Source organism: Anolis sagrei, chromosome 6 (genome assembly GCF_037176765.1).
Source record: "Anolis sagrei isolate rAnoSag1 chromosome 6, rAnoSag1.mat, whole genome shotgun sequence".
In the NCBI taxonomy this organism is placed as follows: Eukaryota; Metazoa; Chordata; class Lepidosauria; order Squamata; family Dactyloidae; genus Anolis; species Anolis sagrei.
The window spans coordinates 13,530,821-13,674,999 of record NC_090026.1 but is presented as its reverse complement, the minus strand read 5'-3'; the positions used below and the strand labels follow the sequence as shown (position 1 = coordinate 13,674,999).

The 144,179-nt window shown below is 42.7% G+C and overlaps 6 protein-coding genes and 6 non-coding genes across 13 annotated transcripts in view; 4 read left to right on the top strand and 8 right to left on the bottom strand.

Annotated features, from left to right (window-relative positions):
- Positions 1–29, top strand: part of LOC132779259 (C-type lectin-like) — a 7,633-nt gene extending 7,604 nt beyond the window's left edge. The window contains exon 5 of the mRNA XM_067469469.1: positions 1–29. This exon is cut by the window's left edge and continues 225 nt beyond it. The gene's annotated coding sequence lies outside the window, so the exon portion shown is untranslated.
- Positions 30–3,968: 3,939 nt separating this feature from the next.
- Positions 3,969–7,470, top strand: LOC132779331 (ribonuclease-like). The gene is made up of 2 exons (XM_060783023.2): positions 3,969–4,062; positions 6,829–7,470. Exon 2 carries the CDS (start codon positions 6,870–6,872, stop codon positions 7,314–7,316), a length of 447 nt encoding a protein of 148 aa, XP_060639006.1. The 5' UTR covers positions 3,969–4,062; positions 6,829–6,869; the 3' UTR covers positions 7,317–7,470.
- Positions 7,471–12,762: 5,292 nt separating this feature from the next.
- TRNAP-AGG (transfer RNA proline (anticodon AGG)) lies at positions 12,763–12,834 on the bottom strand. Its single transcript has one exon. It is a non-coding gene; the product is annotated as a tRNA-Pro (tRNA).
- Positions 12,835–14,009: 1,175 nt separating this feature from the next.
- On the bottom strand, positions 14,010–14,082 carry TRNAT-UGU (transfer RNA threonine (anticodon UGU)). The gene has a single exon. It is a non-coding gene; the product is annotated as a tRNA-Thr (tRNA).
- A 193-nt stretch (positions 14,083–14,275) lies between these two features.
- Positions 14,276–14,347, bottom strand: TRNAP-UGG (transfer RNA proline (anticodon UGG)). The gene has a single exon. It is a non-coding gene; the product is annotated as a tRNA-Pro (tRNA).
- Positions 14,348–23,500: 9,153 nt separating this feature from the next.
- On the bottom strand, positions 23,501–23,572 carry TRNAP-UGG (transfer RNA proline (anticodon UGG)). Its single transcript has one exon. It is a non-coding gene; the product is annotated as a tRNA-Pro (tRNA).
- Positions 23,573–25,872: 2,300 nt separating this feature from the next.
- On the bottom strand, positions 25,873–25,944 carry TRNAP-AGG (transfer RNA proline (anticodon AGG)). The gene has a single exon. It is a non-coding gene; the product is annotated as a tRNA-Pro (tRNA).
- A 6,676-nt stretch (positions 25,945–32,620) lies between these two features.
- PNP (purine nucleoside phosphorylase) lies at positions 32,621–66,754 on the bottom strand. Its single transcript, XM_060782948.2, has 6 exons — positions 66,632–66,754; positions 40,091–40,260; positions 39,835–39,938; positions 37,684–37,859; positions 35,358–35,548; positions 32,621–33,402 (listed from the first exon to the last, which is right to left on the bottom strand). Exons 1-6 carry the CDS (start codon positions 66,652–66,654, stop codon positions 33,185–33,187), a joined length of 882 nt encoding a protein of 293 aa, XP_060638931.2. The 5' UTR covers positions 66,655–66,754; the 3' UTR covers positions 32,621–33,184.
- Positions 40,690–40,761, bottom strand: TRNAP-AGG (transfer RNA proline (anticodon AGG)). The gene has a single exon. It is a non-coding gene; the product is annotated as a tRNA-Pro (tRNA).
- Positions 66,755–96,251: 29,497 nt separating the features above from the next.
- Positions 96,252–112,299, top strand: PIP4P1 (phosphatidylinositol-4,5-bisphosphate 4-phosphatase 1). The gene is made up of 7 exons (XM_060780138.2): positions 96,252–96,524; positions 100,528–100,730; positions 104,917–105,023; positions 105,883–105,988; positions 107,671–107,723; positions 108,071–108,161; positions 110,221–112,299. The coding sequence occupies exons 1-7, from the start codon at positions 96,383–96,385 to the stop codon at positions 110,362–110,364; spliced, it is 846 nt and encodes a 281-aa protein (XP_060636121.2). The 5' UTR covers positions 96,252–96,382; the 3' UTR covers positions 110,365–112,299.
- Positions 112,300–115,585: 3,286 nt separating this feature from the next.
- APEX1 (apurinic/apyrimidinic endodeoxyribonuclease 1) lies at positions 115,586–127,429 on the bottom strand. 2 transcript variants are annotated; one of them, XM_060780136.2, is made up of 5 exons: positions 127,306–127,429; positions 122,110–122,255; positions 121,056–121,237; positions 118,499–118,691; positions 115,586–116,772 (listed from the first exon to the last, which is right to left on the bottom strand). In XM_060780136.2, the coding sequence occupies exons 2-5, from the start codon at positions 122,171–122,173 to the stop codon at positions 116,258–116,260; spliced, it is 954 nt and encodes a 317-aa protein (XP_060636119.2). In that variant the 5' UTR covers positions 122,174–122,255; positions 127,306–127,429; the 3' UTR covers positions 115,586–116,257. The 2 variants fall into 2 exon arrangements, with proteins under 2 accessions (XP_060636119.2, XP_060636120.2); XM_060780137.2 differs by having other exon boundaries at positions 122,110–122,252.
- Positions 127,430–127,912: 483 nt separating this feature from the next.
- Positions 127,913–143,858, top strand: OSGEP (O-sialoglycoprotein endopeptidase). Its single transcript, XM_067469800.1, has 12 exons — positions 127,913–128,141; positions 130,220–130,342; positions 131,341–131,460; positions 132,121–132,296; positions 134,076–134,171; positions 135,644–135,693; positions 136,234–136,312; positions 138,150–138,215; positions 139,336–139,426; positions 141,876–141,951; positions 142,607–142,705; positions 143,691–143,858. The coding sequence occupies exons 2-12, from the start codon at positions 130,228–130,230 to the stop codon at positions 143,761–143,763; spliced, it is 1,041 nt and encodes a 346-aa protein (XP_067325901.1). The 5' UTR covers positions 127,913–128,141; positions 130,220–130,227; the 3' UTR covers positions 143,764–143,858.
- Positions 143,859–144,179: the final 321 nt, after the last annotated feature.

Genomic DNA, 144,179 nt, shown 5'->3' with positions numbered 1-144,179 from the left:
GATACTCTGCAGAAAATTAATAAACTCCCTCTCAGGCATACATTGGCTGGTGTTTTTCCATCATTCCATTTTATTTGTTCTCTGCTCATTCTCCCTCTTCTGGCATACCAAGAAATTGCCACTGGTGATTGTAGGGAACCTTTTCATTCACTGGACCAAATTTGGCACAAATATCCAATACGCCCAAATTTGAACACCGGTGAGGTTTGGGGGGGGGGGGAGATTGATTTTGTCATTTCGGAGTTGTTATAGTTAACCGACAATCAAAGAGCATTCTGAACTCTACCAACAATGGAATTGAACCAAACTTGGCACCAGAGGCAGCCCTAGGTCATTTTTAACTGTAAGCAAACAGTATTTTGGGCGCCCCCCCCCCCCCAACCAATCGTTGATATATATTTTCTGTTTGTCGTGGGAGTTCTGTGTGCCATATTTGGTTCAATTCCATCATTGGTGGAGTTCAGAATGCTCTTTGATTGTAGGTGAACTATACATCCCAGTAACTACACTTGCCACACTTGCTCCCTTGCCTGGCCCGCTTTGGGTCCGGAGGCATGCCTGAAGACCCCGGCGTGTACACCAAAAGTCACCTCTTCTCCTGACATTCTCCTCAGCCATTGGGACCGAGAGAGAGAGAGAGAGAGAGAGAGAGAGAGAGGTGGAGATGCCCACATTTCCTGAAGGTAGGCGCAAAAACAAAGGAGGGAGCGGAGGTGGGAGATTTTATTTATTTATTTATTTATTACTTGCACTTATTGACCGCCACTCTCAGCCCTAGGGCGACTCGTGGCGGTGAACAACAACATAGAAAAGACAGTGTACAATAAATCACGACAATACATACAAACTACTACTACATAACATATACTTATGCTAAAAATCCGCTTCGTCAAATCCTGGGGTCATAGTCAATTTCATAGTCATAAACCATTCCAGTATCGTTCCAATGATAAACACTCAGTTGAAGGCCTGCTCGAAGAGCCATGTTTTCAGGCTCCTACGAAAGGCCATCAAGGAGGGCGCCTGTCTAACTTCAGCAGGGAGGGTGTTCCACAGCCGGGGGGCCACCACTGAGAAGGCCCGCTCTCTCGTCCCCGCCAGACGTGCCTGTGAGGCGGGCGGGACCGAGAGAAGGGCCTCCCCGGATGATCTCAAGGTCCTCGTGGGCTCGTAGGCCGAGATGCGGTCTACAAGGTATTTTGGGCCGGAACCGTTTAGGGCTTTGTAGGATAACACCAGCACCTTAAATTGGGCCCGGTAGCAAATCGGCAGCCAGTGGAGCTGGGACAGCAGGGGCGTTGTATGCTCTCTGCGCCCTGCTCCTGTTAACAACATGGCTGCCGCGCGTTGGACTAGCTGAAGCTTCCGGGCCGTCTTCAAGGGCAGCCCCACGTAGAGAGCGTTGCAGTAGTCGAGGCGGGATGTGACCAAAGCGTGTACCACCGTGGCCAAGTCAGACTTCCCAAGATACGGGCGCAGCTGGCGCACGAGCCTAAGCTGTGCAAATGCTCCCCTGGTCACCGCTGAAACCTGGGGCTCCAGGCTCAGCGATGAGTCCAGGGTCACACCCAAGCTGCGAACCTGCGCCTTCAAGGGGAGTGCGACCCCGTCCAGCACAGGCTGTAACCCTATACCCTGCTCGGCCTTGCGACTGACCAGGAGTACCTCTGTCTTGTCTGGATTTAATTTCAGTTTGTTCGCCCTCATCCAGACCATTATAGCGGCCAGGCACCGGTTCAGGACTTCGACGGCCTCCTTAGTAGCAGGTGGGAAGGAGTGACAGAGTTGGACGTCATCTGCGTACAGGTGACACCGCACCCCGAAACTCCGGATGATCTCACCCAGCGGCTTCATGTAGATGTTGAACAGCATGGGGGACAAGATGGAACCCTGAGGAACGCCACAGGTCAACGGCTGTGGCGTTGAACAGGAGTCCCCCAATAACACCTTCTGGGTACGACCCTCCAGAAATGACCGGAGCCACTGCAAAGCAGTGCCCCCAAGACCCATCTCTGCAAGGCGCCCCAGAAGAATACTGTGGTCGACGGTATCGAAGGCCGCTGAGAGGTCCAGGAGCACCAACAGGGACACACTCCCCCTGTCTAGCTCCCGGCGCAGATCATCCACTAAGGCGACCAAGACCGTCTCGGTACCATGTCCCGGTCTGAAACCAGACTGTGCCGGATCCAGATAATCCGTGTCTCTCAAGAATACCTGGAGTTGTGAGGCCACCACGCTTTCCATGACTTTGCCCAAGAAGGGAAGATTGGAAACAGGCCGAAAGTTGTCAAATTTAGTGGGGTCAAGTGATGGTTTCTTCAACAGCGGCTTTATAACAGCCTGTTTTAGGCTCGCTGGAATCTTGCCTTCCCGAAGGGAGGCATTAACCACCACCGTTACCCACTCGGCCAATCCCCCTCTGGCCTCCTTCAGAAGCCAGGATGGGCAGGGGTCTAGGATGGACGTGGTGGGTCTCATTCCTCCAAGTATCTTGTCCACATCCTCGGGTTTCACAAACTGAAAAGAATCCAACAAAATCGGACAAGCAGGTGCTTGTGTCACATCCACGGAGACTGCATTTAAAGTGGCGTCCAGCCCAGAGCGGATCAAAGATACCTCCAGCCAGAGGGGCTCTCTCTCTCTCTCTCTCTCTCTCTTGGTCCCAATGGCTGAAGAGAAAGTCAGGAGAAGAGGCAACTTTTGGTGCGCACACTGGGGTCTACAGATATGCCTCTGGACCCGAAGCAGGCCAGGCATGGTGGCTCCGCCCCTTGGCCCACCCGCGGATTGGGGAGAGGAGAGGAGGTCGGTGGAGCGCCAGGGGATCAGGAAAGGGAGCCAGTCATGGGGAAGGGATTGAATGCGGAGAACAATTGAGCGCCGGCTCTGTTCGTGCACCTGGTGGCCGGGTGGAGCAGGAACAAGAGGGGCTAGGCGAAGCTCAAGGGTCTGGCCCCTTTGGGAAGAGGATCGCCCGGCAGCGAGGCAAGAAAGCCAAGGCTCCCCCCGGACTGCTAGGGCTGTTGTGAGCTGAGGGGGTGCTCCTCAAGTGACGGTCGAGGGGCATTTAGAGAGGCGCCTCTGTTCCCCTGGCAAAAAAAAGTGTTCTGCGACCGCTTACTTCGCGTAATGGATGAGCCGCCCCTGCTTGGCACACAGAACTCCCTTGACCAACAGAAAATACCTGAAGGGTTTGGTGGGCATTGACCTTGAGTTTTGGAGTTCTAGTTCACCTACATCCTGGGAGCACTGTGGACTAAAATAATGAGGGATCTGGAGCAAACTTGGCACAAATCCTCAATATGCCCAAATGTGAACACTGGTGGAGTTTGGGGAAATAGACCTTGATATTTGGGGGTTGTAGTTACTGGGATTTATAGTTTACCTAAAATCAAAGAGCATTCTGAACACCACCAACAATAGAATGGGCTAAACTTCCCACACAGAACCCTCATGACCAACAGAAAATACTGTGTTTTTGAAAGGTCTGACCCCTCTGACACCCCTTCGCAACCCCCTCCCCAGGGCTCCCGACCCCCAGGTTAAGAAACACTGAACTAAGTAAATCTAAATATAATCTAATTCATGAAAGTCAAAGCCATGAAAGTGGGGGCGTACTGTAGTGTAACTTTGGCTGGATCTACACTTCCTTATATCCCAGGATCTGATCCCAGATTATCTTCTTATCCTATATTATCTGTCTGTATTGATACATATAATCGAGTTCAAAGCAGATAATTTGGGATCAGATCCGAGGATATGCAGCAGTGTAGATCCAGGCTTCATCTCCTTTTCCCCTTCCTGGTCAAAGAGATGCTTCTTAGATTTTGTCATACAAATAGGTTTTTAGTCATCATGCTGGTGAAGATGCTTTGCAATGTGAGGCATCCTCCAGCAATTTTTGAGGTTGGAAGCATCTCTGGAATTTCCTGTCGGTCTGCCCTTACACCTGACTTGTGAGGAATAATTATGCTCTTCCTTCCTACCGGAGTAATACCTGCCTCAGTATTTCTCTTCATCCAAGAAGGGCATCAGAAGGGAACAGAGCATCATAACACAAAGGTGAGCTTTGAAAACTAACTGAGCAAAAGTGATGTCTTTATGATGTAGTATCTTATCTTCTAGGAATTATATGTTACTTTACAATTATAGGTAGCTAGCTACTAGACGTGCAAAATTTTGGATTAGATCGGAACTCGTATCTGATTCGTTAAATTTGGACATACGAAGATGAGTTCTGAGGCATGCAGGAAAGGTGATGGTGAATTTAGAATTTGAATCACCCATTTTTTTGTATATGATTTATTTGGATGTCTCCCAAGGTTAGTTTAATTTTCACTATAACCATTAAGCAACTTTTGTAAAGCTGCTTTTAAAATCTTTTAAAATCTCATGCTTTTGGCCCCATCTTCGCCAGTGCTGCCATAAGGGAGGCTCTGCGGATGTGGCTAATCACAGCCACTTAACTATAGTTTGGGAAAGCCAGGCCCCCAATGATAGAGATTACAAAAGGCCCTACCTTAAACTACGTTCCCCAGTATGCCTTGGGAGGAGAATGCACCAATCAGGAGAGGAAAGAGAAATAAGAAGTCAAACATATCTAGAAACAGGTCTAATATTTGAGGCACCAAAACATAGGTTGGCCTGGGATGTAAGATAAGTAATAGGAAAGTCATCTGTAACGGTTTGTGACTTGGAAAAGATGGATGGATGAGACTGAAATGGCAGGGAGGAGGTTTGAGGAAAAGAGACAAAAGAGAGTTACTGAGGTCTGCAAAAGTACGGTTTATTCTCGGTTGGTGCCAACTGGATATGGACCCTGCTGGTATTCCAGGAAACAGGGTGATGAACAAAGGAATTGCCTTGGTTTATATACCCTTTATAATAATATGCATACATCATACAAGCATCACAATGTGCATCACAAAATTTCACTTTTACATTGTCTTCAAGAGCATATTTTTAACTTCAAGACCTTTAACCTTCCATTAAGCACCTTTATCTAAAGAGTTGCTGTTAGAGGACCATCCTGTACCCCATAGCACCAGAATGTCTCCCACCAGCTACTGATAGCAAGAACTTCCATCCATCTTGAGATAAGTCCCACCTGAAGAAGCCTCTTTTTAATATATATATATATATATAATTAAAATTTCAGATACAATAAAAGAGGGGGCACATTTAGTTTGTATAGAAAAGTAGGAAAGTATAAAGATATGGAAGAAAAAGGAGAGAGAGAGAGAGAGAGGAACCCACACCCGAAACTTGGGATTGGGGCTTGGGTAGGGGGTTTAGTTCGACTTCCAATCTTCTTCACCTCGGATTTAATCTTCTCTAGTCATTAGATCACCCTTGATTGTTTGGCAAGCTTCTTTACATAGTCTCTCCTAAGAGCATTTCTTATTAAAATTTATCTTATCTCGATCATCCATTTCAGGTTTTCTTGTATCATAAAATTCTTTATTGGTGTCTAGTCTGTCCTGGGTATTTTAATATTCTGCTTTATATTCATCCGTTGTGTTAGTCTGTCCATGTTCATAACCTCTAGGATTTTCATTAGCCAATGTTCTTGAGATGGGATTTCTTTCGTTTTCCATAGTCTAACATAGTTTATTCTGGCTGCTGTCACTAGATAATTAAAGAGTTTGTCCTTATTTAAGTCCACTTCGAAATCTATTAATCCTAAGAGAAAATATTCTGGTTTAAGTTCTAGCTTTATGTCTACATTTTTTCTATTTTTTCGTGAATATTCTTCCAATATGATTTGGCAATTTTACAGGTCCACCACATATGGAAGAAGGAGCCCATTTGTTCCTCAAACTTTCAACTTTTATCATTTGTTCTTGGGTAACATTTGGCCAATTTCCGAGGTGTGATGTACCATCTGTACATCATTTTTAACCAGTTTTCTTTTAAGTCGAATGCATATGTGTATTTGATTTTTTTATTCCAGATTTTCTCCCAATCTTCTAATTGTATTGCATGTCCGATATTTGCTGCCCACTTAACCATACAATCTTTAATTAGCTCTGTTTCAGTAGACAATTCTAATAGCTACTTATATATTTTTGTTATTGTCTTGTTTTCTGATATTAGTATCGTGTCCCAAAAAGTTTCTTTATCCATAAATCCTATTTTTTGTCTTTCATGTAATATTCTCTAATTTGTCTATATTGGAACCAGGATATTCCTTCATCTACCATGCTTAGCTCTTCTTGGGTTTTCAATGTGTACTCCTTATTCTGTTTTTTCAAGATATCCACCTGAAGAAGCCTCTTGATGGCAAGGCTACATCATTAATCTTACGATAAGCCCTGTTTGGTACGGCATGGAAGGGTGTCTTGATATTTGCCAGAAGCCTTAGACATTCCTTTCCATAGACTTCTTTCTGGCCTCTTTGTGGCATCTAATATGCAGCTTTTAGGAAGAGCATCTCTTCCCAAGTGAATGTTCATGCACACATATCCCTCTGTGATTTCAAATATATATTCTAATTCCAATTTCTAATATGGTTACATCCAATATATATTTTCCAATATGTGTATTATGTGTTTTCATCATGCCTTCATCAGGACAAAGCTAAATTTTGAATTACGATTCATTTACTGTATTGTGATTTTGTATACATCAGGCATGAGCAAACATTGGCCCTCCAGGTGTTTTGGACTTCAACTCCCACAATTCCTAACAGCCGGTAGGCTGTTAGGAATTGTGGGAGTTGAAGTTCAAAACACCTGGAGGGCCAAAGTTTGCTCATGCCTGGTATTTAATGTGAAACAGTAATTGAATGTAAATAAATTCTTTTTAAAAATTGATTTTCCTTCTCAGGTACCCAACTGCATTTCGACCCCCTTTCCCAACAGATAGCAATGGCACATAAATACACACGTTCCGGCCTAACCGTGGCACTCTTTGTGGTGTCGGTTTGGTTGGCCTTGGCCAGTGCAAAAAGCTACCAGAAATTCCTTCGAGAACACGTCGACTATCCTGTAACCCAGGTTCCCGACATCCAGCATTATTGCAACCTCATGATGAAACGCCGCAACATGGCGAAACCCAACTACTGCAAGCACCTCAACACCTTCCTCCATGTGGACACCCCCCAAATCCAAGCGGTGTGCGGCCAAGCTGGGGAGCCCACCACCGGAGACCTCCGGGAAAGCGAGGACAGCTTCCCCATGACAGTGTGCCGCCTGCAGAAGGGTTCTTGGGCCCCGGATTGCCAATATGAAGGAGCCCATGGCATAGAGAGAGTCGTCATCGCCTGCGAGGAAGGCTTCCCTGTCCATTTGGAAACCGAGGTCCCCGATTATTGAGGCGTCTTTGGACACAACACTTCGCTCTTTCTTTTCCTCCATCTCTTTAATGTCTCCATTGCTATTTCTTAAATTGTATTCATACCATCCAACTATCCCAGTTTGACAGTTAATGTGTTTACACCAGCACGGGCCAACTTGGGCCCTCCAGGTGTTTTGGACTTCAACTCCTACCGGCTGTTAGGAATGGTGGGAGTTGAAGTCCAAAACACCTGGAGGGCCCAAGTTGGCCCATGCCTGATTTACACTGTTGAATGAATGCTGTTTCATATCTCTGGCATTCATAATGCAAAGAGAGTTTACACTCAACTAAGGTTGCATCTGCACTGTAGAATTAATGCAGTTTGGACTCACTTTTATTGCCATGGCTCACTCCTCTGTAATCATGAGAGCTGTAGTTTTACAAATCACAAAGCAATTACTCTACTCCAAACTCAAGAACATAAAACGGAATGTTGATGGCATTTAAAGATGGACTCAAGGCCTAGACACTGAGAACTGGGAAGCCCTGGCCCTTGAGTGCTCTAACTGGAGGTCGGCTGTGACCAGCAGTGCTGCAGAGTTTGAAGAGGCACGAATGGAGGGCGAAAGGGAGAAATGTGCCAAGAGGAAGGCATGTCAAGGGACTGCCTTCTGTCTGGAAACCGATGTCCTCACTGTGGGAGAAAATGCAAATCAAGAATAGGGCTCCACAGCCACCTACAGACCCACTGCCAAGACACCACATCTGGAAGACCATCATCCTTGAAAAGGAGCCCCCGGTGGCGAAATGGGTTAAACCCCTGTGCCGGCAGGACTGAAGACTGACAGGTCACAGGTTCGAATCTGGGGAGAGGCGGATGAGCTCCCTCTATCAGCTCCAGCTCCTCATGCAGGGACATGAGAGAAGCCTCCCACAAGGATGATAAAAACATCAATTCATCTGGGCGTCCCCTGGGCAACGTCCTTGCAGACGGCCAATTCTCTCACACCAGAAGCAACTTGCAGTTTCTCAAATCGCTTCTGACGCGACAAAAAAAATCATCCTTGAACTACGAGGGATCACCTAAGGAAGTAAGGAAGTTTTACAAAGTCTTGGGCTTTCTCTGTTCAGGAGTGCTGGTAATACACCAAACTGTAACTCTTACAATTCTATAGATTTGAGTCATGGCAGCCAAAGTGGTGTCAAACTGCATTAAATCTACAATGTAGATGCTCCTTAACTGAGGAAAGAAAAGAAGAGAGAAGATGATGAGATTTTCTGCAGATTCAGACAAAAGTAAACTGCAGCAGCCTTTCCTAGTTCGTATGTTCCTTATTAATAACTTTTACCATGTTAACTATACATTTATGTTGCTTTGGCATATATGTCCCAGCTGTAAACAATTCAATTTGACCTCCATATTCTTATTCATATTTTGAGAATAAAATAAATTTAACAACAGCAATTTCACTTTTATTTCTGGGCAGAGAATATAGAATCATAAAGTGGGCCATCCAGTCCAACCCCATTCTGCCAAGAAGCAGGAAAATCACATTCAAAGCACCCCCGACAGATGGCCATCCAGCCTCTGTTTAAAATTCTCCAAAAAAGGAGCTTCCACCACACTCTGGAGCAGAGAGATCCACTACTGAACAGCTCTCACAGTTAGGAAGTTCTTCCTAGTGTTCCGGCGGAATCTCCATTTCTGTAGTTTGAAGCCATTGTTCTGTGTCGTAGTCTCCAGGGCAACAGAAAAAAAGCTTGCTCCCTCCTCCCTATGACTTCCCCTCACATATTTATACAGGGTCCTCATCATATCTCCTCTCAGCCATCTCTTCTGCAAGGTAAGCATGTCCAGTTCTTTAAGCCGCTCCTCATAGGGCTTGTTCTCCAGATCCTTGATCATTTGAGTGGCCCTCCTCTGGACACATTCCAGCTTGTCAATATCTCTCTTCAATTGTGGTGCCCAGAATTGAACACAGTGTGATTCCAAGTGTGGTCTAACCAAGGCAGAATAGCAGCATGACTTCCCTGAGTCTAGACACTAGACTCCTATTTATGTAAGCCAAAATCCTTTTGTTTTGTTTGGTTTGGTTTGGTTTTGGTTTTTGGCTGCTGAATCAAATTGTTGGGTCATGTTCACCTTACAGTCCACAAAGACTCCAACATCTTTTCCACACATACTGCTGTCATGCCAGGCATCCCCCATTCTGTACTTTTGCTTTTCTTTTCTTTTTTTTGCCTAAGTGGAGTATCTTGCTTTTGTCCCTGTTGAACTTCATTTTGTTAAATGTATTGTCGAAGGCTTTCATGGCCGGAATCACTGGGTTGTTGTAGTTTTTTTCAGGCTATATGGCCATGGTCTAGAGGCATTCTCTCCTGACATTTCGCCTGCATCTATGGCAAGCATCCTCAGAGGTAGTGAAGTCTGTTAGAACTAGGAAAAAGGGTTTATATATCTGTGGAAAGACCAGGGTGGGACAAAGGACTCTTGTCTGCTGGAGCTAAATGTGAATGTTTCAGCTGACCACCTTGATTAGCATATAATGGCTTGACAGTGCCTAGAGCAAACTTTTGTTGAGAGGTGATTCATTTTGTTAGTTTTGCCCCTCTGACATCCCCAACCGACCCCAAAGGTTGAGAAACGCTGTCTTACCAGAACCTATCATGGAGCTTTCTTGGTAACTTTTATTCAGAGTCGTTTTGCGTTAGTCATCCTGTGAGACTGTGAGTGTGCAACTTGCTGAAGGTTATGAATTATGAAGGATTTCAGAATTGTGTTTGGGACAATGTTTCTCAGCATCTCTACACATGCTTGGCAGATATCAGGGTCAGTATCTCAAAAAGGTAGTTTTTCCAAGCTCTTGTTGTTGTTGTTGTTGTTCATTCGTACAGTCATTTCCGACTCGTCGTGAGTCCACACCAGAGCTCCTTGTCGGCCGTCACCACCCCCAGCTCCTTCAAGGTCAATCCAGTCACTTCAAGGATTCCAAGCACTGCTCATCAGAAATTATTATTATTATTATTAACTTTATTTATACCACGCAAAATCTCCCGAAGGACTTGATGCGGATTACAAAGGCCAAGGCCGCAACAAACAACAACATACAAATATAACAATAAAACTCATAAGCAAATAATAAAATATCAAGCAAAGACAATAAAACACTAAAAACAATGACACATGATGCATTTAAAATCTAAAAGGCTGGGCCAAATGTAATGGACACAATTTAAAAGTGCTGAACTTGACAGGAGGTATGTAGAGGTTTTTGGAGGTAGGTGAAATGTGCAGACAATCTTAGTCTCTAACAAAGTGCATTTGGGACATGATGCCAGGAGTTTCCTAATCTGGAAAGGCACACTGGAACAGCCAGGTCTTCAGGCTCTTCCTAAAGATTGCCAACGTTAGGGTCTAATGTCCTTGGGGAGAGTGTTCCCGAGTCGGGGGCCACCACAGAGAAGGCCCTGTCCCTCGTCCCCACCAAACACGCTTGTGACGCAGGTGGGATCATGAACAGGGCCTCTCCAGATGATCGAAGGGAACGTGTGGGTTCATATATGGAGATGCGGGTCCCAAGCCATTTAGGGCTTTGTAGGTGAGCACCTGCACCTTGAACTGGGACCGAAAGATGAACAGCAGCCAATGGAGCTCCTTAAACAAGAGGGTTGACCTCTCTCTGTAAGGAGCGCCAGTTAACAGCCTGGACACCGACCGTTGGACCAGTTGGAATTTCTGAGCCGTTTTCAAGGGCAGCCCCACGTAGAGCGCATTACAGTAGTCCAATCTAGAGGTGACCAAGACATAGACCACCCCGGCCAGATCAGCCTTTACGAGGGATGGCCGCAGTTGGCGCACGAGTCTCAATTGTGCAAAAGCCCTCCCGGCCACCGCCGACGCCTGAGCCTCAAGCGTAAGTGATGGGTCCAGGAGGACACCCAAACTGCGGACCTGTGACCAGAGGGAGTGTAACCCCGTCCAACACAGGTTGCTACCCTATACCCCGAAATGTGGAGTGTGATAGAAAAAATGGGACTCTTACTCACTTCCGTGTACAAACACCAGGCCCATGGCATTACACCTCATAACCTCATTGAGTCACACAAGGAGAGTCATCTAAAGACAAAAGAGGAGTTATCCACCGTACCTTTCATCATTGGGTCCCACCAGTGGGTTCTGCCCAGCGAACCCAGGCATGTTGATGTGATCCCGGATCACCATGATGTCTCCCACTTTGTACTCAGGGTTGAGCCCTCCAGCTGCATTGGTCACGCCAAGGAGATGGAAAATTCGGACTGGGAAGGTCACCTGGGAAGAGGAACGGAAAAGAAGGCAATCGTGAGAGGTGGGCAGGCTTCTCCGGTGCAAGACAGAACAGATAAGTCCTGGGTCTGTTTGCAGAACTCAATCTATTCCAGGATATATTCTCAGGAAACTTGGGACATGCATCCACTGTTCAGTTTTAATGCTCTCTAAACCAGTGGTTGTCAACCTGTGGGTCCCCAGATGTTTTGGCCTACAACTCCTAGAAATCCCAGCCAGTTTACCAGCTGTTAGGATTTCTGGGAGATGAAAGCCAAAACATTTGATCTGGCCGGAGTGGTCCATGCCTTGGTCACCTCTCGATTGGATTACTGTAATGCGCTCTATGTGGGGCTGCCCTTGAAAACGGCTCGGAAATTCCAACTGGTTCAACGGGCAACGGCCAAGATGTTAACTGGCGCTCCTTACAGAAAGGTCAACCCTCCTGTTTAAGGAGCTCCACTGGCTGCTATTTACCTACCGAGCCCAATTCAAGGTGCAGGTGCTTACCTACAAAGCCCTAAATGGTTTGGGACCTGCCTACCTTCGTGACCGCATCTCCGTCTACAAACCCATGCGCTCCTTTCGTTCATCCGGAGAGGCCCTGCTCGCGATCCCACCTGCATCACAGGCGCGTTTGGTGGGGATGAGGGACAGGGCCTTCTCTGTGGTTGCCCCTCGACTTTGGAACACCCTTCCCAACGTTCCTAAAGACGTTGGCAGTCTTTAGGAAGAACTTGAAGACTTGGTTATTCCGATGTGCCTTCCCAGAATAGGATAATCTCCAACACTCTGTCCCAGAAGCACTTTATTAGAGTTTAATACTCTCTGCACATTGCACTTGCCCAGAACTCCAACATACCACCTTACACACCCAGCACTTTTAACCTGTACCCATCATTGGCCCGGCCCTGATTTTATTGTATAATAGTATAATGTTTTGTTGTGTTATTGCTTATGTTTTTAATTTGCTGCATTGTTATTGTCTGTTGTTATTGTGTTGAGGCCTTGGCCTTTGTAAGCCGCATCGAGTCCTTCGGGAGATGCTAGCGGGGTACAAATAAAGTTTAATAATAAAGTTTAATAAAAATAATCTGGGGACTCACAGGTTGTGAACCACTGCTCTAATCGTTTTGGAGTCTGCTCTTGTCTTCTTATTTATCAAAAAAAAGTTCAAAATGGGGCTCGTCCGGGATTTGAACCCGGGACCTCTCGCACCCTAAGCGAGAATCATACCCCTAGACCAACGAGCCATGTTCCTGTCTGCTACTTTGAAGCAATGCTTTTCTGGTCTAGTGCCACCTAGTGGCAACATGGGTATTACTTGATATTTTTCCTAAACTTCCTTCTTCTTCTGCTCCTCTTTCTTTATGTATTTGGAAACTAAGTGGGAGGAATCCAAACTTAACACCAAAGTTCAAGATTTAAATATTTCAGCAGGTTGAAATTGCACTGGATATTATCATTCTACTCCTTTTATTTCCGGGAAGGAAAAAAGAAGGCAGGAAATAAAACCACAGGAAGAGGGAATTGGACTATTTCAACTAGAGTTCCTCTGAGCATGTACAGAGTGCGTTCCCCCCTATTACTCACCCTCATTAAGCAATCACAGCTGGAATAGAAAGACTGCCATTCTTTGCAAGAATGTAAACATGCCAATTCAGAAGTTGATTGAGCTCAAAATGAGGGACTTGCGTGTTCAGTGTACGTGGGAATGGATAGACACGGGATGGCATGAACTTGGGAATTGGACTGTTTCAACGAGAGTTCCTCTGAGCATGTACAGAGTGCGTTTCCTTATTGCTCACCCCCATTAAGCAATCACAGATTGACATTCAAGAATGTAAACATGCAAATTCAGAAAGTGATTGAGCTCAAAATGAGGGACTTGCGTGTTCAGTGTACGTGGGAATGGATAGACACGGGATTGCATAAACTAGGGAAGAAGGAAGCCAATGAAGGGGAAATCTGAGGCTGTGTCTACACCGTGGAATTAACGCGATTTGGTACCACTTCCGGTGCTGTATCGAATCCTGGGAGAGTTGTAGTTTTTGGGGAGACTCCAGAAATCTTAGATGAAGACTTTATGAAAACTCCCAACTCCCAGTTTTCCATAGCATTGAGCCATAGGAGTTAAAGTGGGACCAAACTGCGTTAATTCAACAGTGTGGATGCATGAGTAACTTGCAAAAAGGGAAGTAGTGACATTAAGGTAATAGTATTGCAATTGCAAGGAGTTTAAACCCACTCCTTCCAACTCCCAGGATTCCATAGCATTGAGCTATAGGAGTTAAAGTGGGACCAAACTGCGTTAATTCAACAGTGTGGATGCATGAGTAACTTGCAAAAAAAAGGAGAAGTGACATTAAGGTAATAGTATTGCAATTACAAGGGGTTTATAAACCCACTTCTTCCAGCAACATAACAAAGGCCCCAGCGAGATTTGAACTCGCGACCCCTGGTTTACAAGACCAGTGCTCTAACCCCTGAGCTATGGAGCCTTGCATGCAGTTCCCATCTTGCCCAATACTTTAGAAAGCTTGGACTCAAGGACTTCCTGATTCAAACTTCCTGGTTGGATGAATACTTTTGTTATGGTTGAGTCTCTTATTGTTTATTTCACTCTCAAGGGCTTTATTTCCAACTCCACCAAAAAAAGAAAAAGAAATTGGGGGACACTCACACACAAAAACAGGGCTCGTCCGGGATTTGAACCCGGGACCTCTCGCACCCAAAGCGAGAATCATACCCCTAGACCAACGAGCCAGCTGGGAGGAACACAGTCCAACCTATATTTGAAACTGAAAGAATACACTGTGTCCCATTGCTTCCTTGTTGTTTCAAGGTTGAGGTTTAGCGCCTCCTTGTGGTCGGAATGTGAAGCTGCAGGGTTCAATTTTGTTTTTATTCTGGGGCTCCTTCCAAACAACTGAATGAAGTCCCACATTTTCTGCTTTGAACTGGACTATACGGCAGTGTGGACTCAGATAAGCCAGTTCAATGAAGATCTTGTGACATTTTCTGCCTTGATCATCTTGATTATATGGCTGTGTGGAAGGGCCCTGGGTTTGTTTGGAGAGTTAGGGTGCATCTATTATTATTATTATTATTATTATTACTGCTCAAGCACAGAGCTTCGAGATGGTAGAACAGAAGCTCTCCGAAGCTCTAGGTGCTCTTACTGCCTATTACAGGGAAAACCAACTGATCCCTAATCCATCTAAAACACAGACATGCGCCTTTCACCTTAAGAACAGACAAGCATCCTGAGCTCTGAGGATTACCTGGGAAGGAATCCCACTGGAGCATTGCAGCGCACCCAAATACCTGGGAGTCACTTTGGACCATGCTCTGACCTACAAGAAGCACTGCCTGAACATCAAACAAAAAGTGGGCGCTAGAAACAACATCATACGAAAGCTGACTGGCACAACCTGGGGATCACAACCAGACACAGTGAAGACATCTGCCCTTGCACTATGCTACTCTGCTGCTGAGTACGCATGCCCAGTGTGGAACACCTCTCACCACACTAAAACAGTAGATGTGGCTCTTAATGAGACATGCCGCATTATCACGGGGTGTCTGCGCCCCACACCACTGGAGAAATTACACTGCTTAGCCGGTATTGCACCACCTGACATCCGCCGGGAAGTAGCAGCCAATAGTGAAAGGACCAAGGCAGAGACATCTCCAGCTCATCCCCTGTTTGGGTATCAGCCAGCACATCAACGACTTAAATCAAGACATCGTTTTCTTAGATCTACAGAGACACTCGCTGGAACACCCCAGCAAGCGAGAGTCCAAAAGTAGCAGGCCCAAACCCAGCACCTCAATTCATGAGTGATACCAGATGAGAGACTCCTCCCTGGGCACACAGAAGACTGGCGACTTGGAAGGCGCTGAACAGACTGCGCTCTGGCACCACGAGATGCAGAGCCAATCTTAAGAAATGGGGCTACAGGGTAGAATCCTCGGCATGCGAGTGCGGAGAAGAGCAAACCACTGACCACCTGCTGCAATGCACCCTGAGCCCTGCCACATGCACAATGGAGGACCTCCTTGCGGCAACCCCAGAGGCACTCCAAGTGGCCAGATACTGGTCAAAGGACATTTAACCAACTACCAAGTTTGCAAAATCTGTGTGTGTTTTTTTCTTTTTCTTTTTAATCTGTCTGTTTGTTTTGCTCTGTTAGAATTGTAATACAATGGTTGCTGATGACACGATAAATAAATTATTATTATTATTATTATTATTATTATTATTATGTACTAACCGTCCCCTGCCACACATTGCTGTGGCCCAGTCTGTGTATGTGTTTTGTGTGAGCATATGTGTTTGTGTATATGTGTGTGTGTGTGTGTGTGTGGTTTTGTGCATACCTTGTAATGTAATTTTTATTTTTATGCTGTGTTTTTCAGTGTCACTCATTGGCTTGATAGGTGTATTGTGTCCAAAATTGGTGTCAACTTGCCCAGTGGTTCTTGAGTTATGTTAATCCCACAAACGAACATTACATTGGGTTGTTGTAGGTTTTTTCGGGCCATACAACCATGTTCTAGAGGCATTCTCTCCTGATGTTTTGCCTGCATCTATGGCAAGCATCCTCAGAAGTAGTGAAGTCTGTTGGAACTAGGAAAATGGGTTTATATATCTGTGGAATGACCAAGGTGGGACAAAGAACTCTTGCTTGTTGGAGCCAGGTGTAAATGTTTCAACTAACCACCTTGATTAGCATTTGATGGCCTGGCAGTGCCTGGGGCAATCTTTTGTTGAACGTTACATTTTTATTTATATTTTAAAGCATAACTCCAGCCCCCATATATATATGGGGGCTGGAGTTATGCTTTAAAATATAAATAAAAATGTAATGTTCAACAAAATACACAATGTGTATTTTTTAAGTAAGGTCCGTTGGAACATAAGTACACAACGAAAGTTTATTTCAAAAAAGTAAATTTATTTTCATTTTTAAGCCGAAGAGCCGGCGTTGTCCGTAGACACCTTCAAGGTCATGTGGCCGGCATGACTGCATGGAGCACCGTTACCTTCCCGCCGGAGCAGTACCTATTGATCTACTCACATTTGCATGTTTTCGAACTGCTAGGTTGGCAGAAGCTAGGGCTGACAGCGGAAGCTCACGCCGCTCCCCGGAATTGAACCTGCGACCTTTCGATCAACAGGAGAAAGTACATACTCAGCAGGAGAAAGTACATACTTCACTCTATTTTTCGACATAGTTGCCAAGTTTGTTCAAACACTTATCATACCTCTGAACCAATTTTAAAATACCCTCTTCACAAATCCTCGCTTCAACTGAAGCCACCAAATCGTCTGTAATCAAAGAAGGGTGACCGGAGCGGTCCTCATCATGGACGTTGTCATGGCCATCTTTGAATTGTCGTACCCACTTATGCACTTTGCTTTCACTCATAACAGTATCACGTACACTTCACAAATCTGTCAATGAATTTCTGCAGCAGGCAGGTTCCTTGCTGACAAAAACCGTATCACTGAGCGAACCTCACATGCGGAGGGTGAGTTGATAGTCTTAAACATTTTTAAAGCACAGAACAGAACCGTACAGGTGAGCTACAGAGCGGAAACTGAGCACAGTTGTTCCCGAGGCATGCCAGTACACGACGCACGCGCTCGTTGCAGTATGCGCGCGAACTACTAGTATCTACAACAAAACGGACCTTACTTAAAAAATACCCCTCATATATATATATATATATATATATATATATATATATATATATCCTAGCCGTCCCCTGCCACATGTTGCTACCTCAATTTCCAACTTGACAGATGCAACTGTATTTTAGGCTGCATAGGTCAACAGCAAGCTAGACTATTAATGGTCGGGAGCTCCCTCCGACCCAGGCTGGCTTCGAACTCATGACTTCTCAGTCAGTAGTGATTTAATGAAACTGGCTTCTAACTAGCTGCACCACAGCCTGGTCCATGCATACCAGGAATAGGCAAACTTTGGACAGCAACTCTCACAATTCCTAACAGCCGATAGGAATTCTTATGCACGGTGCTGAAAGGTTTTATGGTGTCATAAATTAATTAAATTAGCCTCCCTGCATAAAGCGGTACCTAAATTTCCAACTTGACAGATGCACCTGTCTTTCGGGCTGCATAGGTCAAAAGCAAGCTGGACTATTAATGGTCGGGAGCTCACTCTGATCCTTGCTGGCTTCAAACGCATGACCTCTCGGTCTATAGTGATTTAATGCAGCTGGCTACTAACTAGCTGCACCACAGCCCGGTCCATCTACACCAGGAATAGGCAAACTTTGACCCTCCAGGTGTTTTGGACTGCAACTCCCACAATTCCTAACAGCCAGTAGGCTATTAGGAATTGTGGGAGTTGAAGTCCAAAACACCTGGAGGGCCCAAGTTGGCCTAGGTCTGGCATAGATGCATTTTAGGTCCCAGGTTTTGTTTTGTTTTCCTTGCAGTAGAGCTATTTTTCTCTCCTGCACAAACAAGCCCAAGACTAATTTGCCCGGCTCCTCATCAACTTCTCGAATCCTCAATGGAAAAACCAAGTGGCTTTAATAAAAACCTTTGAACGTGCCAAGGTGAGATAATCGGTCGTTCCTCCCAGGAATTACCTGCCTCCAATTACCTTCCTACCTTTGAGCAGGTGTTCTCATACCTGTCCAGGGACCTCATTACATCTTGCAAACTTTTCTCAGAAAACTTTATGACTCTGGGGATATTTCAGAAAGTTTGATCCCTTTGGAGCTCTCATCACCTGCGCCACACACTTTCATACTAGGCAAAGTCAGAAAATAATAATAGAAAGAGGGATTTGTATGTCCATGGGTGCATCTACACCAGGCATGGGCAAACTTTGGTCCTCCAAGTGTTTTGGACTTCAACTCCCACAATTCCTAACAGCCTACCGGCTGTTAGGAATTGTGGGAGTTGAAGTCCAAAACACCTGGAGGACCAAAGTTTGCCCATGCTTGATCTACACTGTAGAATTAATGCAGTTTGACATCACTTTGGCCCATTCCACACAGCTAAATAAAATCCCACATGATCTGCTTTGTAATGGAATATATGGCAGTGTGGACTCAGATAACCCAGTTCAAAGCAGATATTGTGGGATTTTCTGCCTTGATATTCTGGGTTATATGTCAGTGTAGAAGGGCCCTTTAACTGCCGTGACGCAGTGCCACCACCAGTGTTCTTTTGGTAACGAATGTTAAAGACAGTGAAAAAATGACAACAAAGGACAACATCCAGCTCTCATTGTAATTCAACTCCCAGCATTCCTCACCATTGGCTAAGGCTGCTGGGACTTGCAGTCCCGATCTGAAGTGCCATACTTTCCCAAATCCTGTACTCTAGCATCTTTTTAAAAAAGAGTATTTTACTAATATTTCAGTTAGACTGATGGAGCCGCTGGTGGCACAGAGGGTTAAACTGAAGACCCACAAGGTTGCAGGTTCGAATCCAGGAAGAGCGCGGATGAGCTCCCTCTGTCAGATCCAGCTCCTCATGCAGGGACATGAGAGAAGCCTCCCACAAGGATGGAAAAAGATCAAAAAATCCTGGCGTCCCCTGGGCAACGTCCTTGCAGACGGCCAATTCTCTCACACCAGAAACGACTTGAAGTTTCTCAAGTTACTCCTGACAAAAAAATAAAAGTTACTGATACATCTATATGTCACAATAATATAATATTATTTATATTATATTATATTGTATTATAATATATTATATTATATTATATTATTATATAGCATATATAACTAACACTTCCTTTTAGTAAAGGTAAAAGTTTCCTCTTGACAATAAGTCTAGTTGTGTCCAACTCTGGGGGTTGGTGCTCATCTCCATTTCTAAGCCAAGAGCCGGTGCTGTCCAGAGACACTTCCAAGGTCATGTGGCCAGCATGACTACATGGCGCGCTGTTACCTTCTCGCAGAAGCAGTGCCTATTGATCTACTCACATTTGCATGTTTTCAAACTGCTGGGGTGGCAGAAGCTGGGGCTAACAGCAGGAGCTCAACCCGTTCCTTGGATTCCATTTAGGTTAAAGAAATTAAATTAAATTAATATACAAAAAAAGAAAGAAAGATAAGCGAGAAAAAGAAAATAATCAACCTACTATTATATTTTTAAAGAAATAAAGAGAGAGAGAGAAAAGAAAGAAAAGAAACATACAAAGTAATAAATAAAAGGCAAAAAAAAAAGATAATGTAGTTATGACTGGACTTAATGTCAAGGGGAAACCGTTACCTTCACATACTGAGATACCTTGGAAATGGGACCCAAGTCCAAAATTCATTTATGTTTCACACTTACACATAGCCTGAAAGTAATTTTATATAGTATTTTTAATAATATGCATGGATGTTTGAGTGCATTGAACCATAAGAATAGCAAAGTCGTCACTGTCTCAGCAATTCTGAATTTTGGAACACTTTGGAATTCCAGAAAAAAAATCCATGGATTTAGTTATCCATAGGGGTCTTGGAAACAAACTGTAATAAAATTATATTAAATAATAAATTTTGTGAAAGAGTTGTGAAGAGAGGTGGGTAAGTAATAAAATGATAATGACTATTATTATTATTATTATTATTACTATGATGTGCAGTGTTTTTATTGTGCTTTTTGAACTCCACTCCCAATGATACATTGGATATAATCTTGAACCAAGTTTTTTCATCGCAGGCTTGTGAATTTTTCCCACGATTCCCCCAGGGAAGAGCAATAATTAATACAGTTGCTTAAGACATAATTGTAGCTATTCCTACTTGCCTTTGTTACCTAGATCTGAAATGGTTGGGACTGAATGGCATGATGGTCCCCAAAGTATTGTAATTTCAAGGCTTTCTTTCAGCTAAATAGTCTCTGGGGCTGTGCAGTTCACAGTAATTGCTTCTGGTGATTACAAAAGAGAGAAAGGAGGAAATGTTAATCTGAAAATACATTTCTCTGTTGCAGTGAACAACAACTCTCCTCTTGTTTTAACATATCCAGTTTTTTCATGTCAGAAGTGACTTGAGAAATTGCAAGTTGCTTCTAGTGTGAGACAATTGGCCGTCTGCAAGGACGTTGCCCAGGGGACACGTGGATGTTTTACCATCCTGTGGGAAGTTTCTCTCATGTCCCTGAATGGGAAGCTGGAGCTGACAGACAGGCTCTCACCCCATTTCGTGGATTTGAACTGCTGGCCTTTAGGTCAGCAGTTCAACTGACAGAAGGGTTTAACCCATTATGCTACTGCGGCTCCAGGATATTCAGTGAGCCCTCAGTATCTACTGGAGTTTGATTCCAGAATCCACAAATTGTACCAAAAGCTACCAAACCCCATCTCTATGTAACACAATTTTTCCCCTGGATTATAAATGTCATTTTCTAATTGGTTCTGTTATAAAAAACATGGAAATGGTTTATTAAACTGTTAGAGACCCTAAATTGGGTCTTTTTAGGTCCACATTGCGGGAGCACAAAAGGAAGGAGACAGTCCCAATGAAAGATAAAAAAAAACAAGGTTTTATTTTTAATTTCTTCATGAAGAAGATGGACAGCCAAGCAACATGCGCAGATGTTACCATTCAAGTGACTGCCGTCCCCCTTGGCTTTTGACCACCAAATATATAACCTCAAGTAAACAAGAACATTTTTATCATGGAAAGTACTCGCTTTCCAGCCCCCTCTCTTGACCTTTTGATGGAAAGTACCTTCTTGTACATGCGGCCTCTGCGCTTCAAAAAACAACCTTTGAAGTTAACCACAAGCATCCTGTATAAGAAAGTACCTTCTTGTACTTAAAAACATTTTCTTCCATAATGCTCTTTTTAAGTCAGAGAAAGGGTATGTCTCCCTTTTGCTGTTAATTTCATTCAAAGCCCCTTACTTAGTATTTGCAAATTTCACTCAAAGACCCTTTCCAAACAACAAAAACTTTGTTTTTGCAAGACATCCTGCAGCACATTTTGCTATAGTATTTCAATGAATCAAGTCTCAACCAATTCAACACAATTCTGGACTATAACAACTATTTTCAAAGTAAGTGTTGCACAATTAAACCGGAAATAACACTTTCAGACCAGAAAGAGAAAATGTTTCAAATTCTGTTACATAGTGTTATATACAGTGGTCTGATAAAATGGTATCCTGTATATCAGTGGTTCTCAACCTTTTTTTGACCAGGGACCACTCTCCAACATTAGTAACAAAAGGGTTACAAATCAGTTTTTGGTCAATTTTAGATTTGGTTTGGTTATTGTGGGTGCTGATTCAGAAAATTGCATTGGATAGCCCACATCAGCTCTAGTTTCTGATAGAGAACATATGCCATCCATTAGTCGCCATCCGCTCGCTCACAGAAAACCTATATACTTTATACTCCCGCCTCTCGAACAAGACCACTAGCACTCTGCTACGTCTTCAACCGACTGAATGGCGCACATTTTAAAAAAGGAAGTTGTCTGCCTCACCCTGTATAAAACTGCTTTTGACATGTATCAAGACACAGCCCAGAGACAGTCAACTCTCCATGACCCTGCCAAGATAATCCCCTGGAAAAGCAAGGTTGGGTAAGCCCCTCTGGCCATTTCCCAGACCAGATATTCACTGGACCCATTGTTCATATATATATATGTATGTATGTATGTATGTATGTAAAGATAAGTAACTTTCCATGTCAACCCAGATAAACTGACAATGAGCAGCTATCGCTCAGCTTTGAGTGAGCCATATAACTATATAGTTATATGGCTCACTCAAAGCTTGGAGATAGCTGCCCATGGAAACTTAGAGTGTGTGCTCTTTTATTAAACCTCTTTATTGACAGCCAAGCCCTTAATTGCCCAAGATCTTCACCTTTTGCTCCAGGAGCCTCGCTAATTTGGAAACTCCTATTTTTGTTAGGAGTTGGCCTAATCAAAAGCTTATTGATATTTCACTGACACTGTTTGACTTGATTATACCCCTTCCCAGCAGGCAGGGCATCACAATAGCTGATTGGTTCCTCGGCTGGCCAACTCCTAGTTGTCATTTCTCCACCAAAGGGAATCCCTGCCTGGAAGCAGTGATGTCAGAGGGACTTCTGGCCAATCAGGGCACAGATCTTGACCGGCCCTTCTCTCAGTCAATTTTGAGAATTTTGAATGGCTGTCAAACTGAATAAGGCATCATGCTTTCTCTGGATGTTTATCCTTGTGCTTTTGAAGCATTCGCTTGTACTTGCATCCCTTTTGACCGGATTAAATCAAACCTCTGTGGCTTGTCTTCAATCTGGTGAATTGTGTTCCTGTCCTGGCCCATTCGGTTTAGCATACGCTCGCCAGGCATGGGTCCTTTTATCCGCGGTCCTAGCAGGAAGTGACCTTGCCATAAAGACCTTGTAAGGAAGGCCTTCTCAAAGGATGAATCAAAGATGGAAGCAAGCTGGAGAAGGGAGAAAGAAGTCCTTAAGATGACAGAACTTAAGTAAGAATTGAGATCTATATTCAGAAAAGGCATATCTGTGCAACACCAGATATATACAGTAGTCGATTCTGAAAGTGAATGTGAACGGCTGGAAGGAATAGTGTGTCCAAGCTATGGAAATGAGTTTTTTGGAGCACACCTCAAATAATCTTTGAAACAGGCTGCAGCTTAAACCTGGCACACATGTTTGAGCACAGAGAAAGATGTTTACTCACATTCTTTCCCGAAACCTCATGACAGAGGTAATGAGTTAATGGAAACAGGTGACAACTGGTTTGGCTACCTGCAAACTGACATAATTTTCCTTCCACCTGTATGACAAGGTTTAATACTTACTGGCAATTGTCAGTCAAGCAGGTTCAAGCCTCCCTTTGTGAATGCTCAAGGGCCATGACCAACTTGGGAGTCAGCTTTGTGTGCGACTTTGGCACCTGTTGGGCGACAAAAAAGGGCTCGTCCGGGATTTGAACCCGGGACCTCTCGCACCCAAAGCGAGAATCATACCCCTAGACCAACGAGCCAGATGAAAACTGTAACCTCATGAAATCTACAACTATTCCCATTCACAAAGTTAAACCTGCTAATGTGATGGCCTAACATATAGCAGTAATTCTTTCTGATGTTTTGAAACATCAGACCACATTCTTGGTAGGAAAACAGTCTCAACTTGGTTCTTCTTCCAAATTGCAATCCAAATTGTGGACCTTGGGACCCCTAGATGTGGGTCCTTGAGTCTCCCAAAGCTCTCCAGATTATAATTTTATAAATTCGGTATTTATTTGTTTGTTTGTTTGTTTGTTTGTTTGTTTATACATACCCTGTCCTTCTCACTCTGAAGGGAATTCAGAGCGTCTTACAGGACACATATACGGCAAACATCCAATACCTGATTATACAATTAACAAGGACAGACAACACAAACAGAGGTAAAGGCAGCTTTTCCCATATTATTTTCGGCATTTTGGAAGTTGTGCTCAATTTCAGACTGAGGGGGTGCTGTCACTCCATCTTCCATGCAAGGAGCTTCCTCCCAATTGATGTCCTTAAGGGTGCCTTTATTACCTTTCCGCTAAAAGCGGTACCTATTTATCTACTTGCATTTTTTGCTTTCAACCTGGTAGGTGGGGAGGGGAGCTAGGACACCGGGATTGTGGTGCAGCTGGCTGAGTGTCAGCTGCATTAAGATCACTCTGACCAAAAAGGTCATGAGTTCGAACCCAGCCCGGGTTGGAGTGGGTTTCCAACCAATTGTGTGTAGCCTGTTGTCGACCTTTGCAAACCAAAAGACAGTTGCATCTGTCAAGTAGGAAAATAAGGTACCACCTTAAAGTGTGGGGAGGCTAAATTAACTGATTTATGAGGCCATAAAGAACACTCCAGCAAAGCTTTCCAGCGGGGAAGCATGCGGGGAATGCGGAAGTGCTTCATCAGCGTCGCAGATGGACGATGAAAGCGACAGCTCCCCTGGTGGCCAGAAAAAGTTAAATAGCCTCTGTGTATGTCTGTATATGTTTGTATGTCAAAAATTGGCATTGAATGTTTGCCATATATGTGTACACTGTAATCCGCCCTGAGTCCCCGGCGGGGTGAGAAGGGCGGAATATAAAAGCTGTAAATAAATAAATAATAAAATAGGACTAATGGCGGCCGCTCATCCCAATCTGGGCTCAAAGTGCTGACCTTTCGATCAGCAGGATTTTTCTGCAGCACAGCAGTTTCAGCCTGTTGTACTAAACCTCAAAATGTTTTGCCCCAAAAAGTTCCTAAACCAAAGCGGCTTGATTACTCTGACCTTCCAATGATCCTAAAACATAAAATATAGAAAGTTGGCCAAAATGTCGTCCAGAAGTGACATCCAAGTTAATTGAGTACAAACTCCTTCTGCACTTTAAAGCAAGGATCAAATCAGACTGTTCAGAAGAAGATGGATTATTTATATTTCACCCACTTCCCTTCTTTCCAGAGAAGCCTCCCACAAGGATGATAAAAACCTCAAATCATCCGGGCGTCCCCTGGGCAACATCCTTGCAGTCGGCCAATTCTCTCACACCAGAAGCGACTTGCAGTTTCTCAAGTCACTCCTGACAGGACAAAAAAAAAGGGAGACAAATGTCTGTGAAATCAACTTTAAATTGATTTTTGCTTTCCAATGTTCAATAATAAAACCATGCTAAATGCAAGATACAGAGGTGGGGAAAATCACATGCTATGTCAGACATCTTAGGGTGTATCTACACTGGAAAATTAATGCGGTTTGACACCACTTAAATTGCCTTGGAATCCTAGGAGATGTACTTTGGTGGGACAGGAGCACTCTTTGGAGAGAAGAAGAAAAACCTTGTAAAACTACATCTCCGTTTTATTCCATAGCAATGAGCCATGGCAGTTCAAGCGGTGTCAAACTGCATTAATTCTCCAGTGTAAACGCACCATCCATCTCACAAGTAAAAGTATACAGGACTGCATTAGCTATCCAAGATACAAAACATCACTCGGACTGGATCCAGATTGCGATATAATCTAGTTTCCGAATCATGATTTTCTGCTTTGAATCGGATTATATTAGTCTACACGGCCATATAATCCAGTTCAAAGCAGATAACATGGATTCAAAAACTGGATTATATGGCAGTGTAGATAGGGCCTGAAGAGCAATCTTTTTGAAGCTGAAAAGGCCCTTCTTGAAAACAGAGAATGTAGGAAATATTACACCAAATGGAAGGAATTCAAGGACAGTAAAAGGCATCAAAAGCAATGTTGAGTTTCCCAAAAATGTTTTCAGTAGTTTCAAACAGGAAGATTTGAAAAGTTTCTAAAAATGGGGCTCGTCCGGGATTTGAACCCGGGACCTCTCGCACCCTAAGCGAGAATCATACCCCTAGACCAACGAGCCAGACAGGATAACTATTTTTCTAAAAGTTTTCTATACCAACCTCAATTATTTTGTGCCACGTTGAATTGCAGGACATCAGGCATCCTATTCAATCTGTGTAGCTTCTGGCGCCACCTAGTGACGCTTGGAAGTATTTTCTCAAATCAGGACAGTAAATATTAAAGAGCAACACTCAAAAAAGCATGAGATTTCCAGACAAGAATCAATCAGGGCCAGTTAACACTTCCCAACAAAGCAGACAGCCAGGCTTTGAAGCTGCAAGACCATTCAATGCTAATCAAGGTGGCCAATTGTAACATTTGCACTTGCCTCAAGCAGACAAGAGTCCTTTCTCCAACTCTGGACAGATATATACACCTCACTTATCTAGTTTCCAGCAAACCTCACAACCTCCGAGGATGCCTACCATAAATGTGGGCAAAACGTCAGGAGAGAATGCATCTGGAACATGGCCAGCCTGGAAAACTCCAAGCAACTCAGTCCACGCTTTGGTTACATCCTGTTTAGATTACTGCAACGCTCTCTACGTGGGGTTGCCTATGAAGACTGCCCGGAAGCTCCAACTAGTCCAACGTGCGGCAGCCAGAATGCTAACACGAGCAGGGTACAGGGAGCATACTACTCCTTTGTTGCGCCAGCTCCACTGGCTGCCAATTAGCTTCCGAGCACAATTCAAAGTGCTGGTGTTAACCTATACAGCCCTAAACGACTCCGACCCAGTTTACCTGTCCGAACGTATTCTCCCCTATGAACCATCTAGGTTAAGATCGTCTGGAGGGGCCCTGCTCTCGGTCCCACCGGCCTCTCAGGCGTGTCTGGTGGGGACAAGGGACAGGGCCTTCTCGGTGGTGCCCCCTCGACTCTGGAACTCTCTCCCACTGGAGATCAGAACTGCCCCCTCCATTCTGTCGTTCAGAAAACGGGTGAAAACCTGGCTATGGGGTTTGGCTTTCGACGAGTGAATCAATATTTCTGTAATCGGATAGATGACGATGAATGATGGACAACGAATTCACTATGACAACTGACCATTGTTATTATGTGATTGCATTTTGCTGTTATAACGTTTTAATTGAATATGTTATATGATGTTTTTAATGATTGTTTTGTGATTTTATTATTGGAAACCGGCCCGAGTCCCCCGATAGAGGGGTGAAGACCGGTATACAAAATCACTAAATAAATAAATAAATAAATAAACATTTTCTTGGTTAGGAAGATGTCTTTTTTCCTTGTAAAAGATATTTTTTAAGGTACCAAATGTTGTGTGTATGTATGTATAGCTTGATTTAATTTTGAAGGACTGAGAATGCAGTATAGAGCTTTAAGTAAACTCATTTTGCTGAATCCTGATAAAGGGAAAATGGATATTTGCAAGGCGACAGGAGCAATAAGCATTGGCCCTTCTTGGGGTTGTATTGCAGGATCCCCCCTGGATGTCAAAATCTGTGGATCCTGTATTCTCATTATATCTAATGGTGTAGTAAAATGATGATACTTAATATATAAAGGGTAAAATCACGATTTGCCTTATATATATATATATATGCCATATATATAAAAGCTAAGGCAGAATGAGCAGATCTTACCATTTTAAGATGCAATCTTAGAGACAAGTTAAAAAAAAAAGATGCAACCACATGCCTTAGGAGAGCGTGCTTGCTCCATCAATGTTTAGCCTTTACACAAATGACCAGCCACTGCCAGAAGGATCAGAGTTTCATCTATGCTGATGATTGTGCCATCACCGCTCAAGCAGGGAGCTTTGAAATAGTTGAACAGAAGCTCTCCGAAGCTTTGGGTGCTCTTACTGCCTATTACAGGAGAAACCAGCTGATTCCTAATCCATCAAAAATGCAAACCTGTGCTTTTCATCTTAAGAACAGAGAAGCATCTCGAGCTCTCAGGATGACCTGGGAAGGAATCCCACTGGAGCATTGCAGCACACCCAAATTTCTGGGAGTCACTCTGAACCGTGCTCTGACTTACAAGCATTGCCTGGCTATCAAGCAAAAAGTACGTGCTAGAAATAATATCATATGAAAGCTGACTGGCACAACCTGGGAATCACAACCAAGTACAATGAAGACATCTGCCCTTGTGCTTTGCTACTCTGCTGCTGAGTACGCATGCCCAGTGTGGAACACATCTCATTACATTAAAACAGTGGATGTGGCTCTTAATGAGACATGCTGACAGGATGAGACAGGATGTCTACGCCCTACACTGCTGGAGAAATTATACTGTTCAGCCAGTATTGCACCACCCGATATCCACAGCGGAGTAGCAGCCAGCAATGAGAGGACAAAAGCATTGACATCTCTGACCCACCCTCTGTTCGGATATCAGCCAGTATGCCAATGACTTTTTTTTTGTCATGTCAGGAGCGACCTGCAAGTCACTTCTGGTGTGAGAATTGGCCGTCTGCAAGGACGTTGCCCAGGGGACGCCTGGATGATTTGATGTTTTATCATCCTTATGGGAGGCTTCTCTCATGTCCCTGCATGAGGAGCTGGAGCTGATAGAGGGAGCTCATCCGCCTCTCCCCGGATTCGAACCTGCAACCTGTCAATCTTCAGTCCTGCCGGCACAGGGGTTTAACCTACTGCGCCACCGGGGGCTCCATGCCAATGACTTAAATCAAGAAACAGTTTCCTAAGATCTACAGAGATACTCACAGGAATACCTCAGCAAGCGAGAGTCCAAAAGTGGCAGGTTAAAACCCAGAACCTTAATCAGTGGCTGATACCAGATGAGAGACTCCCACCTGGGCACACAGAAAGACAGGGCAACTTGGAAAGCGCTGAACAGATTGCGCTCTGGCACCACGAGGTACAGAAATGGGGTTAAAAGTGGAGTCTGCAACATGCGAGTGTGGAGAAGAGCAAACTGCAAACCACTTCTTACAAGGCAGTCTGAGCCCTGCCACATGCACAATGGAGGACCTTCTTATAGTGACACCGGAGGCACTTGAAGTGGCCAGCTTCTGTTCAAAGGAAATTTATTGCAATGCCAAGTTTTTAACCTTGTTTGTGGTCTTTTTAATACATTATAACTATATTCTCAGGGCCCCCTAATGGCGCAGTAGGTTAACCCGCTGAGCTGCCGAACTTGCTGACCGAAAGGTTGAAGGTTCAAATCCGGGGAGCAGGGTGAACTCCTGCTGTTCACCCCAGCTACTACTAACCAAGCAATTTGAAAATATGCAAATGTGAGTAGATCAATAGGTACTGCTTTGAAGGGAAGGTAACAGCGCTCCGTGCAGTCATGCTGGCCACATGACCTTGGAGGCGTCTATGAACAATGCTGGCTCTTCGGCTTAGAAATTGAGATGAGCACTACCCCCCAGAGTCGGACACGACTGGACGTAATGTCAAGGGGAAACCTTTACCTTTGAAAACCACCCTGCCTCGCCTTCGGGCTTGAGAAAGGCGGGATAGAAATACCGCAAATAAATAAACAAACTGTATTCTCAATTTGCTTCTGACACGATAAATAAATAAAACCATCAATCTGTGTGTTCCAACTTTTTTTTATTATTCACTCATATTATAATTAATAAAACCAGGGCTCCATTCATTCATTTAAATAAAAATAAAAAGTGCAGAATGCTGATACTCCTCTAAAAAAATAGAGATATTCATATTGTATACATACATTACTTATATATATATATATCTATGTTTCTGAACCTGCTGAGACCTTTTGGGGCCTCTTGAGTCGAAATCCTTCGTTTGCACATTCGTGGTCATTGCCTCCAGTGTCTTGGCATTACAAAGCTGCCATCTGCAAAGTTATGAGGTTACAGTAGGAACAAAGATATGTAAGACCAAAGTTTCAGACACGTATCAGTTTCAGACAGTTTGCAAAGCACAGAAGCCGCCATATCATAATTTCACCAAAGCCGGACCTAAAAACATTGGATCTTAGAGCGAGGCTGGCCAACGTCTGGCCCTCTGAGCATTGCTGAATTCCCACAAAGTCCATGTTGGGGACAATGGGCATTGTAGTCCGACAACATCCAAAGGGATACAGGTTTACAGATAATATTCAATACATTTCTACTGTGGTGGGCAAAAAAACCTGACTCAGTGCATTCTGCAAACTGAGTGGGTGCAAAAGACACAAGAGCACAGCAGGTTTGGTCCATTGGCAACCCTATCCTCATCTCCGCTGGATGCAAAGCTCTCTCAAAGCATGGGTGTTGGGCAAATAAATTGTCAAACATTTTTCTCTCATGTCTTCATATTATTTCAGAGTATGAATAAGTCAGGAAAGTAACAGGCAGACACAATAAATATTTTCTTTAAATAATATGGACAATAAAGACTGTTGGGTCCTTGTGGGGCATTCCTGAGCATGTTAAAAGAGCCCTAAAGGGTGCATATTCTTTCCCAATGCAGAAAATGGGATGCATGAGGAGGGAATCACTACCAAAAAGGGAATGAGCCACTCTTGTTCTCACATCTTTGCTACTGCTTAAAAAATACACCAATTCTTGAATATTGGGAATGTACATATTGCTCATATTGCTCTTCTGGTCGGAACACTTCAGCAAGCGAGAGTCCAAAAGTGGCAGGCTCAAACCCAGAACCTCAACCAATGGCTGATACCAAATGAGAGACTCCTCCCTGGGCACACAGAAGACTGGGCGACTAGGAAGGCGCTGAACAGACTGAGCTCTGGCATCACGAGATGCAAAGCCAACCTCAAGAAATGGGGCCATAAAGTGGAATCCATGACATGCGAGTGTGGAGAAGAGCCAACCACTGACCACCTGCTGCAATGCACCCTGAGCCCTGCCACATGAACAATGGAGGACCTTCTTGCAGCAACACTAGAAGCACTCCAAGTGGCCAGATACGGGTCAAAGGACATTTAATCAACTACCAATCTTGCAAATTTTGTGTTTTGTCTGTTTGTTTTGTTCTGTTAGAAATGTAATACAATTGACTGATTGCCCTGACATGACAAATAAATATTGCTCTTTAGTAGCATGCTTCGCATTCCTAGACCTGAGAAGTGCCATAAGGTGCAATGGTTCATTCCCAATTGTCCATTGCAAAAACCCACAGCCCAATCACACTGGCTGCGAAAGGTGTCTCTCAGTGATGTCTCTTACCAGGCACTTCTATTAGAAATCTAGCTGCAAAGGTTGGGGGATTTGGAAAGTGAGAATATCACCTTCGAGGTTTGAGGGAAAAAAGGGGCTCTTTTGGTTGGGATGATACTTTTAAAACAATCCCATTTACCTTTTTGAAAAGATCAAGATGAGCTACAGACATAACAATGGACTGGGGGACTTATTTCTCACAAGGTAACAGAAAAGTTTCAGGCTCAGATCATTGAATCCTCCTCTAAGTCAACTGCACACAAAGCTGACACATCCTCCTTCTCCATGGTATACTAATTGTTTACAGGCAGGGCTTGTGCATTTTTATTTCAAGGCCTTATGTTGATTATTGCATCAGGAAGAAGCCCTGGCTCACTGGATTTGGGACAAAACTGTCATGAGATAGGGCGAGTTATAAATAAATAATTATTATATGATTCACAACAAGATTAGTACACAACTAACAAGACAACTATGCTGGCTTTTGTATTTGATCACATGTCAGACACTTCCCAAGTGAAATTATGGGCTTTTGCAGTTGACAAGATTGTAATTTTGTCAGCACTGATTGTTTTTAAGTGCAGGCCAAGGTCTTTAGGCACTGCACCCAGTGTGCCGATCACTACTGGGGCCACCTTGACTGCCTTGTGTCAGAGTCTTTGCAGTTCAATCTTTAAATCCTCATACTGCGTAAGCCTTTCCTATTATTATTGTTGTTGTATTGTCGAAGGCTTTCATGGCTGGAATCACTGGGTTGTTGTAGGTTTTTCGGGCTATATGGCCATGTTCGAGCAGCATTCTCTCCTGACGTTTTGCCTGCATCTATGGCAAGCATCCTCAGAGGTTGTGCGGTGACCTCACAACCTTTGAGGATGCTTGCCATAGATGCAGGCAAAACGTCAGGAGAGAATGCCTCTAGAAAAACCTACAACAAGCCATTGTTTATTATTATTATTATTATTATTATTATTATTATTATTATTGGACAAAATGAGATCCTTTTAAGTTGTTGGTTGAAAAGATCCCTGTCCATAAGGCCCTCTCGGAGCCCTTCCACACAGACATATAACCCAGAATATCAAGTCAGAAAATCCCACAATATCTGCTTTGGACTGGGTTATTGGAGTCTACACTGACATATATTCATTCCAGTTCAAAGCAGATAATGTGAGATTGTATTCAGCTGTGTGGAAAGAGCCTCAGGCTCCTTCTACACTGCCATATAACATCCAGATGATCTGCTTTGAACTGGATTATAGATCAGTGTAGACGCAGATAATCCAGTTCAAAGCAGACAATGTGGTGTAACTGCTTTGAAAATTATATAGCAGTGTAGAAGAGGCCTCAGAAAGAAGCTGTAAAGGGTATGGAGGAAGAGAGACTAAAAGATCAAACAGACAAGTGGATTATACACAGAACATCCCTACCATAAAGGAAAAATGGACAACACTTCAAATATGGGAGGCCAGCTCTTGTTTGTGGGACAAAAAGGAATGAGGCACACATCCAAGAGGTTGGATCAAGTGAGCTTTGAAGTCTCATCTAACTTTACGTAACTCTATGTTTGGGCAAATAAACCCTGGCAGTGGCACTGGAAACTGTTGATTATCCTGGTTCTGATTTTATTTACCTATTGATATGAGCTCTTTGAAATGGGAAGCAGACTCCTTCAGAATTTAAAAAAAAAATCACGTCCTGCAATTCCAAATTATTAGTTTTTTAAAATATATATATGAAGATGATTTAAAAGGTAAGCTGTTGCAAGACCCACGTGATTTTGATACCTGGCACTACTCTGGGGAGAAGGAGGGAGAGTGTTGCAATACAAACAACCAGAAACAAAACGGTTCTAAAGCTACAAGGAGGCAAACAGAGATGGACCAACACTGCACCACAGGTCAACTGCACAAATAGAAGGACAATTCATTGGCGGCGAAAGTTCTTCTGCCACCGAAGCAGGACAGAAAACAAGCTGACAGCAAAACAAAATAACGTAGCAGCCGGATTTGACCATGACGGATCTTTGGGAAGGAAGCGAGGGAAGCAAGAGGGAAGAGTCGACATGCTGAGGTGTGAATGATTCTTCATTGCGCAAAGCTGGAGGTCCTCTCTCTCTCTCTTCGTGCATCACTTCACGTTGTTGTTGTGCTCGATGCGTTGGACTATCAGGGAAACCAGTTTCTCGAGGGTGCGGGCACTCTGCTTGCTGGCCTCCAGGACCTCGGCGTGGTTGGCCTTCTCCTTGGTCTCGTAGTCCAGGATGGCCTTGTTGGTGATGAGGGAGAAGCCAAAGACACGCATGCCGCAATGGCGGGCCACAATTACCTCGGGGACCGTGCTCATGCCTGCAGGGAAGAGGAAAAGAGTTGGAGGACATCTCCAATAGAGTCCCTCAATGGCTTTCATATCTTCTTCAGCATATCCAAGGGTGTATCTACACCAGGCATGGGTAAACTTCGGCCCTCCAGGTGTTTTAGACTTCAACTCCCACAATTCCTAAGAGACAGCAGGATGTTAGGAATTGTGGGAGTTGAAGTCCTAAAAGTTGGGCAAGTGGGCTTTTTAACAAAAGAATCTCCTCATAAATGCACAGAAGTAACTTATTAGTAGCACCGTGACACAGCACCAGTAGCCCAAAGTCATAAAACAAACAAAAACACAGAGACCAATGTTATCTCTTTCATAGGAGACTTTTCTTGATAGCAAAATAATATAGCTGCATTATTTACAAGAACAAGGCTTCCATAACACAAATAAAAGTTCTTTATACTTCCTTCTTTGCTTCCATGCTGGGCGTATTTCTCATGCAAATAAATAGCTTCACTCTTACAGACTCTCTTCTCACAACAAACTTACACAGCAGCTTCAAACAGTAGCTTTTTACACACAACAGCTTTCACACACAATGGCCTTCACCCTGGGGCTTCTCTTACATGGCGTTCACATAGTGAGGCCAACTAACACTGAGGCCTACCTCACACTGAGATCTTCTCACACTGAGGGCTCTCTCAGACTGGGTCCTTTCTCCCACTGAGGCAAACTAACACTGAGGCCCTCCCATACAGAGGAGGCCTACTAATGCACTGAGGCTCTTCTCGCACAGAGACCTCTCACAGACTGAAGGTACTAAGCTACAGGCACACCTGCTTATATAGAACTTCCTTCTTTGTTTCCATGCTGGGTATTTCTCATGCAAATAAATAGCTTCACTCTCACAGAGTCTCTTCTCACAAGAAACGTACACAGCAGCTTCACGCAGTAGCTTTTTACACACAGCAGCCTTCACGTGATGGCCTTCAACCTGAGGCTTCTCTAACACAGCCTTCATATAGTGAGGCCAACTAACACTGAGGCCTACCGCACACTGAGGTCTTCTCACACACTGAGGCTGGGTCCTTTCTCCCACTGAGGCAAACTAACACTGAAGCCCTTCTCCCACAGAGACCTCTCACAGACTGAAGGTACTAAGCTACAGGCACACCTGCTTATATAGAACTGTAGCTTTTGCTGAGGTATTGCATCCATTAACTCTTTCAAGTGCTTAACTCACATTTTTATAATTCAAAATACATAGTTAATTTGAAATATTTCTGACACAAAACACCCAGAGGGCTGAAGTTTGCTCATGTCAGATCTACACTGTAGGCTTAATGAGTTTGACAGCATTTTAAATTACCATGGCTCAATGCTATTGAGAGTTGTAGTCTTTTGTCTTAGATGTGCATCATCTAGTGCAACTCTCAGGATGCCATAGCATTGAGCCAAGCGCCATTAATTCAAATATTAAGTCAAACATCTGACTTAGAAGTGACTCACAACTAAGAACAGGGTTGAGACAACCAGAAGTGAGAGGAATCTACCCCTAAAAAGGAACTTCACTCCTGAAAGAGTTATTATCAAGGGAAAAGGGTGGCTTTCTCACCAATCCTCATTTGTACAACAAGCCAAATGTTTCAAAATTCAATAATCACAGGGACAGAAAAACAAACACCACATGCTATCCAAAGTTTAAAATATTTTTTGGGCTGGAGTTACACTTACATACTGTTCCAACTTACATACAAACTCACCTTAAGAACAAACCTAAGAAACCTACAGAACTTCTCTTGTTCATAACCTGGGGACTGCCTGTAGATGCGTGTAAGACACGCAAAGACTCACAAGGTACAACCACAAAGTTTTAGACCATCATGAGGGCTGAAGGAGAAACTCTGGAACCATCTTTCCATCATTTCTTTGAGCTAAGCCTAGCCATAGATATCACTGCAATAATTTCCTTTGAACTCTGCCCACAACTGACCTACGGCATCAGCACCCAGTCGCTGCAGGAAGCGGCATTCAGCAATGGTCTCGTAGTTGGGGCCTCCTAAGGCAACATAGACACCTTCGCGGAGGCACCCAGAACAACCCATCTCAGATGCCACTGTATGGGCCAGCTTCCTCACGTCCTGGTCGTAGGCATCTGACATGGCAGGGAAGCGAACCCCAAATCTGTGAAGAGATTAATAATAATAATCTATATAAATAAAAATGTAATGTTTGTTTGTGGGATCAACAGAACACAAAAACCATTGGGGGAATTGACATCAAATTTGGACGGTATACACCTAACAACCCAATGTATGTTCTTCACTCATAAAAATACTGAAAAACACAGCAGAAGGGACTTAAAAGCCCCAAAAAGCTAAATGGTGAGGGAGGGAAGGGGAGAGAAAAAAGAAAGAAAGAAAGAAAGAAAGAAAGAGGGAAAGAAATAAGGAAAGGGAGAAGGAAGCATGAAAGCAAAGAGAGAAGGAAGGAAGGAAGGAAGGAAGGAAGGAAGGAAGGAAGGAGGTAGAGAAGGAAGGAAGGAGAGAAAGAGGGAGGGAAAGAAAAAGGAGGAAGGAAGGAAAGTTAGAAAAGAAAGAAAGGAGAGAAGGAAAGAAAAAAGGGAAAGAAGGAAGGAAAGAGGGAGCGAAGGAAGGGGGAAGATGTAGAGAAAGAGAGAGGGAAGGAAATAAGAAAAGAGAGAAGGAAGAAAAGAGAGACAGCAGAAGAGAAAGAAAAAGGGGAAAGGAATGAAAGAGATAGAGAAGGAAGGAAGAAGAGAAGGAAAGACAGGAAAGACAGGAAAGAAGGAAGGAAGGAAGGAAGGAAGGAAGGAAGGAAGGAAGGAAGGAAGGAAGGAGGGAAGGAAGGAAGGAGGGAAAGGAGAGAAAGAGGGAAGGTTGACCACAGCAACGCGTGATGGGTACAGCTAGTAATAATAATAATAATAATGCAAAGACTGTGGCACAAAGTGGTCCCAGTAGTGATCGGCACACTGAGTGCAGTGCCTAAAGACCTTGGCCTGTACTTAAACACAATTGGCTCTGACAAAATTACCATCTGTCAGCTACAAAAGGCCACCCTACTGGGATCTGCACACATTATTCACCGATACATCACATAGTTCTAGACACTTGGGAAGTGTCTGATGTGTGATCCAATACAACAACCGGCATAGTGATCTTGTTTGCTGTGGACTCATCTTATTGTGTTTCCAATAATAATAGAAGACTGTCAGCTGCAAAAGGCTACCCTACTTGGATCCGCACACATTATTCGCCGATCAATCACACAGTCCTAGACACTCGGGAAGTTTCTGATGTGTGATCAAAAACAAAAGCCAGCATAGTGGTCTTGTTTGCTGTGTACAAATCTTGTTGTGTATCAGATAATAATAATAGAAGACTGCCCCGTAATTAGACCAAGTGAAGCAGCAGCCTTTGGAAGTCATATAATAGCATAGCAAATACCGTTAGCTGCAAACACATTCTTGTACTTTTCCCCTGATCCATAATTATAATTATATATTTACATTACATGTAATGTTACTAATAATATTACAATATAATGGTATAGTGCAATATAGTAATATATAATACTGATATTTTACTATGCTAATAATATTATATATTGTATGAAAATATATCTTGTAAGCAGTTCTGAGTACCCTTCGGGGTGAGAAGAGCAGCATATAAATGACGTAAATAAATACTGTTAATTATACTTTATTTATATTCCACTCTATCTCTCCAAAGGGGACTCAAGGCGGATTACAGAAAACATATACGACAACCATTCAATGTTGTTATATAATTAACAAAGGCAGACAAAAAATAAACAGAGGTAAAGGCTTTCCCCATCTTTTCTATTTCCGGCATCTAGAAATTGTACTCTACTCCGACCACTAGCCACATAGGGGCCCCAGGAGAGTGTTGTTGTTGTTGTTGTGTGCGCATTCAAGTTATTTCCAACTTATCTCTTAGCAGAACCTATCATGGAGTTTTCTTCGTAACTTTTATTCTGAGTGGGCTAGCGTTTGTCATCCTGTGAGACTGAGAGTGTGTGTTTTGCTGAAGGTTATAAATTATGAAAGATTACATAATTGTGTTTGGGATAATTCTTCTCAGCATCCTTGGCAGATAACGGAATCAGTATCTCAAGCTCTGCTCATTTAAAACTGTGGGATGTGATATTTAAAGAAATGGGATTCTTACTCCCTTACATGTAAGAACACCAGGCCCATGGCATTGCACCTCAGAACCTCATTGAGTCACACAAGGAGAGTCATCTAAAGACAAAAGTGGAGTTATCCACCGTACCTTTCATCATTGGGTCCCACCAGTGGGTTCTGCCCAGCGAACCCAGGCATGTTGATGTGATCCCGGATCACCATGATGTCCCCCACTTTGTACTCAGGGTTGAGCCCTCCAGCTGCATTGGTCACAATTAGGGTCTCCACGCCAAGGAGATGGAAGATTCGGACTGGGAAGGTCACCTGGGAAGAGGAACGGAAAAAAAAGGCAATAGTGAGAGGTGGGCAGGCTTCTCCGGTGCTGAAATCAGAACAAGGCAGAACAGATAAGTCCTAGGTCTGTTTGCAGAACTCAATCTATCCCATATATATCCTCACTCCTCCAGGGGCAAACCAAGAATGGGCAACCTGGAAGTCCCTGAATAGACTCAGAAACGGAGTGGGCAGATCAAAAGACAACCTGGTAAATTGGCACTACCTAAAAGAATCCCACACCTTGTGTGACTGTGGAGCAGAACAGACAACTCTGCATCTGTATGCTTGTCCGTTGTGCCCTGCCTCATGTACACAGGAGGAATTGTTGGAGGATACAGACAATGCCATTGCTGTTGCCCGTTTTTGGTCAAAAGATATTTCGTCGCCTGCATACCTTCTATTTTATCGGCTTTATACTAATGTATGCAATGCTTTTGATACAAAATAATAATATGGTCTACATCCAGGGAAGTCATGCTACCCTTCTATTCTGCCTTGGTCAGACCACACCTGGAATCACACGTGTCCAATTCTGGGCACTGCAATTGAAGGGAGATGTTGACAAGCTGGAATGTGTCCAGAGGAGGGCAACTCAAATGATCAAGGGTCTGGAAAACAAGCCCTATGAGGAATGGCTTAAAGAATTGGGGATGTTTAGCCTGCAGAAGAGAAGGCTGACAGGAGACATAATGAGGGCCATGTATCAACATGTGAGGGGAAATCATAGGGAGGAGGGAGCAAGCTTGTTTTCTGCTGTCCTGGAGACTAGGACGCAATGGAACAATGGCCTCAAACTACAGGAAAGGAAGGAGATTCCACTTGAACATTAGGAAGAACTTCCTAACTGTGTGAGAGAGCTGTTCAGCAGTGGAACTCTCTGTCCTGGAGTGTAGCAGATGCTCCTTCTTTGAAGGCTTTTAAGCAGAGGCTGGATGGAAATCTGTCGGGGGTGCTTAGAAGGTGATGTTCCTGCTTCTTAGTAGGGGGTTGGACTGGATGGCCCATGAGGTCTCTTCCAACTCTAGGATTCTACAGGTACCACATACAGTAAATAGACTCTCAATTCACCAGCACTCATTGGCATTGGTAGATGCCAGATAAAGGTAGTTTCTTGAGAGTTACTATTAATAATAGGAACCATATTATACCACACCATAAACTCTGTATTGACTTGATAACTATTAATACAATTATAAAAACAGCTCTGTGGTTTTATTTTTATTTAAAGTATTGTTTCTTCATTTTTTTTGCCAGTGGCTAAAGTGAGAGTCTGCCACAGGGGTCCTCAAACTTTTTAAACAGAGGGCCAGGTCAAAGTACCCAAACTGTTGGATGGCCGGATTACAATTTGAAAAAAAAAATGAATTCCTATGCACACTGCACATACCTTATTTGTAGTGCAAAAAAACACTTTAAAACAATACAATAATTAAAATGAAGAACAATTTTAACAAATATAAACTTATTAGTATTTTAATGGGAAGTGTGGGCCTGCTTTTGGCTGATGAGTTAGGATTGTTGTTGTTGTTGCTGCTGTGTGCTTTCAAGTAGTTTCAGCCTTAGGTTGACCCTGAGGGCCGGGTAAATGACCTTGGGGGGCCTTATCCGGCCCTTGGGCCTTAGTTTGAGGATCCCTGGTCTACCGCATCTCCCTGATAGGTCACCGTTACATTTTAGGTGAGAGAGAAATGGCCAAATCATTCAACCCCAGCTCAATCAGGACCAAAAACCGCTTTAAAAGTACTCTGCATATTGTTGGAGGTGTTTATGTAATTATTTGTGGTTAGATATTCGTTTCCTTGAAACACTGTGACCCTGGGTTTTTCAAAAGAGGTTCTGAAAGCAGAGGCTGGATGGCCATCTGTCGGGAGTGCTTGGATTGTGTCTTCTTGCACTGCAGGAGGTTGGACTGCATGGTCTCTTCAAACTCTATAATTCTAAGAGATGCTGTGGAGCAACTCACCTTCCAGAGCGGGTAGCCTTCATACATATGGAAGCGGCCTTGCATCACAACACAGGGAGTGCCACTGAGGTTTCCAAACACCAACTTGCCAGCATGGCCAACCACTGAAAGGAGGGAAGGAAAGGCTTAATTCTTACCAGCTCCCCCTAGTGGCTACTGGCTTGCACAGCAGCCTCTTTATCCCTCTTGCTTTCATTCACCCCTTTGGGTCCCTTGCTGGGCAGTACAGCCAGACTTGTTTTAATACTTTGTTTACCTGTGCTCTGGGGAAAGTTGGGGATCTTGGAATATTCAAAGGCAACTTGGTCCTTCAGCAGGTCAGCCAGCCCTCCAAGGCCCGAGCCGCAGATGATGGCGACTTTGGGGCGGTGTTTCGTCTTGGACAACAGCCAGTCCGCCGTCTTCTTCATGTCTTCATAGGTGAACCTGCAAAGATGACATCGTTTTCATTATTATTGTTCCTACAATATTATTTCCTCTAAGTTTTTGCCAATACTGGAAATCGCGACCGCTTGCAAAAATTACAATCCAGTTAAAAGTACCTAATTTAAAACAAAATATATATGTTTTAACTAATTAATTCAACCAGAGAAGTCAGCCATAGCAAAGCACCTGATGAACCAACCTGGACACAAAATATTATTTGAGAACACAGAAATGCTGGACCATGCTAACAACCACCATATCAGACTACACAGAAAAGTCATTGAAATCCACAAGAAGCATGAGGACAATTTCAACAGAAAGGAGGAAACCATGAAAATGAACAAAAATCTGGCTACTCTATAGATAAAGAGCAACACTCAGAAAGCAGGGGAATTCCAGGCATGAAATAATCTGGGCCAGCTAAAAACAGGGCTCGTCCGGGATTTGAACCCGGGACCTCTCGCACCCTAAGCGAGAATCATACCCCTAGACCAACGAGCCAGACACGATAGCTAGTTCTCTAAAAATATTCTATACCAACCTCAATTAGTTTGTGCCACGTTGAATTGCAGGACATCAGACATCCTATTAAATGTGTATCTTCTAGCGCCACCTAGTGACGCTTGGAAGTATTTTCTCAAATCAGGACAGTAAATATTAAAGAGCAACACTCAAAAAGCAGGGGAATTCCAGACAAGAATCAATCAGAGCCAGCTAACACCTCCCAAAAAAAGATCCCCGGGCCACAACCAGCCAGGCTTTGAAGCTGCAAGGCCATTCAATGCTAATCAAGGTGGCCCACTGCAACATTCACACTTGTCTCAAACGCACAAGAGTTGTCAAAGGCTTTCATGGCCGGAATCACTGGGTTGTTGTAGGTTTTTTTGGGCTATATGGCCATGTTCTAGAGGCATTCTATCACCGGGATTGTGGCGCAGCTGGCTGAGTGTCAGCTGCATTAAGATCACTCTGACCAAAAGGTCATGAGTTCGAAGCCAGCCCGGGTTGGAGTGGGTTTCCAACCAATTGTGTGTAGCCTGTTGTCGACCTTTGCAACCCGAAAGACAGTTGCATCTCTCAAGTAAGAAAATTAGGTACCACCTTAAAGTGTGGGGAGGCTAAATTAACTAATTTATGAGGACATAAAGAAGACTCCAGTAAAGCATTCCAGCGGGGAAGCATGCGGGGAATGCGGAAGTGCTTCATCAGCGTCACTGATGGAGATTAAAGCGACAGCTTCCCTAGCAACCAGAAAAAGTTAAATAGCTTCTGTGTATGTCTGTATATGTTGTATGTTAAAATTGGCATTGAATGTTTGCCATATATGTGTACACTGTAATCCACCCTGAGTCCCCTGCGGGGTGAGAAGGGTGGAATATAAAAGCCGTAAATAAATAAATAAATAAATGTTTCACCTGCATCTATGGCATTCCCAGAGGATGCTTCCCATAGATGAAGGCGAAACATCAGGAGAGAATGCCTCTAGAACATGGCCATATAGTCCGAAAAAACCTACAACTCACACAAGAGTTCTTTCTCCCACCCTGGACATTCTACAGATATATAAACCCCACTTGCCTAGTTTCCAACAGACCTCACAACCTCTGAGGATGCCTTTATTAGATGTGGGTGAAACATCAGGAGAAAATGCTTCTGGAACATTTCTCTACTGCCCGGAAAACTCACAGCAACCCAAAGCCAGCTAGGCAAGTGATGTTTACATATCTGTGGAATGTCCAGGGTGAGAGAAAGAACTCTTGTCCGTTTGAGGCAAGTGTGAATGCTGCAACTGGCCACCTTGATTAGCATTGAACGGCCTTGCAGCTTCAAAGCCTGGCTACTTCTAATCTGTATAATTCTAATCTGTATCTGCAAGGAAATGAGATACAAATACCTGAGAAAATAAAGCAGAGTAGGACTCATTTCTCACCACTAGATGGGAGCAAACACCCAAAGAAAGAGTCCAACATATTTATTTATTAAGTTCTTGTGGGTTTTTTCGGGCTATATGGCCATGTTCTAGAGGCATTTCTCCTGACGTTTCGCCTGCATCTATGGCAAGCATCCTCAGAGGTAGTGAGGTCTGTTGGAACAGGGAAAAAGGGGGGGGGGGGTTTCCAACAGACCTCACCTCTGAGGATGCTTGCCATAGATGCAGGCGAAACATCAGGAGAAATGCCTCTAGAACATGGCCATATAGCCCGAAAAAACCCACAAGAACTTAGTGATTCCAGCCATGAAAGCCTTCGACAATATTTATTTATTTACTAGCCGCCCCCTGCCACGCGTTGCTGTGGCCCACATGGGGGTTCTGTGTGGGAGGTTTGGCTCAATTCTATTGTTGGTGGGGTTCACAATGCTCTGTGATTATAGGTGAACTATAAACTATAAATCCCAGCAACTGCAACTCCCAAATGTCAAGGTTCTATTTCCCCCAAACTCCCAAACTCTACCAGTGTTCTTGTTTGAGTCCACAGTGATCTCTGGATGTAGGTGAACTACAACTCCAAAACCAAAAGACACTGCCCACCAAATCCTTCCAGTATTTTCTGTTGGTCATGGGAGAACTGCGTGCCAAGTTTGGTTCAATTCCGTCGTTGGTGGAGTTCAGAATGCTCTTTGATTGTAGGTAAACTATAAATCCCAGCAACGACAATTCCCAAATGACAAAATCAAATTTTTTGAGTGGAGGACATCAATTGGACTGTTAGGTGTCTTGTGTCCAAATTTGGTGTCAATTCCCCCAGTGGTTTTTGAGTTCTGACGGGAGCACGAACTAACATTACATTTTTATTTATATAGATTTTGTCGTGTCAGGAGTGACTTGGGAAACTGCAAGTCGCTTCTGGTGTGAGAGAATTGGCCATCTGCAAGGATGTTGCCCAGGGGACACCCGAATGTTTTTTGATGTTTTATCATCCTTGTGGGAGGCTTCTCTCATGTCCCTGCATGAGGAGCTGGAGCTGACAGAGGGAGCTCATCCGCACTCTCCCCAGATTCGAACCTGTGACCTGTTGGTCTTCAAAGACCTAAGGTTTAAACTACATATTACATACTGAAATATGCAGTTTAAACCTTAGGTCTTTGCAATTTGCAACACTTTGAAAAACCATGGGAGGGAATTTATAGCAACTGCAACTCTACCAGAAAATTTCCCCTCTCAGTAGCTAAAGAAATCTTATCTTTTCATAGGAGAGGAACCTATGTTAAAGCATTCTAGCTTCTCAAAAAGCTTTTAAACAATGCACCCATATTATGCAGGTAAACTATTGAAAATGCTAAATGATCCTTCCAACAACTCTATAAGCTAGAATGGTATTTTTACAACCCAACATGTTGGCACTTGCAGGACTAAAAGTGCATCTACATGGTAGAATTAATGTAGTTTTGACAGCACTTCAACTGCCATGGCTCCGAGCAGTGGAATCCTGGGATTTGTAGTTTGGTGAGGCACTCTTGGGCAGGCAAATGACAGATCCCAGGATTCCACATCATTGAGCCACTGCAATTAAAGACTTATTAGATCACAGAAGAAAAGAAAGATGTTATCTTTATTCAATGTACAGTATTTTGCATCCAGTTTCCCTTCCCAGTTGACACTATTATAGGACCATATTCCACTTTGAATGTCATTACAAAGAGGAATATAGTTCTATAGTCATTTGTAGTTTGGAGAGGACTAGAGCTCTCTAGCTGAGAATTTCTAAACGGCTCAGGATTGCACAGAATGGAACCACGGCAGTTAAAAGTGGGATAATAGCAGTATAATTGTGTAGTGCGGATGAACTCCCAAGTTTTCTTCTCTTTGTTCAGTGCTAAAAATTGGGTGATTAATAGAACTCAAAAACCACTGGACGAATTGACACAAAATTTGGGCACAATACGCCTATCAGGCCAATGTATGTCCACTCAAAAAAACCTGATTTTGTCATTTGGGAGTTATAGTTGCTGGGATGTATAGTTCACCTACAATCAAAGAACATTCTGAACCCCACCAACGATGGAATTGAAGCAAACCTGGCACACAGTTCTGCCATGACCAACAGAAAATACTGGAAGGGTTTGGTGGGCAGTGTCCTTTAGTTTTGGAGTTGTAGTTCCCCTACATCCAGAGAATATTGTGGACTCAAACAATGATGGATCTGGACCAAACTCTACACGAAAACTCAATATGCCCAAATGTGAACACTGGTGGAGTTTGAGGAAAATAGAATCTTGACATTCGGGAGTTGTAGTTGCTGGGATTTATAGTTCACCTACAATGACAGAGCATTCTGAACCCCACCAATGATAAAATTGGGCCAAACCCCCCCACACAGAACCCCCATGTGGGCCACAGCAACGCGTGGTAAGGGATGGCTAGTCTATATGAATAAAAATGTCATGTTTGTTTGAGGGATTAACATAACTCAAAAACCACTGGACAAATTGACACCAAATTTGGACACAATACACATATCAGGCCAACGTGTGACCATCACTCATAAAAACACTGAAAAACACAGCAGAAACTTAAAAAGCAAAAAAAACCCCCACATTACAACACATGAGCAAAACCACATATATATACGCAAACACAAATATACACAAATATATACACACACAAAACACATATACAGAAACTGGGCCACAGCAACGCATGGCAGGGGATGGCTAGTATGGATAGATAGATAGATAGATAGATAGATAGATAGATAGATAGATAGAATAGGACTTGTATCTCAACCACATGTCAATAAAAGCAAGTGGCATCCCTTACTCTCCTCTTTCTGTTCCAGGCATTTTGATAAACAACCTTAAAAACTTTCCATTCAAGGAACCAGAAAGGTGACAATTGCTTTTGTAGATTTCCATTGTGGGAACGAACACAGAGATTATCCTTGATGTGTGGCTCCAAATCATTTCTAACTTACGACACCACTAAGGTGAGGCTATGATGGGGTGGTTTTCTTGACACAGAACTGCTTAGAAGTTATTTGCTACAGTCTTTCTTTGAGGCTGAGAGAGTGTGACTTGCCCATGGTTGCCCACTGAATTTTCCATGGCTGAATGGAATTTGAACTCTCCAGAGCGGTGGTTCCCAACCTTTCTAATGCCGCGACCTCTTAATACAGTTCCTCATGTTGTGGTGACCCCCAACTATAACATTATTTTCGTTGCTACTGTAATTTTGCTACTGTTACGAATCGTAATGTAAATATCTGATATGCAGGATGTATTTTCATTCACTGGACCAAATTTGGCACAAATACCAGATATACTCAAATTTGAATATTGGTGAGGTTGGGAGGGATTGATTTTGTCCTTTGGGAGTTGTAGTTTCTGGGATTTATAGTTCACTTACAATCAAAGAGCATGCTGAACTCCACCAACAATGGAATTGAATGAAACCTGGCACACAGGACTCCCATGACCAACAGAAAATACTCGAAGGTTTTGGTGGGCATTGACTTGAGTTTTGGAGTTGTAGTTCACCTACATCCAGAGAGCACTGTGGACTCAAACAATGATGGATCTGGATCAAGCTTGGCAGGAATACTCAATATGCCCAAATGTGAACACTGGTGGAGTTTGGGGAAAATAGACCTTGACAATTGGGAGTTGTAGTTGCTGTGATTTATAGTTCATCTGCAATCAAATAGCATTCTGAATCCCGCCAGTGAGAGAATTGGGCCAAAATTCCCACACAGAACCTGCATGACCAACAGAAAGTGCTGTGTTTTCTGATGTTCTTTGGCAACCCCTCTAACACCCCCTCACGGCCCCCAGATTGAGAAACACTGCTCCAGAGTAATAGTCCAACACTTAAATCACTATGCTAAGCAGACTGCAGCCCAATTGACTCTCAAGACTGGCATTATTTAATTCACAGTTACTCCTCAATTCTTTGGCGTAAAGACATGGGATGGAAATGGGATCAGGTTGTATGTACTTCACAGCAGGAAGTAAACTAAATTATTCCTCATGATAAACACGGTTGGACCAGGTTAGACCACGGTTATATTATCATGGCATCAAATTACAGAGAAACCATGCCCATAAAGTCAACAGAGCAGCCAAGAAAAAGCAAGTCAATGTCATTGGGGTTAAGAAATGGGTGTGTGCACCATCCCACGCAATCAAAAAGTGAAAGAGATAAAGTATGTGCAGACAAAACTCTGCATGCATCTACACTGTAGAATTAATGCAGTTTGAGATCACTTTAATAGCCATGGCTGAGTGCTACGGAATCCTAGGCATTGTAGTTTGGTGAGGCATAAGCACTCTTTCTCAGAGAACGTCAAAGACCTTGTAAAACTACAGCTCCAGATTCCAGAGCATTCAGCCATAACAGTTAAACTGGTGTCAAACTGCATTAATTCTGGAGTATAGATTCCCCCTTAACCTCATCCTTATATTTGAGTCTTGCCAGAAGATTTGATCCTCCTTCCTGTCTACAAACAGAGCGGAAAAACTCGGAAATTGCTTTATTTGAAGACAGTGCTTCAGATAAAACACAGCAGTAGTTTTCCATACTGCATTTGAAGGGAGTTTTGGAGTCCACAGACACCTGAGGTTCTGCAAAAGGAGTTTCTGATTGTGAACTCTTTGTCCATCTTGCCACCGTAACACCGTGTCCTGAATTCTCTTTTTAATCCCAAATCTCACTGAATCAATTGGATTGACCTACATGTCAACTCTGCATTCAACAACTGATTCAATGGCTCTGCCCCAGCTAGGGTGAAATAACAGATTAAAAGTCTTTAAGTCACTATATATATAAATTGAGAATACAGCCGGGCCTCCACTATCTAGGTTTAGGAGCACAAGATCCCCTTGAACATGAAAAACCACAAATCTATACATATAATAAAAGTGAAAAATGTGTATGTGGAAGATGTGTCCACTTACACAGACAGCCTCCTGCCTCCACAAACAGGCTACAGTTCCAAGTGCAAATTTCACAACAATTGATAGAAAAAGGAACCCTGGGATGCCTGCCTATGGTGAATGAAACACATCACATCTAGGATGAAATGGTCCCCGAATGAAAGGTGGTGGGCCATAGTGTTTGGGGAGGACATTTGTAGCGTTTGGAGAGGACATTGGTAGAAGCCTCCAAAGGCACTCCCTCCACTGACATTGCAGGTTAAAGCAAGCGCCATGAACATGTAGCCCAAACCCTACCAATGTCCTCCCCAAACACTATGACCCACCACCTTTCATTCAGGGACCATTTCATCCACCATTGGCAGGCATCCCAGGGTTCCTTTCTCTATTCATTGCTGTGAAATTTGCACGAGCCCACCTATTGCCTCTCCCTTAGCACTTTCCTATGGCACCCAGTAAACAAAGAGGAATTGATCAGGAGAGAATGCTTCTGGAACATAGTCATACAATTCAGAAAACTCACAGCAGCCCAACCATAGAAATGTGGCAAGGTACTGGAAAAAGCACACACACAAGGACTGTGAAACTGAAATGAAAGGATGTTGTAGGCATCTCATGCTGAGCTTGTTGACGCCAACTTCTAACCCTGCTGATCAAAGCTATTAAAAATATTTCTTGGAAGCTCTACAATCTCTATCGCTCTCAGCCATTTGATCGGCTTTCCGGCAAAACCATTGCACAAATACAACTGCTATAAGACAAATTATCTGGTACAGAGAAGAACAATATTTATGCATGAGAAGTAAAGATGTCAAATTTCCAGAATTTTGTTTGCCATGTTCCTCAAAATTTTGCAAGGAAAAGAGGGCAGCAGAAGAGAAATTCAGGAGAAAATACATGTAACAGTTATTTTCATATCAGAGCCTTTTTCGACATTCTCCAAAGCTTCCAATCATCCCACTGTCAAAACTTATTCGATAAGAATTTTGGAACATGAAAAGCGTCCAAAATTCCAAAGATGTAGCAAATTAGGCAATTAATAGTATACAGTTTTATTTAGAAATCAAGAGTAAACCTATTTCTAACAACTCGACAGTCTTAGCTGTCATCGCTTCTTTTTTTATCTGTGTCAGAAGCGACTTGAGAAACTGCAAGTTGCTTCTGGTGTGACAGAATTGGGCGTCTGCAAGACGTTGCCCAGGGGACACCCTGATGTTTTGATGTTTTACCATCCTTGTGGGAGGCTTCATGTCCCTGCATGGGGAGCTGGAGCTGACAGAGGGAGCTCAACCCACTCTCCCCAGATTTGAACTGCTGACTGTCCTGCCCACCACAAGGGTTTAACCCATTGCAACACTGGGGGCTTCACTTATCATAACTAAACTTGTTTGTCTGCATATTTGCCATGACCTTCCTCTGAGGCTGAGAGAGTGTGACTTGCCCAATAGGTTTCTATGACCAAGGGAACGCTCAAACCCAGGTCTCCAGAGATAGTTCTATATTCAAACCACTACCTTTCTTTTTCAACTGATGCTGAGAAGAGGCCGGTCAGAAGGAAGATGTGGTTGGCAAAAAGCCACAGCACTCAAGCTGACTCATAGGTTTCGCACAGTAATAACAAACATTTCATTATGTCAGAGGCTGCTAGAGGAATGGAAAAAATTATCTGCAGTCTAGCTACCCATGGGAAAGGAACCTTGCGGGTGGGAAGCAAGACGCACTGGACAATAAATAGGGCAGCCAGATTGAAAACTGGAGATTGCTCCTGTCCCTTTAAAATAGTATAAAATGTGGAGTTTCAAGTGTTGTTTATTTTCTTGATTAGGAAAGCAAAGTTTGCAACAAGTTCTTCTTTTACACAACCAATTGCAGTGTTTCTCAACCTGAGGATCAGGACCCCAGGGGGAGGTCACAAGGGGGTGTCAGAGGGGTCGCCAAAGACCATCACAAAACAGTATATTCTGTTGGTCATGGGGGTTCTGTGTAGGAAGTTTGGCCCAATTCTATCACTGATGGAATACAGAATGCTCTTTGACAGTAGGTTGACTATAAATCCCAGCAACTACAACTCCCAAATATCAAGTCTAGTTTCCCAAACTCCACTAGTGTTCACATTTGGGCATATTGAGTATCCGTACCAAGTTTGGTTCAGATCAATCATTGTTAAGAGTCCACAGAGCTCTCTGGATGTAGGTGAACTACAACTCCAAAACTCAAGGTCAATGCCCAACAATCCCTTCCAGTATTTTCTGTTGTTCATGGGAGTTTTGTGTGCCAAGTTTGGTTCAGTTCCATCATTGGTGGAGTTCAGAATGCTCTTTGATTGTAGGCTAACTATAAATCCAGCAACTACTACCCCCAAATGACAAAATCAATCCCCCTCAACCCCACTAGTATTCATATTTGGGTGTATTGTGTATTTGTGCCAAATTTGGTCCAGTAAATGAAAATACATCCTCCATGTCAGATATTTACATTACAATTCATAACAGTAGCAAAATTACAGTTATGAAGTAGCAACGAAAATAATTTTATGATTGGGGGTCACCACAACATGAGGAACTGTATTAAGGGGTCGCAGCATTAAGAAGGTTGAGAAGCACTTGAAAAGGGCCAGGACCCTTCTTTAATTTTCAATCTGGCAACTCTAGTAAACTGTATGAGTTCCATGTATTGTCGAAGGCTTTCATGGTCAGAATCACTGGGTTGCTGTAGGTTTTTTCGGGCTATATTGCCATGTTCTAGAGGCATTCTCTCCTGACGTTTTGCCTGCATCTATGGCAAGCATCCTCAGAGGTTGTGAGGACCTCACAACCTCTGAGGATGCTTGCCATAGATGCAGGCAAAATATCAGGAGAGAATGCCTCTAGAACATGGCCATATAGCCCGAAAAAAACCTACAACAACCCACTGTATTAGTTCCTTTGCCCTTTTACTCTTCCACTTCTTCCTTCCCTCCCTCCCTCTTTCCTTCCTTCCTTCCTTTCCTTTCTTTCTTCAAGTCCTGTCTTTCTTTTTCCTTTTTTACTTCTTCCTTCCCTCCTTCTCCTTATTTCTTTCTCCACTCTATCCTTTCTCTCTCTCCTTCTCTTTGCCTGTCTTCTTTACTTCTTCCATCCCTTCTTCCCTCTACTGTACACACTTCTTGAAAACTTTGTTTATTTTTCAATAAGCAATTTCTACTACTACGAACAAGAGAAACATTGACAAGAGCATGGTGCCATTCCTAGACTTGAGAAACGTTACTTGTTCTGAACTTCTCCAAAGCATTGACCCTGAAGATGTAGTAAAAAAAAAGGAGGAAGTTTTCCAAGATCTTACATAACATTGAGCACCAGAAGTTGCAATAAATCCATTTTACTGCATTCCTGTCTCACTAAGGACAAACTGTTCTCTCCCAGGAAGTTTTAATGGGAAACATAGGCTTGTAAAACTCCTGTAGGTATATATTCCGGTCAGATTAAACATCACTGTCAACTGGCATTGCTCTTCTGCTTTTCATGGCATTTTGATCCACAGAATTCAGCAGTATAGGAAAAAAAATAGCTGCCAAAAGCAAGCCAGGATTGCAAAACCCCACGACACTAGTTTCCAAATCTACCCGTATTAAACTTTTGGTCATTCATCTTCCATGCGTAAGACAGGGAGCTCTCACCTCAGGCGCACTCCAAGGTTAATGGCTAACGAGTGGTCATTCCTGATCATGGTCAGTTCACTCCCTCTGTGCACACAAATGCCAAATCTGGACACTCTGCTACACACTCCAGGGTAGGGACCCTCAGAGTTAGAGCAAACCAAATCAGGCACCCAACATCCAGGATGATCCTTGGCTGCGTGTTTGTTCTTTGCTCCACCCCACTCCAGGGTACAACCTGATTTAATGGTTTTTGAGTTACAAGATGGTTGACTTAGGGCCCTTCCACACAGGCATATAATCCAGAATTTCAAGGAAGAAAATCCTAAAGTTGACCAAAAATGGATCCTTAACTTAATGTTGGAGAGTGGTCCCTGCGCCCAAAGTGGTCCCTGGTCAAAAAAAGGTTGGGAAACACTGACCTAGAAGGTATCTCAGGGCCCTTCCACACAGCCATATAACCCAGAAGATCAAGGCAGAAAATCCCACTATATCTGCTTTGAACTGAGTTATCCGAGTTTACACTGCCATATATTCCAGTTCAAAGCAGATAATGTGGGATTTTATTCAGCTGTGTGGAAGGGCCTTAGATAGAACATGGGAAGAATGTAGCAAGAGTGCTTTGACATTGGAACCAATTACCCAGAGAAGGTGGTAGGGTTCTCCTTCTCACAATGTCTTCAGAAAGAGGCTGGACAGCTCCACACTTGAGATGATGCAGCTAGAGATTCTCTATTGAGGAGGAAGTTGGACTAGATGACCTATGAGATCCCTCCCAAGTCCTGGGAGTCTGCCTAAAACATTGGTTCCCAACCTGTGGGCCATGGACCACTGGTTGACCATGAGACCTAAAATAAGGTCCACGGATCTAGATTATTAAATATGGTTTTCTGTGGGCAAGGAGACGGTGAATACTGGATGGAATATGTTCTCTATCAGAAACTAGAGCTGATGTGGTCTATCCAATGCAATTTTCTGAACAAGCACCCCAAATAACCAAACTCAATCTAAAGTTGACCAAAAACTGATCCGTAACCTAATGTTGGAGAGTGGTCCCTGGTCAAAAAAAGACTGGAAAATACTGACCTAGAAGGTATCTCAGGACCCTTCTACACAGCCATATAACCCAGAATATCAAGGCAGAAAATCCCTCCATATCTGCTTTGAACTGGGTTATCTGAGCCCACACTGTCATATATTCCAGTTCAAAGCAGAAAATGTGGGATTTGTTTCCAGCTGTGTGGAAAGTGTCTTGGGGACTCTTAGGAAAACAACTTCAATACTAAGCACAACAGGACACAAGCACAGCTACTACTCACATTGATTTTCTAGTGCATATTGAGTGTTGAGCTATGACTCTGAGACTAAAGCAAAAGGGTAATGATAGCAAATATAATGGGAAACAAAAGCCACATGCCCTCGGGATCAGTCATCAAAGCCACCAGATCGTCCTGTTTTATGGTGACGCCACAGAAACTGTCTCCATTCCTTTACAGAGAAGTGGAGTATGTTCCCTGACACTCCTTTTCTCTGAGAACGCCACAGAAAGCAGTATTTCAAAAGCGAAAATTGGCATGCGAGTGCCATGTGAGCCAAGGCCGGGAAGTTATTTTTAAAAGCTAATTATTCCTAGTTCCAAAGGTCCATAAAGAAAGGACGTTAGACGCCAATGCAGCTGTGGATTTCTAAAGAAAAGCAAGTCTATTTTCACATTTTCCAGAAGTACTTAGAATCCTTTAGGGTTATTTTTTCCCAAAAGCTGAATGCTACAAACTACTAGTAAGACCTAGTAGTAGAAAACGTATTCTCATTATTTTTTATGTCATCCTGGGAGTAGTAGTTTTACATGGTCTTTAGCCTTCTCTGCCAAAGAGTGCTGGTGGCTCACCAAACTATAGATCAGTATTTCTCAACCTAGAGGTTGGGACCCTTAGGGGAGGTCGCGAGGGGGGTTTCAGAAACACCTATTTCTGATGGTCTTAGGAACCTTTTGGTAGAGAAGGCTGAAGATCTCTCTACCTGTCCTTCTCTTCCTTTTGGGTGTTGGTGAACTAAAACTCCCAGAATTCAAAAACAGGCCCCCAACCCCACCAGTATTCAATGCTGGCCATGTAGGTAGTGTGCCAAGTTTGGTGCAGATCTATTGTGGACTGGGTTTAGAATGCTCTTTGATTGTAGGTTAACTATAAATCCCAGCAACTACATTTCCCAAATGCCAATGTCTATTTCCCCCAAACTCCACCGGTGTTCACATTTGGACGTATTGCGTATCCATGCCAAGTTTGGTCCAGATCCATCATTGTTTGAGTCCACAATGCTCTCTGGATGTAGGGGAACTACAAGTCCAAAACTCAAGGTCAATACCCACCAAACCCTTCCAGTATTTTCCGTTGGTCATGGGAGTTCTGTGTGCCAAATTTGGTTCAATTCCACTGTTGGTGGAGTTCAGAATGCTCTTTGATTGTAGGTGAACTATAAATCCCAGCAACCTCAACTCCCAAATGACAAAATCAATCCTGGCCCCCCAATCCCACCCATACTCATATTTGGGCATATTGGGTATTTGTGCCAAGTGAATGAAAATACATCCTGCCTATCGGATATTTACATTACGATTCATAACAGTAGCAAAATGACAGTTATGAAGTAGCAACAAAATATTTTTATGGTTGGAGGTCACCACAACATGAGGAACTGTATTAAGGTTGAGAAACACTGGTATAGATCCTAAGATTCTATAGCTTTGAGCCATGGCAGTTAAAGTGGTGTCAAACTGCATTAATTCTACAGTGCGGGTGCATTCTCAGTCAAAGAAGCCACAATCTAAAGTAGTGGTACTCACCCTGTGGGTCCCCAGGTGTTTTGGCCTATAACTCCCAGAAATCCCATCCAGTTTCCCAGCTGTTAGGATTTCTGGGAGTTGAAGGCCAAAACATCTGGGGACCCACAGGTTGAAAATCACTGACCTAAAGTCTCATAGAATCATAGAATTGGAAGAGACCTCATGGGCCATCCAGTCCAACCCCCTGCCAAGAAGCAGGAATATTGCATTCAAAGCACCCCTGACAGATGGCCATCCAGCCTCTGAGTTAAAAGCTTCCAAAGAAGGAGCCTCCACCACACTCCGGGGCAGAGAGTTCCACTATTCATTATCGTTTTATGCCTTCGAGTAGTTTCAAGCAGTGGAAAGGTTAAAAGTTCTAAAAGACACCCTTCCCTAGCTTTCTAGTTTTTTATGTTATCTGGGTTGCTGTTAATCATTATATTATTTATTATTTTAGCTCATAAATTGATGACATTTTAAAGATAAGTGAATCAGCCAAAAGTATTTGCATGCAATCGGTCCCATGGGTCAGACATCATAAAATTTAGTACAATAATTTACTAAGAACTGGCAATAGAAAACGTGGGACTGTCCCTCTATGTAAGAAAAACTGGGATTGTGCCCAGGTTGGTTATTAGAAGGGACCTTGAGGCAAAAGAAAACAGGAGATTATGGGTTCAGATGGAGGGCATCAGGAAAAACAGGGTCAAAGAACAAACCAAAAAAATGCAAAATGATCTCGAAGCAAAAAAGTTAAAGACTAGACGTAATGTCTTCATGCAAAGAGTCAAAAGACCAAATGTCTTGATGCAAAGAGTCAAAGGCCCGGTGCTTTCTGGCTTTGCATAACTGAGAGGTAGCAGTTACATCAGTTTTGCTGGATTCGTATTGGCCTCTGTACCGGAGGGGTGTGTGAGCCAGGAAAGCCCTTTATTGGATGTAAGACAGTGGGAAGGGCTGTGATGCAACGGGGAAAAGAAATGGTGCAATTGCAGAGAAATGAACATAGGAAAAGACAGACATCCAGCCATAAGGAGCAAGGGATTCCTCCCCGTATTCATGCAACAAGGAGGGCCATTTTTGGGTGTTTCTCCCCAATGGAAACATCTGTTTACTGACAGCACATGCATTGAGTCATGCGTTCCGATTTCAACTCAGGCAGGAAGGAACGAGAATGTGGCAAACTGTTCCTGCTTGAACAGGGCTGGCCTCGTATGGCCAGTCTCTTGTGTCGGCACTTGCCCACTCCCAAAGAAAATAATCCAAAAACACACACAAACCCAACCATTGTCACAGGTCCAGACCTGTTTTTGTGGCTTCCAGAAGTATCTGGGGACAATATGTAATAGGGAGAATACAGTGGGTGATTATAAAGGGCTAGAACAGGACATACCGATCGGCAAGCAAGATAGTTCATTTTGAGTTGCAAACTCAGTGCCAACAGGATTAGATCGAAGAAGGGAGGCATTGAAGAAAAGGGGATTAGGGAGTTTGTGTGCTCAGATGAACTCTCACGAGACAAGGCATTTCCTTTAGGATATTATCACCAGCATCATTATTAGCTTGCTTTCCTCTCTTAAACGGGACTCAAAGAGGAGTTGTTTTAGATTTGTCGGATTATTATTTTTTTTTTGCATTGCACTTAATTTAATTGTCCTAGGTGCTGGATCCTATTAGCTTTTCAAATGGAAGTTTCTTTTCGTTTTCTCTAACGCATGCTTTTGATCATCTGTATTTCTTGCTGTATTCGTATTTATCATATCTGCCACATTTAGGGAGGTTTATCTAACACTTATCAACTACCAAGCTTGCAAACTGTGTGTTTTTTTCTGTTTGTTTGTTTGTTTTGTTAAAAATGTAATACAACTGTCTGGTTGTTCCTGACATGATAAATAACACTATTCTCTCTCACCAGAAGTGACTTGCAGTTTCTCAAGTTGCTCCTGACACGAAAAAAAATCTAACACTATTTTAGTACATACAAAATCAACTCATGTAATAATAAATATCATTATATTATTATTAATTATTATTATTATTATTATTATTATTATTATTATTATTATTTTACTCAACAAGATTAGTACACAGCAAACAAGATCACTGTGTTGGCTGTTGTATTCGATCACTTGTCGGACAAGTGTCTAGGATGTGTCATGTATCAGCGAATAATGCGTGCAGATCCCAGTAGGGTGGCCTTTTGCAGCTGACAGGTGGTAATTTTGTCAGTGCCAATTGTGTTTAAGTGCAGGCCAAGGCCTTTAGGCACTGCACCCAGTGTGCCGATCACCACTGGGACAACCTTTATTGGCTTGTGCCAGAGTCTTTGTAGTTTGATCTTTAAATCCTCGTATTGTGTCAGCTTTTCCAATCATAATAATAATAACAATAATCCTATTATTGTTATTATTATTATTATTATTAGGAATGGTGATATTTATTATTACATGAGTATTACTGTTGTTGTTTTTATTATAATTACTATTTCTAACCCGTCCTCTCTCCCTAAGGGACTCAGGGCAGTTCACACATACAAAAGACAAATATTCGATGCCATATACAATCATAAAAACAAAAGCAATTATAGATAAAAACATAACATGATAAAATGATATAAAATAAGCTTTAAATCCTCATATTGTGTCAGTTTTTCCAATAATAATAATAATAATAATAATAACAATAATCCTATTATTATTATTATTATTATTATTATTATTAGGAATAATGATATTATTACATGAGTATTATTATCATTGTTATTACTATTACTATTTCTAACCCACCCTCTCTCCCCGAAGGGACTCGGGGCGTTTTACACATACAAAAGGCAAATATTCGATGCCGTATAAAATCATAAAAACAGAAGCAAATATACATTAAAACATAACACGATAAAACAATATAAAATAAGATCTATGGGAGAGGTGATGCTTGGGCTTCCTAAGTACAATAACCAAGTACTGTTCAGATTGAATCTAGAGGTATAACATATAAGTATGAAGTGGCCCTACAGTCTGTTATCTCTTAGTAAGAAGCAAATCTTAATCAATAACAGGGAAGGGCAACTTTTTGTTTTTGGGTATCTGTCTCAGGGAAGGGCTGTAAGAACTAAATCAATCCCTAAATTGAAACAGAATTAATTTAAATTAAACTTGCCACCACTTGTTTTCACTACTTGACAAGTGATTGTTTTACAAGAATTTTTATCTCTGCTATCAAAACTGGCCTTTCCATCTTCCGCATGTTCATTTGTAATCACAATACTACTGCAAGGAAGATCATGACTTTGCATGCATCTACACCAGTGGTTACCAACCTGTGGTTTGTGGACCACCAGTGGTCTCCAAGAACTAAAATATGGTCCGCGACCTCACCGTTACTACACCGTTGCAACGACAATGACTGGCCTCGCAAAACCGTCTTATAGTGCCGAAGCAATGGGGATGTTGGGAGGGAAGAGGCTGACTACCCACAAAAGGCATGACAACAAGCCTCCTGACTGCTACTTCTCCTCCTCCTCCCTCCCCCTGAACGGAGCCATTCCATGTGTCACCTGGAAGCAGGGGCGCCTTGATGTATTTGTTTTTGGGACTGTTCCTGGAGTTATTTGGTGGTGCCTATTCAGAAAATTTCATTGGATAAACCACCTCAGCTCTAGTTTATTAAATATGGTTTTCTGTGGGTGAGTAGATGGCGACTACTGGGTGGCATATGTTCAGTATCAGAAACTAGAGCTGACGTGGTGTATCCAATGCAATTTTCTGAATGAGCATCCCAAATAACCAAACTGAATCTAAAGTTGACCAAAAACCGATTCGTAACCCTTTTGGGACCATAAGGAAGGCTGAGCAAAGGAAAATAGACGCTTTTGAACTGTGGTGTTGGAGGAAAATTCTGAAAGTGGCTTGGACCGCGAGAAGATCCAACCAGTCCATACTTCAGGAAATAAAGCTGACTGTTCACAGGAGGGAAGGCTATTAGAGGCAAAGATGAAGTACTTTGGCCACATCATGAGAAGACAGGATAGCTTTGAGAAGATAATGATGCTGGGGAAAGTGGAAGGAAAAAGGAAGAGGGGCCAACCAAGGGCAAGATGGATGGATGGTATCCTTTATTACAGAATGTGCATATGTATGCTAAGTCTTTACAAGGATCATTGCCTGTATGGGTGCGTGTTGAGGAAGAACACCTGGGCAATTAAGCAATTAAGCTTGAGCCACTCCCTGCATGGAGTATATCATGAAAAGTTTTCTTGATGTATTCAGGTGATCAGATGATTGAGAAGAGACTGGATGGGACTTCTATACTACAGGACTTGCTGAAGTTCCTGAACCATTTACTACAAGACTGCTTGCACCATTGAGGAAGCAGATAATGCATGATTTCAATGCATTGGACTTTTGTGTGAGTTATTTTGCTGCAATAGACTAAGTTTATTTTCAAGGCTGGTTATTTTGTAAAGCTGCATATTTATCTCTGACTACTCAAGAGTAAATTTTGTTTTTCCTTTTACTCTGACTCTGTTATTCAACAGAGGGCTGCGAAGACTGCTGGGTATTTTCTGCATAGACTGATAAACCGCAACATCCCTGAAGTGGTGGATTGACTCTGAAGGAGCTGGGGGTGGCAACGGCTGACAGGAAGCTCTAGCATGGGCTGGTCCATGAGGTCACGAAGAGTTGGAAGCAACTGAACGAATAAACAACAACAACCCTTTTGGACCACTGTTGGAAAGTGGTCCCTAGTAAGGTGGTCCCTGATTTTAAAAGGATGGGAACCACTGATCTACACAGTATAATTAACACAGTTTGACACCACTTTAACTAATTTGGCTCCAGGCTATTGAACATTGGGATCTGGAGTTTGGTAAGGCAACAGCACTGTCAGGGAAAGTTAAAAATCTTATAAAAGTGCAGCTCCCAGGATTCCATAGCATTTATCCATGGCAGCTGAAGTGTCAAAGTGCATTCATTTTACAATATAGACGCACCTTCTGTGAAGAGCCACCAAAGCACTGTCCTAGTCGACCTTTGGTTCTGGATCTTTTGAAACTCAGACTGGATAACATCTCTCTTTGGTTCACCAACCTTCTGGGACAAAAGCAATAAATGCCAACTCCCTCTGGAAAGAAAAGTCCTCCTCTCCCATTCTCCAGATCCACAAGAATTTCTCTTTTTAGCTTACTAAGGAGTGCAAAGGTTTGCAGAAACAGAAGATAGGTTTCTTACTTATTGACTATGCCCAACTGGGTGGAAAAACCCACTTTTAAACATATGGGTTTCTTACTTATTGACTGTGCAAACTGGGTGGAAAGCCCCACTTTTAAACATACGAGTTTCTTATTGACTGTACCCAACTTTTAAACATACATTTATGAGTAGTGTTTACTTGGCAAAGTTGATTTAAAAGAGGCGTTTCATTTTATTCCTCCGAACACAGCCTACAAAGCCTGGCATTTCTTGGCAGTCTCCCTTCCCAGAACTAACCACACTGACCAATGACATCCTTTCGGGGAAGTGTGAAACCATGCCAGGTAACAACACTGGAATGACAGTCTATAAAATGTCCATGCAATGTTGCAGCAGAATTTCCTTATTTTTTATCATAATATTTTTTATCATAATATAACCACAAAAACATTTTTCCTAAATCCAGCTTACACAAACCATGTCAATAAAACTATGCTGACTTTTTGGACCTTCTGATGTGCATGCGCCTTGGTCAGAATTATTACTTAACAGTGATAAAGCTTCGAATCACATGGTTTCTTCTGCACATGATACAAGCAAGTTGCAATATTGTGGTATGTTCTGGCACAAGAGGAGGCACATGGGGAGTGACACCATGAATTACCACATTAGGAATGCCAAGGGGCCTGACTCTGGGTGTGTCTACACACCACTTTATACAATAGACTCATGAGAGTTGTAGTTTACTAGGGCTTTAGCCTTCTCTGTCAAAGCCAACTGGTGCCTCACCAAAGTACAAATCACAGGATTCCGTAGCATTGAGCCATTGCAGTTAAAGTGGGGTCAAACTGCATTAATTCTTCAGTGTTGATGCATCCCCTACTGAACTTCCAAGATGACATTGGATCTGATGTCTTCCAGGGTATTACCAGATAAATACAGACTTGGTTACAGTCTTCATATGGACCCAACTGAAATTTACAACAGTTCAGTACATTTCACAGATAGATCAGGCTTAGATAAACTTTCTAACTTGGGGGCCACAGGCTAGCACTCCCTGCTAGGAGGACTGCCTGCCTGGTGATGGAAGGAAGGGAAGGAGGAAGGAAGGAAAAGAGAAGGACGAAATGGAAGAAGGGAAGGATGGAAGGAGAAAGGGGGAGAGAAGGAAGGAGGGGGAGGGTGGGAGAGAAGGGGGAAGGAGGGAAGGAAGGAAGGAAGGAAGGAAAAGGGAAGGAAGGAAAGAAATGGAGGGAGGGAGAAAGAGGGAGAGAGGGAAGGAGGGAGGAAAGAAGGAAGGAAAGACAAAAGGAATTGATGGAAGCAAGGTGGAAGGAAGGGAGGGAGGGAGGGAAAGGAAGGAAATGGAGGGAGAGAGAAAGGCGAAAGGAGGGAGGAAAGAAGGAAGGAAGGGCAAAATGGATGGATGGATGGATGGATGGATGGATGGATGGATGGAAGGAAGGAAGGAAGGAAGGAGAAAGAGGGAGATAAGGAAGAAGGAAAGAGAGAAGGAAGGAAAGACAAAAGGGAGGGAAGGGTGGAAGGAATGGATGGATGGAGAAACAGGGAGAGAGGGAAGGAAGAATGAAAGGGTGGAAGGAAGAAGAGAGGGAGAAAGAGGGAGGGAAGGAGGAAGGAAATAGGAAGGATGAAAGAAGGAAAGGTTGGAAGGGAAGGAGAAAGAGGGAGGGAAGGAAGAAGGAAAGAGAGAAGGAAGGATACGAGAGATGAGGGCCCGAGAAAAGTGCCCAAAGGGCCACATCCAGCCCCTGGGCCTGGGTTTACCCATACCTGAGATAGATAGATAGATAGATAGATAGATAGATAGATAGATAGACAGTCAGTTCGATTTCAAGTGGATGAGATACAGTGCAGGGAAGAAGAAGAGGAAGAAGGCTAGTATATATATTCAGATTTGCATAGATCTAGAGTACAACCAGACTATATTACTTAATTGCGTGCTTTTATACTTCTTTAACTGCCATAACTTCAGCCTGTGGAATCCTGAGATTTGTAGTTTCCTGGTGCATTTGGAACCCTCTGCCAAAGCTCTAGAAAATTACCATAAACTACCATTCTCAAGGTATCCTCACAAGAGAGGGACTAAAGATTAAACCAAGGTATCTATATTTGACACCACTTGAACTGCCATGGCTCAGTGTTATGGGATCATAGGAGGAGTATTTTGCAGAGAAGGCTTGTAAAACTACAACACTCATGATTCCATAGCATTCGGCCATGACATTGACATTAAATCTACAGTGTAGATGTGTCCTAAGTTAGCTGTAGTTTAGGGAACACACGTCTCTAGTAGAGGATTGCAATTACCTACCCAAACTACAAATCACTGGATTCCAGAGGCTGGTGACATAACAGCACCATGTAGTGATTCATGGGGAGAAAAGGAAGCCAAATTGCATCACAGGTAAGCCTGCAATACTTGGAAAGTCCATTGTGTCCTTGAATTTCTGGCAACCAGCAAAGCTGTGCAATACGCTTACATTGATCCATTAATAATGATTTACTATTATAAGTAAGCTTTCAACCACACATGGCTACCCAAAAAATCTGGTTACCCATCATTCAAGAATATGCCAGCCACAGTTGCTGATTTGCGCAATTATTACTTTCCATCCTCTGGTCCATTTGCAGCAGGGGATGCTACTAAGATATAGGAAAATTTCAATTTCTGGCAATGAGAATTAGGGATTCTGGGAGTTGTTACCCAAAATATTATTTTCTATTCATCTTCTGCAGCTCCTTTTAGGTTTCCCAATTTTGATTTTGTGCTGGGAAGCCTGGGATTTCTTGGCTTTTTCACCAATGGCACTGAATTTCTAACTCAAACATCACAAGGACTTACTAAGGACTAATGGGGAAACTTACCCATCTACACTGTCATATAAAATCCATATTGCTTGCTTTGAACTGGATTATGTTGCAGTGTAGATCTTGTCTTTGACCTAAATAAGGCAGCTCTTGATCACTCATGGATCTGTATAGTTTCAAAAGCCTTCTTTCCAAACATTTCAGGGCTAAAATATATGAGACTGGTGACCTAGGCCCTGAACTGGAATATATGACAATGTGGACTCAGATAACCCAGTTCAAAGCACATATTGTGGTATTTTCTGCCTTGATATTCTTGGTTATATAGCTGTGTGGAAGGGCCTCAAACTATAGAACTACCTGGGATTTGTAGTTTGACGACAAACTCAGAATTCACTCTTAGAGAAGGCTTTCATGGCCAGAATCACTGGGTTGTTGTAGGTTTTTCTGGGTTATATGGCCATGTTCTAGAGGCATTTTCTCCTGACGTTTCGCCTGCATCTATGGCAAGCATCCCCCTTGCCACAGATGCATAGATGAGAATGCTTGCCATAGATGCAGGCAAAACGTCAGGAGAAAATGCCTCTAGAACATGGCCATATAACCCAGAAAAACCTACAACAACCCACTCTTAGAGAGATTGAAAAGTTTCAGGGGAGTTTGTTAAAGTTCTACAGCAGAGAAGTCTAAATGCCTTGCCGAACTACAAATTCCACAATTACATATTACAAGGCTATTAAAATTGAGACACAAGCTCCTTCAACACTGCCGTATAATTCAAATTATCAAAGCAGATGCACCCATAGTGCAAAATTCAAATCTCTACACCACATTGTGGCCCCTTCTACACAGCTGTATCAAGTCCACATTATCTCTTTTGAACTGGATTATATGGCAGTGTAGACTCATATAATCCAGTTCAAAGGAGATAATATGGATTTGATACAGCTGTGTAGAAGGGCCGCAGTGTGGTGTAGAGATTTGAATGTTGCACTATGGGTGCATCTACACTGTAGAATGAATGAAGTTTGACACCACTCTAACTGCCACTGCTAAATGATAAGGAATCCTGGGAGTTATAGTTTGGTGAGGCATCAGCCCTCTTTGACAGAGAAGGCTAAAGACCTTGCAAAACTACAACTCCGAGGTTTTTTTAATATTACAAGGTCTTTTGCCTTTTCTGCCAAAGAGTGCCAGTACAGCACCAAACTACACATCTCGTGTGTTCATAGCACTGAGCCAGCACAGTGGAAGTGGTGTCAAACTGGATTCATTCTACAGCGTAGAGGTATTCTTGGGGCCTTTCCACACAGCCATATAACCCAGAATATCAAGGCACAATAGGGTTGTTGTAGGTTTTTTGGGATATATTGCCATGTTCTGGAAGCATTCTCTCCTGACATTTTGCCTGCATCTATGGCAAGCATCCTCAGAGGTTGTGAGCTCTGACCTCAGAAAGGAGGAAACCATGAAAATGAACAAAATCTGGCTACCATGTTTAAAAACTCTAAAATTACAACAGCACAACAACAGAGAGGAAACAAACAAGGACATCTAATCACCTCTCAACAAAAGTTTGCTCTAGGCACTGTCAGCCCATTATATGCCAGTCAGTTGAAACATTCACACCTAGCTCCAGCAGACAAGAGTCCTTTGTCCCACCCTGGTCATTCCACAGATATATAAACCCCTTTTCCAAGTTCCAACAGACCTCACTACCTCTGGGGATGCTTGCCATAGATGCACGCGAAATGTCAGGAGAGAATGCTCCTAGAACATGGCCATATAGTCCGAAAAACCTACAACAAACCAGTGATTCCAGCCATGAAAGCCTCAACAATAAATCCCACAATATCTGCTTCAAACTGACTTATCTGAGTCCACGCTGCCAGATATTCCAGTTCAAAGCAGATAATGTGGGATTTTATTCAGCTGTGTGGATGGGGCCTTGCATTCTTAAAAAAGGGCACCTTTTGAAGAAGTGATGGCTGAAAGAAGGCATCTGAAACTTGAAATTTATGAGTAATTTGGAAACTTGAGGTAAGAGGACATTTGACTCACAAACTGGCTGAAATCTGGGTCTTTTGCTAACTGTAGCCCTGTTTGAGATATGATGCATCCTTATTTCTAAACCCACTTCCTCTTCAGACATTCTGCAATTGTTTACCTGCTCTCAGTTTCCTCTGCTTCGGGTAGCAAATCTCAATATTAATAGCATTTTCACATACACTACTTAAACTCAGGGTGAATCCACTATAAAACTAAAATTATTATCATTACTACTACTATCATCATCATCATCGGGTTGTTGTGTGTTTTCCAGACTGAACAGCCATGTTCCAAAAGCATTCTCTTATGACATTTTGCCTGCATTTATACCCATAATAATAACAATAATAATAATAATAATAGTGTCGAAGACTTTCATGGCCAAAATCACTGGATTGCTGTGAGTTTTCTGGACTGTATGGCCATGTTCCAGAAGCATTCTCTCCTGACGTTTTGCCCGCATTTATACCCATAATAATAATAATAATAATAATAATAATAATAGTGTTGAAGAATTTCATGGCTGGAATCACTGAATTGCTGTGAGTTTTCTGGACTGTGTGGCCATGTTCCAGAAGCATTCTCTCCTGACATTTTGCCTGCATTTATACACATAATAATAATAACAATAATAGTGTCAAAGACTTTCATGGATGGAATCACTGAGTTGCTGTGAGTTTTCTGGACTGTATAGCCATGTTCCAGAAGCATTCTCTCCTGACGTTTTGCCTGCATTTATACACATAATAATAACAATAATAATAATAGTGTTGAAGACTTTCATGGCCAAAATCACTGGATTGCTGTGAGTTTTCTGGACTGTATGGCCATGTTCCAGAAGCATTCTCTCCTGGAGTATCACTCACATCTATGGCAGGCATCCTCAAAGGTTTTGAGGTCTGTCGGAGACGTGCCATAGATGTGGGCAAAATATCAGGGGAGTGTGCTTCTGGAACATGGCCATACAGCCTGGATAACACACAACAATCCAGTGATTTCGGACATGAAAGCCTTCGACAATACATTATTATTATATGCATGATGATGATGATTGGGTTGCTGTGAGTTTTCTGGACTTTATGGCCATGTTCCAGAAGCATTCTCTCCTAAATAACATAAATAACAGACCTCACAACCTCTGAGGATGCCTACCATAGATACGGGTGATACGCCAGGAGAGAATGCTTCTGGAACATGGCCATACAGTCCAGAAAACTCACAGCAACCCAGTAATTCTGGCCATGAAAACCTTCAACACTATTATTGTTGTTGTTGTTGTTGTTATGTGTATTTATAACTCACTTTCTCTCTCCACATGAGACTCAAAGATGCTTGCAATAAAACCGAATGAAATATAAAATCTAAATGTATACAAACATTAAAACAGAATTAAATGCTAATTGTATTAAAAAGTAAACAAATGTATTCAAAGCAAAACTCTTTGATATCACATTCATTGCCATGGGGAAGGAATTCTGGGAGTTATAGTTTGATGAGGCACCAAATCTTCTTGGCAAAGATGGGTAAAGATGTTGCAAAACTACAACTCCCAAGATTCCTCATCAGTGAGCCATGGAAATTAAAGTGGTGTCAAACTGCATTCATTCTACAGTGTAGATCAGGCATGGGCAAACTTCGGCCCTCCAGGTGTTTTGGACTTCAACTCCCACAATTCCTAACAACCTACCGGCTGTTAGGAATTGTGGGAGTTGTAGTCCAAAACACCTGGAGGGCCGAAGTTTGCCCATGCCTGGTGTAGATGCACCCAACGAAAAAGAAGTTTTTTTTCTATCTATCTGGAAGAGCATCTACACTGTAGAATTAATGCGGTTCAACCCCACTTTGACTCCCATGGCTCAATATTATGGAATCCTGGGAGTTGTAGTTTAGTGAGTCCCCAACACTCTTTGGCTAGATCTACACTGCCATATAAAACAAATTATCTGCCTGTTTGGAAGGGCATCTACACTGTAGAATTAATGTGGTTCGACACCACTTTAACGGTCACCGCTCAATATTATGGAATCCTGGGAGTTTTAGTTTAGTGAGGCCCCAGCACTCTTTGGCCGGATCTACACTGCCATATAAAACAGATTATTTGCTTTGAACTGGATGATATGAGTCCACACTGCCATATAATCCGGTTCAAATCGGATAATCCGGATTATATATTTAGTGAGGCCCCAGTGCTCTTTGGCTGGATCTACACTGCCAGATAAAACAGACTATCTGCTTTGAACTGGATTATATGAGTCCACACTGCCATATAATTCAGTTCAAATTGGATAATCCAGATTATGTATTTAGTGAGGCCTCAGCGCTCTTTGGCCGGATCTACACTGCCATATAAAACAGACTATCTGCTTTGAACTGTATTATATGAGTCCACACTGCCAAATAATCCAGTTCAAAGTAGATAATCCGGATTATTTGTTAAGTGAGGCCCCAGCGCTCTTTGGCCAGATCTGCACTGCCATATAAAACAGACTATCAGCTTGGAACTGTATTATATGAGTCCACACTGCCAAATAATCCCGTTCAAAGTAGATAATCCGGATTATATGTTAAGTGAGGCCCCAGCACTCTTTGGCTGGATCTACACTGCCATATAAAACAGAGTATCTGGTTTGAACTGGATTATATGAGTCCACACTGCCATATAATCCAGTTCAAACCGGATAATCCAGAGTATATGTCTGTAGACCTCCATCATTTGGCAGAGAAGACTTTATGAGACTACAACTCCTAGGGTTCAAGACCACTGTGGCAGTTAAAGTAGTGTCAACCCGCTTTAATTCGACAGTGTAGATGAGTCTGCGGGGCCTGGAGGCGTGTCACACTCTCTCAGCCTCAGCCACGTGCAGGCAAATGCCCCTCAAGGAAAATATTTAAAATTAAAATTAAATTAATTAAAAACAATAAGACCATGAAGGGAATATATGTATATAATGGGCTATATTAGAGTCTCACCTCTCTTCCCGTTTGCTGTCCATCTCGGATTCCCCGCAAGGTCGCTCTTTCTCTTTCGCCGGAGCTTTTTTCCTCGACTGAATCCGCACTTCTCGTCAGCCAGGCTATGACCGGCCTTCTCAAAAGAGAGAACGTGACGTCACGGCCCCGGCGGCCAATGGGAGGGCTCCTTCTGCCGGCAACAAAGGTTGCCAAGGGCGACGCCGGGTTCTGTCGTCATGGCGGCGGGGACCGCTCTTGCCCGGCCCACTCCATTCATTACGGGGCTGTTCCCAGCACCTCCCACCGCGCTGTTCTGCCTGGAGGGGCGCGACGGGGGGAAAACAAAGGCAGAGGGAGGGTCACGTGCTCCTAGGTCACGTGGGAAATGCATCCTCTGTGCTGGACAAAGGATGGGTGGTCCAATCATCATAACGCTGGGTAGGTAATATAACATACTATTATATTATATTATATTATAATATATTATATTATAATACATTATATTATAATATAATATAATAGTATGTTATATTATATTATTTTATATTATAGTATAGTATAATATATTATATTATAATATAATATAATAGTATGTTATATTATATTATAATATATTATATTAGAATATAATATAATAGTATGTTATATTATATTATTTTATATTATATTAGAATATAATATAGTATGTTATATTATTTTATATTATATTATATTAGAATATAATATAATAGTATGTTATATTAGAATATATTAGAATATATTAGAATACAATAATATATATTATTATATATTATTTAAAAGTCCTGTTTGTATGTTGGTTTGGCTTGAGGGATCTGGACCAAGGGGCTGTTGTGAGTTTTCCGGGCTCTACGGCTCTGTTCCAGAAGCATTCTCTCCTGACGTTTCGCCTCCATCTATGGCAAGCATCCTCAAAGGTTGTGAGGTCTGTTGGAAAGTAGGAAAATGGAGTTTATATCTGGACCAAAGGGCTGTTGTGAGTTTTCCAGGCTTTATAGCTATGTTCCAGAAGCATTCTCTCCTGACATTTCGCCTGCATCTATGCCAGGCATCCTCAGAGGTTGTGAGGTCTGTTGGAAACTAAGAACATTGGGTTTATATATCAGTAGAATGTCCAGGGTGGGAGAAAGAACTCTTGTCTGTTTGAGGAAGCTGTGAATGTTGCAATTGGCCACCTTGATTAGCACTGAATGGCCTAGCAGTTTCAAGGTGTGACTTCTTGCTTCCTAAGGGAATCCTTTGTTGAGAGGTGATTAATGCCCAAACACAAATCAAAGAAGATGAAAGGCACTGCAGACTCATTCGACCAGAGAAGTCAGCCATAGCAAAGCACCTGATGAACCAACCTGGACACAGCATATTATTTGAGAACACAGAAATGCTGGACCACTCTCACAACCACCATGTCAGGCTACTCAGAGAAGCCATTGAAATCCACAAGCACATGGACAATTTCAACAGAGTAAGAAAGGCAGACATCCTCAAAGGTTGTGAGATTTGCTGGAAACTAGGCAAGTGAGTTTTATGTAACCGTGGAATAATGTCCAGGGTGGGAGAAAGAACTCTTGTCTGTTTGAGGAAGGTGTGAATGCTGCAATTGGCCACCTTGATTAGCATTGAATGGCCTAGCAGTTTCAAGGTCCAGCTTGTGATGGAATCGTTTCAGAAGTTGAGGGTGACATCAGTAGACCGACCATGTTTCGCAGGCATTTGACAGAGTTGGGAGGACAATAGCTTTGTAAACATTTTACTTATTTGGTGATCCCTCGTAGTCCGAGGATAATGGTCCTCCAAGTGTAGTATCCTGGGGGTGGGTCCGTAGGTGACTGTGGAGCCCTATTCTTGATCTGCATCTTCTCCCATAGTGAGGGCATTGGTTTCCAGGTGGAAGGCGGTCCCGGTCGGGGTTGGCTTGACGCACCTTCCTCTTGGCACGTTTCTCTCCTTCGCCCTCCATTTGAGCCTCTTCAAATTCTGCAGCACTGCTGGTCACAGCTGACCTCCAACTGGAGCACTCAAGGGCCAGGGCTTCCCAGTTCTCAGTGTCTATGCCAAAGTTTTTAGGGTTGGCTTTGAGCCCATCTTTACATCTCTTTCCCTGTCCTTCAACATTCAGTTTTCCGTTCTAGAGTTCGGAATAGAGCAACCGCTTTGGGAGACAGTGGTCGGGCATCCGGACAACGTGGCTGGTCCAGCAGAGTTGATGGCAGAGGACCATCTCTTAAATGCTGGTGTTCTATAAATGGTGGTTTATAAACAAGCACCTTGGTATCCCTACGGATGTCCTGATCCTCAAACACTCTCTGCTTTATTGGGAAGAAAGCTGCACTCACAGAGCTCAGGCGGTGTTGTATTTCAGTGTCAATGTTGACTTTTGTGGAGAGGTGGCTGTATTTCTATTAAGTTGTATTTCTGGCATTGCAGAGGAATTGACTGGTGACTACTGGAAAAGCACTTTAGTTTTCTCAGTGTTCAATGAGAGGCCAAGCTTCTCGTAGAGTGGCTTGTAGGTGTTTTTCTGAATGCGCAGACTACGTTCTCATTGGCATATTGGAGTTCTATAAAGGAAAAAATAGGAACATAGTAAAGGAAGGGAAATTGAAAAAGAAGGGGAAAGAAAGGATGGAACGAAAGAAGAGAGAGGAAGGTGTATGAGGGAAAGAAAGGGAAGAAGGAAAGAAAGGATGAGAAAAAGATGGGAAATAGGAAGAAGGATTGGAGGGTGAAAAGAGAGAAAGAAGGGAAGGAAGGAAAAAATATATGAGGGGAGGAAAAGAAGGGAAGAAATAAGGGAAATATGAAAATATGAATAACAGGAAAATGAAAAAGAAGGGAAGGGGAAAGATAGAAAGAAAAGAAAGATATATGAGGGAAAACAAGGGAAGAAGGGAAGGAAGGAAGAAAAAAGGGAGAAGGTGTATAATGGAAATGGAGGAAGGAAAGAAAGACCCTCAAAGATCATTGCCACAGAGACATTGTGAGGTAGGTCTTTTCAAAGCTGCAAAAGAGAGAAAGATGGACAGTGATCCCTGCAACACCTGGACAATGACAGATATTTACACAAGTATAATAGAATATAACTCTTGTTTCAAGAGTCAGTGACAGAAACAGGATATGGAACAAAACAATAGCTAAAACTGTCGAGACCCAGGCAAAAACCATCAATAGGAAGGAATATGTAACCTAATCTAACATGATTATACGTATAACAGTTGGTAGCAAAAGCAGAATATGTAGGATAATACATTGGATATGTACAGGATAATACAGCCACTATTACAATAATATGCTAATCAAACCTGTTTTATGACATTGGCCCATAGACCATATAAAACTGCACGTATAAAACAATGTCTTGTTCATTGTCTTCAGATCAGTCTGCTAAAGGAAGTGCACTGTAACCCATAAAAGCCAATGGTAAACCTAGATCAGGCTTTGCTTCCCTGTTTTTAATAGCAAAACAGAGTTATATATCAACCTCTTTGAACATTTCATAATCAGTTTTTAAAAAAGAAGCATGGGGCATTTAGCTTAAAAATAAAATAAAACTGGCTCTAGAGCAGGAATGTCAAATTCATTTTCACAGAGGGTCACTTCAACCTTATGGTTGCCTTCAAAAGTAATATATAAAATTTCTAATCAATCCTTCAGGAATGGAGAGAGGACTGTATTGGACTTCTTGAAACATGCCTTATGTACTGGAATTTTAATTTTGGTTGTTGTTATTGCTTAGTGGATTATGCTTTTAACTGAGCTTCATTTAATGATGGGGCAACTGTGCAAATTACAACAAAATGAATTAAAAGGATACCTTTCTTAATGAACTGGAATGCACAAAAAAAACATAATGAAAGCTTTCAAATCTCCTCTGGCTTCTTTATCAGGTAAACAATGTAGAAAAGTAATCCAAGAGAACAAAAGTGACTTTGGCCCCATCTACACTGCCATATAATGCAGTTTGAAATTGCATTATGTGGTCAGTTTTTTTGTTTGTGTCAGAAGCAATTTGAGAAACTGCAAGTCGCTTCTGGTGTGAGAGAATTGGCTGTCTGCAAGGACGTTACCCAGGGGACACCCAGATGTTTGATGTTTTACCATCCTTGTGGGAGGCATCTCTCATGTCCCCGCATGGGGAGCTGGAGCTGACAGAGGGAGCTCATCCGCACTCTCCCCAGATTCAAACCTTCAACCTGTCAGTCTTCAGTCCTGCCAGCACAAGGGTTTAGCCCATTGCGCCACCGGGGGCTCCACATGTGGTCAGTATAGCAGGCTCATATAATGCCATTCAGTGTTTCCCATGGGAGAAACAGACCTGTCAATCCATACTTTCCAGCTTTGTATCTGCTTAATCTGTTTACCTATTCTATCTACTTTCATACAATGCTTTTCAAATACTGGATGACCTGGTGCCCCAGTTGTCAGGATATATAGGTTCAAATTATAGGACTAGATTTTGGGTAAACAGTAGAAGAAATGGATTGATAGCAGGAAAAGCTTAGCAGAGTAATCTGTAATTTGTATTGTTAAAGACCTTCATGGCCAGAATCACTGGGTTGCTGTAAGTTTTTCGGGCTCTATGGCCATGTTCCAGAAGCATTCTCTCCTGACGTTTTGCCTGCCTCTACGGCAGGCATCCTCAGAGGTTGTGAGGTCTGACCTGCCATAGATGCAGGTGAAATGTCAGGAGAGAATGCTTCTCGAATCTGGCCATACAGCCCAGCAACTCCTCTGTATATTGTCAAAGGCTTTCATGGCTGGAATCACTGGGTTGTTGTAGGTTTTTTCGGGCTATATGGCCATGTTCTAGAGGCATTCTCTCCTGACGTTTTGCCTGCATCTGTGGCAAGCATCCTCAGAGGTAGTGAGGTTTGTTGGAACTAGGATAATGGGTTTATATATCTGTGGAAAGACCAGGGTGGGAAAAAGGGAAAACAATCAGGGACATCTAATCACATCTCAACAAAAGATTGCTCCAGGCACTGCCAGGCTATCAAATGCTAATCAGGGTGGTCAGTTGAAACATTCACACCTAGCTCCAGCAGACAAGAGTCCTTTGTCGCACCCTGGTCTTTCCACAGATATATAAACCCCCTTTTCCTAGTTCCAACAGACCTCACTACCTTTGAGGATGCTTGCCATAGATGCAGGCGAAACGTCAGGAGAGAATGCCTCTAGAACATGGCCATATAGCCCGAAAAAACCTACAACAACCCAATTCCTCTGTAATTGATGGAACAGCTTTCCTTCTGTTGTCTATCATTGGCATTTTATGTCAATTTAAATTATTCAAATTCCTGGTGTGACCTTGTGAAATGGGATGTTTTGCTATTTAAATTACAGCAGGAACATTCCGTTTGCATCTGCACATATGCAAACACTATGCAAATTCACACCCTCTTTTGGTACATACTCTTTTCTTGAGTGTGCAAGGGACCACCTGACTAGCAGCACTTGAGTCTTTTCGCAATTTAAATTTCTCCTTATATTATTTTGGAATGGCCCCACAGGGATGCTTTGAAATTAAAACAAGCGTTAACTAGATGCCTCTAGCTGCTCCTCCTTCAAATGCAAAGCCAGGCTGGAAAAATACCATAAATGAGGGCTTTGCTAGGATGCCAAGGTCTTGGCGGATGCCCAGAAATGCCAGGTGTGGTGCCAGCCTTGGAGGAGGCAACTCACGGAATTGTATGTTTGCCTCTCTCACTCAAAGCTCAGAAATGTATTCCGGGAAGGACATTAATTCAAAGGAATGGGGAATTGCCAACAACAGAATGAAAAGTCAGAACCCAAGACAAAACCAGATCCGCATGCAGGCAAGATTGATCTGCCTCTTGCATGTGCATGCTCATAATTAGAAGATGGGTTCATCCCAAAGGCTTCTAATAAATCTGCGGCTGATTGGAACATTGGTTCCTATTAGACAAACCCCCAAGGGAAAAATCTGAAGTGACTGGAATAGTGGGAAGTGAATCAGCCTATAATGAGAGTTGATGCTTCCTCAGGTGTTTGGCAGGTGGCAGAAGCAGGAAATGGGCACTGAGTGACTGCTCTTGCCCAGTATGGGTCATGGCACCTTTCTCCTTCTGTGTTGGCCTAATCCTTCACTTCCTTCCATCCTTGAGTATTGGTATCACAAGAAAAATGCAGGGAACAAAATCAACCTCTGTACATGGCATTCATTGACCTTGCAAAGGCATTCAACACAGTGAATCGCAGCACTCTCTGGACCATCCTCCAAAAAATTGGGTGCCCTAATAAATTTGTGAACATCCTGCGGCTCCTCCATGATGACATGATGGCAACAGTCTTGGACAGCAATGCCTCCCATTTAAGGTGGAATCAGGTTCAAACAGGGATGTGTTATTGCCCCAACCTTATTTTCCATCTTCATCGCTATGCTACTTCATCTTGTTGATGGGAAGCTTCCCACCAGAATGGAAATCATCTATCAGACGGATGGCAAGCTATTTAATCTCAACAGACTGAAAGCCAAAACCAAGGTTACAACATAGAACTCCAATATGCGGATGATAATGTCTTCTGTGCGCATTCAGAAGAAGACTTACAAGCCACTCTAAACACCTTTGCAGAAGAATACAAGAAGCTCAGCCTGTCATTGAACATAGAGAAAACCAAAGTGCTTTTCCAGCAGTCACCAGCAAATCCCTCTCCAATGCCAGAAATACAACTTCTGAACCCCACCAATGATAGAATTGGGACAAACTTCCCACACAGAACCCCCATGACCAACAGAAAATACTGTGTTTTCTGATGGTCTTTGAGGACCCCTCTGGCACCCCCAGGTTGAGAAATTGTGCCTTAAGGCCATCTAGTCCAACTCCCTTAACCAGGCAAGAAAACATAATCAAAGCCCTCCTGACAAAGAGCCATCCAGCCATAGATATATATTATTCACACACACACATACATATATGTATATGACAGATATAGTATCACCGGTATTGTGGCGCAGCTGGCTGAGTGTCAGCTGCATTAAGATCACTCTGACCAAAAGTTCATGAGTTCGAAGCCAGCCCGGGTTGGAGTGGGTTTCCAACCAATTGTGTGTAGCCTGTTGTCGACCTTTGCAACCTGAAAGACAGTTGCATCTGTCAAGTAGGAAAATAAGGTACCACCTTAAAGTGGGGGGGGGCGGGGGCTAAATTAATTTATGAGGCCATAAAGAAGACTCCAGCAAAGCATTCCAGTGGGGAAGCATGCAGGAATGCGGAAGTGCTTCATCAGCGTCGCAGATGGACAATGAAAGCAACAGCTCCCCGGCGGCCAGAAAAGTTAAATAGCCTCTGTGTATGTCTGTATATGTTTGTATGTCAAAAATTGGCATTGAATGTTTGCCAAATATGTGTACACTGTAATCCGCCCTGAGTCCCTGGCAGAGTGAGAAGGGCAGAATATAAAAGCTGTAAATAAATAAATAAATAAATATCATAGATTTGAAAGGGACCCTTAAAGAAGGACAATTATATGTTGCATGTTCCAGTGTAGGCAAACCAGACAATCTCTACATCGATACCAACAAAGAAACAACAAGAAATACTGTTTACTCACAAGCATAAAGAAATTACATATAATAAAAACCAACACTTTCTCATTACTTTATTTTCCAGGTCATCAGACTGGGCCACAGCAACGCATGGCAGGGGACGGCTAGTGGGTATATAAGGATATGTGTACATTGAATTGTTTCTCCTTTTTTTCTAGCTGGCTGACTTTTTAAAAAAGATAATCCAGATTGATTGATTGATTCCAAGCAGCCCTTGAGGGCATAGATTTTTTTTTTTTTAAAAAAAGATTTTATTTAAATACAATAACAACTTACAAAATAGACAAAACCCAAAACAGTGAACATTTTACAAACACATAACCCCACCACCAAGGCCTGAACAAGTGTAATTTCCTTCACCATGTATTTATAAATCAGCCATTAATCAAATGTCATCTCCAAAATTCCTGACCAACCAAATTCTGTTGTTTTCCATTTTCGCTCTCTAAGACATATTTAATAAAGACCGACCAGTATGTCTCAAAATCTGACCTGTTAATTTCCCCCCTGAATACCCTCATTTCCATTGTTAGTTTATCGTTTAAAGCTACATTCCAAACTTCCCTGTACCATGCATCCAGTGTTAGATTGGTTATTATTTTCCAGTTCTTTGCTATTATAATTCTTCCCACTGTGAGCAAAATAGTCACCAATTCTTTCTTAGTTATTTCTACATTCAACTTCGTGGTGTCCATTAATAATGCTAACCTAGCATCCGGAGTAATATTTGATCCCATAATGTTGTTTATTTCGGTAAATATATTCTTCCAAAAATTCTTCACTTGGGGGCATTCCCACCATAGATGAAAATATGTCCCTTTGTGTTTGCCACATCTCCAGCAGAGGTTACTTTGCTTGCTATCCATCTGATGTTGTTTGACTGGCGTAGTATACCATCTCCATATAACTTTGTATACATTTTCTTTTAATCTTATTGATAGGTTCTTAGCCACTCTCCACTTCAGGACCCTTTTCCAATCAAAATCTATCAGAGGCCCTAGGTCTCCCTCCCATACGTTTTCTAACAGCTTCAGCCCTATTTCTTCACCAATTAGTCCATTATATATTTTCCCAATTAATCCTTTCCCCATTATTTCTTGGTTTTTGAGCTTACTTAACCATTCCTCATATTTATTCAGTGCTCTACATCTGGGATTTTTGCTTAACCAATCCTTTCTCCAATTATACAGCTGTTGTCTCTCAAACCAATTCAGGGCACCTTGTTCTTCTAACTTACTAAACTTGCCCTTCGAGTTTTGTGTCCACTCCTTCCAGGAGAGAGCAGTTTCCCCCTCCACTAATTTTTTATATTTAAGTTTAATTCTCAGGTCTTCTGGAAAATTTTCCAGTAAAACTATTGGAGTTAGGGGGGAAACTCCTGGGAATATCTTATTTTTTAATTTAACCCATGTCTCCATGACATCTTTAGCCAGGTTATTTTTACACCCCTTAATTTCCTTGCCTATTTTTGACCTAAAAAACATTTCCTCATAATCTCTGTGCCAGCATTTTCCTTCCACTTCCCGCCAAATTAATTTAGGTTCCGAAAGCAGCCTAAACACTCCTTTTATTATATGTGTCTGATGGTAGGTTTTTAGGTCTGGTATTCCTAATCCCCCTAATTTCTGAGAAATATACCATAGGCCTTTCGGTAGCCTAGATCTTCTAGATCCATTACAAAATTCATTTACTATTTTCTGCCATTTTTTAAGATCAACCTCTGGCAGTTTAATAGGTAACATATTACATAGGAAGTTAAATTTGGATAATATTTTCATTTTAAAGATTGCGATTCTACCAAACCATGAGAGATTAAGTTTTTTGTATTCTAGTAGTCTTTCTTGAATTTCCCTAAATAATCTGTCAAAATTTAATATTTTTAACTCTGAATAATTGACTGGTATTGTGACTCCCAAATACTTAATTTTGTTTCTAATCTTAACCTTAAATTGATCAATTATTTTCTCTTTGTCTTTTCTCTCCAGGTTTATTGCCATTACCTCCGTTTTCTTCCAATTAATTATTAGGCCTGTTATTTTGCCAAACTGTTTTAAATGTAGGTTTATCCGGTCTAGTGCCCTATCTGGATTTCTAACTGTCAAGAGCGTATCATCTGCAAATAAACTAATTTTGATTTTGTTGTCCACTCCCATTCCCTTTATTTCTTTATCCTTCCTGATTGCCGAGGCCAATAATTCCATAACTAATATAAATAGTACCGGAGAAAGAGGGCAACCCTGCTTTACTCCTTGCATGATACTAAAGGATTCAGTACTCGAGTCATTAATTATAACTTTTGCCCTATTTTCCGAATATATTTGTTCTATTATATGTTGGAACCCCTCTCCAAAACCATATTTTTTAATTAATGATTTCAGCACTGTCCAACCCACTGAGTCAAAGGCTTTATATATATCTAATGCAATAATGCCTACTTGAGCTTTCTCGTTTTTTGCGTTCTCTATAATGTTTATCAGTCTGCGGACCAAGTCAGACATTTGCCTGCCCTTAACAAATCCACATTGGTCTGGACTAATATACTCCTCTACGAAGTTTTTTAATCTATTTGCCAAAATTGCCGTAAAAATTTTTGCGTCTTGGTTAATTAGAGAAATAGGACGATAAGAGTCTAATAATAATTTATCTTTGCCCGGTTTAGGTATTAGTATTATCCTAGTATGTTTCCATGAATTTGGTATGGGTTTTCCCCTTAATATTTCATTGAATAATATCTGTAATTTGGGAACTAGGAATTCTATATAAGTTTTATAAATTTCAGCTGGAATACCATCTTCACCCGGTGATTTACCCTTCCTTAATTTATGTATGATGTCTTTAATTTCCTCTTGAGATATAGATTTCTCCATTTCCTTACTGTGTGTCTCACTTAATTTCTTACCTAAATTTTGTTCCAGATATTTATCCAGCTGAGCTATATCCACTTCTGTATTTCTGTACATATTAGAGTAGAAATCCTGTATCACTTTAATTTTATCTACCATTCTGGCACATATAATGCCATTACTATCCTTGATACATCCAATCTCCCTTCTTACTTTTTTAGTCTGTGCTAATTTTGCCAGCAGTTTTGAGCTTTTATTATTATATTCAAAAAAGTATCTATTTGTGTACATCATATCTTTTTTAACTTTTTCTATATCTTTAGCCTCCAACTCTTTCTTTAATCTTGTAATGTTATTTATAATCTTTAGATCCTTTGTTAACAGGTACATTGATTCCAGTTTTTTTATTTCTCCTATCAGTTGGTTCTCTCTTTCCCTTTCCTGTTTCTTCCGTATAGCCGCATATTTACTAAACAGTCCTCTCAAGACTGCTTTCATTGCATCCCAAAGCACCTCATATGAAGGGGGTTCCCTTGCATTCAACTCCCAAATTTCTGCCCATTCTCTTAAAATATTTTCCCTTATAGATTTGTTGTTAATAATATTTATATCCATCCACATTCTTTTTAGAGGCTCATAGTCAATTTGGTAATCTAATATCATATTCACATCTCGATGGTCACTTATAGAATTTAAATTTACATAGACATCTTTAACATATTTTGCTAGGGGTGGTGTTATGAAAATATAGTCAATTCTAGTAAACACCTTGTGCACTGCTGAATAATATGTGTATATCTTTTCATTCCCTCTCATTAATCTCAGTACATCCTTTAAGTTATAATTATTAATCAACTGAACAAAAGCACGCCTCGCTTGTAAATCCCCTCTCTTTTGTGATGATGAATCCAGTTCCTGATTAAATGTTGCATTAAAATCCCCTGCCACTATCATATTGTCTGTTTGTACTTTTCTCATCCTTTCGTCAACCCCTCTAAAAAAAATCCCTTTGACCACTATTTGGGGCATAGATATTCACCAGTACATAATCCTCATTATTTACTGTACCCTTAATAATCAAGATTCGCCCTTCATCATCTTTATCAATTGAATCAATCTTAAATCCCACATTTTGTGAAATCAACACTGCAACCCCCCTGGCCCTAGCACTTCCAGATCCCTTTATATAATGCTCTACCCAATTCAAATGAATATCACTATGGCTCCCTCCCCGGTGGATCTCCTGCAGAAAAATAAAGTCTGGTCTTGACCTTTTTAAATACGCTCTCAATCTCTGAGATTTAAGTTTTGATGAGATACCCCTAACGTTAAGGGTAATACATTTATAACTATGCATTATCAACAAAAGTAATAAACATAATAAATGAATTCCTCATTACAGGCCTTACATACACCCCATTTGACACACAAAAAAACATAACAGAATGCCCCACTTGCCCTGCTTCCCCTATACCCCCACATACATATGCATTTCCCGATTCTGCTTTGACTGTATCTCCAGCTAGCTTGGACACTGACATGTGTCTGACAATCGGGAGGAGAAACCACAATAGATGCCCCGCACTTAATTATATCCTAACCCTTCTACCCTTATATATATAATACCGAGTAATATTTATTACAAAATACATTCCTTTGACCCCTTATACGCTTATCATAATTACAACCATTCTCATTTTAACTTCCTTCATTTTTATTTTATGCTATATTTTGTTTTAAATCAACTTAATATTTTTCTCTAACTTTTCTTTGACTGAAGTTATCAGTGTTTATATAACCTTGGCAGCCAGGCATGCTGCCAAACTTCTCTCCACAATCTTGTGCACCTGGAGTTTACATCAACTAGACCAAACCTCCCTTTCCCCACTCAGAAGTAAGCAAAAGGAAAAAAAACCCCAAAAACAAACACTCCAGACTTTTAACTGTGAGTCCTTTTCTTAATGTCTCTTAATCCTCGGAGTCTTCGTTTTGATGATTTTCTTCATTATCTTCTTTGGCTGCTAATTGTTCCAGTCCTAATTTTCGCAGTAACATTTTTCCTTGATCTATTGACTTGGCAGTTAGAAGTTTCCCATCTTTGTAAATCCTTATAACGGCTGGAAAGCCCCAGGAGAACCTGATGTCTGCAGCTATCAAACTTCGGGTAATAGGGCGCAAATCTGTCCTTTGTTTGATCGTCTCCTTTGCCAAATCTGGAAATACCAAAATTTTTCTCCCTTCATATTGCAAATCTTTGATGTGTCTGAATTGTTTTAAGACCAAGTCTCTTTGGGATTCCTTCACAAAAGCAACCAAAACATCCTGGGAGTTGTATTTTTGTGAACTGTAAACTCTGTGGGCTCTTTCAATTTGGGATGGCTGCAGTTTGATGCCATAAGTTCTTCCCCAGGCAATCAGTTTGTTTAGTAAATCAGTATTAGACAGGTCATTGGGCAGACCCTTAATTCTGATATTCTTTCTTCTTGATCTGTTTTGAAGATTTAATAATTCAGCTTTCAAGTCTGCCATGTCCTGATGAACAGCATGTAAGTCTTTCTCGGTTTCCTTGCTTCTGGTTTCTGTCACTGTCATGCGCTGGTCCATTTCTGACATTTTTGTTTGTATTTGAGCCACCTCCGCCACTAAAACATTTACTGATGTTTCGACCCGAGTTTGCGATGCCTGCATGGACTCAAACGCCAACAACAGCTGGTCGATTTTTGTTTCTATTGATTTACTGGGCGAATTGCTGGGCGATGTAGGTGCAGTCTTATCTTTAGGCTTTGTTGCCATCGTGATTATATTCTCTTATATACACTGAAATACCAGTGTTATTGTTTTCAATTCTTCTTAACTGCAACTTGAACTTCTTTAGAGCTATCAACGGCTCCTGAGCTCTCTGTTGCAGAAGTTAGATAGCAAACTGCCTGCCACAGCTGCCCTCCTTTAAAGCCAGTTAGCTGTTTAATTATAAAGTTCCTTCATAAAATGTTGTGAGATAGAAAATTCTTCTTACAGAGCTGCATATAGTCCGTTATTAGCAAGGAGTCTTCGTAATTCTGATAAAGATATCTATATTACTCACATTCCTTGTGCGGAGCTACCGCCAGATGCGACTTATCTGACGGCCGGCATGCTGCAACTCCCGAGGGCATAGATTTTGATCAGAGTATTTGACACTAAGGAAATGGGTGTCAATACCTCTCCAATTGTTTTTGCTGTTTGCTAAGGCTCTAACCAGAAGGTGTTTTGCTAAGGAGGAAAGACCTGAGTGTGTTGCCAGCTCATTGCTTAAAGCCTTGCTCCATGGCTGTATTTGATTGCCCTGCAGTCATCTGTCACCCGATGAAAAGGGAAGAGGGTGACGGTGTTCTCGGCCATGGGTCCATTACTCAAACATAATTGTTTGGCAACACGCAATTACCGGCAGGTCAAAGTATATCTGGGCACTGATCTTCAGCATGGGGATAGATAGACTACCCTTCTCCAGGATGCCTTAGCAATTGTAATGCTAAGTTCGATGGCAGCATTTCTCAACCTGGGGGTCGGGACTCCTGAGGGGTCACGAGGGGGTGATGCTTGCCTCTGAGGATGCTTGCCATAGATGCAGGTGAAACGTCAGGAGAAAATGCCTCTAGAACATGGCCATGTAGCCCGGAAGACCTACAACAACCCAAACACAGTATTTTCTGTTTTCTGTTGGTCATGGGGGTTCTGTGTGGGAAGTTTGGCTCAATTCCATCGTTGATGAGGTTCAGAATGCTCTTTGATTGGAGATGAACTATAAATCCCAGTAACTACAACTCCCAAATGTCAAGGTCTGTTTTCCCCCAGACTCAACCAGTATTTACATTTGTGCAATTTGAGTATTTGTGCCAAGTTTGGTCTAGAGATCCATCATTGTTTGAGTCTACAGTGCTCTCTGGATGTCCCCTTGGCTTTTTGACCACCGATATATAACCTCAAGTAAACAAGAACATTTTTTTGTCATGGAAAGTACTCTCTTTCCAGCCCCCTCCCTTGACCTTTTCATGGAAAGTACCTTCTTGTACCTGCAGATTCTGCGCTTAACCACAAGCTTTGAACTTAACCACAACACAACTTTCGACCTCTACATGTCACATCTTGTTTCTTAAAAACATTTTCTTCCGTGTTGCTCTTTTTCTACAGAGGAAGGGTATATTTCTCTTTTGCTGTTAATTTCATTCAAAGCCCCTTGCTTAGCATTTGCAAATTTCACTCAAAGACCCTTTCAGTAGATTAACTATAAATCCCAGCAACGACAACTCCCAAATGACAAAATTAATCCTCTCAACCCCACCACTATTCAAATTTGGGCATATTGAGTATTTGTGCCAAATTTGGTCTAGTGAATGGAAATACATCCTGCATATCATATATCTACATTACGATTCATAATAGTAGCAAAATTAGAGTTGTGAAGTAGCAGCGAAAATAATGTTATGGTTGGGAGTCACCACAACATGAGGAACTGTATTAAGGGGTTGCGGCATTAGGAAGGTTGAGAACCACTGTTCTATGATGTCATATAAGCGAGCCACAAAGGTGTAGTCCAAAAAATTAACTTTCCTAACCCCATTTGTACAGACAAAAGTCAAAAGTCAAAAAGTGTTTCTCCTAAACAAGGTTGGATTGAGACACACGCCAAAAAGAAAGCCAACTTTATGTCTTGCTTTGAATGTTGGACTAGGACTCTGAAGACCAGCGTTTTGAATCACCACTCAATGAAACACATTGACTGAACTTGGGTGGGTTGCATTCTCTCAGGCCCCTTCTACACTGCCATATACACCAGATTTGCTTTGAACTGGAATATATGGCAGTAGAAAGGTAAGGGTTTCCCCTTGACATTAACTGTAGTCAAGTCCGACTCTGCGGGGTGGTGCTCATCTCCATTTCTAAGCCAAAGAGCTGGCATTGTCCATAGACACCTCCAAGGTCATGTGGCCAGCATGACTGCATAGAGCACCATTGTCTTTTCGTCAAAGTGGTACCTATTAACATTTTCATGTTTTCGAACTGCTAGATTGGCAAAAGTTGGGGCTAACAACAGGATTCAAACCGCCGACCTTCTGGTCAGCAAGTTCTGCAGCTTAGCGGTTTAACCTACTGTGCCTCCTCAGTCCCTCATATGGCAGTTTAGACTTATATAATCCAGTTCAAAGCAGATAGTATGGATTATCTACCATGATATTCTGAGATATATGGCTGTGTGGAAGGCCCTGTTATATGCCTTCAGGTTGACTTTGACATGTGATGACCGACCCATTGGGTTTACTTATAGGATTTATTAACTGCCATTGCCTTCCTCCCTCTAAAAGCTGAAATGACCAAATTTGTGGCTGTTGCTCTGTCAACATAGATGACGTGACACTTTAGAGAAGACGACAATGCTCGGCAAACCGGAAGGCTGTAGGAGAATGAGGAAGAACACATTCCAGGTACAGTTACTCAATCATGGAAACCACAGCACGGCACTTGCGAGACCTGACCAGCAATACTACAATTAGATTCATGGAATAAGAATTAGATAAAACTATATGGGAAATGCAGACAATTAACAATATTCAAAGAATCAATAATACAATTAAAGCAGAACGGTACAAATGAAGTAACAAAAGGATTAATAAGGGAAAATTATAAAATAATGATAGAAAGTGATCCGATACAATTTGAAAAAAATAAATGGGAAAGGGACTTAGGAATCAATATTACAGAGGAGGAATGGTTAAAAATTTGGAAACAAAGAATGATGAAAAATATGTCCGTTAGAATTAAAGAGAATTGTTATAAAACAATTCTGAGATGGTACATGACTCCAATAATGTTACGTTATTACAAAAGAGTTGACCTACAAAATTGTTGGATATGCAATAAGGAAACCGGGATTTCTATACATTTATGGTGTGAGTGTGAAAAGATTTTTTTTAATGGTATAAAGTATTTGTTGAAATTAATTCCATACCAGAATGAAGAGAGAGGCCATGAAGGCAGTTCCATCTTGTCTCCTGCACTGTGCTTATAATATAATATAACATAACATAATATAATATATATACATATAATATTGATATTATTATAATGTAATACAATATACTACTACTAATAATAATATGATATTATAATTATATATTTTATATTAAATGTAATATCACTAATAATATTACAGTATAATGTTATAATGGCGCTCCATGCAGTCATGCTGGCCACATGACCTTGGAGGTGTCTACGGACAACGCTGGCTCTTCGGCTTAGAAATGGAGATGAGCACCACCACCCAGTCGGACATGACTGGACTTAATGTCAGGGGACTACCTTTACTTTTACCTATAATGTTATAGTACAATGTAATATATAATATTAATATTGTGCTATGATAATAATGTAATGGATTGTATTTACTTGTTACTTGTAAGCCACTCTGAGTCCCCTTAGGGGTGAGAAGAGGGGCGTATAAATGCCGTCAATAAATAAATAAATAAATAAATAGCAGTCCAACCCCATTCTGCCAAGAAGCACGAAAATTGTATTCAAAGCACCCCCAACAGATGGCCATCCAGCCTCTGTTTAAAAACTTCCAAAGAAGGAGCTTCCACCACACTCCAGGGCAGAGAGTTCCACTGCTGAACAGCTCTCACAGTTAGGAAGTTTAATGTTCAGGTGGAATCTTCTTTATTGTAGTTTGAAGCCATTGTCCCACGTCCTAGTCTCCAGGGCAGCAGAAAACAAGCTTGCTCCCTCCTCTCTATGACTTCCCCTCACATTTTATACATGGTCCTCATCATGTCTCCTTTAGCCTTGTCTTCTGCATGCTAAACATGCCCAGCTCTTTAAGCTGCTCCTCATAGGGCTTGTTCTCCAGACAAAATCATGGTTAAGGTTAAGGACTTTGTAAAAACAACACTCATGATTCCATAGCAATTCAAGTTTTGTCAAACTGCATTCATTCTACAGTGTAGATACACCCTGTGTTAGAAACTGGTAAGGGCATCATGGGTTACCCATTTCTGGTTTAAGGGGAAAATCCAAGTATTTTTTTAAAAAATCCTCCAACAACACAAAAAACAGCTGGTAGGGCTCACCAACAAAACTACCTGAAACCTGTAAGATGCACCCTACATTTTGGTAGAGTTCAGGGTCTTATGAAAAGGAGAAACGTACTCCGATTCTAACAAGTCATCCTCCTGAGCAGGAGTCTAATCTGCTTATTCAGTAAAAGGTTCGACAGGATTTTATCAGTTGGCACCAAGCCAGAGAGATTGCACTCGTATTCGGCTTTATACAGAATTTTGCTTATTTTATTACAGTGAAGAAACTTAAGTAAACAAAGATAGTGGAATAGAGATGTGGGTGGAGATTTTTTTAAAACAGGATGATGATAACAACCCTTAAAAAAACCCTTTCACAAGAGCAAACAATGGGAAAGAAAGGTTTGTCATTTGATTGCGTCTATAATGTTCCTGGAAGAGCAGTCACGGGGCGTCAGTGCTATTTGTGCCAAGCTAATAACCCTGTGCCACGGAGGCAATGGAGAGGACAGGTGAGGGGCAGGGACTTGGTGGCACTGATGGGATTGGACAGCAAGGTGTCCAAAGAGAAATCGGCAGCCTTGAACTCTTTTGCAAGTGCATGTTGCCTAGGAAGGACATCAACTAAGGTTGGACCTACACACTGCCATATAATGCAGTTTGAGCATGGTATAGTGCAAGCATTGGCAAACTTTGGCCCTCTAAGGTGTTTTGGACTTCAACTGCCACAATTTTAGTTGAATTGTGTTAGGAATCGTGGGAGTTGAACACCTGGAGATCCACAGTTTGCTCATGCCTGATATAGACCCACATATGTAATGCAGTTCAAACTGCATTATATGGCAGCATAGATCCAGCCTAAGTCTTAGAACAGCATTTCTCGGTCTGAGGGTTGGGATCCCTGGGACGGTTGGGTTGCAAGAGGGTTTCAAAGGTGTCACCAAAGACCATCAGAAAACACATGGTCAGAGAAGGCTGAAGACCTCTCCACATGTCCTTCCCTTCCTTTTTGGAAACAGATGGTGAATCCTCCCACCCAAAACCATCCTCCGCTGTGACTGGCCAGCGTCTCAGCCAAGGGGAGGGCTCTTAATGAGACTCCCAGCAGGGGAGGGGAGAGCAGGTGTGCTTGGGACAATGCATGCGCGGGGCAAGAGAGAGCGTGCAAGGCTGGAGGGAGGCTCACACCAGGAGGTCCCTTCAAGGCAGGGGGGTTCTATGTGGGGAAGTTTGGCCTAACTCTATCGTTGGTGGGGTTCAGAATGCTCTTTGATTTTAGGTGAATTAAAAATCCCAGCAACTACAACACCCAAATGTCAAGGTCTATTTTCCTCAAATGCTCCATTTGGGCATATGGAGCATTTGTGCCAAATTTGATCCAGGTCCATCATTGTTTGAGTCCACAGTGCTCTCTGGATGTAGGTGAACTACAACTCTCAAGGTCAATACCCACCAAGCCCTTCCAGTATTTTTTCTTGGTCATGCGAGTTCTGTGTGCCAAGTTTGGTTCAATTCCATCGTTGGTGGAGTTCAGGATGCTCTTAGATCGTAGGTAAACTATAAATCCCAGCATCTACATCTCCCAAATGACAAAATCCAGATTTGGGTGTATTGGGTATTTGTGCCAAATTTCGTCCAGTGAATGAAAATACATCCTGCATATCAGATATTTACATTACGATCCATAACAGTAGCAATATCAGAGTTCTGAAGTAGCAACGAAAATAATATGATAGTTGGGGGTCACCACAACATGAGGAATGGTATTAAGGGGTCAAGGCATTAGGAAGATTGAGGAATACTGTCTTAAAAGATGTTGCTTAGGAAGAACATCTACTAAGTGTTTTTGTTGTTCTTTTTTGCATTTGCAATATTTCAAAAAAAAAAGACACAAGTTTTATTGATGTGGCAGATGAGGACGTAATGTTCTTACTATCTTTACAGCATTTCTGTGGGGTGTGTTTGACTGATATATGGTGGTCAAATCATTGCATTATGATTGTGGCATTTGGACATACAGGAGCAGATACACCTTCTCCTGTGGCGTCACATGAAATGAGAAGAATTGAAGTTTTTAATTCCCAAGCACACTTGCTCTTTGCTTGAGTCGGAACAGAGCTACTTATGTGCAACAAAGGCCTATGGTGCATTAATTGTAGAATGAATACAGTTCGATACCACTTTAACTGCCAGGGCTCATTGCTATGGAATCATGGGATTTGTAGTTTGGTGAGCCACTGGCACTTATTGGTACAGAAGGTTAAGGACCTTGTAAAAACAACACTCATGATTCCATAGCATTGAACTATAGCAATTCAAGTGGTGTCAAACTGCATTCATTCTACAGTGTAGATGCACCCTGAGTTAGAACCTGGTAAGGGCATCATGGGTTACCCATTTCTGGTTTAAGGGGAAAAGCCAAGTTTATAAATCTTGCTCAGAACTGACATGTCTCCTTAACCAGAGTTCAAACTAACTATAGTTTGTCCACATTCAGACAAAAGCAAATCATGATCTCTGAAGGCTAGAAGAGGAGAAGGAAAATGTAATGTAATGCTGAATTATCACAACCACAGGGATATGGGCAACATGTGTCAATCCAGATGTTGCTGCATGGAACTGCATTATAGGAGTCTCCACTGACCATAGGCTTCATGCCTTCAACGTTCTCAGGCCAACTCCTTGTGTGGGTTATTGTGAGTTTTCCGGGCTATATGGCCATGTTCCAGAAGCATTCTCTCCTGACGTTTCGCCTGCATCTGTGGCAGGCATCTTCAGAGGTTGTGAGGTCTGTTGGAAACCAGGAAAATGGACTTTATATATCTGTGGGATGTCCAGGGTGGGAGAAAAAACTCATGTGTGTTTGAGGCAGGACTTTTTTTTGTGTCAGGAGCGACTTGAAAAACTGCAAGTTGCTTCTGGTGTAAGAGAATTGGCCATCTGCAAGGATGTTGCCCAGGGGACACCCAGATGTTTCGATGTTTTACCATCCTTGTGGGAGGCTTCTCTCATTTCCCCGCATGGGGGTCTGGAGCTAACAGAGGGAGCTCATCCGTGCTCTCCCTGGATTTGTACCTTCGACCTGTTGGTCTTCAGTCCTGCTGGCACAAGGGTTTAATTTTATTTATTTATTTACAGTATTTATATTCCGCCCTTCTCACCCCGCAGGGGACTCAGGGCAGATTACAATATACACATATATGGCAAACATTCAATGCCAAAGACATACAACAGATACAGACAGACGTCAGAGGCTATTTAACTTTTTCTGGCCGCCAGGGGAGCTGTCGCTTTCATCGTCCATCTGCAACACTGATGAAGTACTTCCACATTTCCCCGCATGCTTTTGCTGGAGTGCTTTGCTGGAGTCTTTTTTATGGCCTCATAAATTAGTTAAATTTGCCTCCCCACACATAGGTGGTACCTAATTTTCCTACTTGACAGATGCAACTGTCTTTCAGGTTGCAAAGGTTGACAACAAGCTACACAACTGGTCGGAAGCTCACTCCGACCAGGGCTGACTTTGAACTCATGACCTTTTGGTCAGAAGTGATCTTAATGCAGCTGACACTCAGACAGCTGTGCTACAGCCCAGTTTGTGCCATCGGGGACATGTGAATGTTGCAATTGGCCACCTTGATTAACATTTAGTGGCCTAGCAGTTTCAAGGTCTGGCTTCTTACTGCCTGCGGGAATCCTTTGTTGGGAGGTAATTAGCTGGACCTGATTGTTTCTTGTCTGGAATTCCCATTTTTGAGTGTTGTTCTTTATTTACTGTTATGATTTTGTGACTCCTTGTGACATTGTGAATATTTTGACTGCTGTCCTGCATTTGAAACATCAAGTCAAAGCAACAGAAGAGAAAAATCAAAATGCTGCATGAAAGAGCAATCCCTTGGGGAATGGAAATGGTCCCACTTAAAGTATACAGGAAGCAGTATGCATGTGAATATCATTTGCTCGTTAATTTTAATTAACGATCTGATGCAGAAATTAAGCCATCCTGTTCTTCTTGTGCTACTCATTTTACTCATTGAGAACGATTGGCTAACAATTCCTGATCACAGGAAAGCATGCTATGCTCATGAACACATTGCCAAGAGGAATTTCCACAAGATGTTGCCTGGGGAGATCTCTGAATGAGTTTCTGGCTGAGTCCAGAAATGTGTAATTACTGGGTCACACTTGAGTACCGAGGCCAATAATTTTAAGTCTATTCATAGGGTCAAAAAGAGGCCCTTTCCAGAGATCTTACCATGAGATTCCTCACTTGATCCCTTCTATATGTAAAACTAAAATTCTTTAATTAACCTGATATTGATCTCCATTACTTACTGGTTTGAGATATTGGGACAGATGATACATGGGAGGAGTCTAGGGCTGCGTCTACACTGATGAATTAATGCAATTTGACACCACTTCAACTGCCAAGTCTCAATGCTATTGAATCATGGGATTTATAGTTTGGTGAGGGACCAAAACTCTTACGCAGAGGAGGCTAGAGAGGTTGTTAAACTACAACGTCCACGATTCCATAGCATCAAGCCATGGCAGATAAAGTGTTGTTGAACCACGATCCCACCAACCAGATCAAAATGTTAAATTAGTGAACTCAGTACTGCAGCAGAGAGTTTCACAGGTGGTGGAAGCCTGAAGTTCCATTGTTTGGCTTAGCAGACTTCCAGTATAGAGGAGCCCCTCAGCAGCAACCAGCACCCAGGATGCTTTTTGAAACAATCTTTCACCATTTGATTAATCATATTGTTTCCTAACCCATAAATAAACATGCACCTTGGAGCGTTGTCCTCTATATCTGCTTCTTTGTATCTCTTTCTGCCTCTGGAGACTTTTCTGTCAGAGTATGATTTATGTATGATGTATGTTTAAATCAATTTTATGTGATAGGATTGTGATTGTAATAGAATTGTATTGCCAGAATGTAGTTTGACACAGAAGGGTTAAAAACAGCAAAGTAACAGGCTGTGAGAATGTGACCCTGAGTTCTTGCTGTGTGAAAGATTAGGGAGTGCCAGAGATAAACTCCCTTCCAGCTGCAGTTTGCTTTCGTTCCTATCTCTTTCGGTTTGTGTTCTTCACGTCTGTCTGCTGATGGTGTATGTTGTATTTTATGAGCTGCCTTAGTAAAGCTGAAACCTGTTTTACCGGAAGACTCTAGAGTCCATTATTCTGAGCTTCTGCGATACTCTGCTGCACACCAACATTTTCCTCCCGCTTTCACCTTTCACAAGTGGCCCCGGTGGCCATATAGCCCTCCTGGACCCCACAGCCCTCGAAGCGGGACTCTCCTTCCCTCTTTTCCCTTCATTAACCTCATCTGTAATAAGAAATTCAATGTGCAGATTTGATAAATGTGAATGTAATATCATATGTGGGAATGAATTGAAGAATGGAAGATGAATGTATGGATGGAGCTAATAATTTTGGAGACACCAGTATAATATTAAGGCCTGCAACGATTAACTACCTGCTTGCTGGACTGTGATTAAAACCTGCTAATAAGAACTGAAAAGTAAACTCTGATAAAAATTGGGACAATGATAACAGAAATGTTTACAATGTTAACAAGGAAGTCAACACAAGCCTTGTGTTTGTCAACACCAATCAAGAAGATCAACATCTGGCCAGGAAACTGAGATGGAGCCAGGATGGAAGAAGTCTATCATTAATTTACAACTTCAGAACCACATCAACAGAAAATACTACATAAAAGGACCCCTTTCTCTCAGAAAGAGGGTATCAGACCAACTGAACATCATTTCTGAACACTATTACGAATAGCCGCCTTTTCTCAAGAAGCTGATCAACTTCAACAAGAAGAATGGTAAGAATGGGTTGTTGTAGGTTTTTTCGGACTGTATGGCCATGGTCTAGAGGCATTCTCTCCTGACGTTTCGCCTGCATCTATGGCAAGCATCCTCAGAGGTAGTGAGGTCTGTTGGAACTAGGAAAAAGGGGTTTATATATCTGTGGCATGACCAGGGTGAGACAAAAGACTTTTGCCTGCTGGAGCTAGGTGTGAATGTTTCAACTGACCACCTTGATTAGCATACAATGGGCCTCTCAACAAAAGTTTGCTCCAAGCACAGTCAGCCCATTGTATGCTAATCAAGGTGGTCAGTTGAAACATTCACACCTAGCTCCAGCAGGCAAGAGCCCTTTGTCTCACCCTGGTCATTCCACAGATATATAAACCCCCTTTTCCTAGTTCCAACAGACCTCACTACCTCTGAGGATGCTTGCCATAGATGCAGGCGAAATGTCAGGAGAGAATGCCTCTAGACCATGGCCATACAGCCCGAAAAAACCTACAACAACCCAGTGATTCCGGCCATGAAAGCCTTCCACAATACAATAGTAAGAATGCTTGATTAATGAATGATGAATGAATGACTGAATGTTAGAATATATGTGTAAATGTTGATGCAATATTCCCCTTTGTCTATGTAACCAATATAATTCTTATAAAATCCAGTACTGTAATCTGTGTCGACTTCTTTCTCTGAAAGTACCTAATGCAACCTGTCTCACTCAAAGTGGAATAAAAGAACCTATTTAATGTTTTCAAAAGTACTTATGACACATCTTTACCTTAGTAAACCCCATGTCAACTCTGCAAGGAATCCCTCCAAGCTGATCATGACAGCAACGGAGCTCAGCCAATCACAGCTGGGGGCGGGAGCGGGAATTTCAAAGTGTTTTACGATATAAAAATGTCTGTTTTTCAATGTTATGGCATCTTGGCTTCCTTTGGCGGATTACCAGGAGCTGGCACCCACATCAACAGACTTGAATAAAATAACTTGGTAGCCTCTTCTTCAACTGGTGTGATTTATTGATTGGGAAATATTGGATTGTAGCTTCTTCATCGTGCCAGGCGCACAGATCCACAGGCAGCAACCTGCTAAACGGGACTTGGTATCCGCACTTTGGATTTCGCTATCCACGGCCCGGATCTCACTATCTGCAGCTGCCTTAAATTGCTCAATTTAAAAAATGGTTTCAAACTCAATTGCATCGGGATTGTGGCACAGCTGGCTGAGTGTCAGCTGCATTAAGATCACTCTGACCAAACGGTCATGTGTTCGAAGCCAGCCCGGGTTGGAGTGGGTTTCCAACCAATGTGTAGCCTGTTGTGGACCTTAGCAACCCGAAAGACAGTTGCATCTGTCAAGTAGGAAAATTAGGTACCATCTTAAAGTGTGGGGAGGCTAAATTAACTGATTTATGAGGCCATAAAGAAGACTCCAGCAAAGCATTCCAGCGGGGAAGCATGCGGGAATGAGGAAGTGCTTCATCAGCGTCGCAGATGGACGATGAAAGCGACAGCTCCCCTGGCAGCCAGAAAAAGTTAAATAGCCTCTGTGTATGTCTATATATGTTTGTATGTCAAAAATTGGCATTGAATGTTTGCCATATATGTGTACACTGTAATCCGCCCTGAGTCCCCTGCGGGGTGAGAAGGGCGGAATATAAAAGCTGTAAATAAACAAACAAACAAACAAACAGTATGGATATACCCTAAGAGTTCATATGGGGATACAAGCATCGACCATAAATTAAGCAGGCCTCTTCTTGGGCCAAGATTTCAGATGCATGAAGTCCATATCCAACTTCCGAATTAACTCTGTATAAATCAGATTGTTGGAGCCCTGGAACAAACCTTGATCATTCTTTAGAGTCTGCAGTGAGGTGACCGATTCTATGGACAAGATAGCATAAAATTGGATGTATGATAAGCACAAGATGTTCTAGATAAGACACGATTTTTCAACCCTATATCTTCAATGGGCGTTAGAGCCTGATCTATGCATGTTTACTCATTTATTCAAGTAACACACGAAATGTTAATTATCACAAAGACATCAAGAGGTTCAGGACCGTGAAAGAAGACAAGGCAGATGAACAGTCAATGTGAGTGCATCTACACTGTAGCATTAATGCAGTTCAACATCACTTTAAGTGCCATGGCTCAATGCTAGGGAACTGTGGGATTTATAGTTCGCAAAGTCTTTAGTTTTCTCTGCTGGTGATTCACCAAACTATAACTCCCGGGATTCCATCGCATAGAACAGGTGAACTTTGGCCCTCCAGGTGTTTTGGACTTCAACTCCCACAATTCCTAACAGCCTACTGGCTGTTAGGAATTGTGGGAGTTGAAGTCCAAAACACCTGGAGGGCCGAAGTTTGCTCATACCTGACACAGAGTTATGGCAGTTAAAGTGGTATCAAACTGCATTTATTCAATAGCGTAGATGCACCCTGATGCTGGAGTCTGTGCCCATGGAATTATTGCTAATCTGGCCCAGATTCCATGCTTTTGATGGGATACTCCAGCATTGGGAATGGGGCTGAATCAATAATATGCGGAACGACTGCAAAACCACAAACTCATGATTTCCAAAAGTATTTCTGTGTGATCTGGAAAGGGCTACTGAAGGAAACCCTTCCTTTGATTTGGTTAAGGATAAGCACGACATTGTTCATAACCTTAGATCCGGTTTCTTTGATTTAACATCTGAAGCAGTTGTTCTATAACTACCCTATTTTTACATTTTCCCCCAATTAAGCGTGTCATTCCTTTGATTACTTTCATCTCCTCCCTTTTGATTCTTACTGCTTTCTGGAATGAGATTAATTCTGGTTGAGTTTCATAATGCAACTGGGATGGGAAACACTGGACTTTATTTAATTTGTATTATTATTATCATTATCATAGAATCATAGAATCAAAGAGTTGGAAGAGACCTCAAGGGCCATCCAGTCCAACCCCCTGCCAAGAAGCAGGACTATTGCATTCAAATCACCCCTGACAGATGGCCATCCAGCCTCTGTTTAAAAGCTTCCAAAGAAGGAGCCTCCACCACACTCCGGGGCAGAGAGTTCCACTGCTGAATGGCTCTCACAGTCAGGAAGCTCTTCCTCATGCTCCTTTCTTGTAGTTTGAAGCCATTGCTCCACATCCTAATCTCCATGGAAGCAGAAAACAAGCTTGCTCCCTCTTCCCTGTGGCTTCCTCTCATATATTTATACATGGCTATCATATATCCTCTCATCCTTCTCTTCTTCAGGCTAAACATGCCCAGCTCCTTAAGCCGCTCCTCATAGGGCTTGTTCTCCAGACCCTTGATCATTTTAGTTGCCCTCCTCTGGACACATTCCAGCTTGTCAATATCTCTCTTGAATTGTGGTGCCCACAATTAGACACAATATTCCAGGTGTGGTCTAACCAAAGCGGAATAGAGGGGTAGCATTACTTTCCTAGATCTAGACACTATGCTCCTATTGATGCAGGCCAAAATCCCATTGGCTTTTATTGCTGCCACATCACATTGATTATTATTATTATTATTATTATTATTATTATTATTATTATTGTCCTGCTTTTCCTCTTTTAAAAGAAACTCAAAAGTGTTTGTATAAATATAAAAATAGATGTAAACATGGGAGTATTGAAAATAAATGTCAGACCATGTCCAACTACACAGAAAAGCCATTGAAATCCACAAGAAGCATGTGGACAATTTCAACAGAAAGAAGGAAACCATGAAAATGAACAAAATCAGGCTACCAGTATTTAAAAACTCTAACATTAGAACAGTAAATATGAAGGATGCTAAGCAAGGGGCTTTGAATGAAATTAACAGCAAAAGAGAAATATACCCTTCCTCTGTAGAAAAAGAGCAACACGGAAGAAAATCTTTTTAAGAAACAAGATGTGACATGTAAAGGACGGAAGCTGTATTGTGGTTAAGTTCAAAGGTTGTGGTTAAGCGCAGAGTCTGCAGGTACAAAAAGGTACTTTCCATCAAAAGGTCAAGGAAGGGGGCTGGAAAGAGAGTACTTTCCATAACAAAAAATGTTCTTGTTTACTTGAGGTTATATATCGGTAGTCAAAAGCCAAGAGGAGGCGGCAGTCACTTGAAGGGTAGCGTCTGCATATGCTGCCAGGCTGTCCGTCTTCTTCATGAAGAAACTAAAATAAACGTTGTTTTTTAATCTTTTTTTGGGACTGTCTCCTTCCTTTCGTGCTCCCGTGATGTGGACCTAAGAAGACCCAATATAGGGTCTCTAACAAATAAAGAGCAAGAGTCAAAAAAGAAGGGGAATTCCAGACAGGAAAGAATCAGGGCCAGCTAACATCTCCCAAGAAAGGATTCCCCCAGGCAGGAAGCAGCCAGGCATTGAACCTTTAAGGCTATTAAATGCTAATCAGCATGGCCAATTGCAACATTCACACTTGCCTCAAATAGACAAGAGTTCTTTCTCCCACCCTGGACATTATTCCACAGATATATAAATCTCACTTGCCTAGTTTCCAACAGACTTCACAACCTCTGAGGATGTCTGGCATAGATGTGGGCGAAATGTCAGGAGAGAATGCTTCTGGAACATGGCTGTACAGTTCGGAAAACTCACAGCAACCCATTAAAAACTTATTAAATACATAAACACCTATCATCATTGGGTTGTTGTAGGTTTTTCCGGGCTATATGGCCATGTTCTGGAGGCAATTTTTCTCCTGACATTTCGCCTGCATTTATGGCAAGCATCCTCAGAGGTAGTGAGGTCTGTTGGAAGTAGGAAAAATGGGTTTATATATCTATCATCATTGTTTCTGTATTAAAAATGTTCTTCTTTAAAAGCCTACATTGAACAATTAACGCAGTTTGATACCACTTTAATTGCCATGGCAAACAAGGGAGGTGTAATTTTACAAGGTCTTTAGAATATACACATTATTTGCATATGCTAATTTTTTGTATGTGCTATTTTTTCCCCACCCATAATAGTGACACTCCCCCAAATAATTATTTTACGTGTCACATCAAAATCTACACATTATAGTAATACAATATAATAATTCTATATTTCATAATACATGTAATATTACTATTTATTTGTCGTGTCAGATCAACCAGTCAATTATATTACATTTCTAACAGAACAAAGCAAACAAACAGAGAAAATACAAAATGTATGAGTTTGGTAGTTGGTAAAATGTCCTTTGACCAGTATCTGGCCACTTGGAGTGCTTCTGGTGTTGCTGCAAGAAGGTCCTCCATTGTGCATGTGGCAGGGCTCAGGTTGCATTGCAGCAGGTGGTCTGTGGTTTGCTCTTCTCCACACTCGCATATCGAGGATTCTACTTTGTAGCCTCATTTCTGGAGGTTGGCTCTGCGTCTCGTGGTGCCGGAGCGCAGTCTGTTCAGCGCCTTCCAAGTCGCCCAGTCCTCTGTGTACCCAGGGGGAGTCTCTCATTTTGTATCAGCCATTGGTTGAGGTTCCGGGTTTGAGCCTGCCACTTTTGGACTCTCGCTTGTTGAGGTATTCCAGCGAGTGTCTCTGTAAATCTTAGAAAACTATTCCTAGATTTAAGTCGTTGACGTGCTGGCTGATACCCAAACAGAGGATGAGCTGGAGACATGTAATATTACTAATAATAGGATATTGGTATAGTTCAATATCGGAATGTATGTTACTAATAATGCTAATAATATAATATATTGTATTTACATATAACTTGTAAGCCGCCCTGAGTCCACTTTTGGGTGAGAAGGGCGGCATATACGGTAAATGTTGTTAATCAATCAATCAATCAATCCTTCTAAAACTAGATTTCATCTTTTCTAAAGAGAAAGCTGACTGGGATGTCAATCATTCCATAAGGGGGCGGGGCGATGTCAAGTAAGGTGATAGGGAAGGGGCGGGGCCAACACCCAGAAGTTCCAAAGAGAGGGCGGGGCCACTTTGGGTGAGAGAGACGCTTGAGCTTTATTCTGTCCAATGACCGCGCTCAATTTCGGTCACGTGAAAGCGTTCCCTCCGTTTCGACCAATGAGCATTCGGCAATGGGATCAGACTATGGAACAGCGATTGATTTCAGCCAATCAGAGCGCAGATGCCCTCGCTTAGCCTCCATTCCCTCAGGGAAGTGGGAAGACCAAACGACGGCCAGTGGGGGAAGAAAAGAGGAGGGAGCTTCCAAGGCAACCAATGAGAAATCTAAGAAATGAGAGTGACGTGTCTGGCGACCAATGAACAGTGTTTTTTTTCCCCCGCACTCGATGAATCAGAAAACGAGTTGCTGCTGACGCCATGTTGCCCCTGGTCATGTGATACAACGAGCGTCCGTTTCGTAGGGAAGGAAGCGTCAGTGGTCACGTGACGGGAGTAGGTGGGGAGGGGAGAGCGAGGGGAGGAGTGGTACGGAAGCCGAGAAGGGACGCGCTGGAGCGGAGCCGAGGCGGTTGCGGCCACACGAGCAGCGGCAGCGATGGCTGCGGACGGCGAGCGCTCCCCGCTGCTGCCGGCTGAGCCCGGGGATGGGAACGGCGGCGTCGGGGGCCTGGTGGGGCCTGCCGGGCTGCCCTCGGGCAACGCCTCCAACCCGCCGGGGAAGCCCAATCCCCCTCAGGGTGAGCCACGCCCCCTCATGAATATGCATGAGAGGCAGCTGCGGTGGGAGGGTGGGTCCGATAGGCCCACCCGAGGGAGAGCATCCTGAGGACTCACTGGCTTAGGGTACCAGGGGGCGGGGCTTGGGCTGAGGGGCGGGGCTACACACAATGTGGGCGGGGTATAGCCCCTGTGGGCGGGGCCATGCCCCAAGATGTAGTGCCTCTATCCCAGCTTGGGGAGAGGATGTAGCTTGATGGGTTGTAGGTTTTTTTCGGGCTATGTGGCCATGGTCTAGAGGCATTCTCTCCTGACATTTCGCCTGCATCTATGGCAGAGGTAGTGAGGTCTGTTGGAACTAGGTAAAAGGGTTTATATATCTGTGGAATGACCAGGGTGGGACAAAGAACTCTTGTCTGCTGGAGCTAAGTGTGAATGTTTCAACTGACCATCTTGATTAGCATATAATGGCCTGATAGTGGAAACAAACAAGTGCATCTAATCACCTCTCAACAAAAGTTTGCTCGAGGCACTGTCAGGCCATTGTATGCTAATCAAGATGGTCAGTTGAAACATTCACACCTAGCTCCAGCAGACAAGAGTTCTTTGCCCCACCCTGGTCATTCCACAGATATATAAACCCATTTTCCTGCTTCCAACAGACCTCACTACCTCTGAGGATGCTTGCCATAGATGCAGGCGAAACGTCAGGAGAGAATGCCTCTAGACCATGGCCATATAGCCCGAAAAAACCTACAACAACCCAGTGATTCCGGCCATTTATTTTATTTATTTATTTATTTACTTTGCTTGTATACCACAGTTTCTCAGCCCGTAGGCGACTCAACGCGGTTCACAACAAGAGCAAAAGTCAATGAAACAACATACAATATTTAAAACCATTAACAGCACAATATACAAAATCATGACACATCAATAACAACACATTAGCATCTCGTAACTAAAATCGTGATCCAATCCGTCATCCATAATTCCGTTTCCTATATTCATCGTTCATTGCACTATTTATCCGAACGCCTGTTCAAACAGCCAGGTTTTTAGTTTTCTTCGAAACACCATTAACGAAGGGGCTGATCTAATGTCCATGGGAAGGGCGTTCCACAGCCGAGGGGCCACCACAGAGAAGGCCCTGTTCCTCGTCCCCGCCAGCCGTGCTTGTGATGCAGGCGGGATCGAGAGCAGGGCCTCCCCAGAAGATCTTAGAGTCCTGGTGGGTTCATAGGCAGAGATACGTTCGGAAAGCCTTCGACAATACATTGTAGCTTGATGGTTAATTTGGCAAATTACTATTCTTCTCCAGTTACAGTTGCATTTAGGAAAGCATCTATACTAATAATATAATATTAATATTAATAATCATAAACTTTATAACCCGCCACCTTAAGCTGCTGAGAGGGGAAAAAGAAAGGGCCTGAGGTTGTTAGGAATGGTGGGAGTTGGAGTCCAAAACACCTGGAGGGCCCAAATTTGCCCATGCCTGGACTACACAGACTTGAGGATACCTCTGTGTAATGTCAGCTAAATTCATATGCATTTCATGACAGTACACTCCCAAATATGGACAGTTGGATTTGATGTGTTAATAATAATAATAATAATAATAATAATAATTTATTAATAATAATTAATATAAACTTTATTTATACCCCGCTACCATCTCCCCAGCCCCCCCCCCCCCGGTGGTGCAGTAGGTTAGAGCACTGAGCTGCTGAGCTTAGAATCATAGAATCAAAGAGTTGGAAGAGACCTCATGGGCCATCCAGTCCAACCCCCTGCCAAGAAGCAGGAAAATTGCATTCAAATCACCTCTGACAGATGGCCATACAGCCTCTGTTTAAAAGCTTCCAAAGAAGGAGCCTCCACCACACTCCAGGGCAGAGAGTTCCACTGCTGAACGGCTCTCACAGTCAGGAAGTTCTTCCTCATGTTCAGATAGAATCTCCTCTCTTGTAGTTTGAAGCCATTGTTCCGCATCCTAGTCTCCAAGGAAGCAGAAAACAAGCTTGCTCCCTCCTCCCTGTGGCTTCCTCTCACATATTTATACATGGCTATCATAGCCTGTTGACCAAAACATCACAGGTTCGATTCCAAGGAGCAGCGTGAGCTTCCGCTGTCAGCCCTAGCTTCTGCCAACCTAGCAGTTCGAAAACATGCAAATGTGAGTAGATCAATAGGTACCGCTCCGGCGGGTAGGGAACGGCGCTCCATGAGGTCATGCTGGCCACATGACCTTGGAGTTGTCTATGGACAACGCTGGCTCTTCTGCTTAGAAATGGAGATGAGCACCACACCCATACATTATAGATAAAATAAATATTATAACTATCTTTATTTATACCCCGCTTTATCCGAAGGGGATTTAAAGCGGCGTATCATAAAAGCACCATTCAATAATATACAAATATATGAACGTTAAAACAGCATTAAATATAAATAGTATTTTAAAATTCCGAGTTAAAAATCATTAACACACATTCAGAGTTCAAAACCACAGCTCCCTTGACTTGACCATAAGAACCTTCATCTTTAAACGCCTGCCTAAATAAAAAGGTTTTAGCCTGCCGCTGGAAGGATAGCTAGGAAGGGGCTGTTCTGACTTCCCTGGGAAGAAGGAAGCTCTAGAATCAAGGGACAGCCACTGAGAAGGATGGCCCTCTCTCTCGTCTCCATCAGTTGAGCTTGGGATGGAGGTAGGACAGATAGAAGGGCCTCTCCTGAAGATCTCAGGGCCCAGGCAGGTTCATACAAGGGGATTCGGTCAGCCAAATAGCCTGGACTTGTACCGTCTAGGGCTTTAGAGGTCTTAACCAGCATTTTGCATTGTGCCCAGAAACGGACTAGCAGCCAGTGGAGGTGCTGCAACAAGGGTGTTATCTGCTCCCATTTTATATATGTAGTTGTGATTTCTATAATTCCTCCCATCCATCATTAGCAGAAACCATGGTGCTCAGATGCCATGTTGGTGTTATGTGCCTCCCAGTCATTTCCAACTCATGGCAACCCTATCATGATGTTGTGGTCCAAAAAATTTAAGTTCCTTTAAAGTTCAGTTCTGGAAGAAATAGAGACCACCCTATGAAAACACCCAAACATCCATGCAAGAGGCAATAATATATTGATTAACATTAGTAAATTGCAATATTGTTTGGATTGAATAGGAAACTGTTTTTTAAAGGCTTCCTTGAAACTTTAGATCAGTGGTTCCCAACCTGTGGTCCGTGGACCACCAGTGGTCCGCAAGAACTAAGATATGGTCCACATCCTCACAGTTACTACACTGTTGCAGCAAGAGTAACTGGTCTCACAAAACCCACTTATAGTGCCAAAGTTTATTAAAAATGTTTTTCTGTGGGCCAGCAGATGGCAACTACTGGGTGGCATATGTTCTGTATCAGAAACCAGAGCTGATGTGGTCTATCCAATGCAGTTTTCTGAATCAGCACCCCAAATAACCAAACTAAATCTAAAGTTGACCATAAACCTATTCGTAACCCTTTTGGTACTAATGTTAGAGAGTGGTCCCTGGTCAAGTGGTTCCTGGTCAAAGAAAAGGTTGGAAACCACTGCTTTAGATATATACTGTAGAGGGAGTGGGCTGGGGTTAGTATGACTGACAATTATCTAGTCTGTATGGAAGCAAATCAGAGGACAAAAGGAGATTGTGGAAGCAACTGCATGGATTAAAATGCAGCGGTGCAAAGTATAAGAAAGATAAGGTGCAGAATTGGGGCAGGGTGTGAAAAATGTGTCAGGTTTAGGTGTATCTGTAGGTACTAACATTAACCCTGTCCTGAATTTGTGTTGCTTTCCCTGCCACCACCAGTTTAAAGGGTTATTTTTTCAAAATACTGCATCCTATGCACTTAATAGGTTCAGCACTCTGGACAGCTCCATTAAACTGTGGAATAAGTCAGTGGATTGGTTGTATGACTGATCATGAAGGTGTGGTTGCTCTCAGCCAATGCTCCTTTTCCTGACTTATCTCCCTTATCTCTTGCAAAGGATTTCCTTCCTTTGGTGGTATCAATGACGGAGGCCAAGCAGCCGTTCTGCCCGGAGAGGACCCTCCACCCTATTCCCCAATGGCTTCTCCGGAGAGCGGCAGCGCTCCCATGATCACCTGCCGGGTCTGCCAGAGCCCCATCAACGTGGAGGGCAAAATGCATCAGCATGTGGTGAAATGTAGCGTCTGCAATGAGGCCACGGTGAGTAGCCTTGGAGGAGCAGGGTGTGGGCAAATTATGGGCGATGAGATTGGAAGGCTTTGCAAAAACTTGATATATAGTAGGAATATTGAGGATGAATAGTGTGCCAGGAAATGTGAGGTTTAAGCCACTTCTCTTCTCATCTCTGAAAGATGAATACCCAGAGGTATGCTTCTATCTGCTATGTTCAATATAATTTCCCCAAATAGCAAAATTGTGACACAGATTGCTAGATTACATACAATCTCACAGAGGAAATGGTGGCTTGTGTTCTTAAATTTCATCTAAAGTAGTTTTTTTATGTAGATGGAACAACACTGGTGAGACCAGAAATTGGATGCAAACCTGTGGAGAGGATGTAGCTTGATGGTCAATTTGTCAAATTACTATGCATTTCCAGTTACAGTTGCTTTTAGGAAAGCATCTAAAGTTCTAGAATCCATGTAAACAAGGGCTAGGGATATCATCAGTTTCAATCTCATGGTCAACAGGGATGATGAGTGTTATAATTCCACAATATCTAGTGGGTAACAAAGCCATCACCAGCATCCCACAGCAGATATTGAGCTAGATGGAGTCTTTAAGGCAGTGGTTCTCAACCTGGGGTCTCCAGATGTTTTTGGCCTACAACTCCCAGAAATCCCAGCCAGTTTACCAGCTGTTAGGATTTCTGGGAGTTGAAGGCCAAAAACATCTATGGATCCCAGGTTGAGAACCACTGCTTTAAGGTTTTACAGTATAAAGCAGCTTCTAGAAGAGCGCTTAAGAGTCATTTGTTTATCCTTTTCTCCTAAAAGGATTGTATAGCATTGTTGCTATTGTGTGGTTTTTAATATGTTTTTATATTACATATTTTTGTTGTGATGGAGATTGGCTTTGAATTTATTGTTACAGTTTTATGGTTCTGAAAAGGTATTAATTTTATATTGTATTCATATATCTTGGTAGGTCACTTATCCTTTGAAGGGGCTTTGCCTAAAACACAGATTGCATTAACAGTGAATGTACATTTCATTTATTTGCTCGGCTTATGAGAAGAAGCAACCTTGCTTCCTTCTGGGAGATAAAAAAGTAATGTTTATTTTCTTCTCTCCCTCAAGAGAATTTGGGTCATATAGTGAAACTGATTGGCAGGAGATTCAGATAAGAACAAAAGGAAATACTCCACATTGCACATAGTTTAATGGGAGTTGTTTACTTACTAGTTGGGTTTAAAATGAAATTAGCCAAGTCCTTGGAGGATAAAGAGTTGTGATGGCTTTATGGGACCTTTGGGTTCAGAAGCAGTATGACTCTTATCTTGAGTTTCTGAGGGGAAAAAGTGAGGCAGCTTCTCTCATGTTTGTGACCTTCCAAAAGGCATCTGATGGGCAGTTCTGAGCTAGAGACTGGATGGACCACTTTCCAGATCCAGTGGGGTTTTAACATGCTTCCAATTCAATGGGAATTCTGAATGCCTTCTAGAAACCTTATAAGTAGGGAACAAGTTTGGCTTACCACTCCTATTTAGCATGAGCGATGGTCAGGGCGTGTGAAAGAGGAAGTCTAAAACATCTTGTGGGCCAAAGGTTCTCATCCTTCTATTGAGTTTGTTGTTATTATGCCTCATTTGCAAGATAGAAGTATTTTGGGGACAGTTTACATCTCTGACCTCACTTGCCCCCTTTATCCCTTATATGTATATATTACATTGGAAGGTTCACATTCCTTACTGGTCACAATCTCTGTGAGCCATCATACTGCTTTGTCATAACAGAAACAATTGTAATACAGCCTCTCAACCTGGGGCCCTCTGGTTATTTTGGACTCATCTTCCCATCAGCTTCTACTTCCATGGTCAGGGGTGATAGAGTTGCACTTAGAAATATCCAGATAGCTTTATACTAGAGACTCTGTGCTGCTGAGATAACTTACATGAATCAGTTTGAACAAACTGAAAGAGATCAGTGGGAGCAATTGGATTCTATTAAGTGAAGAATCATTGAATGTGTCCTCCCTTGTGTTTCCTCTTGCTTGCTCATCTTTTTTGCAAGGCTTCCCGACCTTAAAGTCTTTATTTTCCTTAAGAGAAAATTAGAGAAAACACGAACTCTTAAAATAATTATAAATCTCAAAGTGATGATTACCAACCCGCAGCAGTTTTAGTTCCTTGGTAAGATGACTCCACAGAACTGGTGTGGCGTGTTGCTACCTGGACACGCTCCAGTGTCTGAAATGAAATCTTTTAGGGTGGATTCTGGATGCTTTTTCCTTCTCTTTCTGGATCAGGCACCTGAAATGAAGTAAATCCCACCCCCAATGCCTGGATAACCCTGTCTGGCGCTTCTCACACTGAAAGTGAGGCACCCCTTATTGATGTTAAAAAATAAAGCTGTAGTTAAGAAGGATAGATGATTGAACTTTGGACTTGGAATTATACCTTGGGTTTGCTATGAAGTCAACATGTTGTGTTGATGGGTCTCCTCCCACTCTGTCTTGCTCCATGTTGACATTAGCAAAATAAATCTATCTCACAGGGCTGTAACAAGGCTGATGGAAACTTCAGCCGCTTCTTACTCATTCCGCATGTTTTATTTCTTGTGTTTCCTTTCTTCTGAACTGTGGCAGCTTTGATGAATGTCCTTTAAGCAGATATTGCAGCCCTTGTGTATAATGCTTTGCATACTGATGGTGCTAAAACAAGACCTTGTTCTCACTAATATCAATGGTGCTGATGCCCTGATTTCTGGAATGTACCATTAAGCTTTTGTTTTGTGGATTGACAGCAGCTTTTTGGGTCTTGATCATGGAGTAGTTTTTTCTCCACCAGCTGCTATTTTGAAATAGCAAGATTAAGGATTTTACCATAAAGTATGTGCTCTGCCAGTGAGCTGCTGCCATTCTCCAGATGTGGGGTTTGGATCTGGGACCTCTTGGGAAGCTTGCCTCTAAACTTGCCTCTGAAAAGACTTTTTGGACTTCTGTTCCCATAATTGCTGTGGCCATTCTGGGTGGAAAAGGTGCGAGTCATAATCTTAAAACACCTTTTCCATTCTGCAGGGTCAGTTCTCAGGGATTATTGGAGCAGTAGTCCACTTTGGGATGTGTTGCTTATCAGAGACCCAGCTAAAAGTCAGAGGGGGTTATTTGTATGTGTGCCTGACCTGCAGTTTAAACTGGTACAATGGAATAAAGAAATGCTGTATACATCCTAAACATAAAACTCAGCTTAACTGTGAATGCTGGATTTCTGTGTGCTCTATTCTCTGTAACTGTCCGCTGTTCAGAGTATTTTATGCATTACAAGCTGGATGAGTGGTCCTTCCAAGCATTGTTCTCTTTAAAGTCTGTGAAGGTGGTCTTTGGGTATTATTTGCCATTATATTTGTGTTGCATAGTGGAGAGTGGTGAGGATTTGGGGTCAAATTGGTGATTTCTGTCAAGACTATCTGTTAAGACTGCCATTCTTCTCCCAAACACTTCTTGTGTTTTCCTTGATAACACTGGCATTGTGATTCTCATCTGAAATCCTTTTAAGAGACAGGATTAAAACATTCAGCAGGAGGATATAAAATCAACAAAAAATACCATCCTTCTTTGGCCTTTCCAACTTCCTGACTCATCAGTTCATGGATCTGAACTACCATTGCCAAAGGTTTTACAGAAACCACATGCAGGACTTCTAGGTCTCATGTGAGACCTTCCCTTACTATCTCAGGGCCCTTCCACACAGTCCTATATCCCAGAATATCAAGTATGGACTTAGATAACCCAGTTCAAAGCAGATATTGTGGGATTTTCTGCCTTGATATTCTGGGATATAGGGCTGTGTGGAAGGGCCCTCTCTCTTCTGAGCCCATTTATGACCTTTCCTATCCACCACTCCCACTAAAACCTCTTTGCACTGTGGCTTGCTTTTGCTGCGTAGAAGCGATGGAGCTCCTGCAGATTTTGTGCTTGATCTCACACTCGACTCAGTCCTGTTTAAGATTTGAATTTAATCCTGAGCAACAGAAATATCTGTGATCTTCCATGGCCTCACAGCTGCCCAAAGAACCATTTCAGTTTCCACACAGTTCTTCAACCTGTTCTCCCTTTTATTTCATTTTTCCATCTTGATGCTGCCTCTTAAACCAAGATATGTACCCTGGCCTTATCACTTTTGACCTTTGGATTCTGTTTCTTTCTTTCTGTCTGTCTGCTCCAGCCAATAAAAAATGCACCACCTGGTAAAAAGTACGTGAGGTGCCCCTGCAACTGCCTCTTAATCTGCAAAGTGACGTCGCAGCGCATTGCTTGTCCTCGGACCTACTGGTAAGGGAAGCCTCTGGCTTTGACGTGTTTCAATTCTGCACCGGCTGACTCTGCTGTGTTTATTCACAGCCTAAATGAAAACATTTAACTATAATTAGCCTGGCGTGTTTATGGCTGTAAAGCTCAGGTGTGTTCCAGTAAGGGTGTGGCGGTTAGCAACGCTAGAAGGTGATTAGCCATCGAGCATGGAATCCAGTGTGAATTTCAAGCTTATTTTTTTCTTTCCAGTTCACACTGGCTATTGAAAGACACAAAGTGTATTTAAAAATATACATAAATATTGAATATCTATTATCTGGAACCCAGTCTGAATTCCAAGGCTTTTTTATTTTCAAAAGAAAGAGCAAAGTCCTATAGTTCACACTGGCTGCTGAAATATATATAATGCATTTAAATATAAAGGTACAGGTTGAGCATCCCTTATTAGATATGCTTGGAACTACCTAGTAATCTTTTGGACTTCAGAATTCATTAGAGATTGTTCAGTGCATGTAGGAATTGTAAAAACCCTATAAAACCCCAAATGGAGAGAGAAGAGATTATTATTCAGGAAAAATCAGGGAGCAATGGTGCAGGAATGGTGTGAGATTGGGATTTTTGTCACTAAAAGCAGTAGGCTATTTCAGTGGGGTGTGCTACCATGGTGGAACAGTCAGCCCAAAAGGGGTAATTGCTTTTTATCTGAGCAATAAAAGCTAATTGTTACAAAACTCCGAATGGCCTGAGGGAGAACAAAGGAGTAATAATAGATCTGGACTGGGATGTGGCTGATGTGCTCTTTTCCGGGCTGTGAGGCTCTGAATAGCAGGGAAAAGCTCACAAGGAGGGTGGGCTGATCTCTTTTGTCTTGTCTTCCCAGCAAAAGAGTCATCAACCTGGGCCCAGTGCATCCTGGTCCTCTGAGTCCTGAGCCCCAACCAGTGGGCGTGCGAGTCAACTGTGGCCACTGCAAAAACAATTTCTTGGTGAGTGGAATTTGGAAATGGGCTGGATAGGGAGACATGGGACCTTTCGTTCATTGCTTTAACGCTTGCTGGTGTTTGGAGAAGAGCTGCTTACAGTGGTGAGCCTCAGCAGAGAGGGGCAAAATGTAGCCCTGGGGCTGTTTTCTGAGTTTTTATAGCTCTCCACACACCCCAGGCCTTGCTTTTTCAGTCTCCAGGACAATTGGCTTTTCAAGTTGCTGGATCCTTGAACATTGGGCCCTTCCACAAAGCCCTATATCTCAGAATATCAGGGCAGAAAATCCCATGTTATCTGAGTGTGGACTCTGATAACCCAGCTCAAAGCAGGTATTGTGGGATTTTCTGCCTTGATATTCTGGGATATAGAGCTGTGTGGAAGGGTCCACTGTTTAACATTAGTACAATTGTACCACCACATTTGTAGTTTTGACTTTTGTGGATTTAATTATTCACAGATTTGATTAGAAATGCTATCTCTAGGAATCTCTAGGTCTTCTGAGGGAAACTGAGGTCAGTTTTCTCCAGTCATGCAGAAGGACTTAAGAGATTTCTACAGAAAACTCCTCTCTAGGAATCTCTAGGTCCTCCAGTGCAACTCCATTGTCTGCTTCCAGCAGAAGTCAGTCATAAAGTCATTTTGAAAGACCTAGAAATTCCTAGGGAGGTATTTTCTCAGGTAAACAATGGCAGATTCTTTATATGCTTTTTCATTTTTACAGACTTGCACCCCTAATCCCAGCAAATGTGAAGAGCTGACTGTATTTATTTATTTATTTATTTAGCATATTTGTATCCCGTCCTGAGGGGGACTCAGGGCAGCTTCACAACAGGCATTCATTCAATGCCAACAACAGTATTAAATGATAAAAGCAATTAAAACAATTAGTTAATGCTTTAAAATTACTAAAACATTGATTGAATCATGCAGGCTTTAAATCATAGTCCAGGTCAGTCCATTGTCATTCATGCAAATTAGGTCTCATTCTAAATAGCTGCCTCTACTGTTCGAATGCTTAATCCCATAACCAGGTTTTGAGTTTCATTCTAACAGACAAGACGGAGGGGGCCAATCTAATGTCAATAGATAGAGTGTTCCACAGTACCAATTGTTCAAAAATGGAAGACTTCTCACCCTATTTTGGTTTGCAATTCATGGAGGGTTCAAGGGAAAGAAAAGTTGCCCCTTAAAGTATGTGTTCTGAAGTCACCTCCAGATTCCAAATGTGATCTGGCCAGAATGTGAGCTTTGTATCAGAAAAGATACACAATCAGTGGCTTTATCTCTTAAGACTCACTCTGACCTCTCACTCATAAACCTTGCAGTGTTTTTATGAACCTGAAGTAGGTGGGGAGGCTACAAACTTTAGTCCAACTTCCTTGAAAAGGGCATGATTGAAGTCCAATTACCAGATGCATTGGCCAGCAAGCTGCAGTCAAAGAGTACGATAGTATTTATAGAATTCTTGAAATGGTTGCAAGCTGTGATTATGACCCCTCCGCCTCTCTGTTTTGGCACATTGGGGAACTTTAGTGATTAGTTGGCAAATAGATATCAGATGAACACCTGATATACTCCTGCCTTGATAGATAGACACGTTGGGGGTTCAGACACAGGACACTTCCTCCAGGTTGGACTAACCATCCTTTACCTTTCTCTCTCTTGTTCCTCTTCTTCCCTCTAGTGGACAGAATTCACAGACCGCACCTTAGCCCAATGTCCCCACTGCCGGAAAGTGTGAGTTCAATTGCTTTTGCTTAACCAGTAAGGTATAAGAGGAGAGATTTTCCCACTAGCAGCACTGATGTGTTGAAAGAAAAGCTGTTCTTGGACACTCAGTTCTACTGGCTAGATGTTGGGTTTGGGAAGGTGGAAATTGTAGAGATTTTGCTTCTCTAAGAAGAAAAGTACCAGCCCAAAAGGATGCTTGAAATTGAGAGGAGTGTTTCTGTGAAACAGAAGTCTGATCCTTGGCTTGGGCTGGTCAGTGCAGTAACCTCCTGCTGTGTGTTTCCTTGAGAGTTTACACCTGGGACTTAAAAACCAGGAAAACTAATTAGGTTTGCCCTCCTTCCTTCCACCAGCTCCTCCATCGGGCGCCGTTACCCCCGGAAAAGATGTTTTTGCTGCTTCCTGCTGGGTTTGTTAATGGCTGTCACAGCAACAGGACTTGCGGTAAGTTGGGGCAAGAGGATGCAATCCTTGCGCAGCCCTTCTTGACATTTGCAATAGGAATCTGAAGTGGATTGCAACACGTTAACTTCCATCATGAAATGTCTGGAACTAGGACAGGTGTTCTAGATTTTTTGTGCTTCAAATCCAAGAGTCCAGTAGTGAAAAATATTGGGAGTTGCAGTCCAAAAAGATTTGGAAAGTCATCTGATTCCAACATGAGGCAGAGGCTTGTTAAAACCCAGATAAACATGGCTCTGCATTGGGGTTAAGCATGTGTACCCTACCAAATATTGCAACTCCCTTCAACTCTTTGCCAATATAGCTTACGGGAAGGGGGGATAATGGAAGCTGCAGTCCAGCAACATCTGTAGGGCATTCAGAGCTTTCTTGTTTTTAATTGGTTACATGATTATCAAAATCTCTCAGTAGGAATCTTTTGGAAAGTTCCAAAGACAATAAATAGTCAAATGACCAGAGCAGGAGGATCCCTCCAGTGCCCCCAAATTGGAAGAGGATGTAGCAGGCATGGGCAAACTTCAGCCCTCCAGGTGTTTTGGACTTCAACTCCCACAATTCCTAACAGCCTACTGGCTGTTAGGAATTGTGGGAGTTGAAGTCCAAAACAACTGGAGGGCTGAAGTTTGCCCATGCCTGCTATATAGACAAGACTTATACTTTCTCCTTGTACTGTAGTCATTCTGGCCATTCTGCCTTGTTTTTTTTTAATTTAGAAGAGGAAAGGAATGCAGACACACAGTGCAGTCACCAACCAAGTAATTTAAATGCTTTTAAAGTGGTATTGTAAAACAGAAATAGAACTGTAGGCTGCTAATTTTTTGAGGTATGCGAGTCAGGTGTGTTTTGAGGGCACACTGACTGTAACTCTGGTTTATGGTGATGGTTATAGCATATGTGCAAAGAGGTATTATTGGGGATAATGGATCATGACCTTTTAGGATCACTGACCATTGGAGTATATAGATCATGAACTGTTAGGATCACAACTTAATTGGGGTAACAAAGTTTATTTGGTAATAAATGGTCGCTGGGCATGTAGATATTTTGTTTTTGTTTGATGCTTTCAACAGACAATGGTGAAGGCAGACTTCTTTTAAAGATAACAAATTTGTTTTCTGATAACTTCATGTATTTAAAGATACAGGCACATTTCTTGTCAAGGGTTAAAAACTTCAGTAACGTTTCAGAGAGGATGTATTTTGAACTTATAATATTTAACAGTTCCTTCATAAATTATGTTGCTTTATACATCTCCCTTTAATAAGAGGTTACTTTTAAACAAAACACAAGCCTCAACAATGTCTAACTTCCTAACATGAGCTTCTGTGCTCTGACAGACTTCTATACTCAAGCTCATTCAAGGCACAACACACTTCTCTCACAGTCAGTCCTCAACGGATATTCCCTAACTGTTGTCCTGTTTAAACCTGAACATTTTAATGCAGGCATCCTCAAACTATGGCCCTCCAGCTGTTTGGGCCTTCAACTCCCAGAATTCCTGATAATTGAACAGACTCATTAGGGCTTCTGAGAGTTGGAGGCCCAAACATCTGGAGGATCGCAGTTTGAGGATGCCTGTTCTAAACTGTCACTGAGTCAGTCACATGACCTGCAGTCCCTCCCACTGCTTTAGGTATATAGAGATAAGGAAACTGCAAATCAAATAAGACATATACTTCAGGTTATAAAACGACAACATTGTAAAATAGACAAACATTATATAAGAAAAGGCTTGAGAAGGTTGATTCTTCTAACACAGTGGTTCTCAACCTGTGGGTTCCCAGGTGTTTTGGCCTACAACTCCCAGAAATCCCAGCCAGTTTACCAGCTGTTAGGATTTCTGGGAACTGAAGGCCCAAAACAACAGGTATGTGCATGTATCTCCTCCCAAGATCAGTTATCAATAAGTTTGAAAGAACAGCTGTAACTCTTCCTGGCAGCAAAAAAGATTCTCAGTCTCCTTACTAGGGACAAAAGTAAGCCTGGAAATAATTTCTCCTTTGCTTGACTCCCCTTTTTTCGCCTCTCCCTCCATTTCTAGTTCGGCACGTGGAAGCAAGCCCAGAAGTACAGTGGGATCTATGCCTCCTGGGCTCTGGTGATCCTCCTAGCTTTGGTGTGCCTGGGCCGAGCGATGTACTGGGCCTGCATGCGGGTCAGCCACCCCGTCCAGAACTTCTCCTGAGCGTCTGGGAGCTGCTTTCCATTCCCAGCTGCTGCTGCTGCTGTTGCTGCTGCTCCTCCCAGCATATCATCTGCCAGCCCCACTTGCCCCCTTTCTCTTCTACTTCTTCTCTCCATTGTGGGGCTGGCATCTTCCGTGCTCCTCCTCCCTGCTGTGCCAGCACCCCATTTGGTCATCACAGCTGCTGCTGCAACCTTCACCAGGGAACCATTGGACCCGAAGAAGACTGCAAAATTGGGGGCAGCCAGCAATTTCCCCTGAACCCCCCTAGGCAACAGAACGCTGCCTGCAGCAATTTCAAGAGGGGTCAACTATGGCTGGATTTTTTGTGGGGGAAATGAAGAAACCGGGGATTTGTTGCTGAGCACCTGCTTCGGATGTTGGAATTGCAAGGGGCTGTGCCAGGACAGAGAGCTAGGTGGGTTGTTAGGATATTTTGGTCAAAATGGCCCAATCCCAAGTGGAAACCATGGAAACCCCAGCAGTAAAGAGCTCCTCAACCACTTGAATTACACTACAGAGATTCAGCAAAGGAGCACATTGTAGAGTCAGCAAGCTGCCCTTTCCTGTTGCTGAAATTGTGGCAAAAATGGGTCATGGTGTCGCTGCTGCGAAGACTCATCCCTTGCCCTCTGCTCATGCGCTTTTGACATTTGCCGTCCTATAAAGGATGGCTAATATCCTGAGAGCCAAGGCACCTTGCACAGCAAATTGTGAGTTGGAGCCTGAGATGTGGGTGACAAATGGTTCTCCGCTGCTGGTTTTCCTCACCTTGTGAAAGAACTTCAATTACTTTGACGGCCAGTATTGGACGCCCTAGTTTTGGGTGCTCTGGATCCTTCCTTTCCCAAATCTCCTGTCAATCGGTACCACCAAAAGCCAATCCTTGAACCCGTTGTTCTGTAACCAGTCCCAACATCCAAAGGCCTCATGCCAAAAGAACCTTGGGAATTTCACTGGAACTTAACCTTGGGACATTTGAGTTTTTCCTTTACTTCCATCAACCTCTCCCCCTTTTAACCCTCCCTCCCTCTTTGCACATTCCTTGGTGGAGGACATTTTTTTCTTAACTTCTAAGAACCAAAACCAAGTGGGAAGGAGGGACCACCATCTTCTCCATCATCATGCCACTGATTGTTGCCTCCTTTCAAAAGAGAGACCATTCCCACCATTGCACTGAGACCATCGAACTGAACCCATGTGGTGGGATCGAATTCTTTTCTTTCCTTGCGCATCAGCTGGCTGTGGGCATTCTGTCTGATTTGATACAGGACACTATGCTTTGTGCGCTTTCCTACCAGCAATTCCATTGTGGGCTTTGCTCTTCTGCTTAATTTCCTACCTTCATTTCTGTCTTTGAGCTGGAAAAGTCTTTCCCCCCTTCTCTCATCACCCTTCCTTCGCCTTTTCATCCCTGTTCTCATGATGCCTCCGGGGTTTGAATTGGCCCTCAGAGACATTTACTTGAAGGTGACTAGTATCAACAGAAATGGGGAAGGAAAGAGACCCCCATCAGAGCCACTAAGAAACATTCGTGTTAGGGAAGTGTTCCAGTCCAGTTTGTGTGCCTGTCCGCCTTGGTGTTTCTGTTAAGCCTGTTTCTAATGACATTCTCACATATCCTCCTGGCTTTTGAGCTTGCCGCCCCAATCTCTTTGCTGTTGCAGCGTGTATATACAAATGATTAATGTGTACATAGAGCTATTTAAAGATCACTCCTCCATGGTGGCTGCCTGCTTGCGTCTTTCCTTCTGCCTGTGTGCCTGCGTTTTCTCCTTCCCTCTCTTTCTTTCTTTCTTTCTTTCTTTCTTTGTCTCTCTCACACTCTTTCTTCTTCTGACGATGAAATTTATCTGCCACCTCTTCTCTCCACAGCCAAAGGAGGAATGAACAAAATGATTGGATGGTTGTAAATAAAAATAGAGATTCCATAGACTGATGGGAGTATTTCTGACTAGGGGAGGGTTGATGGTCTCTTTAGCTTTGCTTTCCCTGTGACACTTGCTATGTTTGGAAGAGAAGAGCTAGAAAAATGTCACCGTCTTCCAGGCCTCCTTTAGTAGCTTAAAAGAGAATGGGCTGTTGTGCGTTTCCCAGGCTGTATGGCCATGTTCCAGAAGCATTCTCTCCTGACATTTCACCCACATCTATGGCAGGCATCCTAAAGGTAGAGCCCCTGGTGGTGCAGTGGGTTAAACCCCTGTTCCGGCAGGACTGAAGACCGACAGGTTACAGGATCGAATCCAGGGAGAGGCGGATGAGCTCCCTCTATCAGCTCCAGCTCCTCATGCGGGGACATGAGAAAAGCCTCCCACAAGGATGATAAAAACATCAAATTATCCTGGCGTCCCCTGGGCAACATCCTTGCAGACAGCCAATTCTCTCATACCAGAAACGATTTGCAGTTTCTCAAGTTGCTCCTGACACGACAAAAAAAATCCTAAAGGTATCTCACAACTTCTTGAGGATACCTGCCATAGATGTGGGCGAAATGAAAGGAGAGAATGCTTCTAGAACTTGGCCATACAGCTCGGAAAACTCACAGCAACCCAGTTTTGGAGAACAAGCCCTATGAGGAGCGGCTTAAAGAGCTGGTCGTGTTTAGCCTGCAGCAGAGAAGGCTGAGAGGAGACATGATGATCATGTATAAATATGTGAGAGGAAATTATAGGGAGGATGGAGCAAGCTTGTTTTTTACTGCCCTGGAGACTAGGACGCGGAACAATGGCTTCAAACTACAGGAAAGGAGATTCCAACTGAACATTAAAAAGAACTTCCTGAGTTTGAGAGCTGTTCAGCAGTGGAACTCTCTGCTCCAGAGTGTGATGGAGGCTCCTTCTTTAGAGGCTTTTAAGTGGAAGCTGGGTGGCCATCTGTCGGGGGTGCTTTGAATGTCATTTTTCTTCTTGGCAGGGGTTGGACTGGATGGCCCCCAAGGTCTTTTCCAACTCTTGATTCTGGCCATAAAAGCCTTCAACAGTACATTAAAACAGAATATTTTTGGCCCAATTACCTTGTCTTTAAAATGCTGGAGGAACCACATTGGATCAGACCAAAGACCTATGCTGTTGATAGTGGCCAATCAGCTGACCACAGGAAGCCCAGAGTAGGACATAAGTAAACCTATGTCCTCCCATCTTTTACAATTTCAGATTATTGGGTTGTCTGGGTAGGTACTGTTTGGCAGCAGCTCTCCCAAGTTTTCCTGGGATTCTTACAAGAGGGCTTGGGAGTCTTTATTCCACTGGTTCATTTTAATATGCAAGTACTGTAATCCTTTACCATTCTCCATGCAGGTTGATTCCCAAAACATTTGATTGGTCTAAAGCAGGCATGGGCAAACTTGGGCCCTTCTGATGTTCTGGATTTCATTCCCACAATTCCCAACAGCCTCAGGCCCCTTCCTTTTCCCCCTCAGCCGCTTAAGCGGCTGAGGGGGAAAAGGAAAGGGCCTGAGGCTGTTGGGAATTGTGGGGGTTGAAGTCCAAAACACCCAGAGGGCATAAGTTGGCCCATGCCTGGTGTAGATGCATCCCTAGAGGGTATAATCTGGATTTTGGTAGTATTTCTACTCTGATTTAAGGCAGTGCTAGTGAAAGCCACTAGGTGACCTTAGGCAAATCACCCAGTTTCTACCTCAGAGGAAGGCAATGGTAAACCTCTTCGTTTCCAAGAAAACCTTGGAATAAGCAAGGCTGATGTCAGTTGACTTGAAGGCCCCTTAACCATATAACGCGACATAGGAACCCAGTCTTAACGTTCACAGGCAGCTCTTGGGCCAGTTATGACTACTCAACCTTGCTGGTTTGTGGTAAGAATGAAAGGAACAGGCAGAATACAACAGATACACCACCTATAGCATTCTAGGAGAGTGCTGAGATTTATTTATTTATCGTGTCAGGGGCAGACCAGAGAGTTGCATTGCATTTTTTAACTAACAAACCAACAGACAAACAAAACACAAAATTTGCAAACTTGGTAGTTGATTAAATGTCCTTTGACCAGTATCTGGCCACTTGGAGTGCCTCTGGTGTTGCTGCAAGAAGGTCCTCCATTATGCATGTGGCAGGGCTCAGGTTGCATTGCAGCAGGTGGTCTGTAGTTTGCTCTTCTCCACACTCGCATGTCGTGGATTCCACTTTGTAGCTCCATTTCTTAAGGTTGGCTCTGCATCTCGTGGTGCCAGAGCAAAGTCTGTTCAGTGCCTTCCAAGTCGCCCAGTTTGCTGTGTGCCCAGGGGGGAGTCTCTCATTTGGTATCAGCCATTGATTAAGTTTCTGGGTTTGAGCCTGCCACTTTTGGACTCTCGCTTGCTGAGGTGTTCCAAATAAATAAATAACTTACAACCAGTACAGAGAAGACATCAGCACCTGCTGCTTGAGTACACATGCCCAGTGTGGAACACATCTCACCATGTTAAAACAGTGGATGTGGCTCTTAATGAGATGTGCTGCACTATCACAGGATGTCTACACCCCACACCACTGGAGAAATATTGTTCAGCCAGTATTGCATGGCCTCAGGTAAGCCGCACCTAGTCCTTTGGGGAGATGGTAGCAGGGTACAAATAAAGATGATGATGATGATGATGATGATCATTATTGCACCACCTAACATCTGCTGGGAAGTAGCAACCAGTAATGAAAGGACCAAGGCAATGACATCCCTGGCCCATCCCGTTTGGATATCAGCCAGCATGCCAATGCCATAAATCAATAGTTTTCTAAGATCCACAGAGATACCTGCAGGAACACCTCAGCAAACAAGAGTCCAAAAGTGGCAGGCTAAAACCCAGAACCTCAAGTCATGGCTCATACTGAACGAGAGACTTCCCCCTGGGCACACAGAAGACTGGGTGACTCGAAAGGCGCTGAACAGACTGCGCTCTGGCACCACGAGATGCAGAGCCAACATTAAGAAATGGGGCCACGAAGTGGAGTGTGGTGAAGAGCCAACCACAAACCACCTATTACAATGCAGTCCGAGCCCTGCCACAAGCACAATGGATGACCTTCTTATAGGAACACCAGAGGCACTCCAAGTGGCCAGCTTCTGGTCATTTAGTAGAATGCCAAGTTTTTTTTTAACTTTGTGTTTTCAAATACATTGCAACTGTACCTGCGGTTTGCTTCTGATATGATAAATAATTCAATTTACTGCAAGAACCCTATGAGACAATTTTCACAATGAAGTAACTTGAAGAAACAAAACAGGACAGCTGTTTCATTGATACCATACGAAATGAAAGTTTAATGCTTTTTCTGAGAGGTTATGCTGTTACCTTGAAGCATTACAACCTTCAGGAAAGGAAAGTATTAAAGAGAAAATAGTTACTTGAGGAAGAATGGGGCATGGAAGAGGATGGAAACCAAGAGAGTTCACAGTACTAGGCTGAAAAGACAGAGCATCAACTTTTTCCTGCTAGTCACTTAAGCCTTTTTGGGAAATTATCAGCAAGCAATTACCAAACGATGAGCCACTACCTAAACAACTGGATGTAGAAACAATATGGCTATTCTCCTTTGCTCCATTCTCACCGTGATTTCTGTACCAGTGCTTGCTATAATTGAGGAAGGGGAAAGTGGGCAAAAAAACCTTAGCAAGAGACCTGCTTCTGTACATTATTCTGATTGCTTAGAACTGGCCTTGAAAAGTTTCAAGGGAGGGGTCAACTTCCATCTCAGGAGTATGTTAACTTTACTGGAATCATCTCTAGGTTTTGTCAACTAGGGAGAAAAAGAACAGAAATTCAAAGCTCTACCATACAGGTGTGGATACAACAAATCACATTCTCACACACTATCTTACACACCTCAAGTTTCCTACGGTTGTCTCCATCACTTTCAAGCTCTAATGTTACGCTGGCAGTGTAATAACCACAGTCCATTCCGCTTCACACAGCTATATACAGGGTGATGGGACAGTGGTCGCTCCCCAGGGCAGTGGAACGGATCTTGCTGTCGCAGATACCCTCCTGCAGGTCTTTGGAGACAACGAAGTAGTCGAGACGCCAGCCCACGTTCTTGGACCGGGCGTTCATCATGTAGGTCCAGAAGGTGTAGGCGTAGGCCGTGTCGGGGTACAGGTGCCGGAATGTGTCGACGAAGCCTTCCTCCAGCAGCTTGGTGAAGCCGGACCGCTCCTCAGGAGTGAAGCCGGCATTCTTCTTGTTGCCCTTGGGGTTCTTCAGGTCGATTTCTTCATGGGCCACATTGAGATCTCCACACAAGATGAGGGGCTTGCGAGCAGCCAGGCCTTTCAGGTAGGAACGGAAGGCAACGTCCCAGCTCTGGCGGTATTCCAGGCGCACCAGGCCCCGGCCAGCGTTCGGCACATAGGACGTCACCAAGAAATAGGAGGGGAACTCGGCCGTGATCACTCGGCCTTCCTTGTCATGTTCCTCCTCACCTGTAGTGGGAAAGCCAACAGAATAGAAACTGGTATTAGCCATATTGGTCAAGAAGAAAAGTAAGGTAAGTGTGCCTCCCCCAATCATCACCATTTGCTTTCCCCCACAATTTTGCCACACACACACAGAGTCATTTCAAACTCAAGAGATGCCTAGTTAAGTCTTAACAAAGAGTTTCCTGCTGGGAAAAAATGTACAGTTGGCTCTCAGTAAACTGGCACGCACCCATGGGGATTTTTAGACTCTGGATAGATATAGTTTTTTGTTGCTTAATAGTTATTAATATTTTTATCTTTAGTGTGCTTTAGCAGATTTTTTTGTATTTTATAATACTTTCAGTTGTTATTATGCCTGTTAAGTCGAATTAGGTTGTGTTATATTGTCGACTGTGTTTATCTTTGTGTAATTATCAGTATGGTTTCTTTCCGGCAATTGAACGCTTGCCTTACATGTTAGAAACCGCCCTGAGTCCCTTTGAGGAGATAGGGTGGTATGAAAATAAAGTATTATTATTATTATTATTATTATTATTATTATTAATATTAATATATTTTTAAAAGGACTAAATACTATACCATAAACTCTGCATTGATATTAATATTGAAATACAGTAATTAAAAGCAAATTACTATTTTCTAACATTTTATTTCTTCAATTCTAAAATTTCTTTTCCCCTATATTCTGATAATTTTTTTGCCGAATGCTTGAGAATTCCAGTTAACTGAGAGTTTACCGTAACTCCTGTCCTAAAATGGCTATTGGCGAAATATAGCATATTTTGGTTATAAGGGCATTTGTGGGGTATTTTTTTCAAAAGTACAGAGTTGTCACAGCAACAACTACAGCCTCCCATAGTTTCATGCAGGACTAATGCATTCTCTCCATCCGTGCCAGATGCCCATCCCAGCCAAATGCAAGAGAGATTTAAAGGAGGCTGGAATATCAGTGCCTTCATCAGAAGAGGAGTGTGACAGATGAAAAAATCTATCTTTTTGGTAGGAAAGTCTAGCCAGGTAAGCTAAAGGAACAATTGCTAGCCCAGGAGCATAAGGAAAGGTAAAGGTTTCCCCTGACATTAAATCTAGTTGTGTCCGACTCTGGGGAGTGGTGCTCATCGCCATTTCTAAGCCAAAGAGCCAGCGTTGTCCATAGACACCTTCAAGGTCATGTGGCCAGCATAACTGCATGAAGCGCCATTACCTTAGCTATTGATCTGCTCACATTTGCATGTTTTCAAACTGCTAGGTTGGCAGAATCTGGGCCTAACAGTGGGAGCTCACCCCACTCCCCGGTTTCAAACCACCAACTTTGCGATCAGCAAGTTCAGCAGCTCAGCGGTTTAACCCGCTGCGCCACCATGGGGCCTTAGCCCAGGAGCATAGAAGGCAGCAAGTTCGGAAAGGCAGTATTGGGGATTACAACTCCCAGGAATTCACCCTCCAGAATGGGAATTTTGGGAGTTGCACGCCAAAAAATAATGCTTGCAAATAATGGTGCATAAAATTATTATACAACACTGTAAGACCACCAGTTTCAAAGAAAAAGGGGAAAGCATAAGGAAAAGAGCAGGAAGGTACCAGATTCCATCTAATCTTGGAAACTATGCAAATTCGTAAACACGTGGTGCAGAAGGCTCTATTTCAGTGAAGAAACCTTATGGAATTCATGACAGGTGACTTTAAGGCACACACACAAATTGGACACAAAGGTTTCCTATGTCCTCACCAATTCCATACTTGACCTCAAGAGGCTTGACCTTGGAGAGTAAGGCCACGCCACTGTAGCCTTCCTTGTCATCGGAGCAGGCCCAGTACTTGTGGGGATATTCGGCCAGATCCCGGATATCGGCCGGCAGCTGCTTCTCTGCACACTTGGTCTCCTGCAGGCAGAGGATGTCTGGGTCCTCCTCGCAAACCCACTGTGGAACAAGAACATCTTCAGGCCAGAGTCTCCTGACTTACATCTTCTCACAAAAAGGAGAACAATACATTACAAAGATTAGGGTGTGCAGGACTGGTTTCCCCAAGAGAAGCATACTTGGGCCACCTTATATAATAGGACTTCAATATCCATGGATTTTGATATCTACCAGAGTTTGAAGCAAGCTCTCTAGCCTTGTAGATGATGCTGGAATGCAGCTCTCAGCAGCCCCAGCCCAATGTGAGAAATCATGGGAGTTGTAGCCATAACAAATCTGGAGGATCACAATGGCCTATTTCTTGGAGAGCAGCACCTTTGACACAATCTGAGAGAAAAAAGCTGGTAGCATAAGCTTTTACAGACTTAAGCCGTTCTTCATCAGATGCACGAGCGTCTATCTACCAAATAAGCTTCTGACATAAGCCTCTGTTACTTAAGTCTACGAAAGCTTATGCAACTTCTTTCTCTCAGCCTTAAAGGTGCTATAAGATCCCTCTGCATCTACACTGTAGAATTAATGCCATTTGACACCATTTTAACTACAAATGCTAAAGAATCCTGGGAGTTTGTAGTTTTGCAAGTTCTTCACTTTGTAAGAGAACGCTGGTGCTTCACCAAACTACAAACTACAACTTCACCAAACTACCACTTCTATGACTGCACAGCACTAATCTATGTAAATAAAAATGTAATGTTCGTTTGTGGGGTTAACATAACTCAAAAACCACTGGACGAATTGCCGCCAATTTTGACCACAAGACACCTACTAACCCAAGGGGTGACCATCACTCAAAACATTGATTTTGTAATTTGGGAGTTGTAGTTGCTGGGATTTATAGTTCACCTACAATCAAAGAGCATTCTGAACTCCACCAGTGATGGAATTGGACTTAAAGTGGCACACAAAGGACTCCCAGGACTAACAAAATACACTAGAAAGTGTTGGTGGGCATTGACCTTGAGTTTGGGAGTTGTAGTTCATCTATATCCAGAGAGCACTGTGGACTCAAACAATGATGGATCGGAACCAAACTTGGCACGAGTACTCCATATGTCCAAATTTGAACACAGATGGAGTTTGCAGGAAATAACCTTGACCTTGGGAGTTGTAGTTACTGGGATTTATAGTTGAGGTGCAATCAAAGAGCATTCTGAACCCCACCAATGACAGAATGGAGGCAAACTTCCCACACAGAAGCACAACAAACAACAGAAAATACTTAAGGCCATCCAGTCCAACTCCCTTCACAAGGGCAAGAAAATGTATTCAAAGCCCTCCTGACAAAAGAGCCATCCAGCCATACATATAGATATATAGGACACAGATACAGTATCATGATTTCAAAGGGACTCCTAAAAAAGGACAATTCTATGTTGCATGTTCCAGAGTAGGCAAACCAGACAATCTCTACACCAACACAGACAAAGAAACAGCAAGAAATACTGATAACCCAAAAGCATAAAGAAATTACATAGATTAGAAACCAACACTTTCTCATTACTTTATTTTCCAGATCACCAGACTGGGCCACAGCAACGCGTGGCAGGGGACCGCTAGTAATAATAATAAATCTTTATATACCACTCTATCTCCCCGAGGGGGACTTAGGGCGGTTTCCAAGTAATATCATCAAAACATACAGACTAAACAGCATGACATAAAATTAACAAAACAACATAAGCATAAAATTATCACAATAACACATATATATTAAAAATAATCCTGCCTGTTCAGAGCAATTAAAAGGCTGGGCTGAGGCTAGTGCAAACTCAAAATATGAGGGGAAAGGGAATTAAGTACAATGCTATAACAGGCTAACAATAGCAGGTACAGGTCTTTGGCTGCTCATTTCCAGGACCTAATAGAGGGATGACCGGGGTAATAGGTAAGAGTGCAAGGCCATATTCAACAATGTTTGAGGCTGGGCTAGAACTGGTCATTCTCAAAGGCTTGTTGAAACCACCAGGTTTTCAAGCACTTACGAAAGGAGGGGAGGGATGGGGCTTGTCTTATTTCCCTTGGAAGGGTGTTCCAAAGGCGGGGAGCCACCACCAAGAAGGCCCCCTCTCTCGTCCCCACCAACTGTACTTGTGACGGAGGTGGGAGCGAAGGCAGGGTCTCCCCGGAAGATCTTAGAGTTCGCGCCGGTTCATAGAAGGAGATGCGATTGCGGAGACAGGTCGGGCCCGAACCATTGAGACATGGCAGTTAAAGTGGTGTCAAAGTGCATCAATTCTACATCAAGTGTAGGTTCTTGGCTGTGCATGTTCAGATTGCAAGCAATTGGTTGGCTGCAATTGAAAGAAAGAAGCTGGACAAAATGAGACTCCTTCTCTGGCATGGTGCATCTTTATGCATTACCTCCACTCCCTTCTTCTTGACCCAGGCTCTGATCCCATCAACATTCCAGGATGTGACCTTCAAGTTGTATTTCTTGCCACTGGAAGAGGTCAGTTTATCCGGAGGGTCCTGGTACAAGATAGGACCGTCAGCCTCCTTCGCAGCTTTAGCTCCACCTTTCTTGGCTTTCTTAGGTTCTGGTTCTGGGTGAGAAAAGAAACGGACAGACAGATAGATACAGAGCATGATTAGAGAATGACTCAAACCACTTTTCACCCATCAGAGTGAACTGAGTATCATGTTGGACTGGCACTCCCAACACTGTTGAGAAGGAATGATCAGAACTGAAGTCTACAAAACATCTACCTAGCGCTGCTTTAAGAAAGCTCTGCAAATCTATAACTATGTCCCTAAGAGTGCCTCTCCACTGCAGAAATAGTGCAGTTTGACCCCACTTTAACTACCTTGGCTCAGTGCTTTTTATTTTTCCGTGTCAGGAGTGACTTGAGAAACTGCAAGTCACTTCTGGTGTGAGAGAATTGGCCATCTGCAAGGATGTTGTTCAGGGGACAACATCCATGTTGTTCAGGAGAAGCTGGAGCTGACAGATGGGTGCTCATCCTGTTCCCCAGATTCAAACTACCAACTTTTCGGTCAGCAGTCCTGCCAGCACAATGTTTTAACCCACTGCGCTATGGAATCCTGGGAGTTGTAGTATGGTGAGGCGCCAACACTCTTAAGTAGAGAAGGGTAAAGACCTTGACCAACTACAACTCCTCTCATTCCATAGCATTGCACCATGGCAGTTAAAGTGGTGGCAAACTGTATTATTTCGACAGTGAAGATGCACCTTATGTTTTGGACTTGTGTCGTTATTACACCCAATACCTCTACACCTTCTAGTAATCAGATGAAGAGTTATGCAGAAAACAAAAGGTTTTTCTATCCTTGTAGCATTCTGTTGTGCCCTGATGAACAAAAACACAATGCACAACAAGCCCACATGGAAGAAGGATGCCCTTTCTGCCTTGGTTCGGGGTAATCCTATCTTTATGACTAAGATGGAAATATGTACCTGCCACTTCCTTCTCCTCTGGCACGACTCCATCCTCTTCCTTCTTCTTTCCTCGTTTTGGCATCTCAAGTCCCCAACTTGGTCCGACCCGAAGCAGCCGGCGGCTGAGTCTTACAAGCTGCAGGGCTCCTGGCCAGCAACGTCTCCTGGGAAGAAAGCAGCCAATATATATCTCATGACCGTATTCCCATCCTCACTACTTTATCAGCCATGGTTAAAAGCTATGGAATTGTGAGAGTTGTAGCTTGGTGAGAAACCAGCACTCTTTGGCAGAGACCTTGTAAACTACAAATCCCAGGATTCCATGGCATTGAGGCTAGGTAGGGAAAGTGGGGTCAAACTGCATTAATTATGCAGTGTAGATCAGGCATGGCAAACTTGGCCCCCCCAGGTGTTTTGGACTTCAACTCCCACAATTCCTAACAGCCTACAGCTATGAGGAATTGTGGGAATTGAAGTCCAAAAAACCTGGAGGGCCCAAGTTTGCCAATGATTGGTGTAGATGCACCCCAAATTACTCCATAAAACCCTGCAGATAAAGAAGCTGGACTATAAATATAATATATTGTATATACATATAATATTTATAATATTATAATGTGATACAATATACTAATAATACAATATTATAATTATATATTTCATATTACATGTAATATTACTAAAAATATTACCATATAATGGTATAGTACAATATAGTAATATATAATACTGATATTGTACTATGCTATTAACATAATATATTGTATGTGTGTGTGTGTGTGTATTTATATCTTGAAAGCTGCTCTGAGTCCCTTTCGGGGTGAGGTCGGCATATAAATATCGTAAATAAATAAATATGCAAGTGAAATAAATAAAGGCTATCTCAAACACTTTATTTTCTTTTAATTGGAGATTTAAAAATCACTAGTATTTGGCTGTTAGGTTGCCTTTGGCCTTTTTCATAGCCAATGGCACCATTTCCACAAAACACAGCTCACACTGATCAAAATGGGCCTTCTCTATGGAAAAGACAGCAAATTGGAAAAACCTGACTTGGCAACCAAATACCCAAAAAGGAGATACATGTCTTAATTGACCACAAAGTGCATGCAAACCAGCAATTCAGTGCCGCAGCTAAGGAAGCAAATGCCATGTGCTGCATGATCGGAAACACAAGATCCAAAGCGTGACAAGAAATGAGCCCAATTAAGATAACAACAGCAGGATCCCTATATCTGCAAAGGGATATGTACCAAAGCTATCCCAACAGTTGAGGAAGAATGTCCTATGATCCTGGGGAAAGTACCGTATTTCTTTGATTCTATTATGCCATCAATTGTAAGATGGCAACATCGTCTGTGCGTATTCAGAAGAAGAGCTACAAGCCACTCTAAACATCTTTGCAGAAACATATGAGAAGCTTGGCCTGTCATTGAACATTGAGAAAACTAAAGTCCTCTTCCAGCAGTAATCAGCCGATCCCTCTGCAATGCCAGAAATACAGCTTAATGGTGTAACATTAGAAAATGTTGACCATTTCCGCTACCTTGGCAGCCACAAAAGTCAACGTTGACAATGAAATACAACATCGCCTGAGCTCTGCGAGTGCAGAATTTTTCCGAATGAAGCAGAGAGTGTTTGAAGACCGGGACATCCGTAGGGATAGAATCGTAGAATCATAGAGTTGGAAGAGACCTCATGGGCCATCCAGTCCAACCCTCTGCCAAGAAGCAGGAATATTGCATTCCAAGCACCCCTGACAGATGGTCATCCAGCCTCTGTTTAAAAGCTTCCAAAGAAGGAGCCTCCACCACACTCCGGGGCAGAGAGTTCCACTGCTGCACAGCTTCCACAGTCAGGAAGTTCTTCCTCATGTTCAGATGGAATCTCCTTTCTTGTAGTTAGAATACAAGGTGCTTGTTTATAAAGCTATTGTCCTCCCAACACTATTCTATGCCTACAAAAGGTGGACTATCTACAGATGTCACATGCAACTCCTGGAACGATTCCATCGGCGTTGCCTCCAAAAGAAATCCTGCAAATCTCTTGGGAAGACAAGCAGACAAATGTCAGCGTGCTGGAAAAAGCAAAGATCACCAGCATTGAAGTGATGGTCCTCCGCCATCAACTCAGCTGGACCAGCCACATTGTCTGACCACCGTTTTCCAAAGCAGTTGCTCTACTCCGAACTCAAGAATGGAAAATGGAATGTTGGTGGGCAGGAAAAGAGATTTAACGATGGGCTCAAAGCCAACCTTAAAAACTCTGGCATATATACGGAGAACTGGGAAGCCCTGGCCCTTGAGCGCTCCAGTTGGAGGTCAGTTGTGAGCAGCAGTGCTGTAGAATTTGAAGAGGCACGAATGGAGAGCAAAAGAAACGTGCCAAGAGGAAGGCGCATCAAGCCAATCCCAACTGGGACCGCCTTCCACTTGGAAACCAATACCCTCACTGCAGGAGAAGATGCAGATCAAGAATAGAGCTCCACAGCCACCTATGGACCCATCGCCAGGACACCGAACTTGGAAGACAATTTTACTTGGATGAGGGATCGCCTAAGTAAGTAAGTATCAACACACTAATCTCAGTACCAACAACTGAAAAAAACTATTTATATATACAAATGAGAAAGCACTCACAATTCTAAGACATAGTCCATTTTAAAAATATTTATATGGAGGGGAAAGTGTGTCCATCTCTACTGTCATATAATGCAGTCTGAAAGTGCATTATATGGGCAGTGTTGTAGACTTATAATTCCATATAATGCAGCCAACGGGCATTATATGACAGTGGCGATGGGGCTCTAGAACTGTAGAAACACAACAATTTGCTGTGTTTACTGGTTCATTTCGAGCATTTGTACCCCATCCTTAAGTGTTATCAAACTTGATTAATCTTCCAGCACCAACTGCTGCTCTAGGCCAGAGTGAAGAGAGAAGGTGCCAGAGGACAGTTCCATCTTATCTCTTACTTATGTGTCATCAGTATTTATTAATTTGTTGTTGCTGTTCATTCGTTCAGTCGTCTCCGACTCTTCGTGACCTCATGGACCAGCCCACGCCAGAGCTCCCTGTCGGCCGTCACCACCCCCAGCTCCTTCAAGGTCAGTCCAGTCACTTCAAGGATGCCATCCATCCATCTTGCCCATTTATTAATTTACAGTATTTATATTCAGCCCTTCTCACCCTGCAGAGGACTCGGGGCGGATTACAATGTACATATACATGGCAAACATTCAATCCCATAGACACAAAACATATATAGACAGACAGTAGAGGACCCCTCCCCCAGCACCAACTGCTGCTCTGGGCCAGAGTGAAAAGAGAGGGGGCCAGAGGACAGTTCTATCTTGTCTCCTGTGCTATGCTAATAATATAATGTAATGTAAAATAATATAGTGTACATACATATAATATTTATAATATGATAATGTAATGCAATAAGCTGTCAGCCCCAGCTTCTGCCAACCTAGCAGTTCAAAAACATGGAAATATGAGTAGATCAATAGGTACCGCTCAGGCAGGATGGTAACAGCGCTCCATACAGTCATGCCGGCCACATGACCTTGGAGGTGTCTACGGACAACGCCGGCTCTTTGGCTTAGAAATGGAGATGAGCAACACTCCCCAGAGTCAGACACAACTAGACTTAATGTCAGGGGAAAACCTTTACCTTTACTTTACTATGTCCATTGGGGCTTTCTTTTGAGCAAGTATATTTAGGGTGACGGCCTGAAATGTAAACTCCTGCTGTTAGGCCCAGCTTCTGTCAACCTAGCAGTTTGAAAACATGCAAATATGAGTAGATCAATAGGGAAGGCAATGGAGCTTCATGCAGTCGTGCTGGCCATGAGATCTTGGAGGTGTCTACAGACAACGCCGGCTCTTTGGCTTAGAAATGGAGATGCGCACCAACCCCCAGAGTCGGACACAACTGGACTTCATGTCAGGGGAAAATCTTTACCTTTAATGCAATATAATAATATGATAGTATAATTATATATGTATATTACATGTAATATTACTAATAAGATTACAGTATAATGGTATAGTACAATATAGTAGTATTTAATACTGATATTAGATGAAGGGTTAGAAGGCATGATCATCAAGTTTGCAGAGGACACCAAATTGGGAGGGATAGCCAATACTCCAGAGGACAGGAGCAGGATTCAAAACGATCTTGACAGATTAGAGATGGGCCAAAACTAACAAAATGAAGTTCAACAGTGACAAATGCAAGATACTCCACTTTGGCAGGAAAAATGAAATGCAAAGATACAGAATGGGGGACGCCTGGCTCGAGAGCAGTATGAGTGAAAAAGATCTAGGAGTCCTCGTGGACAACAAGTTAAACATGAGCCAACAATGTGATGTGGCGGCAAAAAAAGCCAATGGGATTTTGGCCTGCATCAATAGGAGCATAGTGTCTAGATCTAAGGAAGTCATGCTACCCCTCTGTTCTGTTTTGGTTAGACCACATCTGGAATATTGTGTCCAATTCTGGGCACCACAATTCAAGAGAGATATTGACAAGCTGGAAGGTGTCCAGAGGAGAGCGACTAAAATGATAAAAGGTCTGGAGAACAAGCCCTATGAGGAGCGGCTTAAGGAGCTGGGCATGTTTAGCCTGAAGAAGAGAAGGCTGAGAGGGGATATGATAGCCATGTATAAATATGTGAGAGGAAGCCACAGGGAGGAGGGAGCAAGCTTGTTTTTTGCTTCCTTGGAGACTAGGACGCGGAGCAATGGCTTCAAACTACAAGAGAGGAGATTCCATCTGAACATGAGGAAGAACTTCCTGGCTGTGAGAGCCGTTCAGCAGTGGAACTCTCTGCCCCGGAGTGTGGTGGAGGCTCCTTCTTTGGAAGCTTTTAAACAGGGGCTGGATGGCCATCTGTCAGGGGTGATTTGAATGCAATAGTCCTGTTTCTTGGCAGAATGGGGTTGGACTGAATGGCCCATGAGGTCTCTTCCAACTCTTTGATTCTATGATTGTACTATGTTAATAATATATTGGGGGTGAGAAGGGCGGCATAAAAATGCAAATAAATAAACAAATAAATAAATAATAGTGTAGAAGCACCCTCTGCAAAGATGGAAGTCCTTTTTTTTAGATCAAGGCAAAGCAAATTATTATTATTATTATTATTATTATTATTATTATTATATTGCACAGTAATTGATGCTTCTTCCTGGCTGCTACTCTTACCAGGCCAAGATCCCAAAAGCGCCCCTTGGAGACAATCCGCAGACAATTACTCCTTTTGGTAGAATGGAGAAAGCCAGGAGCACGTGGAGTCACTTGGTATCACGTGACAAGGGTTTCTGGGCTGTCCCGATGACGTCAGGGGGCGGGGTTAGCCGCCCAAGCCAATCGGAAAAGAGTCCAGAAGCGAAGGGGTTAAACACAACGCGGAAGAGAATGTGAGAAGCCCCGCCTTATCATGTGGAGAGGGACCAGTGGGCGGGGCTTGGCGCGCGATGACGTCACTATATTCTGTCCAGTCTGGGTTTTCTTTTTGCCCTAAGAGTAACAAGCTTTTATTGAAACTATACAACTAAGGTTCTCAATTGAACAATGAGGGGAAAAAAAGGAATACTGCAAATTAGAGAATCCAGAGATAGAAAGGGAAAATCCTCTATGTATGACATGCCCCTTTTCCTCATTAAAGTATTTCTTAATTGGGTTGCTGTGAGAATATTTCTTTATTCCTCTTCAGCCACTCATTCCCCGCATATGGCGGCTGTCGAATGCTAACCGGAAGTATTCATTGCAAGGTGTTGTTTCATTTTCCTATCTCTAGAAACATTTTCCTAAGAGGGAGAGGGAAGGAGTGAAGCAAATTTAACCCTTTCTCATCTGTCCTCCTCTGGGGCTTTCCACTTTCAAAGCAACTCTTCCTTTGGTTCAAAGTATATTATTTTCTTATTATAGATCCTAATATTCTCCAGTTGCCAAAACTGAGGTTTTGTTTACCTTTTTGAAGCAGAAAAATTGGAAAAAGCAAAAACAAAGGACAGGAAGGAGGATAAAATCTGCTGGAGGTAAGGAATAGAAAACAGGGGTGCACTGTAGGTTCTGGGTTGTTGCAAGTTTTTCAGGCTGTATGGCCATGTTCCAGAAGCATTCTCTCCTGAAGTTTTGCCTGCATCTATGGCAGGCATCCTCAGAAGTTGTGAGGTCTGTTGGAAACTATGCAAGTAAGTAAAATCACTCTCAACAAGGGATTCCCCCGGGCACTTCCAAGCCATTGAATGCTAATCGAGGTGATCAGATGAAACATTCACACCTAGCCCCAGCAGACAAAAGTCCTTTGTCTCACCTGGTCATTCCACAGATATATAAATCCATTTTTCCTACTTCCAACAGACCTCATTACCTCTGAGGATGCTTGCCATAGATGCAGGCGAAACGTCAGGAGAAAAATTGCCTCCAGAACATGGTCATATAGCTCGGAAAAACCTACAACAACCCTATGCAAGTAGGGTTTATATATCTGTGAAAGTCCAGGGTGGGAGAAAAAACTCTTGTCTGCTGGAGATAGGTGTGAATGTAACAATGGACCACCTTGATTAGCATTGAATGACCTAGCAGTTTCAAGATCTGGCTTCTTATTGCCTGGGGGAAATCCTTTGTTGAGAGGTGATTAGCTGGCCCTGATTGTTTCTTGTCCGGAGTTCCCCTGTTTTTGAGTGTTGTTCTTTATTTACTTTCTTTAACGTCAGGAGAGAATGCTCCTGGAACATAGCCATACAGCCCGGAAAACTCACAACAACCCCGTGATTCCGGACATGAAAGCCTTTGACAATACAGGGTTAGTCAAAATGAATAGGCCAATAAGAAAATTAATTGTACCTGAATGTATGTTTACTGTAACCAAACCACAGCTACGTAGCGACAGATAAACTATCAAAGTTTTTTTTGAGCAACACACATGTACGTTAATGCCGCTAGGCGTCGCTAGGAGTTGCTGTTTTCAAAATGGCGGAATCAGGCAAAGAGAAGGCTGCATTCGATGCCATTACGTCGGATGTGCTGCAACGGATGTGGAATGAACTGGACTATCGCTTGGACGTCTGCCGTGTCACACGGGGCGCCCATATCGAACATCTCTGAAGGTGAGACAAAACTTTGATAATTTATCTGTCGATACGTAGCTGTAGTTTGGTTACAATAAACATACATTAGTCTAAAATTAATTTTCTTATTGGCCTATTCATTTTGACTAACCCTGTATATTAAACAAAACTTGTTTTATAAAGAGTAACGTCAGAAGAGAATGCTTCTGGAACATGGCCATACAGCCCAAAAAACTTGCAACAACTCAGTGATTCCGGCCACGAAAGCCTTCAACAATACACCATAGGCTCTATTTCGGAGGAAAGAATGCGTCAAACCATTCCTTGCCTTGGGCACCATCTACACTGCCTGCTTAATTCAGTTCGAAGCTACATTCAAACTGCAATAGCCAGGCAACACACTCCCATGAAAGTATGCAAAAGAAAAGCCCCTTGATGTGCATCAATGCTGTGACGTTTGTGTAATCACCATCTGGACCTGCACAGACAAACCACTTTCTTCAATACCTGTTTGAAACCGAGTTAAATGGTTGGTGTAGATGGAACGTAAGAATCATAGATTTGGAAGAGACCTCAGGTATCCAGTCCAACCCCCTACCAAGAAGCAGGAAAATCGCATTTAAAGCACCCCCAACAGATGGCCATCCAGCCTCTGCGTAAAAGCCTCCCAAGAAGCCTCCACCATACTACGGTGCAGAGAGTTCCACTGCTGAATGGCTCTCAAAGTTAGGAAGTTCTTCCTAATGTTCAGGTGGGATCTCCTTTCCTCTAGTTTGAAAAACCCTATGAAATTACTGAGATCATGGGAAATTTAATATAGAACGAGTGATAGCTGCAGATTCCTTTTGTTCCATAGCTTAATAATAATATGTAATATTTCTGAATATTTATTCTACTTTCCCTTGACCCTTACTAGGCTAAATAGGCTAGCCTAAATAGGACCCAGTTTCCAAGATGGATAAGAACTCTTAATCCTTTCCCCATCACAGCACCAATTCCCTATGATGAAAAGTTAATATTGTATTGTTTCTCTGGCTTTCAAGGACACAATATGCCTGTGATTATTGGTTTCGAGGGCAGTGCCAATAAGATTGGCGTTGGGATTGTACGGGATGGAGAGGTGCTCAGCAACCCCCGAAGGACATACGTCACTCCTCCAGGGCAGGGTAAGTATCCTGTGTATGATGCTATGCCAGGTATACAAAGATGCATCACATTGTTGTATGACTTCAAGTCATTTCCAACTTATGGCAATCCTAAGGTGAACCTGTCACAGGGTTTTCTGGGGCAGAGAGTAAGTTATTTGCCCAAGGTCATTGAATTACTGTTCTTGGCTGAATCCTGGTCTCCAGAGTCATAATCCAACACTTAGAGCACTATACTATTATTCTGGACACCAAAATTGAAGGGAGATGGTGACAAGCTGGAATGTGTCTAGAGAAGGGTGACTAAAATGATCAAGGGTCTGGAGAACAAGCCCTGTGAGGAGTGGCTTAAAGAGCTGAGCATGTTTAGCCTGCAGGAGAGAAGGTGGAGAGGAAACATGAGGGCCATGTATAAATATGTGAGAGGAGTAGGCCTGTTTTCTTCTGCCCTGGACACTAGGACAATGGCTACAAACTACAAGAAAGGAGATTCCATCTGAACATTAGGAAGAACTTCCTAACTGTGCAAGCTCTTCAGCAGTGGAACTCTCTGCCCCTGAGTGTGGTGGAGGTTCCTTCTTTGGAGGCTTCTAAAAAGACACTGGGTGGCCATCTGTTGGGGGTGCTTTGAATGCAATATTCCTGCTTCTTGGCAGGGGGTTGGACTGGATGGCCCATGAGGTCTCTTCCAACTCATTTTATGTGTTGTAAATGACAGCAAAATCTCTGTTTTCCTAACAGATCAGAGATCACAGGTTATTCAGCCTAACAACTGAAACCATTGCCTTTGCATAATTATATCGGGTTGTATTCCATAAGAGAAGATTCTACTCTACAGGACTTTTGGCTTTTGTCTGAAAAGTCATGCTTTTCTAAAAGTTATGATTTCCAAAAGGTTATGAATGCCATTTTCCAAAAGTATGCACCATCCTGCACTTAGAATTCGGCCTTTGCTGTTTATCTTTCCTATGTCTCATATATCTCTGTCTTCATGCCTCTAACCCTTCATCCCATTCCAGGCTTCCTACCGAGTGACACTGCGCGTCATCACCGTTCTTGCGTCCTTGCCGTCCTGCAGGAAGCACTTCGCGAAGCTGGGCTGAAGCCAAAGGACATAGATGCAGTAGCGTTTACCAAAGGTACGTTCCTTGCATCACACGCATAAGGTGAAATAAAAAGAAGATGTAAACAGTACATGGGAGAAGTTTGCAAAACAGATGGAAGTGTGACAGATTCGTTTGATGAAACAACATACAAAGAGAAAACAGATAGGAAGGATGCTGGAGAAGAGTTGCATGGATACCGCGGATTGATCAAAAGTCAAAGAAAGGGGTGCAAGGCCAAGGGTGCATCTATGCTGTAGAATTAATGCATTTTGGCACCACTTTGGCTACAATGGATCCTGGGAGTTTTTGTTTGGTATGGCACTTTTTGGCCGACAAGTTGCTGCCATGATATAAATGGGGAAATAATTATCAGAATTGGAGCCCTCGGTGGCGCAGTGGATTATCGGCTGTTAGGAATTGTGGGAGTTGAAGTCCAAAACACCTGGAGGGCCAAAGTTGGCCCATATCTAATCTACACTGTAGAATAAATGCAGTTTGACATCACTCTAATTGTAATCTCAATGCTATGGAATCCTGGGATTTGTAGTTTGTTGCAGCACCATCACTCTTTGGCAAAGAGTTTGTAAAACTAGAACTCCTGAGCCAAGTAGTGTCAAACTGTATTCCTTTGATACTGTTGATGGTTCAAATAACCAGAGCAGCTCTTAAGTTTCTTTTCTTCTCCTTGTTTAGGTCCAGGCATGGGCGCCCCTTTAGTGACGGTGGCCATTGTGGCCCGAACGGTGGCCCAGTTATGGGGGAAGCCTCTGCTGGGTGTGAATCACTGCGTGGGGCACATCGAAATGGGGCGGCTGGTGACCGGTGCACAGAACCCGACTGTGTTGTACGTCAGTGGTGGAAACACCCAGGTAGGGGTGAAAATGATGCTTCATATCGACTAAACTGAGGACTTATCAGGAGAAGACATGATTCACCCCAGATCGGGAAGCATGCATGATCTTGGGGTCCCCTACATTTGTAGGGCAAAATCCATTTTTCTTCTTTGCAATAAACATGCTGTTCTGTTCTTTCAAGTTCAAGACATCCACATTCAAGGCCATATGACTTATGGGGTACCTCCTGCACACTCCTAGACTCCTTTCATGCTTGGTCACATACCTTATTGTTCATTGTTGTTCAGCTATGCCTTACTGCCTCCTCGCTTCAACTGTCAATCATGCTTTGCGCGAACTCCATGTTGATTATTATTCCTGGCCTGTTTCTTCTGCTCTTTTGCATGCACTCACACATTCATTCATTCATTACATTTGTAATAAGAATGCCACTTATGGCCTCTTCCTTGCCCCACTGCCCAGGCCTTAGGGGACTTTTAAGCTCATCCAGAGCTTACTTGCCTGGAGTACTGGCGCATCTTTGCCCCTACATTATAATGAAATAAATCTCCATTGTCCAAAACTACTTCTGGCCAATTTGCTTTTACTGTGTTGTTTTGGCAGAACGTCGAACCCCCAAAAGTTATCATGAATAGAAAATTTATCCCTGGACGCACCACATATGACCAATGCTGCTCTAACCAGTATACAAGATGGCCTTATTTGTTTTATTTATTTCTGGTGTTTCTATCCCATCACTTCTCTATCCCCAAAGGGGGACTCAGGATGGCTTACATTTAGTAGTGGTACGATACCACTACATAAGAATTACAATAGTAAAATCACAGTTAAATACAAATAGCAAACATTAAAACAGTAAATACAGCATTAGTTAAAACCATAAAACAAGATCACAATATCCTCAGCTGTAACGTTATTCCAGTCCATATCCAGCTATAGTGCTCCTTATGTCTGTTGTCCAAAAGCCTGGTTCCAAAACCAGGATTTTAATTTCTTCCTGAAGGCCAGGAGAGATGGGGCCAAACTTATCTCGCTTGGGAGTGCGTTCCATAGGCGGGGGGCCACGGCCGAGAAGGCCCTGTCCCTCATCCCCGCCATACGCATTTGCAATGTTGACGGAAGCGAGAGCAGGGCCTTCCCAGATGATCTTAGATTACAAGGTGGGACGTAGCGGCAGCCTTATTGTGTCATGCTTTCTGTTCTGAGTCCTTCAATTTTTCTTTTGTGATTGAAACCCCCTTTTCCCTTGGAGTATTGCTATGTCTTGGATCCAAGAGTGGAATGAAATATTTCAGGAGGGTTTTTTACCTCCCCATCCTTCCCTTCTGTGTCATCTGGTATTGATGGGCAACTTGTGATTTTCAATACCTTTGCTATGGAAAAGTACACTGACATATACACAGAAGCATATTTTTCTTTATATCTTTGAGGCAGCATTAGGTGGTTTGGAACCGAGACACTGGGTTATGTATGCTGGAATTAAATCCCACAGTGCCCAAGTCTCAAGTCCTCAATGAGGAGCAGCGAGTTAGCATTAGAATAGTCCAGTTTCTCTTCCCCCATGTCTCCTGTATGACAGTTGGGAATGTATCTTTTTCTTCTCTCTTCTCTCTTTCTGCTCTAATTCTGATGAGCTGGTTCTCAGCTTTTGTATCCTGTTTGATATTTGGATGCTCTTGTATTTTAGGGTAGTTTTCCCTAGCAATGTTCAACTTGAATCCTTATCCAGGTCTCTTTTTAAAAGTCATTGATCTATGTTAATTCAACCTGTCATTTTCTCCCAAACCCTCTCAGGTCATTGCATACTCTGAGCACCGATATCGGATATTTGGGGAAACAATTGACATTGCTGTGGGCAATTGCCTGGACCGATTTGCCCGGGTCCTAAAGGTGAGACAAGACTCAAACTATTCAAGGGGAAAGAGCTGTTTGAATGTAGTGGGGCTTCTTTGCTGTGTTTGAAATGGGAAGCTTAGTTTCACAACCCTGTGTGTCTTTATGAGCTCCCTGCAAATAACTTGCTCCTATTTTTATCTCATTAGAGTTTTTAACATTTTATCCTATACATGTGGCCCGCCCGCTGTTATTACGACTGTGTTTTTGTTCATTGTAATGTTATTTTGTTATTGCATTTTTCTTCTTCTATGCCAGTGTTTCTCAACCTTCCTAATGCTGCGACCCCTTAATACAGTTCCTTATGTTATGATGACCCCCAACCATAACATTATTTTTGCTGCTACTTCATAACTGTAATTTTGCTACTGTTATGAATTGTAATGTAAATATCTGATATGCAGGATATATTGTCATTCACTGGACCAAATTTGGCACTAATACCCAATATGCCCACATTTGAATACTGGTGGGGTTGGAAAGGATTGATTTTGTCATTTGGGAATTGTAGTTGCTGGGATTTATAGTTCACCTACAATCAAAGAGCATTCTGAACTCCACCAACGATGGAATTGAACCAAACTTGGCACACAGAACTCCCATGACCAACAAAAAATACTTGAAGGGTTTGGTGGGCATTGACCTTGAGTTTTGGAGTTGTAGTTCATCTACATGCAGAGAGCACTGTGGACTCAAATAATGATGGATCTGGACCAAACTTGGCACAAATACTCAATATGCCCAAATCTGAACACTGGTAAAACTTAGGGGAAATAGACCTTGACATTTAAGAGTTGTAGTTGCTGGGATTTATAGTTCATCTACAATCAAAGAGCATTCTGAACTCCATCAATGATAGAATTGGGCCAAACTTCCCACACAGAATCCCCATGAGCAACAGAAAATTCTGTGCTTTCTGATGGTCTTTGCCGACCCCTCTGACACCCCCTCGTGACCCCTCCAGGGGTCCCGACCCCCAGGTTGAGTAACACTGTTCTATGCAATGTTGATGATGTTGCTTGTCGTTTATGTTTTGGTTGTATTTTGATGTAATATGTTGTTGGGCTTGGCCCCATGTAAGCCGCTCTGAGTCCCCATTGGGGGAGATGGTGGCAGGGTATAAATAAAGATTATTATTATTATTATTATTATTATTATTATTATTATTTGAATGTTGCTGTGTGTGTGTTGTCTTCTGCTCATAACAAGACTTTGAACCATTGTGTGAAAGAGACACACATTTTTATCTTTCCTCTTAGACCAACTCACTGTGAAACTGACAAAGTATTCTAAGAGTTAGGACAAGTTTCCTCTCAAAAGAACTTGGATAATTTCCTTTTTGGGACTCCATTTCCCAGAATGCCCAATCTAGTGTATCCTAGTGTTTTGAATTCCTTTGGTGATAGTCAGCAAGAGTGATGGAGCCGATATGAAATCCTGACTACTTTGTTATCTCTTTCTCTACTTAGATCTCAAATGACCCCAGTCCGGGTTACAACATTGAACAAATGGCAAAGAAGTGAGTACTGTAATCCCAAACACAAAAAAATTAATGTAGCTGTGATTTATTTACATGAGAGGCTTTAGTTACACTTGTGCGCATGTAAATACGCACATGTCTATCCCAATCTAGATCACAGTATTGGCTCTTTTAGCAAGATGAGACATCTAAAGAATTAAACATTGCTAACTAATATAACAGGTAAAGTGTCCCTGTCAAGGAATATTTTCATCTGCCTCTACTCCGGTGCTAATGTTTAAGCCTAATTTATCACTTTTTCTTCTTATTTGGAGTTTTGAAACTCTTCACATACTCTCTTCATGTCCTCAACTTTTATATGGAACGTTTTATTACACAAAGTTGAATTTCCAGATTGAAAACTATCTCTGATATTTTGTGAAATGCAACTGTATATGGCGATAATTTGAATATCAGTCCCTAGAAAGTTGCTGCTGTTCCATTTGTGCTCCTTAAAAATGAGGTTCTGGGAATATGAAAATAATACATGAGGGATTGAGAACAAAAAGAGATTTAATATCATTTCTGTCGTTTCCACAGAGGCCAAAAGCTTGTGGAGCTTCCATATACAGTAAAAGGCATGGATGTGTCTTTTTCCGGGATCTTATCCCACATTGAGGTATGATCTGATCTCTTCCATCTCACCTAATCATACTTTTTCATTCTGTCTCAAGGGGGTTCTCTTTCCTTAAATTATATGACACAAGTAGACAAAAATTCAACTGTGAGAACTACTTTTTCAACCATTTTCATGACTCCAATTAAAACAATAACATTGGCTTGTTATTATTGGACTATTGGATTATGACCTGTTAGTATCACAACCTATTGGGTAATGGATGATCACTGAGCGCGTAAATATCTTGTTTCTTGTATTGTCGAAGGCTTTCATGGCTGGAATCACTAGGTTCTTGTTGGTTTTTTCGGGCTATAGGGCCATGTTCTAGAGGCATTTCTCCTGACGTTTCGCCTGCATCTATGGCAAGCATCCTCAGAGGTAGTGAGGTCTGTTGGAATTAGGACAATGGGTTTATATATCTGCGGAATGGCTGGGGTGGGGCAAAGAGCTCTTCTCTGCTGGAGCTAGGTGTGAATGTTTCAACTGACCACCTTCATTAGCATTTGAAGGCCTGGCTGAGCCTGGGAAAATCTTTTGTTGAGAGGTGTTAATCTGTGCCTGTTTGTTTCCTCTCTGCTGTTTTGCTGTTGTAATTTTAGCGTTTTTTAATACTGGTAGCCAGAGTTTGTTCATTTTCATGGTCTCTTCCTTTATGTTGAAATTGTCCACATGCTTGTGGATTTCAATGGCTTCTCTGTGTAGCCTGACATTGTGGTTGTTGGTGTGGTCCAGCAAGTCAGCCATAGCAGAGCACCTGATGAACCAGCCTGGACACAGCATATTATTTGAGAACACAGAAATGCTGGACCACACCAACAGACCTCACTACCTCTGAGGATGCTTGCCATAGATGCAGGCGAAACGTCAGGAGAAATGCCTCTAGAACATGGCCCTATAGCCCGAAAAAACCCACAAGAACCTATCTTGTTTCTATTTGATGCTCTCAGCAGACAAAGATTCAAGTAGACTTCTTTAAAATAACATGTTTGTTTTACTCACAACATCATGTATTTAAATACAGGTGCATTTCTTGTCAGGTTAAACTTTAAAACATTTCAGTGTGTATCTTTAACTATAGTCTTTAATAGTCTCTTCAAAACTATATTGCTCGTTCATAACAGTCTACATCCAAAGGATTCAAGACTACTGTCTTCTAACTTCCTATATTGGCTTTTGTACTCAAACAGACTCAAGCCTCTACTGGCATGCTTTTAAACTGCATTCTAAAGTCACTGAACCAGTCACAGGGTCTGCAGCCCCTCCCACTGCCTCAAGTAAATAGAGATAAGAAAACTGCAAACCAAAGACATACACTTTAGGAAATAAACAACACATTACAAACAGACAAAACATTAAATAGAGGAGACTTGAAAAGGTTGCTATCTCCAACAGTTATCAGTGCCAGTGGGGTAGTGGAATTGTCCTCAGCCAGAATCTAGGTAGGAACATGTATTTGGGTATATGTAGCTTGCATATCTGTACAGTCAGTTTTCCACATTCAATGGGGTTAGGGCAGGCATGGGCAAACTTGGACCCTACTGGTTGTTAGGAATTGTGGGAACTGAAGTCCAAAACACCCAAAGTTTGCCCTTGCCTGGATGAGACATACAGGACCCACACAAACATGGAGAAACATGAACAAATACATTTTTTTTAATTTGAAAGAACACCTCTCCATAAATCTGTAGCATTTCCAGCATGACCCTGTCCTCAACTTGCAGTGGAAGTCACGTTCTCAATCACTGCACCATGCTGGAGGAATATAAATTTCAGCAGAAGAGAGAAAGCTATGGAGCTAACTATATATTCTCACTCCCCTTCTTTTCCAATGTTACAGGAAGTGGCTCACAAAATGTTATCTGCGGGAGAATGTACTCCAGAGGATCTCTGCTTTTCCTTACAGGTGAGGACACAGTTCTGGCCAAGGAGGAACAGAAAGAGCAAGTAATGTGATATTGATCCTGGGTGAAGCTCTTTTGCCTCATCCTATCACAAGAGGTGTTTTTTGGTCCAAAGCAATGTTTTCAATCATCAATTTGCAATGTTCCATTAGTCTACTTGTAATTTAAATCCATTAGTCTGTGCCTTACACTGCGGAGTATCATAGAATCATAGAATCAAAGAGTTGGAAGAGACCTCATGGGCCATCCAGTCCAACCTCCTGCCAAGAAGCCGGAATATTGCATAAAAATCACCCCTGACAGATGGCCATCCAGCCTCTGTTTAAAAGCTTCCAGAGAAGGAGCCTCCTCCACACTCTGGGGCAGAGAATTCCATTGCTGAACAGCTCTCACAGTCAGGAAGTTCTTCCTCATGTTCAGATGGACTCTCCTTTCTTGTAGTTTGAAGCCATTGTTCCTTGTCTTAATCTCCAGGGAAGCAGAAAACAAGCTTGCTCCCTCCTCCCTGTGGCTTCCTCTCACATATTTATACATGGCTATCATATCTCCTCTCAGCCTTTTCTTCTTCAGGCTAAATATGCCCAGCTCCTTAAGCCGCTCCTCATAGGGCTTGTTCTCCAGACCCTTGATCTTTTTAGTCGCCCTCCTCTGGACACATTCCAGCTTGTCAATATCTCTCTTGAATTGTGGTGCCCAGAATTGGACACAATATTCCAGATGTGGTCTAACCAAAGCGGAATAGAGGGGTAGCATGACTTCCCTAGATCTAGACACTATGCTCCTCTTGATGCAGGCCAAAATCCCATTGGCTTTTTTTGCTGCCACATCACATTGTTGGCTTATGTTTAACTTGTTGTCCATGAGGACACCAAGATCTTTTTCACACGTACTGCTCTCGAGCCATGCATTGTCCCCCATTCTGTATCATTGTCCCCCATCCTGTAACAATGCTGCGTCGTCTTCTATTATAAGTTTTCTGAAGAGACCTAGCATCTTTTCTAAAGGCTCAATGTCCCCTAAACCCTGAACCATTCTTCACAGGTTTTGATCTCTAGGCCTGTTTTTTATCTTTCAGTGAGAACCAAGCCTGTTCCTCTGACTTGTTTGGCTTTCTTTCTCTAGGAGACACTCTTTGCGATGCTTGTGGAGATCACGGAACGGGCCATGGCACACACTGGCTCCCAAGAGGCACTGATTGTCGGAGGCGTTGGCTGTAAGTGAACTGCGTTGGCGTGAAAGGTGGAAACCATTGCCTTCTAAACTGTCCTCCCATTTTTTGTGCCTTCATACTGTTCCATAAGCATGCCTCCAAAACAGTTTGGTCTGTACTGCCAGTTTGGTCCCATCCCCAACATCTTGATGGCTCCCAGATCTCTCAGAAGCAAGCAATGGAGACTGGTTTCCAGCTTCAATCATCACCACTTTCCTCCCTTTCCCAGTCCTCTCACCCACATCCCACCCAGCTCCAATAATTCTAGAAAATGTGTTTTAAATCTCCCTTCGCCTTTTTATAATTTATTTCAAAATATTCCCAAACCTATATCTCCCACTTCTCCCATCATTCACATCTATCTGTTTGTCTGTCTCTATCTATCTATCTATCTATCTATCTATCTATCCAAATAATACAAATAATACTAATAATAATAATAATAATAATAATAATAATAATAATACTATCTGCCTGCGACAAAGAACTGGTGGAATCACAAGCCGGAAAAAGTTATAGAGAACGAACACGTCAAGCTACTCTGGAACTTCCGAATTCAGACAGACAGAGTTTTGGAGCACAATACTCCTGACCTTATGATCATGTTAAAAAACAAAGTATGGATTGTCGATGTTGCAATCCCAGGTGACAGCAGGATTGAAGAGAAATAACTGGAAAAGCTGACACGATATGAGGATTTAAAGATAAAACTGCAAAGACTCTGGCACAAGCCAGTCAAGGTGGTCCCAGTGGTGATCGGCACACTGGGTGCAGTGCCTAAAGACCTTGGCCTGCACTTAAACACAATAGGTGCTGGCAAAATTACCATCTGCCAGCTGCAGGCCACCTTACTGGGATCTGCACGCATTATTCGCTGATACATCACACAGTCCTATACACTTGGGAAGCGTCCGACGTGTGATCCAATACAACTGCCAGCAGAGTGTCTGCTGTGTACTCATCTTGTTGTGCTAATAATAATAATAATAATAATAATAATAATAATACACATAATAAAAGTTAAAACTTACACAGACAACCTCGCGCCTCCACACACAGGCTATGGTTCTGAGAAGCCCCGAAAGACAATCCCTCAACTGACATTGCAGATTATAGTGAGTGCCATGAACATGTAGCCCAAACTTCCAATGTACTCCCCAAGCACTAAGGCCCACCACCTAAGGACATGCCACATTATCACGGGGTGTCTGCGCCCTACACCACTGGAGATATTACGCTGTTTAGCCGGTATTGCACCTCCTGACATCCACCGGGAAGTAGCAACCAATAGTGAAAGGACCAAGGCAGTGACATCTCCAGCCCACCCCCTGTTTGGGTATCAGCCAGCACACCAACGACCTAAATCAAGAAATAGTTTTCTAAGATCTACAGAGACACTCGCTGGAACACCTCAGCAAGCAAGAGTCCAAAAGTGGCAGACAAAAACCCAGAACCTCAATCAATGGCTGATACCAAATGAGATACTCTCTCCTGGGCACACAGAAAACTGGGCAACTCGGAAGGTGCTGAACAGACTGCACTCTGGCACCACGAGATGCAGAGCCAACCTTAAGAAATTGGGCTACAAAGTGGAATCCACGACATGCAAGTGTGCAGAAGGGCAAACCACAGACCACTTACTACAATGCAACCTGAGCCCTGCCACATGCATAATGGAAGACCTATAAGAATAGCAACACCAGAGGCACTCCAAGTGGCCAGCTACTGGTCAAAGGACATTTAATAGAATGCCAAGTTTGCAAACTTTGTGTTTTTTTTTAATGTAACACAACTGTTTGGTTTGCTCCTGACACGATAAATAAATAACCACCCAAGGAATACTTTCAGGGGAAAATTTCGGGGAAAATTTCATCCTAGATTTGATGTGTTTCCTCCACCACAGGCAGGCATCCCAGGATTCCTTGTGTAGAATTTGCATGACCCCACCCACTGCCTCTCCCTTAACCCTTTCCTATGGCACACAGCAGACAAAGAGGAATTGATTGGCAACTGAAGAGACTGGAAGGGTTCAAACTTGGCACACAGAACCAACATGGACAACTGTGAATACTGGCACAGTTTGGGAAGGATTGACCCATGATTCTGGGAATTGTAGATCACCCATATCCTTATGCATTATCACATCATGGTTGTGTGGCCAGCAAGATTGCTCGGGGCGTCTCTTTGCCTTTTCCCACCAAAGCGGTATCTATTTATCTACCCACATTTACATATTTTCAAACAGCTAGGTTGGCAGGAACTGGTTGGCAGCGAGATGGGAGCTCAGCCCGTTTCGCGGATTCGGACTGCCGACCTACAGGTCAGCAGTTCAGCAGCAGAAGGGTTTAACCCATTGCACCACCATGGCTCTTGTCTGTCTGATGTTATCAAATGTGTTTTGAATAAGATGATAAACTAATATGCTTCCATTCTGTGGCGCTCTCTTCTCCAGGCAATGAGCGGCTGCAGCAAATGATGGAAATCATGTGCCAGGAGAGGGGAGCAAAGCTGTTTGCTACAGACGAAAGGTGAGATTCCATTTACCCTATTTCCCTTTCTTTCAAGACCCTCCCAGATTGTAGAAAGAGAAGAGCATTTCACAGCAACCTGCACATTCTCAAGCATGGTTAGCACAGCTTCTGATGGGATAGCTGTTTATTGAATCATAGAGTTGGAAGAGACCACATGGCCATCTAGTCCAACCACATTCTGCCATGCAGAAAAAACACAATCAAAGCACCCTTGACAGATGGCCATTCAGCCTCTATTTAAAAGCCTCCAAAGAAGGACCCTCCACCAAACTCTGAGGCAGAGAGTTCCACTGTTGAACAGCTATTACAGTTTGGAAGTTCTTCCTAATGTTGAAGCAACAAAAATAACAACCATGAATAATCTTAGGGCATCATAAACCCTAACGATTTCTTGTCACAAAAGACTAAAGTTCCACGGACAGATACACGAGATATTGATATAGTAAGTTTGATTTTGTGTTTCTAGGACTTCATCAAGACAAAGGTTTGCTGGTATAATAGAATAATAATAATAATAATAATAATAATAATAATACTTTATTTATAGACCGCCCTCGCTCACCAAGGGGGCTCAGGGTGGTAAGTTACTGATGTTAAGTACTTGTGCAAACTATTTTCTCACTAATTTCTTCCACTACTTTTTAATTTCTAGGTTCTGTATTGACAATGGAGCTATGATTGCTCAGGCTGGTTGGGAGATGTTTCGATCGGGGCAAATCACTTCGCTTGAAGATTCATGGATTACACAGAGGTACTGATGCCATGTTTTCCATGTAAAGCCAAGATTATGGTGGGGGAGTTATCTCTTTGAAATAATTGATGTATATATGTGGGTGTCACCCCTTGCTATTCCTTTGTGAATTGTGAACTTAATCAAGGCTGATGAAGGAAATTATAGTTGCATTGGGTTGCTGTGAGTTTTCCGGCCTGTATGGCCATGTTCCAGAAGCATTCCCTCCTGACATTTCATCCACATTAATGGCAGGCATCCTCAGAGGTTGTGAGGTTTGTTGGAAAGTAGACAAGTGAGGTTTATATGTCTGTGGAATAATGTCCAGGGTGGGAGAAAGAACTCTTGTCTGTTTGAGGCAAGTGTAAATGTTGCAATTAATCACCTTGATTAGGATTGCGAAGTCTTGCAGCTTCAAGGCCTGGTTGATTCCTGCCTGGGGGAATCCTTTGTTGGGAGGTGTTACCTTTGGAAATATCCAAAAGGACATCTGAACTGAGAATCATGGTTTGTTGCTCCAAACCAAGCCAGGATCCATATATCAATGGATATATATATATATATAGCAACAAAGGAAAGGCTAAGAATATGTTGTCACTCAAAACTTTAGATTCTGTTTTTACCTTATTGATTGAAACAAGGTTTTTTTCATATCAGCCACCTGCAAGGATGTTGCTCAGGGGATGCCCGGATGTTTTATGTTTTACCATCCTTGTGAGAGGTTTCTCTCATGACCCTGCATGGGGAGCTGGAGCTGACAGAGGGAGCTCATCCATGCTCTCCCCGGATTCGAACCTCCAACCTGTTGGTCTACAGTCCTGCCTGCACAAGGGTTTAACCCATTGTGCCACTGAGGGTTCCAAGGGGTGATCAGTTATTAAAATATCCAGGTGCTTTCAAGAAAACTATTATGTCCTGTGTGTCTGTGAGAGGGGTCGGAATGCTTCACGGGTGTATGAGCAAGCGTGGGATTGCAACCTTACAATCTGTTTCTATTAACATGCAGGTATCGCACAGATGAAGTGGAGGTAACGTGGCGCGACTGCCTCCTCTCTACATGGAAGCCAATTTTACTTTAAGGTGCCCAAAGGAGAGAAGCATAGACAACAAGGAATAACAGATTCATTGGACTCGAAAATTCAGATTGGAGTAAAGCTTATCTTTTTTAATAGAAGAGCTATAGTGTCTCTGTCCTGAGAAGCCACTGGAAAGAGGACGACTTTGTGTTTTGAAAGACCAGTGTGTGTGTGTTGCAGATTGGCTTGCCTGCGCATCGGAAAAGGCCCAAGGGTTAACAAAACATCAAGGCATGCGGAGAGAGTGGAAACAATCCACCAGTGGTTCACAACCTTTTTTTTACCAGAGACCACTTGACCAGAGACCACTTTGACCAGGAACCACTCTCCAACATTAGTCCCAAAAGGGTTACGAATCAGTTTTTGGTCAACTTTAGGTTCGGTTTAGTTATTTGGGATGCTGATTCAGAAAATGTCAT

Coding starts and splice junctions, on each gene's coding strand:
- PIP4P1 (XM_060780138.2), top strand. CDS start 96,383: ATGGCTGCGGACGGCGAGCGCTCCCCGCTGCTGCCGGCTGAGCCCGGG. Junction 100,731..104,916: donor GCGTCTGCAATGAGGCCACG/GTGAGTAGCCTT, acceptor TGTCTGCTCCAG/CCAATAAAAAATGCACCACC. Junction 107,724..108,070: donor TGTCCCCACTGCCGGAAAGT/GTGAGTTCAATT, acceptor TCCTTCCACCAG/CTCCTCCATCGGGCGCCGTT.
- APEX1 (XM_060780136.2), bottom strand. CDS start 122,173: ATGCCAAAACGAGGAAAGAAGAAGGAAGAGGATGGAGTCGTGCCAGAG. Junction 118,692..121,055: donor TCAAGAAGAAGGGAGTGGAG/GTAATGCATAAA, acceptor CTTGTTCCACAG/TGGGTTTGCGAGGAGGACCC. Junction 116,773..118,498: donor TGAGGTCAAGTATGGAATTG/GTGAGGACATAG, acceptor TTCCCACTACAG/GTGAGGAGGAACATGACAAG.
- PNP (XM_060782948.2), bottom strand. CDS start 66,654: ATGGACAGCAAACGGGAAGAGAG. Junction 35,549..37,683: donor GTGGGACCCAATGATGAAAG/GTACGGTGGATA, acceptor ATCTCTTCACAG/ATTTGGGGTTCGCTTCCCTG. Junction 33,403..35,357: donor ACTGGGTGCTGATGCCGTAG/GTCAGTTGTGGG, acceptor TCTTCCCTGCAG/GCATGAGCACGGTCCCCGAG.
- OSGEP (XM_067469800.1), top strand. CDS start 130,228: ATGCCTGTGATTATTGGTTTCGAGGGCAGTGCCAATAAGATTGGCGTT. Junction 131,461..132,120: donor TGCAGTAGCGTTTACCAAAG/GTACGTTCCTTG, acceptor CTCCTTGTTTAG/GTCCAGGCATGGGCGCCCCT. Junction 136,313..138,149: donor GGATCTTATCCCACATTGAG/GTATGATCTGAT, acceptor CCAATGTTACAG/GAAGTGGCTCACAAAATGTT.
- LOC132779331 (XM_060783023.2), top strand. CDS start 6,870: ATGGCACATAAATACACACGTTCCGGCCTAACCGTGGCACTCTTTGTG.